Genomic DNA, 113340 nt, shown 5'->3' with positions numbered 1-113340 from the left:
AAATGTAATTTTTTTTTGCATATTATTAAATCTAAAATAATATGCTTACAGTTCTTATGTGTATTTTAAAACTTCGAGAACTGACAGAGGCTTTGGAGGAACAACTTTCTCTTGGTCCTCAACATTAGCACCATTCAAATTATCTTCACGAATAAATGTATGTTATCAGTTAAGCGGGAAAATTTACACGTATTTTGTATGCAGTACAGTTTTTACCGATCATGTGATTCAAATAAACGGGAAAATCAATTAACCGGGATCAATTAAGAGGACGATGAAATAAGTATATACACAGCAAAAGCTAAAAATTAATTTTGTAGATGATTAATGATGATCACACGATGTCATTTGCCCTAGTTTCTTTCATTTTAAACAAATGTATTCTTATGTTAATTGTTCTTATTTTACCGTTAAAATTTACGAAATGAGCGAATTATTAAAACGAGTTGTAATTGGGATTTTTAAGTATTTTAAGTACACAATAGTACTTTTGTCATATCCTACTGCGTTTGAAAAAATAGTTAAGTCAAAAGTTTTGAGGTCCTCTACGCAATAAGATAACATTTTTTTCATTGTTATAGTGCAAATTAATTTAATTATAATAAACTGCTCAATTAAATTCGTTATGCACAAATTTACAAATTTTATCGGCACTTCAAAAAAAATCAAAAACTGCATGTGCATTAAAATATCAAAAAGAAGTACAAAACTAAAGAAATCTAATGGGGTTTTCACTTTTTTCTGATCTCTATATTCTACAAGGTTCGTTCTAAAGTAAACAGAGCTTAAAAAAAACCTAACAAATGGTTTTTTCGGCAAAATCAATTTGTTTTATTCAAAACAGTCTCCTTCTGCTTCGATACAGCTTTTTGCACGGTCCAAAAGCATGTCGAACGAGTGTTTTAGCTCGTTGGCCGGTATGGCCGCCAGTATGCCAGTGCAAGCCTTTTGAATGACCTCTACGTCTGCATGACGCTTTCCTTTCAAGGGAAAATGCATTTTTCCGAAAAGGAAGAAGTCGCACGGTGGTTAGTGGTTAAAATGTGATTTTTGGTCAAATAATCGTTCACAAGCGTCGATCGCTGAGAGCAATTTTTGGTCGTCAGTCTATTTGTACGGAACAAACCGTGCACACACCTTTCGTAAGCCCAAATTTTCGGTCAAATGCGATAAATCGATGTTTTGGAGAAGTTCAATTCCATTTCCATGAATTTCAATGATGATTTCGGCTGATTTTTGATGAATTCACGCACAGTTTCGATAGAATTTCCGGTAATCACGTATTTTGATTGGCCCACATGTTCATCGTCGTTTATATCCTCACGACCGCTTTGAAAAACTTAAAAACACTCGTGCACTCTGCTACGGGATTGTTAATCATCGTCATAAACTTGTTTCATCAATTGAAACGTTTCGGTAAAAGTTGTATCAATTTTAAAACAAAATTTAATGTTGGCTTTTTGTTCGAAGCTCATTTTCGCACCGATAACACAAACATACTTACACTTAAAACGCAATAACTTCAATTCCAATCAATGAAATGTCATGAAATTCTCACTGGACAATCGATAAAGATAGCAGATTCTAACGCACCAGTCGACATATAAGTAGATGGGCGCCAGATTCAAAAAGTCCTGTTTACTTTGGCACACACCTTGTATTTAACAAAAACAATGTGTAAGCGATCACCTAACAAACGGGAATATGCAAAATTTAAGAAACGTACCTTAGTAAACCATATTCTGTTACACTGCTATTTCAATGAATACAGCTGTGTGAGATCTGGCTTTACCATTAAAGATATTATCTATTGGATGGCCATCTTAAATATCCAAATTAAACTTTTCTCATCACTAAAAATTACATCTTCAAATTCGTCCTGCCAAAACCGATATTCGCTTCTTCATTCGCGGTTAGTTTTGATTTAAACTTAAGTCTCATTTTATACTCCATTATTTGCTGAACACGTTTGGTAGACATAATTGTACTTTTATCTCTCTGCAACTCATGCCTTGGTTAGTTGCTAAGTGATAAATAAAGCTCTTCTCGCGCTTATTGACTGCAACTGACACGCTTGATACAACATAAGTAGTTTGTGAATCTTTCAAATAATTGCAATCTGTATGTTGTTTGTACAGCTACCAGAACACAAATAGTTGCATTTGCATATATTATTATTTTCTTTAAACTATACAAATCGCAATGTCGTTTTTAATTAACGTACAAAAAAAATTTTAAACGTTATACACAAACAATATATGTATGTGGACCAAGAATACTGCATATGGAAGAAAATTTTACTGTTATAAATTCACGAGTACTCTTAAAAAAAGTTCTTCTACGAAGGTATAACGAACATTTTTTAAATGTAATTAATTTTATCACATAAAATAAATTATTTCTCATTTTAAATTGCGTCAGGTTTATGAAGTGTCTTCTATATAACGATTCCTGGATATAAAAAATATTTTTTAAATACCCCCTTAATAAAGCAAGAATAGGCAGAATACCAAATATTTCTTTACAACTTCCATATAATTATTTACGAATTATTACTTCAATAAAAACTTACGACGGCAAAGTAATAAAATTAAAGTTCGTCAAAAGCTTACGTTTAAAGCTGTCATTTTTTATTTTCTTCATAATTGATTACTTTTGATCTTTGTGTCAATTCCACTTAACTAAAGTAATTTCTATACAAAGTTCAATTCATACAAAAAGTTTTAAGTTATTTTACAAGTTATTATGTGGTTAAATTTATGCAATCTGTATAAAAAATTCAGAGAATAAATATTTTTGCTTAATACTTTTAATATCTTCGAAATATTTATTATAGTTCAATTCATAATGTGTATAAATTTTAAATCTGCTATCAAAATACACAAAGCCTTCAGATGCATTTTATTTGGTTGCCATCATCAATGTATCACTAAAACAGCTCAGACAATTGCTTGAGCATGTCTAGTTTTTAAATAGATTTAAGATTTTATAACTTATTGTTAGGTTTAAAAATAAGCAGATCCAATAAATAAAATATTATTGTAAAAAAAATCATCAATGTCATATATTTTGAAAATGTCTCCCGGAAAGAGATACATAGCTATATTTCTTTTACTTTAAGTCTTTACAAAGGATTTTAACATTTGAGTTGCAGTTTACACACCAAATATAATCCTAATTGGTAAATGCAGTATGACTTTATTATAAATTTATATTTTTACTTTGTTGCAGAGTAATTTATGTGTATAAAATACTCTAAAGGCACTTTGGGCTTGATACTAGCTCTTTAAAACTTAATACCAAAAACGCAACTAAGTATATGTCGTCCATGTTGCTCATGTGCGTATCTGTATAAATATATCAAAATGTAAATAATTTGTCCCGCTTATATATAATTACTGTAAACATGTTACAAAATATTGTATTTTTATGCGTATACTGCTATGTCAGATTGTATGTATGCTTTAGCGATTCGGTTGATTGCTCGAAATTAATCTAATTGTATTCTTGACGTGGGAAATAATTGGGCATCAGCACATGTATTAAAACACCGGTCATCATAAGTGAAAAGTAGAGTATAATGGCGATCCACCAGAGTATTCTTTCCCAACGACGTACTTCCAGATTTCGCAGCACCCCTATACCTACCAATAGACCCGCGACGGCGCCTGATAAATGTGCAATGTAACCGATTTGATCGTGCTGATCTGTCAAATGCCGATAAACAGAAGTACCTAAGTCCGTGAAGCAGAATATAAGAAATACAAATAACTGCACTATGGCATACTCCATTTCCTTATAATTCTGTTTTGGAAATAGATGGAAAGAAATACTTTTATTTTGTTTTGTAATGTTTTAAAATGCAATAACTTACCAGAATTATGGTGGCGATGTGCGCTGTGATTAGCGCATAAACGCCACCAGAGGCACCGGCTAAGAAAATGCGCGGACTTGTCAATGAAGTACCCATCGAGCCTGCCAACACACCAGCCAAGTAAATCAAAGCTACACGCCACCAATGATGTACAAGTTCCAAAGCGACGCCCAGAAATATTTGTATGATAAGGTTCATGAAAAGATGCATCAGGCCGACATGCACAAACATGTATGTGACGAAACGCCAAGCCTCGTAACGCTTGTAGGGATTGTAAATGAAGAGAGTCGCAGCGGGGCCATTCGTATTTTCACCAATATTGGCAGTGTTGTTAGGATCGTCTCTGCAAAAAATATAAGCAGGTTTAAAGAAATTAGTCCAGTGGTACACTGACGGCTTGAAAACACCGGAAGGCATTGGAACAGGCATTGCGGGACCGCAAGCAAGCTATCTATACCAATAGGATGTTTTCCAAGCAGAAGTTTTTCCTATAGTCAGTGCGTAGAAATCAATCTCCACCGCAACTATCGCAACTAGCGCATCGCCATTCTTAGCGACAGTCAAGCGGCACTAAAAGCGACCTCAGCATATGAGGTTAAATCGCTGTTAGTAGAAGAGTGCATAGCCGGAAATGTGCTGGCCGACAGCATCCAAGATGACGGGATCAGAAGGAGAAGAGAGTGGAGAGAAAATAGCACTGGAAGCAGGCAGCAAGCATGCGTCATTCCAAGCTACTTCTAGGAGGGTACAACCCCTCTAGGTTTAAGAAAATAATTAATCTCCCCCGTGACAAATTCCGCCTCTATGTCGCGCTCTACACAGGGTACTGCAGTCTCAGGTAGCACTTGTCCAACATAAGCGTAGTCTCTTGCGCAAACTGTCGATTCTGCGGCTTGGAACAGGAAACATCTGCATACCTGATTCTGGATTGTCCAGCAATTAGCAAAAATAGGCTTAAGGCCCGAGGCTCCATATACATGGACAGGGATCACATCACCTCAGTAGCGCCCAGCAGGCTCCTGGAATTATTCAGGAAGCTGGACCTTGGTGACCATATGTGATATAGGTGAGAGCACAATAGACCCTAGGTCGCAGTCCAGTACCTCATTACATACTATCTAAAGAAATTAGTAACAACAAAAATCTCATTTTAAAGGGTTGCGTAAAATGGGCGTAAGGTAATATGTTAGATGATTAAACATTTAAAATTTGTAGAATATTTTTGTAATTTTGTTACGAATGTAAGCCATTTCCAGTTGGAAAGGAAGCAAAATTGGATTTTGGAACATGAAAATTAGATTCGAGTTTACTACTGGCGGCCTACCGTTTAGCGATCGTAACGTTTCGGACTTTGGAATTTTTAATCCGGTCAAGGACTGTCAATTCGGAAGAATTCTGTCACTAAAGCAACAACAACATGAATAATTGGTTTTTAAAACCATGACAATCCGTATTTATTTTAAATTAGTAAACAAACCAACTGTACTGCAGAACACTAGAACTATGTTAATGTCTAGTGTATACTCATAAAAAATAAGAACTGTTTTCAATATTGTTTTTTTTTAATAATGAATAGTTCTAATAGATGTATACTTTTGTACTTTTAGTGTAATAGCGAGCTCTTTTAGCCGATTTAGCTATTCTTCGTAATATTTTAGTACTAAAAATTATAAATTAGTTTTGCGAAATTTATACTCACTGAAAATGTATTACATCCACTAAGAAGAATAAAATTTCAATTATGGAGAACATAACCATAGTCAGTGGCGGTGGACAGACTGACATTTGCTTTTCATAGACACCATCTGCAAATATTAAATATTGAAAAAAAATGCAATAAGAAATAAAAACTTAGTTGGAACGACATTTCCACTTACCCAATTGGTCACCTTCGATTGCTTTTGGCGGCGGAACAACCAAGCGACAGTATTTGGTAAGAATATTCCTTATCATCCATTTGTGAGTTTGGGACATTTGATAAAATTCCTCGAAATTTAAACGCCCATCACTATCATCATCAGACATTTGAAGAATTTGTGAAGCAATGTAATCGGGAATGTCACTACAGAGGCCTGCATTGATGAGGCCTTTAAGTTCGTGAACATTAATGAAGCCATCGCCATCTGAATCATGCTAAAAGATTATAAAAGATTATACTTATTTTAACGTAATTACGTTGTTTTACATAAACGTTAGAGTTAGTAATATATACAAGGTGCGTTCCAAAGTAAACAGGACTTTAAAAAAAAACAGACCAAATGGTTTTTTCGGCAAAATCAATTTATTTTATCCAGAATAGTCTTCTCTTGCTTCAATACAACTTTTTGGACGGTCCCAAAGCATGTCGAACGAGTGTTTTAGCTCGTTGGCCGGTTAGGCCACCAACGCTTTCCTTTCACGGGCAAATGCATTTTTCCAAAAAGGAAGAAGTCGCACGGTGCCATATAAGGTGAATACGAATATCAAATAATCGGTCACAAGAGTCGACCGATGAGAAAAATTTTTGGTCGTCAGTCGATTTGTACGGAACACACCTTTCGTAAGCCCAAATGTTCGGTCAAAATTCGATAAATCGATGTTTTGGAGATGTTCAATTCCATTTCCATGAATTTCAATGATGATTTCGGCTGATTTTTGCTGAATTCACGCACAGTTTCGATGGAATTTCCGGTTTTTTTTATTGGCCCACATGTTGATCATCATTTATGTCCTTACGGCCACTTTGAAAACGTTGAAACCACTCGTGCACTCTGCTACGGGATAGACAATCATCGCCATAAACTTGTTTCATCAATTGAAACGTTTCAGTAAAAGTTTTATCAATTTTAAAACAAAACAAGAAAAAACGTTAACTTCGGTTGCACTAAAGCTAAATACCCTTCACAGGTGCATTTCTGTTAGTAACGATGTGTTCAGTTTGTATGGAAGCTATATGCTATAGTAATCCGTTCTAAACAAGTTTTTTAGAGATTACATTCTTGTTTTAGAAAATAACATATACCAAATTTCGTGAATATATCTTCTCAAATGTGAAAGTTGTCCATACAAGAACTTGATTCCGATCGTTCAGTTTGTATGGCAGCTATATGCTATAGTCAACCGATCTGACCAATTTCTTCGGACAATCGATAAAGATAACAGATTCTAACGCACCAGTCGACATATAGATGGCGCCACCAGGGGGCGCTAGATTCAAAATGTCCTGTTTACTTTGGAACGTACCTTGTAGTTATAAAATAAAACACCCTATTTTGAATTATTTGCTTAATTATATGTTAACTGTTCAGTGCAGATATTTTTTTATTACACCAAAGAAAAAACTTAACACGCTGAGGACGGCGTGAGCAAGCGGTGGGTCACGCTGGCTTTGATTCAGAACTATTTTTTGATAAATGAAATAAAACTATTTGGCATCAAAACAAATTTTTAAATATATTTATTAATATTTGTGAGTTTTTTTTAAACATTTTAAACAAAGTGGTGGTTTATTTTCGCAAAATTGGCAGAACGTTGTAACTTTTATGGTTCTCTTTTCAGCAAAACTTTTGTCTCGTTGAGCAGATAATGTTTTAAAACATTCATGGCATCGTTTCCGTGACTTTCTTTCAAAGCACGCGTCTTTGAAAGCTCAGATGGAAATTTTGTTGCTATTCTGAGCTTTATTTACCATAAATCATAAAATCATACATTTTTGTGCATTTGCAACAAGAAGAAGTAAAAGAAAGCAATGTAGCTCGCTTCCCTCAACGCTCTCACTCTGGCATGATCTCGCGTTGCGCTTTGGGTCTTGCTTCGTTCTCCGTGCGCACTCAGACATCTGCCTTAGCTATTTACCGTTCTAGGAGCCGCCAGATGAAACTGAGTACTAAAAGACTGACACGAATAACCATAATTCACAAAAAGCTTCGAGTTGTGAAAGGAAATTTGTATAAAATTTGACATATATTGTCAATTCAAGAGTTCGAGTTATGGAAGTTCAATTGTAACGGGTGATTTTTTAAGAGCTTGATAACTTTTTTTTAAAAAAAAACGCATAAAATTTGCAAAATCTCATCGGTTCTTTATTTGAAACGTTAGATTGGTTCATGACATTTACTTTTGAAGATAATTTCATTTAAATGTTGACTCATGTGGTTTCAACAAGATGGCGCTACATGCCACACAGCTCATGATTCTATGGCCATTTTGAGGGAAAACTTCGGAGAACAATTCATCTCAAGAAATGGACCCGTAAGTTGGCCACCAAGATCATGCGATTTAACGCCTTTAGACTATTTTTTGTGGGGCTACGTCAAGTCTAAAGTCTACAGAAATAAGCCAGCAACTATTCCAGCTTTGGAAGACAACATTTCCGAAGAAATTCGGGCTATTCCGGCCGAAATGCTCGAAAAAGTTGCCCAAAATTGGACTTTCCGAATGGACCACCCAAGACGCAGCCGCGGTCAACATTTAAATGAAATTATCTTCAAAAAGTAAATGTCATGAACCAATCTAACGTTTCAAATAAAGAACCGATGAGATTTTGCAAATTTTATGCGTTTTTTTTAAAAAAAAAGTTATCAAGCTCTTAAAAAATCACCCGATATTTCACTTCACTAAAATTATTAACAAAAACTTATGGCTTATTTACTGCGTTAATTTCACTTTTACGAAAATGGGTTACGTACATAGCCCGCGTGACTACTGCAGGGTTAAACGAGGGGCTAAGTTCAGGTGTAACTGAATATTTTATATTAAAAAATGTTGCGAAAGAATTCAATATGCATTATTCAAAGAAATGATGTATTACAATCAAAATAGACATTAACTTATGTACATATGTATATTATAAGTCGTAGACTCATTTTGCCTCATTACTACATTTTGCTTTCCCAAACTTAAATATTAAGATCAACCTAATTACTCAAATGAGATATACAGTATCGGACAAAACATTTGCAACTAGAGTGAAATCCTCAATTTCTTTCTCTTAAATGTCTTCGAATTGCTTTTTGATTCATGTAAAATCATTTAAATTTACTCAAACTTCGCTTCTTTTTATACCCTGAACAGGGTATATTAAGTTTGTCACGAAGTTTGTAACACCCAGAAGGAACCGTCGGAGACCCTATAAAGTATATATATAAATGATCAGCATGTCGAGCTGAGTCGATTTAGCCATGTCCGTCTGTCTGTCCGTCTGTCTGTCTGTATATATACGAACTAGTCCCTCAGTTTTTAAGATATCGTTTTGAAATTTTGCAAACGTCATTTACTCTTCAAGAAGCTGCTCATTGGTTGGAACGGCCGATATCGGACCACTATAGCATATAGCTGCCATGCAAACTGAACGATCGGAATCAAGTTCTTGTATGGACAACTTTCACATTTGACAAGATATATTCACGAAATTTGGTATATAAAAAAAAAAAAAAAAAATATCTAAAACAAGAATGTAATCTCCGAAAAAATTGATCAGATCGGTTAACTATAGCATATAGCTTCCATACAAACTGAACACATGGTTACTAACAGAAATGCACCTGTGAAGGGTATTTAGCTTCGTTTTTTCTTGTTCTATCTGAATTGAGTTTAATATTGAACGCCCTATTTAACTGTGCAAAAATAGCGGAAATCGGACTGTAATCATTCTAACTTCCAATTTAACATAATTTTAAATTCCATCTGAGTCTTTCCCTTCCTGTGGACAAATTAAGAAGAAATTAGTGTAAAGGCATAAACTTTGCACGAACAATGCATTATAGTATGCCAACTTATGACCAAAAAATTTCTAACAAAACTGTTCAAGCCCGAATATTTGGACCCCGTACCTATAGTTGACTTTTTAGCGTCCTTTCCCGACTATGGGACTTTAAACCGCATATACCGGTCAATTAGTTAATTATCTCAGTGTATCTTTGGGCCTAAGATGAATGAAATTGGGCGCAAACTTGACCTAGCCGCCATATAACACTTTACTCCATATGATTGGTGATGGTATGTGAGGTACCTATATGAAACCCAGGGCACATTTTATTAGTATGTGGCATGTTAATAGATAAAATCGGGTCGGTACTACCCTCAAACCCCTTATACCGCATATAGAAGGTATAATGATTTTCGTTTTTTTAACAAACCTTATGTAGAATATGTCGGTCACAATATTAGTTATATATGTGTATAAATATACGGTACATTGTATGTAATTGCTTGAATCCGATCCTCTGGTTGACGTTTTGCACCTTAAGGGATCGTCGCAATGTGAATTTTTTTGCTGTATTATCGGATAGTATACACTGTAATAAACATTCTCTCAAATTTTGAAATCGAAAATCAAATCTTGAACTCCAATCTTTAAAAGCATTTTTTTCAGAATGGTGTTTTTCAAAACGGTTTCCACTCTCAAAGGAAGAGTTTTGAAGATATTTAGTTCCAACTTGTCGAAAACATTTTTAACGTCATTCTCTACCGCGCTATGGAAGCTTACAGAAGCTTAATTTTTGAAATCCTCCCATTTTTTCCAGAGAAAACTGTTGAGAAAAAGGGCCAAATTCGCTACCTTTTGTTCAAACCGCCGACATTTTGTCAAATTTCAAAAAAAAAAAAAACTCGCCATAGCGCAATACAGATTAGTAATTTTTTTTAAGTTATTGTTTTATGTCAAAATTGCGGCCGCAATCGTGGATATCATACAGGACCTTTTTTTAAGTTTCATTTCAACAACTTATTTAACTATTATACACCCAATAAATAAACATAAAAAAAAAATTTGTATTCGCTATGAATGTATTTATTTATAAAAAAATGGACCGATTAGTTAATTTCAACATTAAAAAAGCCACGAAAATCAGTGATTTTTCGGAGCTTCAACTGAGACGATACCCGAACTTAGCTTTTACGTATTTATTTGTTATTGTTATACAATTACCAAAACGAAATTTTCATTCAATTGTTAAAAGCATAGTTGCAGTCGAAGGTTGATTATAAATAAAGGCAAATAAAATATTATTTAAATGATATTTTATTGTTAAACTTTTTAGAGCATAATAAACATGAATAGAAAAATTAGTGTTGGTATAACTACAAAAAAAAATGTAAGTTTGGAAATAAAATTGGAAATTAAGACCCTTTGATAATGAAAAAAGCTATAGGCATAGCAAAAGCTCTTAATCTGCCTGCAACAACTGTCAAAACTATTCACGCTCGAGATGTAATTAAAATAAAATAGGCGTATAATGTATAAAGTTCGGTTTATGATTAAAATATAGTCCTCCTTGCTTTCCATATGTATAGAAAATCAGATTGCACAGAAAAAGCCATTAAGTAAAATTGTAATCCAGGCTAAAGTTAAAAGCTTTTTGATGATATCAATAGCCAATCTATGTATAACGATGGTGTAAATCGTAGTGCTACTGATAATACAGAACATTTTGAAACTAGTAACGGCAAGTTTGAGAGATTCAATGATGGCAATCTTCACAGTATTACTCTTAAAGGTAAAACAACAAGTGCTGACACCGTCGCTGCGGACCGTTGTATGATAGAGTTGTAAGCGATAATTTAGGAGGGAGGGTATGACTCATCACAAGTTTTCAATGTTAAGGATACACCTTTATTTTGGAAACGTCTCCCAAAGAAAACTTTTATATCGAGAACTGAATAATCAGCACCAGGATTTAAAGCTGGTAAAGATGATAAGAATTGCCGACTTTTTATACACTGTCGAGCACAATTCCTGAAATTAAAGCTTTAGACTTCAAAGCATTTTTCTTAGTTAATAATTATCCTGGTCACCCAGTTTATATTGATAACATATATGAAAATGTTAAATTTCAAATTCAAAAGAGACCAAAATTATGAGCCGACAACTTTTGGTTTTTGCACCACGATAATGCACCGCCGCGAACGCATTGCTACTTCGTGAATTTTTAGCCAAATTTTCAACCAATATCGTGGCGCAAAGCAAGGTCCTACCGTATTATGAACTCGAATGGACTGCTAAAAATTTCAGTTGCCACGTGTTTCACAGAGTCTAATAGTTGTACGTATCACCTAAAACTAAACGAGATATACATATGTATATAACTTGATATGCGGGTTGTCTAGTTCGAAAATCTTTATATTAGGTATATGGGAGCTATGGGAAGTATTGACCCGTTTCAACCATTTTTGACACACACACACATACTATAGTCAGGAATAGATTCTCTATGAATTTCAATTATATATCTCACACATTGACTGATTTTTTCTGTCAAAAGTCAACTATAGGTACCGTGATCCATATATTCGGTACCTAGGAGCTTGAACAGTTTTTGGTTAATTTCTGGTCATCAGACAACATAATTTAAATGCACTATTCGTGCAAAGTTTATTATTAATTGCTTTTTGATTTGTATACAGGAAAGTGAATGAATCAAATGGAATTTAAAGTTGTGTTATATGGGAAGTAGGCGTGGTTGTAGTCCGATTTCACCTATTTTTCACTACTTAATTGGGTGTTGTTAACTCGGCTATAATCGCGTAAGCGGTGTCTACGCCAATTAAGAAGAAGAAGAAGAAATTGTGTGGAAATCGGCGAAGCGATTAACGAAATATGTGATTTCATATAAGTAGACGGCACAGCACAGCGCCCATTGTTTTTCACTCCGGCTCCTATATACTGGCTTCAGCTATCTTTATTATTTATTTAGTTATTGATTTTCGCGCTTTTAATATTTTTTAACAGCACCGTTATATGGGGAATGAGCGGGGTTACAATCCGAGTTCATCCATTCTTGCAGTGTCGATTGGGGTGTTTAAGAGATTTGTCTTTAGCGAATTTGGTTTTTGTGGCATAAGTGGTAAAGGAGATATGTATTTACATTAAACCAATTACAAGGCGAGGTCACCCCCATTTTTTCAAAATGTTTAGCTTGTATGGACCCCAGGTACTGCGACACACTGTGCGAAATTACAGCTCTATCTTAATTTAGAGCTTAGTTATGACACTTTATATTGTAGGGTTTCGTTTAATGGCGTGGCAGTGTTCTGCTACGCCTATCTACGTGTTTGTCCTCACTTCTTTGCCAAGGAACTCGTGTAGCAAATTTCATTAAGGTATCTTAATTTTTGCTCAAGTTATCGCTTGCATAGACACACGGACGGACAGACAGTCACTCGGACTTAAACTCGTCTCATCATCCTGATCATTTATATACATATGTATATACCTTCCTCTAAACGTAAACATCCGTCTGATGAAGAGACCACTGCATCTTTCTTAAAAAGTATGCCCCCACCGAACATTGAATTCATCAATCTTCGTCTTCTGAGAATATAGAGAAAGCTGTAACTGAACAAGATAAGCGAAAAACTTCTCAGGAGCCACCTCCAAATAACTGTAAGTCAGGTAATAAAAATTTGAGGCCCTATGTTCCACCTAGGAGCTACGGGAAAATATATTGGTAATAAAAATTTAGTTGTAATACCGCGGAAAAAGACAATTTTTATCTCAAGACTTGCAGATACCATAGTCGATAACATAAAGAGTTATATCGCGACAAAATTAAAAATGGACGATGCAGACTTCCGAAAATTTAATTTCAAATACAACAGGGATATTTCGTCTTTTAAGACCGACATATCCGCTGACAATTTTCCATTGGTTCAAGACAGCTCATTCTGGCCATCTGAGGTCTTTGTGGGTGAATTCGATTTCTCCATGGCTAATAATACTGATTCCATGATTGTTTTGGGATATTTCAATTTACCACGTGTATCATGGAAATCAATTGATGATTACAACATTCCTGTTAGTATACGCTTATGTTTTAACTTAGATAATATACAAGACCTTTGTTCTCGGTTCAACTTTGCGAAAGCTAATTTCAAGAAGATTAATTACGAACTTTCTAAAGTAACATGGCGAGATTACAGTTGCAATATTCAATTTAGTGCCTTCCATTTTAATCAAGGTATTTTAAATTTATTTGAAAAATATGTTCCGAAATGTGTTGTTACTCAAAGAATGAGTTCTAATATATGGTTTTCGAGAGATTTAAGTAAATTAAAATATAGAAAATCTCGTGTTTGTAAACTAAAAAAAAAAACTGGTTTAGTTGTTGACTATTCAAAATATTCTAAATGGTGTCGACAATTTACTGAACTTAACAAAGTATGTTATAATAATTATATAAACAAAGTAAAAAATATTGTTCTATGCTTTCGTCAACTCCAAACGAAAGATTTCTAATTTTCCGGTTATTTGAAAAAAATCACATTTCAACCATTAACCACTCCCCGTACTCACTTGATATGGCACCGTGCGACTTCTTCCGTTTCGGAAAATTACATTTGCCCATGAAAGGAAAGCGTTATGCAGACGAAGAGGCCATTCAAAAGGCTTTCACCGGCATACTGGCGGCCACAACGGCCAACAAGCTAAAACACTCGTTCGACATGCTTTTAGTCCGTGCAAAAAGCTGTATTGAAGCAGAAGGATACTATTTTGAATAAAATAAATTGATTTTACCGGAAAAACCATTTGTTTTTTTTTAAAGGTCCTGTTTACTTAGGAACACACCCTGAATACTTTAAATAGTAAAGGTGTCAGTTGCAAACAGACTTAAACAACCTAGTTTCTTGGTGTTAGAAATGATTTTGAAAAAGCAAACAAGCAAAAAGTAAAAAATAAAAAAAAATTATTAAATTGAAAACGAAAGTAGCAAACAGTGCACACAAATTGTTATTAATAAACATAAACAAATTGAGCACGAAACAAAAAGTAAAAACAAAAATAATCAAACAAACAAAAATAGTGCTGCTCAGCCTCACCAGCAAGGCCGTAGACATTTTTTAAATGCCTACTTTAACTTTGTCGAGCCAACAAAAGCACCTCCGGCCAAAAACAAAACCAACGGCGATGACTCATCATCGCAGCGATCAGCTGAAAGCGCTACTACAAAAAGGAAATGAAGTCCAGTTAAATCAGCGGTCAATACCAAAAAATTTCAACCAGGCACTTCAAATGATAGGTAACCAGAAATCGTAAATAGCAACAGGGGTCGAATCGTTACATCCGTGAACGTATCACTCGTCACGTAAAAGTCGGTATTTCGTATTATGACATACGTGATCGCAACGCTTCTATCGTAATCTGGCATGATGACATACGTGAACGAGTCTATAAACATATCCGTCCATAATCCGTCCATAATCGTCATTCGAACGCAAACTACCAATCGCAATAGACAACTTTATGAAAATGTGAGCAAATTTTTTATAAATTTTATGTTTTTTAAAATTTTTAGTCATAAGATTCCAATGCTTTGTTCAACGATACATCTACAAAGAAAATTTTGTTAATGAGGATTCATAATTTTTTTTTTTTATAACTACGCTATTGCTACGATCTCTTAGCTATCTCCGCACTATTTTTTATCCTCATCACTTTCACTAGAGCTCAAATAAAAAAACAAAGTTGGATCCATTTTGATATTTATTTAGCTTTTGTTAGTTTATTGAAAATTTCGCAACAGTTTTGACAGTTCCACATCTATTGTGACCTAAAAATACGATCCAAAGCAATGTGGAATTAAAAAAATTTAATTGAAAATACATTACGATCCGTTTGCTATCGTATGTCATAATACCAATCACCGCATACGATTAACGTATCACGTAATTTTCTTTTGTATGTTTGCCGGTCCGTGCACGGATATAACGATTCGACCCCACCTTCGAGCTCCTAGATCCCTTGGATTGATTTTTATTGAAACTTGTGAGGAAATTATTTCGCCGCTTTCTGTATTTATAAAGGTAAGTTATAACCTCAATTATTATATCAATAAATAAAGAATTTCGATTATGTTTTATTATAACTTTTTATTTCATACTTTTTTTTATTTTTATTTCATAAATTAAATTTGTACATAAAATTAAAATGAATGAAAAATTATTCGGTGAAATTTGAAAAAAAAATTTTGAGATTGTGACGTTTCAGCATCACTCAGTGATATGCTAGCATTAGGAAGATGTATAGGTGTGGAACTGCTGCTGCTAAATATTTGTCCTGCATTGTTCATTGGACCATTAATTTGCACTGAGTTTCGGTGCAGTGTTCCCATCTGTCCCTCAAACAAAATGTCTTCCACAAATTTTTCGCATAAAATTCGCTGCTGTGGAGCCATTCGGTCTAATTTCACTGCCCAGGAGTCTGTTATTGTTGTTGTGATACTCTTGGTTGCAAAACGTTTCGTTACAATTTCTAATAAAACATCACAAGCATCTCTTTTTCTTTTATTTTCTTTTGGAACAGTTTCCTTAATAATATTCTGAAATGATAAAGAAATAAAAATACACATATTTTAAATTATATATTAATTAATATTTATTTAAAAAATATAATATTTTGTCTTTATTATATTCAGGTGCCACAGTCAGAATCGGAATAGAGATCAATTGCAGAAGAATTTTATGAACTTTTCCAAATTGCATAGGCGCATTAGACGGAAAGCATATTGCTATAAAAAAACCTCCAAACTCAGGATCATTCTACTATAATTACAAGAAATTTTTTAGTATTGTTCTCATGGCAACTGTGAATGCAAATTGTGAATTTATAGTTGCGGATGTTGGTACAAATGGGCGCATTTCTGATGGTGATGTTATAAAACCGATTTTGGGAAGGCAATTTACAACAAATGTTTACAAATACCTTCATCATCGCAACTACCAAATAGCAATAAAGTTCTGCCATATGTTTTTATTGGAGATAATGCTTTTCAAATGCATGAAAACCTTTTGAAGCCTTATCCTGGCACCAATCTCACGAGCAAAGAACGCATCTTTAACTACAGGTTGAGTAGAGCGCGTAGAATTGTTGAGAATGTGTTTGGAATATTAGTATCCCGATTTGGTGTTCTACAAACCACAATTTCCGTCGAGCCGGAAAAAGCACAAACCATTGTTTTGACTTGTTGCTATCTGCATAATTTTTTGCGCGCAAAAAAACTGTATTCATCCACCGATATAATTGATAATGAAGTTACCAGCTCAGGGGATTTGGTTATTGGAAAATGACGTAAAGATATACATCTTAATGCACTGGAATGTACACAAATGCGGAATGCTTCAAATAAAGCTAAAGAAATTCGCAAGACTTTTGCAGAATATTTTAGCAACGAAGGGACAGTTTCTTGGCAAACAAAATATGCATAACTTTAAATTTAACTACATATTTTTTATGTTTATAAATATATTCTAAAAATAAAAGTTTATCGAAATATACGTTTTTTAAGAATTTTACTTACTGTAGTACTTCTTGATGTGCTTGGTGCCTCCACATCGTTTAAAAATTGCATATGTGCATAATAAAACAAATTTGATTCGGAATCTTCAGCTCCAGCACCACTTCTCTCGCTATCAGCCAATCGCTGTTTCTCCCGCCTGAAACCGGTACGCAAAATATTAATTTTTTTCTTTAAATCTTCGATTGTGGCCTTGGAATATTGCTCTTTCTAGTTTACTAGAAGGATTTGGTATTGCTTTCTTTTTTCTTCTCTATTGCTGTATGCTTCCACTCTAGTATTTCACAATCCTTCCAAAATTTGGTAGTGTTCAATCAAACGTAGTATAAATGTTTGATCGTTTAACGATATCTCCATTTTTATATTATTTTATTTCTTTGATTTTACTTTATTTATTTTAAAATTTCACACTTATACCAATTCACTTTTCTGTGTCAATTCACTTTTTTCTTCTTCACTTCACTTCACTTTTCTGTGTCTTCTCAGCTTGAAATCTTCACTGCAAATGAGCTCATGCTTGTCAAACATGAGTGGAAACGATCAAATTATCGTCCGTCAAATAGAAATATCAAAAATTTTTGATTTTAATCAAACAGAGCCGACAACAGGTCGGTGTAGCGTACGTGTAGCCGACGACACCAACACATTTAAAGTGTTTGACGCAATTATTTGATCGTCTCCTGGGCACTTCATGTGCAAATGGTACCACCACTAGTGGCGGATCCACGTGGGGGGTTTTTGGTTTAAAAGACCCCCTAAAATCAGAGAAAAATATATGTTTGTTGATATGGGTTTGGAATGAGGTTATTGATAAAAAAATCACATCAAATTATAAGCAATTATAATAAGTTACAAGATTTTTATTGTTATTCACATAATTCGAACTTTCTCTACATGTGTACAAGCAGTATCGCTGAAGCTCAGTGATTAATTGAAGATTACACGGGATCTCACATTCCAAGTTATATTTTCCTTGGTTTTTGAAAAGAAATCTTCTAGTATTTCATCAACTGACAGATCAATATCCCTATGAATATTCATTGATGCTAGACCATTAAGCCTATCTTGACCTGTCGTATTTCGTAAATAAGTTTTAATTGTCATTAAAGTTGAAAAACTTCTTTCCGGTGATGCTATTGAAACAGGCAATAATGCCAATATGCGTAAAATCTTGAAAACATTCCCAAAAGACGTTTTGTTCACCGCTTCTAAAGCTTCGAGAGCATTCCGAAAATGCTTGCCTGAAGTTCGCTGTTTCCACATTTTCACCTCCGCAAGAAATTTTTGTTCTGAACAGTTGATCACTCTTTCATACAAATAAAATATTTCTCGAGCTTTTTTAGCGTCAAATTCGTACTTTGGGAAAAATACACAAACATTTTCTAACACTGATCTGTGGTCAAGAAAGCGGCTTTTCAAATGAGCAATATGGAGGCAGGAGTCATGTGTAGAAGTTCACGCAAGTGAGGAAAGTTCTCTGATCGCCATTCACTTGGGGGTGGCCAGAAATGATTCTTTTACATATGGCTCAAGCAGCTCACTATTTCCGGTCTTTGACCAAGTACCCTCTGGGTAGCCTAAGAACATCCGTTCGAAGGCGAGCTAATGTGAGAAGGCGAAACATCCTCTACACAGGGTTGTGCGCTGGGTTTGGGACCCGCCACGTAAAAAAACACCCCCAATGAAAGAAAGCAATAAGCCTCGGATGAGAAACCCCCCTTTTGATGACGACCATGGCAAACGAGTAAGGACTACGATTTGAGGGCATGCACCTGGAATGTCCTGACCCTTAATTGGGAAGGTGCCGCTGCCCAGCTGGTTGATGTCAATCGCGAAAATAAAGGCTGACATCACCGCCGTCCAAGAAATGCCATGGACGGGACAAGGACAGAGACGAGTAGGTCCTTGTGACATTTACTACAGTGGCCACATAAAGGAGCGCAAGTTTGGTGTTGGATTCGTGGTGGGAGAGAGACTCCGTCGCCGAGTACTATCATTCACTCCGGTGAATGAACGTCTAGCCACAATCCGCATCAAAGCGAGGTTCTTCAACATATCGCTGATTTGCGCCCTTCTTTGTAAAATATGGTCGGACGAAAGCATGCCCAACGATTGGAATTTAAGTGTGCTATGCCCAATCCATAAAAAGGAGACCCCACAATCTGCGCCAACTACCGTGGGATTAGCCTCCTCAATATCGCATATAAGGTTCCATCGAGCGTATTGTGTGAAAGATTAAAGCCCACCGTCAACAAACTGATTGGACCTTATCAGTGTGGCTTCAGACCTGGAAAATCAACAACCGACACACACCACCGTAAGCGGTGTCTACGCCAATTAAGAAGAAGAAGAATGTAAGTATCAAGAAAGGGAATAGTATGCCTCAGCGTCGTTCGTTTTCAAATTGAAGCGATTCATTTGGCGACTACTGTAGCGTGGTACCTTTATTTCTGTACCTAGTTCGGTGCTTACTTTTTTCAACGTTATTAAAAATCAAAAAAACGTTTTTTCGGCGTCGAAAAGGCCGTAGTTGAAGTCTCCAGATCCTTCCAAGTTACGATTATTTCTAATGATTTAATCACGAACGGATGCAATTCGATGTATGTCGATACGGCTTCATGGCTTTCAGCCCATCTTGTTGGGCATACAGATTTCAGTTTTTGTTTTCGACATTCATTTCCAGACTTCTCAATTTCGCTTTTCAACACTTCCATTATTATGCACCCATGCGCATTATAACCTGCCCCTGCACACCATTTTACGTAGTAATTATTATTATTTAATTAATTAATTATTTGTCAAGTTGCATAATTAACTCATTCCTTTCAACAGTATAATATGATTTTTCGCAATTCAACTATCCTTATACCCATTTTTGTGCAGAAGACAAAACGTGTCCTATAATAACTGAATTTTCGCGAGGGAACTGCTATATTAAAAATACGTTGAGTGATAAAACTTTTCGTAAAAACGCCCCACCCCCCAAAAATTTTTCTGGATCCGCCACTGTTCATGATCATTTAGATGGAATAAGATACGGAAAAAGTTGCAAACAAATATTCTAAAAGCAAGGCCACAATCCAAAAAGTAATAAAACTTTACAAAACAAATGGTGGGCTAGGGAGTGCTCCAAGATCAGGCCGCCATAGAGTAACTACTGTGCGCGAAGAGACAAAAATAGTGAGAGAAGTGAAAAGAGACCCGACTGTATCAGCCCGATTTTTTAAGCAGAGCCTTAAATAGATGTTCCCGAGCGAACAATTCAACGAAGAATTCGAGCAGATGGGTATTCCAGCCACTAAAAGATAAAAGATCGCTCATCAGCAAGAAAAATATAAAGGCACGATTGGAATTTGCAAAAAAGTATTACAAACTGCCACCCAATTTTTGGAAAAAGTAATTTGGAGTGATGAAAGCAAATTTGAATTTAAAAATACTAAAGGATGACAAAAAGTTTGGCGAAAGAACCACGAGAAGCTTCAGAGTAAATGCATTCAAAGCACCATAAAGTTTGGAGGCGGAAATGTATTGGTTTGGGTTTGTTTTAGCTACAGTGGTCTCTCAAATCTCGTAATGATCGAAGGTAAAATGACGGGAGAGTCTTATGTTCAAATGTTAAGTACCAATTTGGAGCCAGCTACGCAAAACATGGGCACACAGAATAACTTCATATACCAGCAGGACAACGACCCCAAACATACAAGTCGGGTTGCAATGGCCTACCATGGCCTGCCCAAAGCCCCGACTTAAGCCCTATTGAGCACTTATGGCAATATTTGAATGACTTGCCGTTCAAATAAAGGAGAGATTTTTAATAAATTGAAAGACTCCTGTGAAAACATACCCCAATCACTTCTTCAAAACTTGGTTGACAGCATGCCTCGACGTCTATTGGTAGTAATTAATGCTAAGGGTGGCAACACTAAATATTGAAGCTCTTGTGTGAAGGTAACTTCAAAATTTATTCGGGTATATGTACATACTTTTGTCGTTGCTAAAAATTTCTCTTTTTCAGATTACCGCTAATTTTGCAGTCACTAGCACTAAAATGCAGAAAATTAATTTAATTTTTTGTATGTAGTACGAGTATACTCATAATCAAAAACAAAAACCATGCAAAAAATAAACTTCACTTTTCAAAAGATATGATAATTTTCTTTTCAACTTTCATGGGGTATACATAGTTTTGGCGGATACTGTATATATATAACCCTATATCTAAGTCGATTATTTTTAGATGATACAGTCAACCGTTAGGTCAACAAAACTATTATACTCTGTTAATTACCATATATAATATTCACAAATTTACAATTATATAAAACGTAATAACATATCGATGAAATGAAAAATGCAATTTCTAGAAAACTTGCCATAGTAATTTATAGTAAATATATGTTTTTATTATCATCAGAAAGTAGAGATTTCAAAGAAGAAAGCGCTCGCAGACTTTTTAATAAAACGGATATTTCGTTACAATTTTCTATTGAAAATTAGCCATGATAGATTAAAAAAATTAAAAAAAAAACTTTAAGGCATGTTTGGGACATTAAAATGTGATTTACTTTAAATTTTGGAAAATAACATTTTTTTGTAAAAGCTTATGCCAAGAAAAGATCGACAGACACCTCCTCTTCGTCGATTTAAAATCTGCTTTTGGTATCTTCGCAAAATTAAAAGCTCCGAAAGGATCGGGAAGGACCTCTCCGAGCCATTCCATACCAAATGAGGTTTCAGACAAGGCGACTCCCTATCGTGCGACTTCTTCAACCTGCTTCTGGAGAAAATAGTTCGAGCTGCAGAGCTGAACAGAGAAGGTACAATCTTCTATAAGGGTGTACAGCTGGCATTGATATCATTGGCCTCAACAACCGCGCTGTTAGTTCTACTTTCTTCAGTTTGAATAAGCAAGCAAAACAAATGGATCTGGTAGTGAACGAGGGCAAGACGAAATACTATATATCCTGTAATCAAACAAACAGTCATCGCACTCGCGACTTAGCTCCCACGTCACTGTTTACAGTCGTAACTTCTAAGCCGTAGATAATTTCGTCTATCTTGGAACCAGCATTAACACCAATAACAATGTCAGCCTTGAAATCCAACGCAAAATAACTCTTGCCAACAGGCGCTACTTCGGACTAAGTAGAAAATTAAGAAGTAAAGTTCTCTCGCGACGAACAAAGACGAAACTCTATAAGTCATGGAACAATGAGCTGTATGAGTTATATGACTACATTGACATAGTTCAGAGACAGCGGCTACACTGGCTAGGTTATGTAGTTCGAATGGATGAAAACGCCGCAGCTCTGAAAGTATTCGACGCAGTACCCGAAGAGAAAGCAGAGGAAAAGGAAGAACTTCACTCCGTTGGAAGGACCAAGTGGAGAAGAACCTGGCTTCGCTTGGAATCTCCAATTGGCGCCAAACAGCGAAAAGGAAAAACGACTGGCGCGCTGTTGTAAACTCGGCTATAACCGCGTAAGCTGTAATTACGCCACTAAAGAAGAAGAAAGCCGACAAAATTAATGTATGTATGTGAGTTTATTAAATTGCACCTTAGGATACTTTGATACGGGATTTACTACGATAATTATATTACATTATTAGAATTGAATTTGAGCTTCCAAGGAGGACAAAAAGGAAAATTCAACTAGTAGATAAATGATCATTTATGTATAGAATATGCGTTGTAAAATACTGATAACCTAAATTAGAGACTAGTTCCTTAATTCCGGATTTTTAATTCAAAAATCTAGAAACGAATGAATGATAATCATATTCATAAATCTGACGAATGCGGTGGTTGCGGCACGATATTATGTAGTTGAAAATGTGGCGAAATTATCACGAATAACCAATGCAGTATGAGGTGCATTATCGCACTTCTCTGTTCAATAAATTCAGACATACATAGTAAAATTTAATCATAGTAGTATATACATACATATGTACATAGTATTACACTTAGTACACATTCATTTACGCACATATACTAGTATGTTTTAAAACATGTTTCCATATATGTTTATGAGTATTACTTTATCATAAAAACATGTTTATCCTTAAATACAATACTTCAAATCGTTCAAATGCCAATTTTAGGAAAATTAAATGTCAAAACATAGTAGTACATTACGACAAGTGCTATTGAAATTCAGTTACAAAATTTTTTGAGTGCTGTGTTAAATAAGCAAAAGGAGATAGATATATACATATGTATGTACATATATAACTTGCGCACCTAAACTGGAACGTCGGAATTGCGCTTTTTAACGATACCAAATAAATTGTTGATATTTGTTTTGAATTGATTTGCTCGTAAATTTTCTTGATAGTTTCTCATCTCTCTAGGATTTTCTTAATCATATTTATAATAATAAGTTAAAATGAATATCTGTTCGCTATAGCTGACTAAACCGTTGCATGAAATGAAAAATGACCTGAACCACTTTGAAGGGAATCTAATGAGGATGCTTTGTAAAAAAATCAGAAAACTGACTTACGAGCGTAAATTTCCAAATTTTCCAATTCATTTATTTGTAAATTACTTGATTCGTAAAATTTCTGTCGTTTGCTTTCTTTATATCGGCTATTTAAAAGGTAAATTATTGAAAATTATTCAGTGAAAACTTTATTTGTGTTTCATACAAAGTGATCAGTTACAGATTGAAATTTGTTACAATGCCACGCAGAGGTCGCGCTAATATCGGTCGGTGTTCTTTTTGTCATCAATATACATTGGCAGCCCAAAGCACATGCACGAGTACTCGCTGGATGCGATAACATATGTACGTGCGGAATTATGAATCGCGATCAATCAGCAATATCGTTTCGATGTCACAACCCGACCTTTCAAACAGCTACGATATTTGATGAACTTTATCTTGAAGCAACATATGTATATAAGGTGCTGTTAGATGCTAGATGTACTTTGTTGGGTGGCAAAAGAGAGGTTTGCCGCACGCACACATTCTTCTTTGGATGGTGGATGGTGGTTACACCAGATGAAATTGATGAAATAGTTTCTTGATCCAGAGATAGATCCAGAATTATACGAAGTGGTGAAAATCTTTATGGTTCATGGGCCTTGCGGACACCACAGTTCCACTTTGGTTTGTATGTCTGACAAGAAATGCACGAAACACTATCCACGTGCTTTTTTACCGCAAACGCAAACTGGAAATGATGGATATCCACTCTATCAGCGTCTCTCACCAGACGACAATGGCAGAACATGCAGCATTCAATTTAGAGAAGTGAATATCGAAGTTGACAACACTTGGTTCGTACCTTATTCGCCAATATTGTCGAAGATATTCAAAACTCATATCAATGTTGTGTATTGCAGTTCGGTAAAATCGATCAAAAACGATTGCAAGTACGTCACCAAAGAAAGCGTCATGGCGCTGATTGGCCTTGAACGAGATGAGATTAGCAATGCAATGAAGCGCTTTGTAGGATATTTTCTTTCCGACTTTTGTGCATCTCGCAGTTTTATTGCAAAATAGTGTATTTCTACCCAGAGAATTCAGTACAGCCAACAACAAAATCGAGAATGACGAGTTTTTTCTCAACATTCGTCAGTGATCCGTTTGCGAGAACACTGCTCTATTCGGAAATATCTTGGAATGCATTATTATACATAGAAAGTATCGTCGAAGAAATGGTTACGCAGAAACCATGGCCAACCAGTAGACGAATTTACACAATCCACCCGAAAAACGACGATTGCTTCTACCTTCGGTTGCTATTGATTAATGTACGTGGTTCAACTTCATTTGTGTCATTGCGTATTGTGAACGGTACGGTGTGTGCAACTTTTTGAGAAGCATGTCAGCAATTACAATTGCACGAACATGATAATCACTGGAAACGATGGACGATGCGATAGCTACTTCGCATGCCACTGAAGTTCGCACACTTTGCGCGAAGATCATTTCGACGTATCAGCCTTCAAATCCGCGTCAATTATGGGATACGAACAAAAATGGCATTGCCTAAGACATTTTACATCGTATTCGCTAAGGACTTTAAGTGGTGTTATATCAATTTCACCTTCCTTGCAACGCGCAATTTTAGCTTTCAAAATACCGCTACTAATGACTTAAACTGGAAGATTCAAAGTCAAATTCCGGGAGGTTTGCGCTCATACAAATCGACCGATCGTCTAAAAAATGAAGACGTAACCGTGAATTATCTAGTGGAATTTCTAAATGCTTTGGAGAGGCTTGGTATGCCGCCGCATCATTTGTGTCTCAAAGTTGGATCTGTCATTATTTTGTTTCGCAAACTGCATGCACCGAAACTGTGTAATGGAACCCGACTGAATATGACGCAGCTATCGAATATAAGGGGGTTGAATGCTTGATTCTACGAATTTCTTTGAGTTTCAACAATTTGCCATTTCAGTTCAAAAGTATTCAGTTTCCTAAGAAAATTGCATTTGCGATGACAATCAACACTCACAAGGATAGTCGCTAGAAATGTATGGCATAATTCGTGTTTTTCACACGCCCAGCTAGTGTAAGCTAGCCCGAAACACAGCAGGGAAGGACGTGAAAATATGCACAGGCATTCGTTTATTCCGGCAGAAGGCCCTGACGAAATCTTTTTTGCAAGATCACCGTCGATTTTACAATCTATATACATTGATGCGTAAAAGAAAGTCGTGTGTGAGTATGAAGAGCTTGATAAGCTGGCCGACAGGGGTAATGCTCGAAGATTCTAAGAAAAAATGCGGCGGCTAACAGAAGGTTTCAAGACCGATGTAACCGATGCCCAGAGCATACTTAAATTATGGAGGAAACACTTCTACAGCCTGCTGAATGACAGTGAACGTGCAACGCCAGGAGAAGGCGAACCTGATTCCCCAATCGATGAGGATGGAGCAGACGTTCCATTGCCCGACCATGAAGAAGTTCGAATAGCAATTATCCGTCTGAAGAACAACAAAGCAGCGGCGTCCGATGGATTGCCGGCCGAGCTATTCAAATACTGCGGCGAAGAACTGATAAGAAGCATGCATCAGCTTTTTTGTAAAATATGGTCGGACGAAAGCATGCCCAACGATTGCAATTTATGTGTGTTCTGCCCAATCCACAAAAAGCGTGACCCCACAATCTGCGCCAACTACCGTGGGATAAGCCTCTTCAACATCACATATAAGGTTCTATCGAGCATATTATGTGAAAGATTAAAGCCCATCGTGAACAAACAGATTGGACCTTATCAGTGTGGCTTTAGACCTGAAAAATCAACAACCGACCAGACATTCCCCATGCGCCAAATTTTAGAAAAGACCCATGAAAGGAGAATCGACACACACCACCTCTTCGTCGATTTCAAAGCTGCTTTCGACAGCACGAAAAGGAGCTGCCTTTATGCCGCGATGTCTGAATTTGGTATCCCCGCAAAACTAATACGGCTGTGTAAACTGACGTTGAGCAACACTAAAAGCTCCGTCAGGATTGGGAAGGACCACTCCGAGCCGTTCGATACCAAACGAGGTTTCAGACAAGGCGACTCCCTATCGTGCGACTTCTTCAATCTGCTGATGGAGAAAATAATTTGAGTTATCTCAATGAAAATTATAGAACATTTAACTCACAACAGTATATCTTTGTGCCTAAAAAAAGATACAAAATTGGCGAAAACTCGACATACCATTGGTGATTGTATGTGTGGTACCTTAATTAAACCTAGGGAACATTTTTTTAGCATATGGACTGATATTAGTTAATAGATAAAATCGAGTCGATATTATTCCAACTCCCAGATACTACGTACCTTTTTACGTATGATTTTCGTTTTTCTTACAAATCGTATGCCGAATTTGTCGGTCAGTGTATGAGTTATATAGTATATACAATATTCTTAGATACCGATCCTCTGGTTGACGTTTTACACCTTAAGATATTTCCCTGAGTATAAGATGTTCGGTTGCATCCGAACTTAGCGCTTTCTTACTTGTTATTTATGATATATGAAATAAGAACTTACTCCAAGTAATATTATAATTTTATTAAATATAAACTCGATCGAGATCATACAAATTTTTATTGTTTATTAAATTATATATATGTATGTATGTATTTTTACTAAGATTGTTGGGTTGATTTCACGACGAAAAATATTTAAAGTTTTATTATTTTCTTGTTCGAACATTCTGAATGTCATTATAGCATAGTCGATTTAGTTACTACTCGATTTTATTTACAAAAACAATATTTGATTTTTTTAACCAAAGATTAGATAACAAGTTTAAATTCATGTATACCATGTATATACAAACTTGCCTTCCAAAAATACAGTTCAATTTATAGCAAACTGTATAAATCAGCACGAATGTATTAATGGGTTCATCCGGTGTGACAGCCGTTTTTTAGGATTTTTTTATAATGAAATGAAAAAACATCAAACTTCCAAACTTTTACAAAATATTAATTAAGCTTGAGCTGTAATTATGAATTTTCTTAAGCAAAAATATTTTGTCAATTGCTCTAATGGCACCCATGAAAAAAAATGCACACAAACGGTGTCCATGATTCCAACAGACCAAAATAAAAAATGCATTGCCGAAAGTAGGATATTTTACATATGTACTTTGAAATTTCAATTTTTTGAATGCAGTTAAACATTAAAATACAAAATTTAATGATTTTTCGCAACTACTTTTTTATGAAAAAAACTGTTCAATATTTTTCAAAAATTTGGTTCAGGCGGTAGCCACATGTGTAATGAATATATCATATAACTTAAAACTTTAAAGCAATCGATGGAATCGTTTTTGAGAAATCGGAACGCCAGTTTGAAAAATGTAGTTTCGAGAAAAACAGATTTACGCAAAAGCAAAAAAAGCTTTTGAAACCGTCACAAGGGATGACCCCCTTAATGTTTACTTATTTAGGTAGATATACTATGTATACATACTTATGTATGTATGAAGGGCGCAAATAGTAATACATGAATATAGATAAGAAATCAACCCAAACCAAAGCAACTTTCCAAAATGCTTAGTTAAGTAAAATATCGTACACATACATATGTATATTTCACGACATATATGTATGTATGTATGTGTTCTCATCTTATGAATTTCTAATTACTAAAGAATGTTTAAATAAAAAATAAATAACCGGTTTCTCAATACTGTTCGTATGCAAAAAAACAAATGTAAACACTCAAAGAAAAAAATATTAAATACATGGGAAAAATTGCCAATGCCTCAATTGGTAGGTATAAAACGTAAATTGAAAGACTGGAAAGCGCAAATGCGAAAAGCCAAATAATAAAGCAAAGAAAACAGAAATATGATAAAAATGTACATATCTGTTTTTTTTTGTTGATTTAACGTCGCCGAGAAAATATGGCACCGATAAAGGTGATTGTGAAATGTAAGGGCAACAGGTGTCAGGAATAAAGGCATGGATAATATGATACGAGACCAGGAATAAAGCGATGTTAAACTTATTCCAGTGTGAGAGCGTCTCAAAATTAGCGTTTTTTATAACATTTTCCATTATGGCCAGATTGAACAAAATAACAATTTTTGGGCATTTATCAACTCAATACCCAATATTTAGTACGAATAAAAATTACTAAATAGTCGTTATTTATTATATGGAGAAACTATTTAAATCTTTCTAAAGTATATTAGAATAACTGACTTTTGATCTTTTAGTACCCAATAAAAGGATGTAAGCTTATTAGCTCTCAATCATTAAATGTTTTTAATCATTTTCCATTGAAAATAATACTATGATGCTTCAAATTACAATTACGTTTCATCAAATACCTTTAAATTTGACAAATTTATTTAATTTTCATTGCTATATCATGAGTAAAAAGCACTAAAGAGATCGGCCATGGTTATTTTTTTGAAACGCGGCCGAAGGCCGCCAACGCAAAAAGGAGTTTTACTCGAAAAAAAACACGACACAACCCGGTGTTGGATTGTTTTTTTTTGAAGCGCGGCCGAAGGTCGCCAACGCAAAAAGGAGTTTTACTCGAAAAAAAACCTGACACATCCCGGTATTGGATCGGCCAGGGTTATTTTTTTGAAGCGCGGCCGAAGGTCGCCAACGCAAAAAGGAGTTTTACTCGAAAAAAACCTGACACACTTTGGTTTGGTCCGCCCAGGCTAATTTTTTTTTTTGTTTTTATTGTTTTCAATCGTTTGGGATATGGTAACACTTTCTATTTGACAACACGGAACACTTATTGTTATTGTGCGTGTAATAATATTTATGTAAAATATAAAATGCTTATTTTAAGCAAATATCTAGATAATAAATATGTAGAAATATTGTAGTGAAGTGTAAGTATATAAAAAAGTGCATAATTTTAAAGAAAAAGTTCCCATAAATCGAGAAATTGCAGAATTAAATTAGCGAAATGTTCAATTTTAAAGGCAAATATCTCGAAAACTATAAGTTTGCGGCGGCATAATTACATATATATTTTCTTAATCTGGAGCATCAGCCCTATCCAACCAGATCACTTTTATCCCTGAAATCGTGGGATGGTATACTAAAGTTTTCCCCTGGCCATAATGGAAAATGTTATAAAAAACGCTAATTTTGAAGCGCTCTCACACTGGAACAAGTTGGACATCCCTTTATTCCTGGAGTGGAAGGTAAAAAAGTTGACAGTTCTTGGCCGGATAAAAATCCGGGTCCGTTCCGGTTACGTAGACCCGACTGTCGTGGGAACAGTCACACTACATTGTATAAGTATACGTCTATACAAAGTTATGACAGCGGAGTGGAAGGTAAAAATAACTGCACATTTATAAAGATACACATTTATAAATTCACGGAAGTATGCATAACACTTCACTATAACGTTTCTGTATATTAATTTTTTTAATATTTGTTGTAAATAAAGCTTTATTGTTTGTTTGTTTAAGATTTCAATCTGGCCATCGCTCGTTTCCAATTGCTAAACGTCAAAACCTCCTGAAATTTGACAGTTGATCAAGTAAAAAAGTTGACAGTCCTTGGCTGGATAAAAATCCGGGTCCGTTCCGATTACGTAGACCCAACTGTCGTGGGAACAATCACATTACATTGTATAAGTATACGTTTATACAAAGTTATGACAACGGAGTGGAAGGTAAAAAATAACTGCACAATCATAAAGATACACATTTATAAGTTCACGGAAGTATGCATAACACATACACAGATATTTATTTCAATGCAGTTGTGATTCATCGATGCCCTATTAAATAGCTACCTTTGCTTTCCCACATACCTTTGTTTGTTTAAAACAGATATGAATTGTTATATTTATAAAAAATATCTAATAATCCACAACAATGTGTAAAAGAAGTTAAAGGTATACAATATTATGATTCTGAGTCATAAAAATTTCAACTGAAGTACAACTTTGATGCCAATGTTAGGTTTATTATTTGTTACTTTCTCTACTCTATGTAATTGAACTTTCGAAGAGTTTACATACTACGACACAAAAATATTGATTTGATTTTCAATTAAAACTACATATACTAAAATATATTTTAAATTCGATCTCATGCAATTATTTGAAATAAAACTTACATTATCAAAGATACGACGCGCCCGTCGCCGGTCATCCGTTTCAACTCCTGTAGGGGCGGATTGGCTACGATTCAATGGGATAACTTCCATGTCAATTGTATCTTGACGACGTGGTGGTGGACGAGACGTTGTCGGTTTTTGTGTTGCTTGGCCGCGTTCAGACGGCATTTGCGGATAGAGACCATTTTCGACATCTCTTTGATTGCTATGGCTGTTTGCTGCTTGTCCTGACATTTTGTTGGGCTAAGTATATCAGCTAGTTGTTCAACAAATTGGAAGTGTTTATGTTTAATAGCTTGTGTTTTATTTTTGATTAAGGACCCGTTGTCAAGAAATTCCACTTGAAAATAAAAATAATTTTACTTTTTTGTATTGGTTTTGAGTTTACATATTTATTTTCTTTACGAATGCTTTTAGTGATTCTATCTGCTAATTGTAAAGTTTAGCATTGCAGTGTTTTCACTACTTTCTCTTTCTTAGCACATATTAATTGAAACATTTTTTTGTATTCACACTTATATTCTGTTTAATTTAATTCTTATGGTAAATATTGTATTTTTGCTACAGATTTTCATGGATTCATTTGTTTAAAAATAGTTAACTACAGCAGTATAATTAAATACTAATACAACTTTTCACTACACTACATTCTTTTAGCTTATTCACAACACAGTAGTCTACTAAAGTCACAATAGCACTGAATTATCGACTGATTGAAATGTTCATCCAGAGAACGTATATTTTAGAGCAGGTTTATCAGAGACCGTAAATTATAATAATAAACGGTCTATGATAATTATTATAATCTAAGTTTTCTGAAAAGAATCATATGGCTGTCAAACTTTTTACACAGCTGATCGAAATAATGCGTTTTTCGGCGACAGAGATTTAAATAAAAGGAATGTAATAACCTTTTTGGTGAAATTATATTTTTAATTTCTATATTAATGATTGCGGTATTGGTATTTATTGCTTTTCATCACCACCTCTGAAGTTATAATCATGATTACAATACAGTCGCGTTACCGATAATTTTTTAGTATTCTAAAAAATGGTGAGTGATTTTCGGTAAGGGATCTGGGTGATATAAAGAATATTAATAGAAAACTGGCGTCATCTGATAGAAGCCACGATTTGTATCCCTACCATGACGCATAGATAGAAGCTGTATTGAGAAACAAGTTATTTACATAGGCATTGTAATATTAATATTGGATTAATATTGGGTAGTTTCGTATTTCTAATCAAACTTCGACTTATTTTATTTTATATTTATAATGAACAATAGTGAAACAAAGAAGTAACATATTGGTCGACCACTTTTTGCAATTTTCTCCTAGTGTAAATCTATCTCATCGAAATTTCCAGAACGATTCGACATTCTGCACAATGAATGACGAGGCACCCACTAGAGTTATGGGCACCTGTAAGAGCTCGCCCGATATTACCATTGCTACTGGTGGTCTGACAAATAGAATAACCTGGCGACCTATGTTAACTCTCACATCGGAACACCTGCCCATAATTATCTCGATCGAGAAACCTCCCGATTTTGTTTCTGTGGACAACCGTACCTTCGTTAACTTTAACAAAGCTACCTGGGTTGGCTTCACAGATTTTACTAGGAACATCTTCAACGCTCTACCCATTCCTACCATGAACTACCTGAGTGGTCCATATTCACGAACTAGACTAAGATTTCAGGTGGAACGTTTGATAGTCTATGCTCTTTCACTCCTCACACGACCGCGATTATTGCCAAGGTACAGAGCCGCACAAAATACTCAAGTCGCTAGCCGGCAGCACATGGGGAAAAAGACAAAGAAACGTTGTTGGCAACATACAAGGCAATTGTCCGGCTGGTCTTCAATTGCGCCGCACGACTGATTCAATTATATGAGGTGGTCGCCTGGGTGCAGTGGTAAGCAGATGAGGAAACTACAGACCTGCCAGAATACTGCACTCCAGACCACGACAGGATGCCTCTTGATGTCTCCCATCGAACATCCTACAAAATGAGACGCTTATGCTCTCAGTTAAGAAGCATAATGAACTCCTCTCCAAGCAGTTCCTGCTGGGATATTTTCGTAGAAATCATCCTTGCTGTCACCTGCTTGGAGCGGAACCGCCTCCTAGGAGCATTAAGAGGTCTTTCCTTAACATCGTCGACAACTTCGTACAGTACACCGACCATACTTCGGACGCAACTAACTTCCGACAGGACCTGACTGCAATTCACAGTGGAGCTGACGAATAGCTCGAGTTGCCGCGAGAAACGCCAGTGACCCTTGCGCTGCTTCGTTCTGGATATTGTAGCAGGTTAAACTCCTACTTGTCCAGAATAGACCTCTATATATCCAACATATGTCTTGCGTGCAATGAGTCTCCGCATGACATTGGCCACTTCTCAAACTGGATTTTTTAAAAGCCTTCTAGCAATCCGCCGGAATTATATTTTATTATATACATTTTTGTTAATACTGAAGTAAAGGAAATATAATATCTCGTACATGATTCAATTATATGAGGTTGTGTTACTACGAAGAATGCTTTCCCTTACGAAAAAATTCATAATATTAAAAGAATGTTTTTTTTTAGATTTTGTGTGATTTACAATCTATTCGTATTCAGTTATCACTCAAAAACGCAGTTTCATTGGTTGAAATCTTTGTAAAATTTATTTTTAAAACATAAAAGCAAAGCAAAACGGCTGTTTTTGACCTTGAACTTTTGTGAAAACTTAATCTTTTCTTTTTTATTAATTCATATATATTTTTAGTAACAACTTATTAATTTAATTAACCAGTTAAATACTCAGTAAATATGTTTAAATAATACATTAAACTTTGAAATCACTATGTTTCTCAAGGTATGTTCGGTGAAGATCTTCTTTAATTCGTTGAAATTCACCTTCTTCGTCAAATAAGGCTTTAGTAAAGTATTCGACGAAAACACGACTTATGTACTGATCTTTAGCCGAAGGAAAACATCCCTCTAAAAATCCAATGTGGCCTCCACGAGCAGTTACGATAATAGCCACGTGACTGCTTTCGTTTGCGGCTTTGATGGGAATGGCTAAAATAATAAAGAGTTAACTTTTTCATTGTAAGAGAGAAAAACTGAGGAATACCCACCATCAAGCGGTTGAAATGGATCATCGGCAGCACTCAAACACAGTAGTGGCACGGAGATGTGATGCAATTTATCTTGCAAAGTAGCATCGTTGTAATAATCTTCTACACTGGGATAACCAAAATGTTTAATGGTAAAATTGGTGTCGAATTCTCTGATTGTTTTGCACTAAAATAAATTAAATTTATACACATATGTATGTCATCATTTTATCTCTTTTTAGCGTACCGTTTTAATACTTTTCATATCGAGTTCCTGATGTTCGTGCAATCCACTTCTCTTTAATGTACGATACATGTTTTGTGTTAATATACGTCCGAGAAGATTATTTAAAATAGGTTGTTCTATACTATCAATAGCTATGGATTGCAAACCGAAAATACTTGAAGTCAAATAATTTTTATTAAAGAAATAAGGAACGGTTAAGTTCGGGTGTAAGCGAACATTTTATACTCTTACAATTTACACAGATCTAAGCCAGGAAAATATTTTCAGTCGTTGGCAAAACTTTATACATACATATTTTAAAATTATGGTGCGTTTTGACTTTTTTAGGTCTTAAAATCTCATAAATTGCAAAGTATTATATGAGTAACGACATGGGCTATAGATTTACAGACGGTATTTAACAATCGTTATATAACGGAGGTTAGTAAGGCTGTAGCCCGCTATAGCCCATTTTCACAATGTTTCATAATATCGTTAAAATATATGTTTGCCACCCCTCTAATACAGTTATCGCTTTCACGGACGAAAGGACGGACATACTATACATGAAATTCCTCATCGTTTATATATATGTACATATACAACTCAATATTTTTCTCTATTAGTGTAAGGTGTTACAAACAACGATAGATGAAAAAATATACATCTATATACAACATTTTGTGAGAGTATAAAAATGCATTAACGGTAACATACCTTTATGCACATTCCAAGGTACTGAAATTATTTTAGCTGCCGACAAATATGTCTGCGCTTCCTGGCTTCTACGTGCCAAATAGTTACCTTGAAACAGAATTAAGCAACAACTTGCATTTGTGTGAACATATGAACATAAAACAATAAATCAGCTCACCCAACACTAGGCCACCCATCGAAACACCAGTTGCTCCTATTTTGCAGTGTGCAGGCAATACATTTCGAACATGTTGCACTACCTCAGCCAAATCCTCACAGTTACAGGCATTGTAGAGGCGTGGCGTCTTAATAGTTACACCACCAAGTCCGCGATTATTAAAGACGACAACACGTATGCCAGAATTATTGGCCGCGTATACTAGGCACTTTACATATTCGTCTTGAGAATTACCTGTCAAGCCGGGTAAAATAATAATACAAGGCGAATTTGAATTACAATTCGTGTCCATCCAGTCCAAAGCTACTTCGCCTCCATCTTTCAGAGTGTAAATTTCCCTAAAAAAAAGTATAGGAATGAAAAAAAGAATTCAAATTTGATGTTCAGCAAAATATTTATGGTAACTAAATTCAATTAAAATTTTTTTAATTATAATTGCAAATTCGTTTGAGACAACAAAGCTATTATTGGAAATCTTCGGCAGAAACTCAAAAGCTTTCTTTATAGTTGATATACAAATAGGGAAATTTCGAGAAAGTGTGGAGTTTTCGCAAGTATTGTAAGCAAAAAAGGCAACAACTTATAATTTACTGTCAGCCTGGGTTCAGAAGAAGTTAAGTAAAATTCAAGAGTGGTAGCTTTTGAAGGAGATTTGGAGTGGTACATATAAAAAGGGAAGGCAAGGGAAGTAAGCCACAATCTATCAGCGACGAGCGAGGTGAAAGTTTCCGCGGAAACAGTTCGAAGGGTTTTCAGAAGAGTTGCGCCTCAGGAGGCGTGCAAATATTAAAAAGTATTGCTGTCAGAAAGGGGCCTGGACCAATGCTGGCTGGCTTTACATGCTTTGCTGTGTGAGATGTCAAAACTGAATATAACTATACCCAGCGGGATATGGTAGACATTGGTAAACGAGCGAGGTAAACGATGCAGCATGATTGTATCGCTTACTCCGATCGATGAAAATTAACACGGCGATGTCCTGTCCTAGGAAAAGTACGAAGCGGGTCGCTTACCGTAGGGACGAAGAATTCTTCGATGTCAAAGTTAACGAAGAATTCTTCTATGCCAAGCACAATGGTAGAATAGAAAAAATTGCATATTAATTTTGCTTTATTTATGAAAGTGCATGTATGTATGTATTTCATTATGAAAATAAGTATAATAAAAAGGAATGGTTTTCTTTTAATTACTATGTGGCTGAGAAACGGCCTTTGACGAGTCTGATGCTTTTTGAATTTGGTGAGCATACTCCGATTCGGTTAAGCCTTCTACTTTTACACATTCTACAAAAAAAGTTGAAACCGTATGTAGTTTTAACTTTCCTTCAATGATAAAAACGTGAAAAACTTACCGAATAGTAACGCATTAAAGTGTTTCACTTTCTTCATTTTTAATTGGTCTTCTCTTATGCCTTTTCGAGAAAAGTTTGAACACAAAAATAAACAAAATTTTTAATTAAAATAGCAGCCCACCTAAACACAACCAACTTTCTGCAAATTTTCTTCAAATGCTTGACGATTTGACGAATTAATGAAAATACTTTCTTATAAATTATATTTCATCAACCTGTATTTGTTGTTTACATATTGTATTGTAACGTTTTTCATGTATCGAAGAATTCTACATAGAATTTTCTTCGAAACATTATTCAAAGAAAAATCTAAGCGGTGAACCATTATGCCGCTGGGTACTAGAGCATGTACTCTTGCTTCAAGCGCTTGAAGTTTCAAATAGCTCTATGTTCTATTTTCCAGCGCTTTTGACAATAGATTTTGTACATACATATGTATATGTGCACACAAAATTTTAACATATCCATTTACGATAATTTAAAATATTTAATATAATTATATATATAATAAAATGACGTTTGACAAAAAACTAGTTCAAATGGGCTTGTAACACCTCAAAGCGCTTATTTGGTTATGCAAGTCATACTGTCCATCTTAATGAATTATGGGACATGGTAAACAATTGGTGGAGTTCTATTTCACCAGAAACCTGTCAAGCACCAGTGGATAGTATGTCGCATATCATGTATCCAAAAGGATGCTATACAAAATATTAATATCACTTGCTAAAGAAATATTTGTAAAGCAGAAGATTGATCCCAATGAACTGTTTGGTTTTTTTTCATATCTGTTTTAAACAAAAGATATTTATAATTTTTTCAACTAATTCCTCAAAATCAATTCCGAGATTTACTTAATATATTGCATAAATAACTTAAGCGTGATCGTTATGTGAGTCACTATATACATATGTACATATAAACATAAAAACTACGTATTTTGTCTGGGCCAAACTTCTAAACTACTGAACCTTTATACTTATAACTGATATGTGCATGGAGGATCACTGGTTAATTGGCCACAGCGTACATGTACATATAAAAATTTTAATATATTTAATTATAATAATAATAAATAAAGTCAAATTGTATATACACTATTATGTTTTAGATTTGTATGTTAGATATTACCTTTCATAGCTAATAGGAGGTATAACTTTGGAACGTAAGACACTGGCAAAAACTGTTTGAGCGCGACTGTCTAAACACCAAAATGTAGGCCAAAACTTAACACTCAATGTTGGTATTTCCCGCAGAAGATAATTTTTAAGTGGTCCTTCGGCGCAAACAAATGTGGGGCGCTATAATAAGTTAGAGGCGAAAAAACAAAAAAAAAATAATGTATATTAGGAGTATGGATACAATTATATAAATACTGATTTTCCTTCTTATAATTACTCCATATTTGGGTGAGCCGAAAGAATAACCTATCGAATTTTTGCTCAATTTTAAAATGTCTCAGCGAGTTTTAGGTTTCCCATATTTAATAAATAACATTTAATAGAAACTTTCATATATTAAAGTTTATTAGAAAATTACATAACTTTTGAATCGTTTAGGATAATTTTTTTTACATCTTTGAAGTTTAGCGTAAAATATGAGACTTATTTTGGTCCGCCATTATTTCATTTTTCATACAACCGAAAAACTGATATTCGATAGGTTAATTTTTGGATCACCCTACTCCATATGAATTAAAACAATTGCACTTACTTTAACCACTAGTATAAGATAATAGGTAAAATAAGCGATTAATCCGAAACCTAATACATGATAACCTGGTAAATTTGCCCAATAATTGTAAAGGGAATCCAGCATCTTGCAGAATATAGTATAAGTATGAGTGCTCAAAGTCCGTATTTGAGTATTATTGATATCAAAGTCAACTTATTGGACTATAGATCTGCAATGAAATAAATACGATGTTATTAAAGACTTATGAGGGCTTATCATAAAAATTAAAATAATTAAAATGATAAAAAGAAACTATGTAAATAGAGTCATCGAGATTTTTCTTATACTCTTAGCTATAAACTAATGTAATGTAAATACTACATTACATGTATACCATTCTTGTAATACCATTTATAGCAACATAAAATAATAGAACTCCGTGTGAAATTTTCATAAAACTAGTACATTGTCAAGCAAATAGTATAATAAAATTCCTATATTAGAATGGTCCAGGAAATTGCAAAAAAAAGTTTGAATAAGAAATTATATTTTCAATTTTTAATCTTACATGTTGGACTATTCATTCCAAACGCTGTAATTCAGTTTACTCACACAATTGAATTAGCTTCATAACCTACATACTAGTGTATTATTAATTATTTTTCTTTACATAGATTTTATTTCTTAATATTGCCCTGAAGGAATTAACCCCTTATACTGTCTAGTAGGTAGGAGTGCAGCCCTATCGGGCTCAATTGGCACTTGATGTGCCATTTTGATTACTGTCTAGTAGTTTAAAATATTTTTTTTTTTAACGTTCTAGTAAATACAGATTCAAGTGGTATATATGAAATTGTAATATTAAAATGATTTGTAGAACATACACGTATTCATTTCCTAGTATGTATATTAGGGTGCTTCAAAAAATTTTTAATTTTTTTTCAACTCTTACCCCCTCAAATGTTAGTGATTGAAACAAAAAATCCTCCCTCAAGCCAGGCGCTGTAGCTTAACTCTAAGGGGTCGCTATTCTTTTTTAGGTCCCCATACATTTTACATAGGAATTTTCGTTTTTTCATTCAAACTAAAATTTCACCAACTAATTTTCGTTTCTCAAAAATAACCATCACATATTCAGAAAGTTCATTTTTCAAACTTTGGAAATTCCCGCGAAAAAGTATTATTCTCAGAAACTTTTTTTATTTTTATTAAAAACATTCCAAATTTCAAATCACTATGTTTAATCACCTAATTGACATAATCAAACTTTGTCGCAAAAATTTTTAAAATTTCGGATTCAAAAAAATAACCCTGGTCGCATCAGTTGAAGTTGTGAGCTTTAAATGCAAATATCTCAAAAAACCATAAGTCACCGGCAGCTATATATATATATATATATGTATATATATTACAGATCCGTACATATCGATTTCAACCCCGAAATCGGGATATGCTTTTCTAAATCCCGGCCGATAAGGTTGATATTAGCATTCTTTTATTTTATTAAAATTTAAACAACACAAAATCTACGTACATATGTATGTACAAATGTTTGCGGCCATACTATTGGACTTTAACTCTCATATAAAGATGCACTAACAATTGAGAACATCGTTTGGTATAGAATTTAATTTTTAATTCAATTCTTACGAGCAAAGAAGTTCCTTTTTAACTAATCACTTAACCACGATTCGCCAAATATTCCACAATTGTATTTATTTATATTTATTTCAAAATCACAAAATAATATTGATTTATCCAATATTTTCTGACTCATTTCAATGTTAAACCTTGATTGCCGGTAATTTGACGTGTTTTCCTAAGGTTTCTCTAAAAAAAACACATTTTTTTGGTTTTCAAACTACATCTTCACTTGCAAATGTTTTTGCTCACTCTTTCTAATTGATTACCGGATTGTAATCTTATCATTTATTATCTTATTGTACACTAATATTATTAATATGTATGTATATACAAAATTTAATAATATAACAATAATATGATAAACTTAGAGAACGTCAATCAGCTGTGAACTTCTCCTGTTTGGCCAATTTCGCAAATACAAAACAAATGTAATACATTTAACAATCACATTTTTCCAGCTGTTTCTTATCATATGAACATTAGGTGCCATTAGAGCCCAATTACACGAGGCAACTTTTGTTGCGGCAACTCTTGGTTTATAGGCGAGGGGGCGACGAGGAGAGGGGGATCGCGCCGAGTTTCCAGTGTTCAGCAACTCGCTTTGTGTTCTTATTCGTAACAGTTCGCTGCGACGTTTTTCGGCATTCGTGTTCTTTCTTTCGTAGTACATAGTTGCATTTGCGTATCTTTTTTTGAAATTAATATTTTGAATATATTTAAAAAATTTAATTTCATCTTTTGGTAATTAATTTGCAAATATGTATACAAATATACATAATATAATATAAATATTTTAGAAAATGGAGTATGATGAAAAAATCGAATTAATTAAAGATATTGTGAAATGTATGGAGGAAGCCATACAAATTGATTCAGACGATAGTAAAAAGGGTGATATATCTTTGTTTTAATAAATAAAATGTATTTCTTAATTGACAGAGCTGATTAATATATGTGATAGAGTGGCCCAAATACCTATAAGGAAAAAGAAACGACAATGGGTTAAAGTAAAGAGTAGACAATGGGTTAAAATAAAATGAAAGAGAATGAGAAAAAAAACTCGAGCAGAGTTGCGCAACACAAGTTGCTCGTGTGAAGGTAATGGGCGACAGCAAAAGAGAATCGCCCGAGAATTAGCAACTAAAGTTGCCTCATGTAATCGCGAACTTAGTGGCCTTTACACGATCACACATGCTCGCGAACATGGCATGATGCAAAAGTTTAACGTTTTCGTTTACACGGTCAAGCACGTGCGTGATCTTTTCATTTTCGTTCAGCCATAGATAACTTGTTACGAGACTCTTTGGTTCGAGAGAGAGCTGTCAAAACTCGCATTTTTTATAACATTTGCCAATGATGCCACTGCTGAAAAATATTAAAATGGGTATTTATAAATTATACAAAACACTAAATTAAACATTTTGAAAATGCATACATACTTATGTGGGCACACAGACAAGTCGTACCACATCTGGCAGCACTGTTTGTCAGTTATTCTATTATTTCATTCTCTTTATATTCTTCTTGGAAATTTACAGTTTCAACTGAATTCTAAGCTTTTAGTTTTAAGAAGCGTCACTTCTTGTACAGACGCCAACAAGTGAAGAAGTCTTTTGAGTTATCTTAATAAATAATCTGTAATTATATATATATAAATGTGGTGCATAAGTCGCCACATAATTGGTGACCCCTACAATTGAACAGCACACCATAATTGGTACAACTACAGTATAACAACACTACATCACCTAGCCGCCCAGTTGCGCCTACGAGGCCGCGCAACTGTAACTGGCGCAAACGACCAACGCAATACGCCACCTGTACGCCCACGGCCTCGGCAGCGGACAAGATATCCAATGGGCGTCCAGCACCGATCTTACGGGCCTCTCGTCAGCCATCATAGAGGCGCCAGCCGCCGGCGATGGTGCCACGACCTACTACACTAACGCCAGCGATTTATATCAGCCGAATTTGACTGGTTCAGCGCAACAACATGACCACAACCATCAACAACAGCAAAATCCGCACGTACAAATGCAACTGCAATCGCAGGTGCAACAGTAACAGCGCAGTAACAGCAACAACGGACGCTACAACTGCAGTTGCCATTTCAACATCACCTATATTAAACTCAAATCACTATCTTTTCAACAGGACCTGTCGCTGGAGCAGCGCACATAAGTACAGTACCGCTTATCTACCAACAGCAATCATCATCATCATCTTGCTAGCAACAGTTCCTCCATATCCTGATGTACGAACTACCCAACTTCTGACCTCATCATCAACCAATATCACAACCTCCGACCACATATCAATTGTCGCAGGCACTACAAGCCGTCATCATGCAACACGCACAACCACAAATGACGCTACAATCACTGCAGCACATGTCAACGGTACATATGATCGACATCATTTAGAGTCCACAATGTATCGCTTCATCTGCAGTGAATCCGGCTCAACGCACTTTGCATCAGTCGCCGCCTCCACGCTTCATGCAACACTATCAAGTGCACAACGCCTCAATCAGCCCCCGCCCAGGTTGCCAACCGGCCGCCACGTTACGCTTCGGCACCCTACATTTCGCACTACCAACAATGGTAACCCATCGCCAACTATTCATTTACGACCGCACATCGAGTACGAATTTCCTCGTCGACAATGGCACGGATTTCGGCAACTCCGCTTTCTCGTAAACTAAAAATAGTAACTTCTTTTCGACTGCAAGCTGCAAACGGTAGCAAAGTCGGAACCTTCGGAGTTAAGACGCTTAACTCAGTCTCGCACGTTTAGGCTCCTATGCAACCGTCGTAGCCCTAACCGAGAACTGCACAAATATCCAATCGGTCGCTCGTAGACCCTAACCCAGTCTCGCACGTGTAGGCTCCTATGCAACCGTCATAGCCCTAACCGAGAACTGCCCAACTACCACTTAATCATACCAATTGGCCAGTGACAACAGTACTCTCACCAAGCAAATGAATTCGCTACATACATCAACCAGCCTAACTGCACCAAGCACCCGGACTAGGATCTAGTAAAGGAACTCAACCTTAAATAAGTCCAGCAGGACTTTATTTGAGGGGGAGTACTGTGGGCACACAGACAAGTCGTACCACATCTGGCAGCACTGTTTGTCAGTTATTCTATTATTTCATTCTCTTTATATTCTTCTTGGAAATTTACAGTTTCAACTGAAAGTGTAAACACAATGGCTACGACAGACTGCAAACTACATCTGTCAAATATTAAAATACACACGTTCTTATGGGCAGTGTTATTTTCACAGCTGCACGACTACACGACTGCAGGCCGACAGTTGTCGTTCTCGCTAACTTCAATATCATCCTATTTTTGCCAACGACAGTACGACGACAGTAGAGTTGACAGTAGAATGGACGATAGAAAGAGGAGGTAGAGTGGTGATGCCACTAATATGTAAAATGTAAAATTATTCACAGCTCTAACAAACTTGACGTTATTTTACAAATAAAAGCATAAAATAGCTATATTATAGCTCTATTATATCATTTGTAATAACAAGTGATAATTTTAAGCAAAAATATTTACTTATTTACTTATTTTTTGCATAAAAACTTTCACTTTGAACAAAATATTAAAATTTCATTGAAGTGAAAGGTATTAGTATGGCCACAACGAAATTGTGTACATGCAAAATGGACAACTGCGTTGTTTTGTGTACATGCCGGCCATTGTGTTGTTGTTGCTTCTCAAAATGTACATGTAGTAAGATGAACAACGACGTTTTCAGTTCACTGTCGTGCCGCTGCAGTCTGTCGTAGCCATTGTGTTTACACTTTGAATTCTAAGCTTTTAGTTTTAAGAAGCGTCACTTCTTGTACAGACGCCAACAAGGGAAGAAGTCTTTGGAGTTATCTTAATAAATAATCTGTAATTTTATATAAATGTGGTGTTTCATTCGCCACACTTATATAAATGCTAAAATGCAAAATCATTAGGGGTATTCTCTTGCTCTTGCAAGACCCGGTGCACGGTGCAAGAATTGCAGATTTACAACGGCACAACAACAAACACACGCAGAAAAATATTTGCAAGGGCTGTAAAATATGTCTGACCGAAACCTATGTATATTTGCGTGCAATGTCACGCAAAAATATAATTGCAACCCTGTTGTAGTTGCCATTTTACATAAAGACATATTACGTCGTTAAATTGTTGAGGAAGATAAGTTTTAAATGGGTTTTATTATTTCTATTTAAATTTTAAAGATTTGTTACAGTTTTTTTTCTTAAAAATGTATGCAGAAGGTGCGCCAATTCACAATAGCCATGCTTAATAGTCATTCACAACAAATTGACCGAATTAGCCATTCATATATCACTAGATTCTGCAATGGGTGCTCTCGTGCTCTTGTACATTTCGGTATAGTATTTTTGCAATCTGCAATCTTGCAAGAGCAAGAGAATACCCCTATTAAGTAATTTACATAAACATTTATTTTGCCAAAATATGTTCGCACAGTTCAATGAAATTTCATTTCACACTAATTTCGTAAAGTAATTATAGCGCTGCTCTTCTGGCGTCCCGCCTTTTTCACTAACTGCTGGTTGACGGCACCTTGATTGTGTTTTGTTGCCAGCTCAGAAAACAGATCAGGGTGCCTTGCCAGCTGACAAGCGAGAGATTCTGATCAAGTTATCTATGGTTCAGCTTTTAACGAGTAAACATGGCACGCGCATTAGTGGCAGCTCTTCTGATTGAAGAAATTTTAGAAATGGAGAAAGAGGAAGAAATTGCAAAAAGTGGCAAGAAAAAACGAATTTGGGTGCAAGATTGGCGTAAGAAAAGACCAAAACGTTCGCATACAAATTTGTTAAAAGAACTGGAAATATCTTGCCCAAAGGATTACAAAAACTTTTTAAGGATGGATGTTGCAGTTTACAACGACCTCTTGGCGCTGATAACGCCATTAATCGAAAAGCAAGATACTATTATGAGAGATGCAATTTCACCGAATGAACGTCTTTCCGTAACGCTAAGATTTTTGGCCACTGGAGAGTCCTACGAAAGTTTAAAATTTCCGTCACGCATTGCTACCCCAACTTTGAGCAAAATAATAATAGAAACATGTGAATCAATAGTAAAAGTACTCAAGGATTTTATTTCTGTATGTATTATTCAACAAAAAACATAAGACATTTTTCAAAATGTAAAAGACTAAAGCCATAAAGGGAGGAATATGAGTGCTTATAAACTATACTTAAAATAATTACATTTCAAAAAAGTTAAGTATAATCTGAATCGGTGAATAATTCATTAAAATTGCTATATTTTGTGGTCGCGTCAAGGTTGTTTCCATTCGCATGCGAATTTATGTTGATTGCAGGTATAAACTGAGGTTGTTGTGGTCCAGAGTGATGACTTGACTGTTGTAGAGTGATGACTGCTCTGGATGGCTGGAGTTTGTGCGCATGGGATTGAAGTGATATAAGCTAAGGACTTTGCAGCGGTGTGGAAACAAAATATTGTGAAGCTGCTGATGAAGTATCGCTCGAAAAAAATGGTGTTGAAGATGATCGTGGTGGAAAGCCATGCTGTGTCGTTTTCTTTTCGAATAATTTGTAGGAGTTTTCATCCAAGCGTTCCAATGCTCTTTGATATAAAACTTCCACTATTGCTTTGTTGGCAAAGAGTTGTTGTGTGGAAGAAAGTTTTCTGAAAAGCAATTCCCACGTTGAGCTAAGTGTGCTTGCATCGTCCTTCTGTTGGTTTGAATTATCAAGAACTTCAACTGCCTTAGCTAGCAACTCACTCCTTTCTTTTCGGCTATAATCTTTTTTATATTTCTTTGCAGAAGGTGTTCGATTCTAAACGATATAAAAAATAATATTGTTATTATTTCAGATGCCCAAAAATGAAGAAGAATGGAAAATTATTGCTACGGAGTTTTTTGAAATGTGGAATTTTCCGAATTGTCTTGGTGCTATTGATGGCAAACACATCAACATTAAAAGACCACCACATTCAGGAGCTTATTATTTCAACTACAAGAAAACATATAGCATTGTACTGATGGCACTTGTCAATGCAAAATATCAATTTACAATGGTCGAAGTTGGAGCTAATGGAAGAGTGTCTGATGGTGATGTTTATGGAAACTCAAATTTTGCAGTTATGCATGAAGAGAGAAAGTTAAAAATTTCTCCCCCAGTTAAACCACATGGTTTTGACAAAGAGCTGCCGTTTGTTTTTGTAGCAGATGACGCTTTTGCACTGCATGAAAATTTTATGAAGCCATATAGCCACAGAGGATTGACACACCAGCAGCTACAGTACAACTACCGAGTATCACGAGCAAGACGGGTTGTGGAAAATGCGTTTGGAATTATGTCTTCAAGATTTCGTATTTTGCTGACAACCATAAATTTATCCCCAGAAAAATGCTCAAAAATTGTACTTGCGATATGTTATTTGCATAATTTTTTAAGTAAACGTAGTAGCGCTTCATATCTTCGCCGAGTAGAAGAGAATGATAAGCAATTTATTGAAATGGCAGAATTACAAAATACCACAAGCCGAAACTATTCCAACAAAGCCATGGAAATTCGAAACATATTTTGTGAATATTTCAATAGTGTCGGTTCATTGGAAAATTAACTTTATAAAAAAAATATATATACAAAATAGTCATTAAAAATAAATGCATACTTTGTAAATTAAAAATATTGTATTATTTACTTACTTCTTCAACAATATCTTCTTCATTCTCCTCAATTTTGATTGAAGAGAAGCCGCTTAATTGCACCTGGTCCTCTAAAAAAGAGAGGTCATCAAAGTACCACAACGTAGGTACGTATATGTCCTTCACACCAGCGCCAGATTTTTCGCTTCGCTTTTTCTTTTTAAATTCGCGGCGGTAAGATGACCGTAATGAATTAATTTTACACTTTAAATTGTCTAAACTAGCGTTACTATCAATTTCTCTTAGTTTTGTTAGAAGCACTTCATAAGCTGCATTCTTTTTGTTTTTGTTTTTGTAGCACTCGCTTTTTACTTGCCACAGTTCTGGAAAACTTCTATAGAGTTCAAAGAACTCTTTCCAAAATTGTTCGTTCATGCGCGACACCATTTTTGTTCACTGTCTTTTTTCGACTGAAAAAATATACTGCGTGCATCAAGCAGCCCTTTACACGATCAAATTTGTGTCACACACCAGCAGAAAAATTAAACAAGTTTAAAAACTTTGAACATGTGTGACAAGCATGTTTTTTTCCCCTTTACACGGTCCAACTTGGTGTGATGTCACACATATGTGACCGTGTAAAGGCCGCTATTGAATCGCGAAACCTAAGGTTAGAAAGAGTAAAAACTATCGATTTTCAATCATGTCAAAATATAAACATAAGGGGTATTCTCTTGCATATATTTCCTCTTGATGCACCGGCACAACAACAAACACACGCAGAAAATTATTTGCAATGGCTGTAAAATATGTCAGACCAAAACCCATGTATATTTGCGTGCAATGTTTTAAAAATGTACGCCATGCATAATAGTCATTCACAATAAATTGGCCGAATCAGCCATTCATATATAGTATCCTAGATTCTGCAATGGGTGCTCTCGTGCCCTTGTATATTTCGGTATAGTATTTTTGCAATCTGCAATCTTGCCAGAGCAAGCGAATACCCCTAATAAAAGATTACGACAATGATAACCGTTCCTTTTATCGGTTTATACCATATTCAGACCGAAAATTTAAAAGATTAGATTATATTTAAGCATTTCATAACCCAACAGTGTTCTCACTGCCGTTAGAAAGATCAAAAAACAGCTGTTATTGTCATTCAAGAATTCACATCGCTTAATATTTATCAAAAGAAAAGATTGTCATATAGTATTTTGAAATAAAAAGACGGATGTTTTTAATATTTTCCATATAATAGAAATAATGGATGCATTTTTTCATTTGTTAAGTCGATTTTCAGATGAAATTAGATTCATTGCATAAAAATAAAATTTGTTTGTTTACATTTTTTTCCCTTTGTAGTGTCTAAATCAGCTGTGATAATGTAACAGATTTCCAGTGCTGACAAGTAGATTGCGCAAAATCAGAGTCGCACAGAGAAATTTAGCATGGATCAGTTTCAAATCATTTCAATGAAGTGATTTGGAACTGTCATTTTTGTATGGCGAAATCTTGATAAATTTTTAAGATTAGTGGGATAATCCATTAAACAGCCGAAATCGTGTCGTGTTAAGTGTCGGTCTGAACATGGTCTTAGGCTGTATTTTGTCTTATCCATCTGAACATCAAAACCTACTGAACTCGATTAGCTGTCAAAGTTCAGTAGGTTTTGACGTTTAGCAATTGCTCTCTCACTTCCAGTGAGAGAGGAGTTAAAGATCTCTTTATCTCTGATTTTTGGTCTGTATGGAAATATTGGTACATTCTTATAGACGCATCATCAAAATAGCCAAGCCTGATGTTTTTTAAATATTTTCGGGAGATTGTGACTGAAATAGAAGAGGAATTTGAGGCGTCTCAGTGATGCTCAATGATTTGGATGAATGAGGTGAGGGAAACCATGCTGGCCAATATAAGAACACGGCTGAGTTTTTCAAACAAAAACATTTAAGGACTCGTCAAATTTTGGAAAAAGTACTTTAGAGCGATGAAACAAAGGTGGTGTCAGGCATATAACCCAGATACATCTCAAAAACCGTTCAAGACAGCGATGGTATCGTGATGGTCTGGGGGATCGTCTTGATACGGCGTTGAACAGTTGGGGAAGATAGATGGTAGAATGAACCAATTTTTATACCCGAACATTCTCAAAATTATTACAAAACTTTCTCGATTGATGCCTGTGATTTTTATACATGACAATTATCCACAGCACATAGTTAAAAATTTGAAGAATTGGCTCACTGCAGAAATTATTAATGATGTAGACCCCATTGTAAATTTATGGTGCTATGAGGCGATGCTAAGATACAGATTGCTAAAAAAAAATTCAAAAATGTTAATGGAAAGTTTGCACCGATGATACCAAGCAATTTTGAAAAATTGTTGACCTTACTACAAAGTAATAACACCTTAGAAATGTCGTAACAAATTTTGTTATTTTCCACAGAAGCGGTACACTGCACTATTTATGTGTGCAGAGCTAAATGTGAAATTGGAAATTCAATATTTATTTTTAAAATTAACTATTGCAAATTTCTTTTAAATTTTTTGTACTTACTTATTCCTCAATTTATGCTATGCTTATGGAAAACTTTAGTTGGGTTAATTTTAGAATAGCATCCCCGGATTTCGGGGATAAAATAGGTATAAATGGAAAGGTGACGCTCTCCAAATCCAGAGCTCATAGTATGGGTTCGATGAGAGACAGGTCCTCGTCCTCGATCTCTTCATCAACCTGCATCTCCAGCCCTTCCAGGAGCTCTTGGGTGGATGGCAGCATGCCATCTTGCTCATTGGGGAGCTCGTTGCTCCTGCTTTCATCCGTGGCGGTGGTCACAGCCTTCCCAGCCGGGATGGGATCGTTGGGGGACTCGTGCCGCTCTCCCGTAACCACAGAGGCAGTCGCCTCCTGCACTGCTGAGCTGACTACGGATGGAGCCGGTGCTGTGGTCATCCCCGTCGTAGGTTCTTGGCTCGCCGTTGACGTTGCCTTGGGCCTCCATGGCCTCATTACTATTCTGCCGAATCGGAAGTTCAGCTTGAATCCCTTCTGTCTGATGTATTTGTAGGATTCATCGTCTACTGTTATGTTGAGGTTCCACCCTGAATCTACAACACTGCTCGATACGAACTTCCACGCCGTGGTTCTTAAGCCCACGTTTTGGTTTTTCACTAAACCAAGCGCATGTCGTAGTTCTTGTCCGCACTTCTGGGGAAGAATACCACCATATTTTGCAGTTGTGGTATATCATCGCCTCTGTTAACACACAGGGCCGAACCCTTCCAACCCTCTAGCCTTGGCGTGTTTTCCGTTAGAAGGTGGCCGACTTCTCATCTTGACAGTCGACCAGCAGCATACCACCCTTAAAGAAGATGCCGTTAAAGGCGCCATTGTACTCATCGCCCACGAACAAAGCGTTCACTAGGCAGTCCTGGAGAGCAGTCTGCTGTTCGGACCCTAGGGCCTCCGCCGGGTAGTAGCGGGGCAACACTGCCATTCGAGTATTTTCGGCTTGCGGCTCTCGTCGGCTGCTGGTTGGGGTTGGAGCGTTTTCCACTGGCTTCCTGTGGTTTATCCTCTCGAATTCTTTTAGACCTGGGTGGCCCCGTAGGAGTTATTTGGCTGCTTTTCCTCTTCTCTGTTCGACTGGGTTCCTCTTGGGGTGCCAGCTTAACTTCGCTCCGTCCCACCGACGAGGCTGCTTTGGCTCGGCGCCGCCTCTGATTTCTGCGTCTTGTTGCAGACGAACCGTTGGCACCTGCGCGTTGTGCATTATTAGGAGAGGGGTTGCTCCCCCTGCTCCTACTCAGAGCCCACTTTTCAGCTGTCTCCGACGTCATGTCGTCTTGAAGGAATCTGAGGAACGACTTGAGAGTGGCTCCACTCATTCCCGCTCTTCGTGGGTCGTCGTGACCTCCTCGGCGTCCCGGTTCCGAGGTACGTGGGATGTTCTCTTGCCGCTGCAGGAGGGCACGTCGTCGTCGTCGCGCGTGCTCATCAAAGAGTCCTTGCTTTTCCGGCGACAGGGCATTTAGGAAGCTGAACTTTCGTCTAGCCCCTGGGCCACTCTCGCTTGCGGTACTTGTGCAGCTGTTCGCCGTTGTTGTTGATGTTACTGCTTTGGTTGTTGTCGTTGCTGTTGTTGTTTTCCTTGTTCATCTTGTTCGTACGACCGTTTAGCCCGTATTGTGGGCCTCCCGGTCTATTATTTTGGAAGGGGAATCTGAAGGGTCCGCCACGCCAGAGCCCCTTAACGCGGTAAGGCCGTTACTTCCCAAGGCGGCCCGGTGTTGGGAATGCTCCGTTCGAACACAGCCGAATTTACCTCCTGGCTGCAAATCATCCAATGGGCACGGGAGTCGTATAACACCCCGGATTAGGAGGTGGCAGCTCTTGGTCGCCGCACACATGCAGCCTCTGCCAGCCCCCAGGAGAGATGCTATGTAGCATCCCCCTGATGGTTGGGAGATGCCGTACTGTGTTGCAGTTTAAGCCCCTGCACCGCGACAAGGTGCCTACCATTCGCTTAGTAACACTTCACTATAACGTTTCTGTATATTATTTTTTTGAATATTTGTTGTAAATAAAGATTTATTTTAATTATTTTATTTTAGTTAAATTCTCTGCATTTGCTCAATAAGAAAAGGGTTGCCAGGGTTATTTTTTTTGCCGCGCCGTGGGGATGCTATTCTAAATCGTAGCGCTTTAATTTGTTCTCGATTTATATTAATAATAAACGTCGTTTTATCAGAGAACATAAAGACATTTGTAAAACTTAAACCAAGAAATTTAGTTCACAACCATAAAACTCACGCTGTGAATTGTTAACATTGTTCTCTCACATACTCAACCAGGGAATGTGAAGAAAAATAAATATATTTTACGCCAAAATTATATATTTTTGAATGAGTATTGAGTTAAAATTAAGACAAATATGTACACTTGTTTTCAGTTTTATGTATTCTAGACCTCAAATAACTAAAATAAATATATTTGCATAGTTATTAATATTCTGTTTACAAAATTGAAATTTCAAACTAAGTTGCATATCAGCTGATTGTTCTTGTCCGCATTACCAACCTAATTAATTTTTAAGCGAATATATGGAATAAGCTAAGTGCGTTTTATTTGTCCATGATTTAGCTATTAGCTTATGATGGTCAATAACACCCGGCTATTTTCATTCATCAAATTGAGGTTTCTCGTCTTGCCAACTACTTTTTTGGGGAAAAACCTTGCTATTGTGAATGAAAAAAGCGATGAACTGGCAATGCCTCTAGTTCAATATACAACAAGAATGATAGAAACAAGATTGCGCAATGAGGTGTTCAAATTTTGTTCGTTCTGCGCATCTACGTCACGGTTGTCCAACGTACAATCAGCTGATTTTCTGTTGTTTGTTTTTCTTTGCAATAAGAATCAATTTTGTATTGTAGGCATACAAAATCATGAATATCATCAAATTTAACATCAATATAAGTGAATATTAATAAAAGATATCAATATAAGTGAATATTTAATAGTGAACATTTACCTACATATTCATTTAATTGTGTTTTCATTGTATTATTTAAGTTTGTCTCTTTGCTGTGTTTGTTTCAACCATATATGTACATTTATGCAAATAAAAAGATTGAATATTTTGTGACCGAGTATCAATTTATTGTCTTATTTAATTTCTTTTTTTGCTATACATGTGTTCGATAAAGTTTCTTTTATTTAAGGAACGAATCCTAAAATACATTCTTGCTCTGAAAACAATTATTTTTTTACTTTCGAGCTACAATTTACAAAATTACTTAAATCTAAGTGTTTCTGGTGGTAATTTGTACATATATGCAAATCAGTACCATTTACATCGTCAAATACTGCTTGCAAGGGTCTCATATGCTCCATCAACATTTCTGTTGGTTTTGAGAGTCCTCCTTCAGAAAGGTGATCCACCCAGGTATAAGACGAACAATTTTCTGAATTGGCACAAATTTCGGGGTTGTCTTTATTAAGTTTGTGGCAGATGTACCTAAATGAATTTTCAAGCCCGTCGTTGTTGAGAATCTTCAAGTCATCATTTTTCTCAATTGGGTCAGTGGAATTTAGATCAACTGACACTAATGCATGCAATATTGCCTGCAAAAATATAATAAACATACATACATTAGCATAAAATAAAGGGGGATAAATTGTTAGTTAAGATTATTATTACAATTAGGATAAGAAACAGTGGTTTAAACGAGACTCCATCCTTTTCTGCCATTCATTAGCCTCTGCAGGAGTTAATCTGGTTAACGTGAGAAAAGCGCTAGGTAGCAACTTTGTAAGACTCCGCGAACTTAAACCTGTAAGAGTGTTTGGTTTTAAAGAAGTAAAATTATTGTAATCAAAATCCTATAAATTACCCATTTCAAACTGCAAATTTCTTTCACATTCAAAGGCGCGCGCGAATAATAAGTCAACCGTGACGTCACCAAGAACAGCTGACTGAAAGCAAACATGCGCATTGCGCAATCTTATTTCATCATTCTTGAATATACAAGATATGATAGCTTTATGACAAGCCGACATAATTATATTTGGCTAAAGCGCCCATATTAACGAGCACACAAGTGCGTTCGATCGGTATGTGTGCGCTTGCGGTTTATCGTGTATGGGCTTGTTCGCGTGCCGATCCATGTTCGCGAAAATGTTTGATTTTTTACGATCGGTGCGCGAACATGTTTATCGTATGGCGTTGTCGGCGCACAAAATCTCATTTCTCTCGTGTCGCCGAACAGTGAAGATCGCGGACAATGGCAGAGTTAAGGGGAGAGCCGGCTTTTCGAGGCTTCAAAATCGATTTTTGAGGATTTTTGGGAGGAAACAAATTATTGATTCAAGCAGAAATTTCTAGGCTTTATAGTTATTTTTTTTTTTTATTTTATAAAAGCTTACATAATAATACAATTATTATACAAACTTAAGAAAAATACGCAGCACTAGCATCATGGGCTATCGGCCTTCACTGGTTATGTTATGCGTCGAAGAAGGTCGCTGTCTTTCAAAAAGTTGTAGATTTTCGAAATGTTGTTGCTTGAGGGATCCATCAATAAAATTATTGGATCAGTATTATTGAAGTTTGACAGTCTATGAGTTTGAAGTGCTGGACAATGTTGCAGAAGATGCAATAGATTTAAATCTGAATCACAAAATGGGCATTGGTTGATCTGAGTGCCATTTAGTATGTGAGCGTGTGTGTGTTAATGGAGTGTGTCAATGCGAAGTCTGATATATGGAATGATATAATTAGATGAAAGCGATGACGGAAAGGATGGTTTGATGCGATTTGAATTTATTTTAGAGTAGTGGTGTCTGTAATTCATCCAATCAAGCGCCAATTTAGTGGATCTTTGTTGAATAATAAGCCGTTTTATATCACTCTTAACAAACAAGGCAGATGTAGTTGTTGGAGTGATGCACACCTCCTTAGCCACCGAGTCCGCAAAAGTATTTCCAATGATTCCAGAGTGACCGGGTATCCACATTATTTTTAGTCTATGTGCTAACGAAAACAACAGCGATCTAATGCCAATAATAGCGTCATTGTAGTTACTGCGGTTTTAAAGCTTGAAAAACACGATAGACCATCTGTACAGATGATGAATTTACCAAAGGTTTTGTTGCATACTGGACAGCTTTGAGAATACCCATAGCTTCAGCGGTAAAAATTGAACAAAATGGGAAATAATAAACCATACGATATTCTTTTTGTTGGTTATCATCAACTACAGCAAAGATGTATGCGACGATTTGGAGCCATCAGTATATAAACTGCCAACCAAAAGATTTGAAGTGCGCAGATAATTCCAAAAATCGAGATTTATACACAGTGCTTGGAGTGATGGATTTGCGAAGAAAAGTAAGATCACTAATGAAAGAAGATTCATTTACTTTCCACGGTGGAATATATTTACTGCAAGGCATCAATATTTTAAGCGGCAACTCATTGGTTTTAGCAAACAAAAGCACTTTTAAAAAATAGAAGACGGTATTTTAGGAGACCTCTTTCTGCAAAGTGATGATTGAAAGTCCACTGAAGAGAAACAACGAACTGAAGAAATGATAGGGCGCAGCAAGCATCTTTAGATGATTCTTAGAATGATGTCCATAAATTTCCAAGCCATAATTAATTACAGATGAGATGAGGGCTTTAGTGACGTTGACCAGTAAAGCCGAGCCGATGAGTGAGCGCTTACATGAGAGGTATTTAATAATATTTAAATTAACAAAAAGTCTTTTTCTTATATACTGACAATGTTTCTTAAATGTATACTTAGAGTCTAATACAATACCAAGGAACTTAATACTATCTGTACACAAAATGTTTGTATTATCAAATGTGAGCGTTGGGATAGTACATTGATGTTTTTTACAAATATGAAAAAATTTCGATTTAGGAAAAGATATTGATGTGCCTGAAGTAGAGGACCAACGAGAAAGACGCAATAAAATTTCAGAGAAAGTAATTGTTACTGAAGTCAAATTTGAAGTTTTTGAGAATAAAATTAAATCATCAGCATAAATCTGATGCCGGATAGTAACAAAATCTGATAGAATGGTACTGATTTCATCAAATGCAATAGTAAATAGGATCACCGAGAGCGGTGACCCTTGTGGGGTACCATTATCTAATGGTAGAACAGAGGATGAAACATTGGATATGATAACACTTAATTTACGGTTGGATAGGAAAGATTTGACAAAGTTAAAAATACGAGAACCCAACTCTCCACCTACTAAGCTGTCTTAACACTACATGAATCCTAATCCTGTCAAATGCTTTTAGGAAATCTAAAGAAAGAATAGAAACATGATTTTTGTGGGACAGAGAATCAGAGATAAAATGATCAAGGTGCAGGAGAGCATCCAACGTACCCTGCCCCCTCTTGAACGCAACTTGGTTGTGCGAAATGAGATTATTAGATTGAGCATACCAGGCGAGTCTAGTAGCAATAATCTTTTTAATCAATTTACCAAGGCAAGGAAGAAGGGAAATGGGACGATAACTGCTGACCACACCAGGAGGTTTACCAGGTTTTAAAATAGGAATAATCGCGCTAGTCTTCCAGAGGACAGGGTAGTTGCCACTGAGAAAAATACTATTGTAAAGTTTGACTAGACGGGATATAAGGAATGGAGGAAGGTGCTTGATGATAAGGTAAGAGATTTTATCAATGCCAGGAGTTTTGCCCTTGACTGACGAGAGGGCTAAATTAAAATCAAGTTCAGATATATCGGCATCTAAATATTCAGCTGATTGAGATAAGGTGGAAGGAGGAAGGTAAGGAGAGCAAAAGAGAAGAAAGGTTGCTAGAGGAAAAATCAGAAGAGAAATTGGAGTCCAAAGAAATATTGGAAAAGTGGGTGGCAAACTCTAAGGCTATATCTTTGGGATATAGTAGAGTGCCCCGAGGAGTATTTAAATAAGTGATAGGAGAAGAAGGTGATAAACCAGCCAGTCTTTTCATATCAGTCCAGATTTTTCTAGAATCCGAAGAAGAAGTGATATTATTCGTAAATTCTTGGAAACAATGAACCTTAGCTGCCTTAGCTTTATGGCGAAAAAGTGCATTGGATTTTGTAAGCTATTAAGTTTGCACTAGAACGTAAACGTTTAAATTGATGCCATGCGTTCTGTTTCAGATTTCTTGAGTGCAGAAAGCTCATTATTCCACCAAAGAGGAGCAAGCTTGACTTTGGTTTAGGAAGAAGAAAGGGGAAAAAGAATAGTTAGAAGCAGAACGTATAATTTTTTGGATTCTAGAAGCCTCTTGATTTATATTGGAAGAAAAGGGGAAATAACGTGAATGCGAAAAACAGGCTTCTTCAAACCTATCCCAATCAGCCGAATCAGTTTTAAACCGAATCCTGGGCTTAAAAAATGAATGAGGGCGAGAAGTAGATATTTTGGAAAGGATGGGAAAATGATCACTGCCATGGAGATCATCAATACAACACCAAGATATTTTTGAGGAGAGGGAGGCAGAACATATGGAAAGATCAATATTAGTGAAGGTAGAGTGAGTGGAAAAATGGGTGGGGGAACCATCATTTAAAACAATGCAGTTGGATCTTAGTGGAGGCATCCTCAATGCTACGTCACCTTGGAGTTAGCCGAAGCAGAGCCCCAAAGGGGACTCCCAAGCATTGAAGTCACCACACAAGATAAAAAAGGATTTGAACCGGAAGGAATAAAGATTTAAAAATTCAGTAGTAGAAAATGATTGATCAGGAGGGGAATAAGCACAGATGATTGAAATTTTATAGGGGGCGAGGATCTCAATAGCTACAGAAGGAAAAATTGAAAGGGGTATGGGAAGTAATACGTGGGGTAGATTTCTTTTAACTAGGATGGCAACTCCCTGCTTGTTGGTGGTGTTATGTGGGAGATTAATAAAATATCCCACATAAGCCCTAGGGGTAAAAGCTGAGGCATTATAAGATAGGTGAGTTTCATTCAACAGGATAATAGATGGATTGTACGATTCCATAAGTAACTCTAAGTTAATATAATTATTAACATAACCGTTAATGTTCCATTGAAGAAGTGTAATCATATCATATGTAAACTTATAAAAGAAAAAAGTTAAGCTACGAATATTTTATTTAAACTAAATGTCTTCATTGTAAGAAGGAAAATTGGGTAATGCAAGAGGATCTTGCGAGCAGGAGAGGGTGGGGGGGGGTGTGATAGGACAGGAGGAAAGGATATTGAGAGGAGAGTCAGAGATGGATAAAGGGGAAAAGAGAGGGGAAGGAGAAGTGGCAGAAGAGGAGGTAGGATGGGTTGGAAGGGATTGTTTAGATGAATTGATGTCTGTAGTTGTTGTTAGATTAGTTTTGGTAGGATTGTTGGATTTGTTATTAGGTGTTGTTTCATTATTGATTTGATTAGTATTGTTAGAAATTTTAGCTATAGAGGCAAAAGAGTTTGCATTAGAAGTTGTATGAGAAAATTGAATTTTATACTTGGTAACAGCTTCACGCATACTACATTTATAAATAGTTTTAATTTTTAATATTTCTTTGGATTGTTGATATTTAGGGCAAGTATTAGATGATGCCGGGTGGTCGCCCGAGCAATTTGCACACATTATTCTCTTACATTCAGTAGGTGAGAGTATGATCGGAAGGGGAGGTTGCATGAGACACAAGAAGGTGAATTACGGCAGTATTTTGCTGTGTGGCCAATTAATTGACATTTGCTTACAACGCATAGGATTAGGGTAATACGGACGGACAGTGAGGGTTCCTCCAGGCAACATCAATTCTTTCAGGAAGTTTGTATTTATCAAAAGTTAATAAAACTACACCCGTAGGATTACGGGAGCCGTCAGCAATTCGTGAAAACTTATGTACAGCAGAAACACCCTGCTCCTTTAGACCATCAACAATATCTTCTTCTGATAAGTTATTCAGGAATGGGGCGTATATGGTGCCTTTAACCAGCATTCAAAGTATTATGAAGCTTGACATTGATATGACCTCCGCCAGGTAAAATTTTTGCAGAAAGAAATTTGCTAGCTGTTTTGTTGTTATTTACAAAGAGCAGTAGGCTACCATCACGTAGCTCAGTAACTTTACTTACTTCCTTACTGATTGCTTGAATACCTTTATACGTAGCGAAGCATGATGACGAATTAAGTGGCTTGTTGTCGTCCAGCGATGACATGACCAAAAATTTTGGATCATCCGTGTTTGAGACTGGTAATTCTGGAAATTGGTCTAACGGGATCGGATTTGGTTTTTTTCTTTTCTTTTTCATTATTGGAGATAATAGGGAAAACCTATTATCCCCTAATTTGGTGGCCCCAGGGGCCATAGTAAACGCGAATTTTAGTTTAACAAATTAAGAAATTAAGTGATTGAAAAGATATAAAACGATAAAAAATTAATTCACAAACAAAGCACGAGCGTAATATAAACGCAGAACAAACCGTTATACCGTTTTAACAAACTCAATAAGCACAGAGCGAAAAGCAACCGGTTACGATGACAGTTCGACGGTGAATGTGCTTTATAGTTATATATTTGAACATCTTTCACAAATTTTTTGGATACGAAATCTTTGATATTCTGCCTTTGGGAAGCAATTACCCGATGCATCTCGCATGTACATTTTTCGGACGGCGGCCAGGATGCAGGTCGCAATTTCTATCGGAAACAAAAAATTCAAAGAGATTCATATTTTTTATTAACTTATCTTCTAGTTAAACTAAACAAATTCCAAAAAAAAGTGTAAAATTTAAAATTTTATTAAAAATTTAATAAGTAGTGGCTTTTGACGAAAACAATGTTTCTTTATGCTGTTTAAAAATATGTTAAAACTTGACTTTTCTTAATATTTTTTTTAGTTTAAATATAAGATAATTTTATGTCAATGATAATAAACTTTGCCCTAATTCCATACGACGTTTAGTTTTTTTTTCTATCCTGCCCGCCAATTAAGAATAATCGTAAAAATGAAAAACCGAGAAATCACGCTTCAAAGTTTTCGCTTTTTGCCTAAGCGCTCATATATATACATACATAGTGTAAGAAAAATAAAAGTTGGAATAACTTATTAACGAAATTCCATGAAATAGATAAAAATGCTACATTAGAAATAAATTCCAAGAAATGTTCCGCTTGCCTGTCGCACATGTTAACTCTGTGAAGAACGGACGCAAAATGGATTTGTGTGTCGTGTATGGGCAAACGAATTCATATACCGATCGAACGCACTTGTGTGCTCGTGTATGGAGCACTATAGAGTACTTCCATACAAAATAAGCTAATAGCTTAATTTGCTGGTCAAATAAAACACAACTAAAAAAAACTGTAAAAAAATCTTTATAATTTAAATAGAAATTATAAAATCTATTTAAAATTTACCTTCCTCAACAATTTAACAAGAAAATATGTATTAAAGTAAAATGACAGCTAGCAAAGGGTTGTAATTAATTTTTACATGTAATTGCACGAAAATAAAGATGGGCTTTGGTCTCGACATATTTTTACAGTCATTGCAAACTATTTTTCTGCGTGTGTTTGTTGTTGTGCCGTTGCATTAGGTGGAAAAATCTTGCAACTCGTGCACCGTGCAAGCGGTCTTGTGCGCGCATTCATGTGCATATTCTTACATTCATATGTATATACTTATATGTACATATATTTCGCATACACTCCGAACAAATAATACATAAGCATACAAACATACAGGTATGCGGTATTACGTGAATATGTCGCCAATAAGAATTTAAAAGCATGTTATAAAAAACAATAATTAGCCTAAATAGCAGAAACGGCACAAGTCAGGCAGCCATTGGCGAAGCTGGAAATGTAGTAAATCTTACAACAAAACATTTTCGTTCATAAACGCAGGCGCATATGCCACCGACACCTCATCTTCTCATGAAACAGACGCCGTAGCCTCTCCCGAGCGTGCCTTTGCTGCCACAAGCCACGTTGGCGACGATGGCAAAAGCTAAAAATCATAAATTGAACAACTTTCGATGATTTTCACAGAAAGAAGTGACAAAAGTAACACGCCGTTGTCGATTTACAATATTTGTTCAAAATATTTTTCCGTGACTCGCAAAATCTGCGTGATATGTATGCACGCGCATACATCTTCATACATTACTTACGCACGATATGTAGGGCGACGCCAGCCGAGCAACACAGTGAAAGCGAACAATGGCGATCGTTTGTTGCCTTCTTTCGGCGTCAAAGTTGGGATTTCGTACCAACAACACAGCCAGTAGCGCTTTACCGTCGTCAGTGTTTCGACATGCCATAGGACTGCATCAACGAGCGACCGACTGCAAAACGAATATATTAGAATACACGTTCTTAGGGCATCACGTTACCGAGCCAGCCGCACAACTACATAACTGTGTCCATAAGAACGCGATGTGGATTAACGACAGATCGCTTGCAGTCCGTCGTGCTTTCAATTTGTTCGAAGTTACTTGACTTTTGATAAAACGCAAGTGCCTCAGCCCATTACCGACCGTGATGACATTGGAGATGCGAAAGAAGCGCACGCGACACTTTCTGTTACTATGAATGGATGGTACATATGTATGTAGATATAGGAGCTCAGTATTGTAAACATACAGACAAAAGTGCCAAAGAAATAATATATATGTGCAAACAATTGTATATGCCATAGAAATTCTATTGGTACAAATATATGAATGATAACGAAATAATGAATATGCATATTTCATGAAAGGTAATTAATTTTTTTGAATGAAAATTCATTTGACATCTTCGCTGTAATAAGACGAAATAAATATAACTTTTGAAATAATTAAAAATTGCAATAAAATTAATTATTTTTTTATCTATTCTTGATGATTTTGGAAAAACTGTAATTTTACAATTTTTCTGAAAAAATGTTCATATGATTAAAGATCACGCATATGTGTCTCCAGAGAATGCTTCATTTCTTCTTTGTGTGATTTTGCCATTTTTCTTCGAGCATTCTCTTTATTCATTCTGCATGCATTCAGTCGTTTTACATCGATTTCTGATTACTGAAAGTGCTCAATTCTCAACAGTTCAGATTTATCGGCCAGAGCACGCACGAATCATCATACGATTCTCGACGGCAACCTCTCCATAGAACTCTGCCGCAGCAGAGAAGGCAAATCGAAATCTGCATGATGGTTCGATTGCGCTACTCAGCTGTGAAGCTGATAGAACTCGCAAAGAGGAAGTCGCCGTGCTCTGATCTATTTGAAGCGAGAATAGTAGCACTTCTGCAGTGGCAGAAAATATGTAAAACGACTGAATTCATGCGAGAATGAATGAGAAATGCTTTGAAGAAAAATATGCAAAAGTCACACAAAGAATGTAATGTAAGCATTCTCTGGAGACATATACACATAGTGATCTTGTATCATATGAACCATTTTTTCAGAAAAATTGTAAAATTTTAGTTTTTTGCAAAAATGTAAAAATTAGATAAAAAAATAATTAATTTTATTTTTAATTTTTAATTATTTCAAAAAAGTTATATTTATTTCGTCTATTACATAGCGAAGATGTGTCAAATGAACTTCATTTCTTAAAAAAAAATTAATGACCTTCATGAAATATGCATATTCGCATTATTTCGTTATCATTTCCATATTTGTACCAATAGAATTTTTATGGCATATACATACATATATTATTTCTTTAGCACATTTGTCTGTATGTTTACGAAAGCAAATGCCAGCCACATTCATATGTACGTACATACTTCTTTCGTATCTCCGTTGTCACGGTCAACCAATGGCCGAAACTTGCGTTTTGTCAAAGAGTCTAGTGCTGAACAAATTGAGGACGACAGACTGCAAGCGACATCTGTCAAATATTAAAATAGACACGTTCTTATGGACACAGTTATGTAGTTGTGCAGCTGGCTCAATAACTGTGTCCCTAAGAACGTGTGTATTCTAATATATTCGTTTGCAGTCGGTCGCGCTCATTGTGCTCAGTACTTCTATGTGTCGAAACACTAACGCGACGGTAAAGCGCCACAACATTGTGTTGTTGGTAGAAAATCCGAGCTGTGCCGAAAGAAACTAACAAACGATCGCCGATTGTTACCGCTTCCCTTGCTGCTCGAACAGCGTCGCCGACAAACCAGCGTAAATATGTATGAAGATGTATGCGCGTGCATACATATCGACGCAGATTTTTGCGAGTCACGGAAAAATATTTTAGACAAATATTGTAAATCGACAACGGCTATGTTGCCACTTTTGTCACTTCTTTCTGTGAAGAAGCATCAGAAAGTTGTTCCATTTATGATTTTTAGCTTTTGCCATCGTCGCGAAAAGACGCTTGTAGGCAAAGGCATGCTCGGGGAGATGTTACGGCGTCTGTTTTTATGAATGAAGCGAGGTCGCTTGTTTTTTTTTTTTGGTTTCGGAGGGGGAATCTTCAAAGATATCGTCATTTTTCCGGACGATATGCACGATTCGTATTGGCCGCACGCCCAAGCTGGACTTGCGACACAGTACGCCTACGTACTAAACCCTAAACTCCGTCGTCTTTGCTTGTATTTGGCCCACGGGACCGCCGTTAGGCATTACATCGTGGGACCAAGCTTAGCCATTCGGCTCTTCATTCACACAATTTCGGTCTGATTCCGATTTATCCTTCTGTTTTCGCTGCGTTGCCACTCTTTCTTTCTTAACTCTTGCATAGCAATAGCTGCCCACGCTCTCATTCTGTCCCAGACCACCTTCGATTCGATCATGTAAGGCACTATGTTCTCCGGAGTCACGCGATCGTTTATCAAATTCTCTATTTCTAGTCTTTCCTTTTCATATTTTGGGCAGGAAAAGAAGATATGCAATGCATTTTCATTGCTGTTGCAGCAGTAGGAGCAGTTTGTTCCGTCGTCATGCCCGTATTTGTGTAGATATTCTCTATAGCATCCATGACCTGTTAAAAACTGCGTAAGGTAAAAATCAGTTTCCCCGTGTTTCCGTTCTATCCATGGTTGTATGCTTCTAATAAGCCTGTGCGTCCATCTCCCCGTAGTTGCTTCGTCCCATCGTTTCTGCCATTCAGTTAGGCTCCGTTGTCTTTCCTGCTTCCTCTCTTCATTTGTTAAGCGAGCGCCTTTGCTTTTCGTTTTGTCGAATACTCGCTTCATTTCCATGGCCATTATGTCTGGTGGCATGAGGCCTGATATAACTCCAGCCGCCTGATGTGATACAGTGCGGAAGGCACATGCAACTCTGATTGCATTCAGTCGTACTATTGATTTCGCCTTTTCTGCGTATGTTTTCTGCTGCAGCGCTATCCCCCAAATGGGTGCAGCATACATAAGTATAGACTGACTCACTTTGGCCAAGAGGGCTCGTCTATTCTGACTTGGTCCACCAATGTTGGCCATTGTCCTTGTTAGCGCCGCCGTCACCCTAGATGCTTTTTCACAAGCTTTGTCTATATGCGTCTTGTAACTTAACCTCGAGTCTATCATCACTCCTAGATATCTCAGAGATTGCTGTGTGGTAATCGTATATCCGTCAATATTGAGTGTAGCGACCTCTAATTTCTTCCTGCTTGTGATTAGTACTGCTTCCGTCTTTTGGCCAGCTAGTTGGAGCTTTGTTACCCTAAGCCATTCTTTGATTTTTTCCGCTGTATGATTGCACAAACGCTCTATTTCGTGAATTTCTTTTGCTACCACAGTCACCGCGATGTCATCCGCGTATCCAATTATTTGCACCTGCTTGGGTAATGGGAGGCGCAGCACTCCATCATATAAGATATTCCACAGGAGTGGGCCTAGGACTGAGCCTTGTGGAACTCCGCCCGTCACCATATAGCGTTGTAGTCCTTCGTCTGTCTCGTATAGCAGGACCCTGTCCGACAGGTAGTTGGAGACGATATTCAGCAAATAGGGTGGTGTTTTCTTCAATTGGAGAGCTCTTATTATATGCGGCCAGTAGGCTGAATTAAAGGCATTCTTAACATCGAAAGTGACTACCGCGCAGTACTCTTTGGAGCCATACATCCATCGAGTTCCTTCTATAGCTTTACTTGCGACGTCAGTAAGCTTTTTGATTGCGTCTATTGTTGACCTGTGTCTGCGAAATCCATATTGGTTATCGGCCAGTCCGGGTTGCTCTTTTTCGAGATGTTGCTCCAGGCGTACGCTTATTATTCGTTCTAGTATTTTCCCCACCGTGTCCAACATGCACAGTGGTCGGTACGAGTTTGGTTCTCCAGGCGGTTTGTTTGGTTTTGGAATTAGAACCAGACGTTGCATTTTCCAAATTTTTGGGAATAAGCCCTCTCGTAGGCACTTTTCGAACAGTCTTGTGAACGGGTCAGTGTTGTGTTTGATGGCTATCTTTAGGGCCCTGTTGGGTATGCCGTCCAGCCCTGATGCCTTGTTATTGGCGAACCTTTCTGCTGCCTCTACAACCTCTTTGTTAGTGACTGGTGTAGGTATTGTTCCGGTTTCTTCTGATCGATATTCTTCTGACGGTTGCGCGGGAAAGAGGGTTTCTACTACAGTCTTTAGTAGTTTGGAACAGGTTGGGGCTTGGCCTTTGTGTCCTCGGACTTTTGTCATCACTATCCTGTAGGCATCACCCCATGGATTTTCGTCGAGTTTATTGCACAGCTCTTTGAAGCAGCAGGCCTTTCTCCTTTTAATAGTTTTTTTGAGGTCGTTTCGCTTCCTCTTAAAACATTCCTGTAGCACTGCGTAATTCGTCGATTGTCGCCCTCTTTGGCACAGGCGCCTTGCTTTGTGACATTCGCTTCGTAGGACTTCAATTTCGTCATTCCACCAGTATGCAGGTTTCCTGTGCGTGCCTTGCCTTTTTCTGCACATAGCGGCGTCACATGCCTTGCTGATGTGTCGTATTAAGTGTTCCGCCTGTTGTTCCGTTTCTGCAGCAGCGTTGTTCGGGTTGCTATCCAATATCAACTTGAATACCTCTTCATCAAGGGTGTCGACTTTCCAGCCTCTGGTTTGGGCTTTTCTTGATGGACAGTATCCTTGTAACGGCGTGGGGTTGTCTATTTCTATCAAGAGGGCAAGGTGGTCACTGTGCGTGTATAGGTCGCTTACCTGCCAGGTAATCTTCCGCACCAGTGAGCTACTGGCAAAAGTTATGTCAATTACGGAACCGCGTCCGTTCTTTTCGAAGGTGTTCTTGTTACCAGTATTTAACAGCACAATGTCAAGCGTTGAGAACGCCTTTAGGAGCGCGTCCCCTCTCCTATTTGTGTGGGTGCTGCCCCATTCTATTGCCCACGCATTGAAGTCTCCTGCTACAATGTTCATTGTTGTATTGGCAATGTCTCGTACCAGATTATCTAGAACTCTTTCGTATTCGATTTGTTGAACGCTCGGTGGGATGTAGCAGCTGTAAAAGTTTATGCCACAAATTTTTGCACGTGTATAGTAGGCTTGTCCTGATAATGGCTTGCTTTGGAATGGCTTGTTCCCGCAGGCCCATACAGCAGCTTTTTTGTTTGATCAGAGCTCCAGTTTTCAGTACCCAGATTTTTGTACTGCTCGCTTATTATTGCTATGTCCACTTTTTGCTCAAACACCGTTTGCGTGAGTAACTCTTGCGCTGCTTCGCAGTGGTTGAGGTTAAGTTGCAAGACTCTCATGTTTTCGCTTTTTTGCACGCTTCTATGTACATATGACATTTTTTACTCCCAATTTGGTGATCTGTGCTCTCTCGACCATTGTTTTTACACGCGTCGCAGGATGGTTTTTTTTCGCATGTCTTTGCAAAGTGCCCCTTTTCTCCACATTTAAGGCAGCACTGGCTTCTGTCAGCTGGGTTGCTACAATTCTTCGCTTGGTGGCCATATTCCAAGCACCTATAGCACTTCTTAAGGGTCGGTCTTTCCCTGATCCGGCAAACAACCCATCCTATTCTTATTTTCCTCGCGTCAAGTAGGAATTTCGCCTGGTGAGCAGAGAGGCTTAGCACGGCTGTTTGCGTGCCCGCATATGCCGCTCTGATGCTTTTTATTGATGCTTTATCAATGTCATCTAGCTCCTTTATTTGTGCACGTATAGCACTGCAGATGTCGTCTTCAGAGGTTATTTCGTCTAGATCCCGAATCTCTATCGTTGTTTCGTGGGTAAGTGCTTTAATTTTTGCCTGATCCCCCAGAACTTTACCTATCTCATTTGTGAAGTCGCTTGTATTTTCCTTTTGCGCATCTTTTAGTTCTAGCAGCATTTCGCCTTTGGCCGTCTTTCGAATTCGGGTTACATTTTCACCCAGCTTCTGGAGAGCATCTTCTTTCTTAACTGCCCTAAGAATGTCGCTGTAGGTCATATTCCCTGTTCGCGCAATTATGATGGCATCAGGCCGTCGCGGCTGCTTATATGTCGTCCTCTTCTTCCGTTTTACCTCGGTCCAATCATCCTTTGGAGCACCTATGACAGGCTTATCTGTTTTCCCCTCTTTAGGCTGCCGTGACTCCTCGGCATGGGTGGGTTTGTTTTTCTTCGGTGGCGTCCGTCTTTTGGCCTGCTTTTCATCACGGGGTCTTTTTGGTGTTACATCCGTGGTCGGGGGCATATTCAGAAAGTTTCTTCTTTCTTTCATTTTTATGTGCTCACTCTGTGCTTTTCCATATAGTACTCCTATGTTACTAAGAAGGTCCCTTATGTTATTATTGATGGTTCGCTGGGGTGGACACATCAATTCCGTTAGCTTCTTAATTTCTTCTCCTAGTTCTCTCATGTAGTCTACACATGAGAGTGCTTGCTTAGCCTGTGGTGTGCTATCTTGCAGGGCTGGTGGTGATGATCTTGCCCTTGTCGGCTTTTCGACACTCAGAGCATTTGTGGGCGATCTACCTAATCTCGGTGCCCGTTTAAAGGGGTCTATATCAGAACTTGGTGTTCCCTGAGAGGAGTTTATATCTAGCTCCCTGCTAATTCCATTGTTCATTGCTCTAGGTCCGCTACTCATCAGAGCGGCATAGATGTTGCTACTGTTATCACTGTTGCTCGTAGCGTTGGTTGTATTGTTTCTCATTAAGTTATTCATTTTCTTCTGTTTTGTTTTACCAGCGCATCGTGTGTAGGGGGGCGGGCCGAAATAGACAGGAACGGGTATACCCTCGGTGTCTATGCTCCTACCCCAGTTCCCTGAGGCCTGTCCTTCGCTTGACCGGTCCCGGAAAACACGGACGGACCAGCGCTCGCCCGGGGCAACGCAGGCTACTAATCCTACGCCCAATGCACACTTCTTGACCAGAGCCCGAAGGGGCTGGTTACAGGCAAACAACGTGGCTAACACCTCGGCAGAGCAAGCTCACATCACCCTTTTCACACTAGCAACAGAGAAGTCGTTGTTAGAGTTTCGAGGGACTCCCAGTGCGCCACGTTGTGTACCGGTCAACTTTAGTTCTTTTAGCAGCCGCACCTAACCTGGTGAACAGACGCTGACCAGGGAGCCGCCCACTATGGGTCCGTCGCGCCTGGGTTTTTTTATTACTCATCACGCCAATGCGTGTTGAGGGGGACACATATTTCTAAGAGGCGGTGTCGGTTCGCCACCGTCACAGAAGCTTCAACGGATCTGCTAGCTTTTATACCGCATCCTCCACTCCTGTCGCTCATCGTCGGGGATTGCTTATTCGTTTAAACTTATTTCGCAACTAACCTGCTACTACAGGCCGTCCGGCTATCCGCGACCTGCCGACCCCCCCGGTAGCTTAGAGCCCAGCTAAAAAGTTAGTACACGATGTGCTGCAGCTGTACACTAAGTACGTGGAACGCAAGCACATCCTTCGGGTGTGTACGCATACATATGTATGTTTGTGCATTATTTGTTCGGCAATGTATGCAAATATATGTACATATAAGTATATATGAATGTATGAACATGCAGCTCAATGCGCGCGCATGTAATACATTATATTGATAAGTGATAAAATCATGATTTGAATTTCTGGATGCGCACATGCGTATACATACATACATAATAAGATTATGATATGAGCATGTGCAGAGACTTAAGATTAATATGATAGAAGATGTACATACATGTACACATACATACATATGTATGTATATATTGTTGTGATAAATTTAATTTCTATTAGTAGGAAATATAATACAAAAATATTTATTAGAATAGTATATTATGTAAAAATCAAAGAAAATTATTAAATATGCAAGTCCAAATTGACTATAAATATTACTATGCATGCATTCATACAAAATATACTCATATCATAATTATGTTTACATGTCAATATTGAATTGCCGACGGCAAAACGCAAAAGCATACATAATTGCATACATTGCGATTCCCAAGTTGAAAGAAAAATTGAAGCATGAAAATATCACAATGCTGTTGTTGGGAGCATCATAAGGAGCATGTATACATTTGGGTCTTCATATTTTTGGGCATGTGAGACAGAGAACACAATAAAAAATGTCTTTACGTTCTCTGTGTGAAACGTGTGTTTTGTACACATTTTTCGCTGTTAAAAGTGCAATATCAAAGAACTTATTTTTCTTCAATATTCTCTGCTTGAGCATATATGCCCTCTCATCATATGCCGTAAATACAAATATTTATTTCTCTTCATATTCTTTGTTGAATATGTGGAGAACTGTTAAAATTTTAACATTTCACAGCGGGAATTCTGTGTTTGTGTGGTGAGATTCCGTGTCGCAAATTTATCAAATGTTCGCTGTCGAACCTGCACCTTCTCTATGTTTTAAGTTCTCTGGTTTTAAGTTCTCTGACTGTGCGCCCCGAGTGCCCCATCTGTTGTTATCCTTTTAAGTGCAATTTTAGAAAATAAGAGGACGCATGAGCAAGCCAGTTTTTTGTACGTTAGATGGCGCAGCTAAAACTTAAAACTTCTCTGTGTTGCTTACCTGTGCCCCATCTGTTGTTATCCTTTTAAACGTGACTTTACGTGCTCATTTCTGCTAAATAGCATCGAGAATGGTGAATTCCTTCCTAAAATTCTATCAGCTCTGTTAGCGGTCAAATCGAACATGATACAGAATTCAATTTGCACCTTCTCTATGCTTTAAGTTCCCTGGATCATCCATAAAATATAGTATGCCGAGTCGGTTGCGCATAGAAAATAAACGAATCTGTAGGCGTACATTTCTTTACATTGAAATTAGTAATATAATTCTCATTTAATACCGAAAATGGTCAATTCTGCTATTTTCGAGTCTCCTGCTGCAAAACTCTGGTGAAACACGCTTTAAATTTCTCTGTGGTGAAACTCCCTCATCTTTGCCGAGTATCCCTGCGAAAGTTACGATGTCTAAAACGTGAACCTTCTCTATGATAAACGTTCTCTGCCTTTTCTATGATATACTTTCTCTGATGTGCGTTCATATTCGTACCGTACCTGTACAAATAAATCAAATATATCATTTGTACAGTATCTGGACAAAGAATTCAAAAATCATTCGTACAGGCCATGGAGAAGTAATTCAAAAATTATTCGTACAGTACCGTTTAATTTAATTGTGCATCGTACAAACAAAACGTTGTCAAGGAGACCGACAAATTTTTCTGAAAAATATAAACAAAACAAGCGTTTAGTAGTTTGAGAGTTCAGGTTTAAAAAATGTTTCATATATTTCCAAAACATACGGGAATCTATAATATACTTGACAATATTGAATATCTAGAATTGGAAGTGCATTTCCGTCACATTAACTCTTTGTTGAAATTGCCAAAGTTCGATCGGGCTTTCATCGATGTAAAAATCAATAGTTTAACTAAAAATATTGAAAGTGTTAAACAAACTGAAGACACAACTTGCTTGAGAAGAATTCGTTGGCAAGAAAAACTTTTAAGTCCTAGCGAAATTGAACTCTATAAAGATGAGCGAATTTGTCTCACCGATACACAAAAGAAGTATAATCAATGGCTATTGGAGGCTGGGGTGTCAGAAGTTTCGTCAGGGCACTCTTCATCGGTGAACGAAGTGAGCAAACGTTGTCATAAAAAGCGCAATAAAAAGTCGCGAAAAGCAGAATTTTCATCCAAAGAACGTTGGGGTGAAATATTTACCTATGTGCATGAGGACGACTTCAATCCGGATAAAGGTTCGTTATTATCAAATGGAGACAAGATTGAAAAACAAACGAGATTTTATGAACACGTAGCAGCACAGCAGTTTATGTACATATTTGCTGCCATATCACCAGACACACAATTGGTATCTCTTGCTTGGTATCCGGAACAGCGGCAATTACATATTTATCCAGATTTCAACGACATCGCCGTTAATCCTTATTATATTCAAGTCGACACAGATTATCGTCATTTGTACGCCTTTGCTGTGCATAATGTTTCAAAGCGCAGGCGTGTTGCAAATCCGACAACTTACTTGCGCCTTCCAGAGTTAACAGCACATTGGCAGGAAGAACGAGACTTGAACACCTTGTTTGATCTGCCACCGAAACGCACAACCCGTATATCATTGCTTTTTGAGTTACGTCAGGCGAATGGATTCAGCTATGACAATATTCACGTACGTTATCAGATTAAATTGCCAGCAAACACCATTCTCGAAGAAGGTGTGTTGAACGCCAGTACGCATGCTAGCTCTCCTGGTCCTGCTAATGTTGATTGCTTCTTCGGTTATAATTGGCAATTGACTCTGCTCTGCGAGGAGGACTTTGATCCTGCTCACTTGTTGCATGTATACTTCGAAGTAATTTCTATTGACAGCTGGGGTCGCGAACGTATTGAAGGGTATGCACACTATTCAACATATCTTTTAACCGGATCGAACTCAGCAAAGCTTATGTGTCTACGCCCATCCGAAGGAATATTAGAAACACTCACTCGTTATCTAATCGGTGGACGTCGACTATTTGATTTTATAAGTTTTTATACAGACACGGCCAAAGATACACTTATCAAATCACGGTACGGCTGTCGCATTCAAACCACGGGACAACTGGAGCTTCATTGTCAATGTTTCAGACAACGTCACTGTGAGTTGCTCACTCCATCGACGAACAAGACAAGTGGAATGACTTTGGATGATATTATGTTAGCGTATCGCGAATCTCGCAGGCGACTTGAAGCTGTGGTGTTGAAGTGACAACACTCAGTTCGGTTATACCTGATCCATCAGTGCTCAATTCGGATTTGTAGAAGAATTCTTTACAAACTTTAATTATATTATTGATGCCCCATGAGGAGTGAAATAGTTTGCTGAAAGTGAATAAGATCTGCTTAAGGCAGAACTTGAAATTTCTTGTTTTTGGGGTTTAATGCGGTTCCAAGTATGAGCAATTTTAAAACATCATATGTATGTATGTACACTGTACAGCCATGGGTAAAGAAAACGTGCCTTTTATAATTTTTTTTTAATATTAAAGAAGTTTTTTGTGAATTTTTCGTTAGTGTTTTTACGAAATGTGGCCAGAAAACTGAAGCAACGCTCTTACGCCTTTAAAGAAAGAAGTTCAAAGTATTGGAGCAAAAAATACTAGATACCAATGTGGAGAATTCATCGGTTCTTTATAAATATAAATAATACATTTTTAATAAAAATCACAATATTTTTTATTTTGGTCAATGCTTTCTTCCGTCGAATCATGAATTTATCTGCAAAATGTGCAACAAGTTAAATATTTACTACACGATATTGTTGTCTTTAAAAATACTTATTTAAATCTTTATTCTATTTTTTTTCACAAAAAAAGATTATCTGTACATTATTAATACTATTTTTACCACAAGTACTTAGCTTAACTGGATTATGACTTTAACCGACAGAGCCATTTTCATCAAGTTGCGGTTAGCGTACTTACAGATGGTTTGATTATTGTGGATGCGTGAGGAAAACAGTTCACAAAACTTGCATTGTGGACAAACTGTATAAACGACATGTACGTGCAAGCTCAGACGAGGACTCTTTTTGCCGCCCAAACTGATTTTCGTAGGGACGATAAAGAAAGGCAAATAGACTGTGCCGCTGGTACTCGGGTGTTATTTTCCGCAAAAAACCATATTGAGATTGTTCAACATGTTGTCCATAAAGTTCTGTTTAGGCGCCTAATATCCTTGACAGATGGCAGCGTTAATCCGGATTTACTGCGCACTTAATCAGATCCAAATTTGTAGGTGACAGACGACAGCTATGCGAGTTTGAAACTCTTGTAAACAGCTGATTGTCACAAGTATAGGTACTTCCAAACATAGATATAATTTTCGAAGCAAAAGGTTTCAAGCCAGGTTATTTCTCAAAGCTTCCTTATAAAACTGTTTCTTCAAACACATATGCCCAAATGAATTTTATAGCACTGAACCCTCCTAGTTATCTGAAACCAAAAAAAAAAATTTTATTAATCTAAAATAATGTCGTAATGGTCGGAACTACGGAAAAGTGGGGAAAAATTTTTTTCACAAAATAGCGACTGCCTGAAAAAAATTTTTTATCACTTTTTCTGACTATTTCGAATTTTTTAAAAATAATAAAAATAAAAATTTGGGGATGTGGCTAGTTCCAACCATAGACAAGCCTATAAAAAAGACTCTATAAAAATTTCAAGTAAATCGGTCCAATAGAACCTGAGAAATCGTGGGCATCGTTCCGAAAAAGTCAGTTTTGAGAAAAACGCGTTTAAAGTTTCGCGTAAGGTCTTTTGTTCGATTAGTTCCGGCCGAACCAGTTTGGATGCCGGGCCAGAAAAATGCCTATATCTCCGAAAATAATTTGAATTTTGAAAAATCTTCTTGTACACATATTCTTGAATAGTTAAACTTTGAAAATATAAAAAAAAGGAAATTTCGATTTTTTTAAATTTCTAGACTAGTACCTCTCAAGCTGTACTCGTAAACACAAACAAGGCGGCAGATCTCAAGCGACATCTGTCAAACAATAGCAGAAACTAGCCATTTTTGAGCAGTGTTGCCTACTCAAATTTGGTAAATTCAGCTAAATGCACGGAATTCTTGTGCATTACATGGGTCAAAAATAAATAAATAGAAGGATTATAACTCCAATACAAAATTCTTTATCGTGTGATGAGTAACGCAAATCAGAACATCCTTTCTCTTGATAAATCCACATGTTGGATCGACGCATGTTAAATATAATTGAGATCAATAGGCAATCAAGGGAAGATTTCCTAATCCACAAAAAAACTTATACGAGTTATAGAAATTTTCATTGAAACATTAAATTTTTCAAAAAGATGTAAAATATAGATTTAAACAGTTTTATTGAATTACTTCGCATTAAGTTCTTTGTTTATGTACATAAAACATGTATTCTGTAATTTTTGGCTGATGTATTTTTGCTTTGTAGTGATCGTGATTTGTATTATATTTGTATTTGAATAGGAATTTAAAACTTCAAAGAAATGCGTCATATCATTTTTGGATGGCGTTTGAAAAATTTTCATCTTGAGAATCCTCATTGTTTTCCATGGTGCTAGAAGTCATATCCGTTGGATCTGAAATATTCGGTTTTACAATAACAGATGACATAGTATCTCTGTTAAGTTACAGCTCACAGTCGCCGACGTATCGTAAGCGACTGTCTACCAGGCGCCATGACAAGTCTGCAGCTGCTACGTTTCTATTGTTTGCATCGGCATTTTATACCTGCGTACGGAGTTTCAGACGGTCAATTTTAGTATATTACCTGTGTATATATGAAAAAGTGTATATATTTTTGTCGTGAGCGTACATAAAATTTTAGAACAAATTCAGCAGTACACTTTTGATGCTCTGTGTGTCAACATCAAACAGGAAAAAAATAAAAATGGATCGAAAAGGCTCGAGAAGCTCTACAAGATATCCAGTACAAAAAGGAAAAAAAGGAGTTTTCGAGTGATTTTGATGTATCGATTGACGAAGGATTCAGTTACAGCATTCTGTGTTTCTCGTTAGTGTTTACAGCTTTGCAAACAATTTTAAAGTGCAAGTTGTGCGATAGTGACGTTACATTTTTGAAAAAATCCCTGCGAGGACTAGGATTTAAGTTGTGTGTGAAGTGTTCGTGTCAAGAATTTGACATAAATTCTTCTCCTATGATTAAAAATGCTTATGAAATCAATAGACGGTTTGTGTTTATGTAAAGTCAGTAGTTGATGTTGTTTTCAAAAAAGCCGTTTCAGAAGAAAAAAAATTAAATGTTGAAAACGGTTTGCTGAAGATAAAATCACGGTTTCTGGTGATGGATCATGGGCCAAGCGTGGTTTTACCTCACTCTTGGCGGTTGTGTCTTTGATAGGGAAATATTCTAACAAAATTGTAGATTTAATTGTCAAGTCGAAAGTGTTTAAAGCATGCGAGCAATGGATTGGCAAGGAAGAGTCGAGCGAGTATTTGGAGTGGCATGAAAATCACATTGAACATTGTGAAGCAAATCATGAAGGTAGTTCCGGTAAAATGGAAGTTGACGGTGTGATTGAAATGCTTCAGCGGGCTGTCGAGTATTTCCAAGTAAAATATAGTAAATATATTGGAGATGGTGACAGCAAAACATTTAAAAATCTATTAGATGCTGATCCTTATAACGGCGATCCTGTAGTAAAAAAAAAGAATGCGTACTGCACGTCAAAAAAAGAATGTATAGACGTGTGAAAGAAGCTAACAAATCACATAACCAGTATTTAAAAGCTAAAAAAGCTTGGAAGAAACTGATAAATATATTCAAAAAGATGAAGAAAGTAAAGATGCTGTCACAAAACGTTCATCGAGAAAAAATCATCCACTAGTGCTGCAACAAAGAAGTTGACTATTGCATTGACCAACGCCATGATGGTTAAACTAAGTACATTCGATGGCTTGTTTTTTTGCGAAATCAAGATTCTCAAGAAGAAATGAAGAAAGCAGTGTGGGCTACATACTCGTACTATCATTACATTTCAACGGATGAAAACCCCCAACACTTGTACTGTTCAATTGCATGGTGCAAGTATTTACAACATATGGCTAAGAATACTGAGGAAATCTACACACATCCTCCAGCATTTGATGAAGAAACAGCAAGTTTTTTGAAGCCAATTTACGTAGAATTATCATCCGTTGATCTGATACACAGGTGCTTGGGAAAAAACACCTCAGAACAACAACGAGTCGCATAATAGTTGCATCTGGAACTTAGTACCAAAGCATCATTTTAGTGGAAAAAAGACATTGGAAATTGCTTCATGGACAGCTGCGTGTATGTTCAATAAAGGATTTTCACCCGTCCTTAAAATAATGAAGAATTTTGGTACGAAAATTGGCCGAAACGCCTACTCGTACGATGAGGAGTATGATGAACGACGAATAAGCCATGCAGAGCGATCCACGTCATAGGCATCTAAAAAAGCAAGGGCATCTCTCAGGTCACAAAAAGTGGCAGAAACCGATGCGTATGAAGCCACCGAAGGGTTATTGTATGGTTCAGGCATGGCAGATTAATGTAAGTATAAATTTTCCACGAAAATTCTTCTCTTGAAACTTTCAACGCATTTTTCTCGAATCATCATTTTCTGAAAATGCCATGGTTTTAAAAAAAAAAGTATTCAACCGATTCCTTTAAAATTTACATACATATGTTCTTCTACTCATTTATAGTTATCGTCCCTACCAGAATTGTTTATTTTCGAAAATATTTAACAATTTTTTTTTACAATTTTTAACGAAAAAAACAAGATTTTCGTGATTTTTTTTTTTAATTTCGACATTTTTTTAATGAAATTGATTATATTTGGTAGGGACGATAACCGCAGAACTACTGAATAATAATCGATTCAATTTTTTTATTTCAGACAACATGAACAGCCGCTATCACCATGACCAGTGAACTGCTTTTTTTTGTTGGGGACTACTTAGATTTAAAAAAAATATATATTAAAAATGTAAAAAACGAAAAAATTTTTTTTTGAACATTTCAAAATACAAATAAAAGTATATTAAAAAATTAAAATGATTGAATTTTGTTGTCGCATAAAAAAAATTCCTAAAATATGGTAAAATGTATGCGTTCACATGAGAGTACCCCCATAAATATATTAGGGGTATTCTCTTGCTCTTGCAAAACCCTTGCACGATGTAAGAATTGCAGATATTTCCTCTTGGTGCACCGGCACAACAACAAACACACGCAGAAAATTATTTGCAATGGCTGTAAAATATGTCAGACCAAAACCCATGTTTATTTTCGAGCAATAGCACGTAAACAAATTATTGTAACCCTGTGCTAGCTGTCATTTTAATTAAATACATATTTTGACGTTAAATTGTCGAGAAAGGTAAATTTTAAATAGATTTTATAATTTCTATTTAAATTATAAAGATTTGTCACCGTTTTTTTTGTTAAGAATGAATGCAGAAGGTGCGCCAATTCACAATAGCCATGCACAATAGTTATTTGCAGTAAATTGACCGAATCAGCCGTTCATATATCACTTGATTCTGCAATAGCACCTCGTGCTTTTGTATATTTCGGTATAGGATTTTTGCAATCTGCAATCTTGCAAGACAAAAGATAATGCCCCTATTCTGTAATACTCGTAGTAACATTTTATGGGATAAATACGCGCGGCGACTTTTACATGAGTAGATTAGTCGACGGCGAATATCGCATTCGATGGAACGATGAGCTGTACGAGATATACGACGACACTGACATAGTTCAGCGGTTTAAAAGACAGCGGCTACGCTGGCTAGGTCATGTTGTCCGGATGGTAGAAAACACTCCAGTTCTGAAAGTATTCGACGCAGTACCCGCCGAGGGAAGCAGAGGAAGAGGAAGACCTACACTCCGTTGGAAGGACCAGGCGCCACGTAGCGAAAAGAAGAAACGACTGGCGCGCTGTAGTTAACTCGGCTATAATCGCGTAAGCAGTGTCTACGCCAATTAAGAAGAAGAAGAAGATGAGTCAATTTAAAAGTTCGATTTCTGGAAGGAAATTTGACTTCTATTGCCAATTTAAGAGTTCGAAAAGAAAATATTGAATAAGGATAAAAATTGGCTCATAAAAATATTTTTGTGCACTGCGTACATGAAGCGTACAAGAGTTTGTGAATGTGATACGAAAGCTCGTGTGAGTACTATGGGGTCCTCGACCTTTCTTTCGTGGCAAAATTAATAAATACATAAGATCCTGAATACGTGCATTAGGTATTTTTAAACACCAACAAAATTAAATTATAGAAATAGGTATATTATTACTCCTGTAAACACATAAAATGGAAAATAGTTTACTTAATTGAAACTATTGGGAAATAAGAAAATGTACCACCAATTTTTGGCGTTCGGTATTGGATTATTTATTGTCGCACTTTATAGTGTAATCCGTGTAAGTACATATACGATTATTATCCAGGTAATTATACATAGAACATACTTTGAACTAATAAAATGTGTAAAATTAGTTATAAACGTGGTTACATATACATTAAAAGCAATATTACAATAGTTTATTGGACACGATTTATATGTTATTATTTATATAATTAATACAAAACTAGTTTATATTTGCTATTCGTTATATACATATACGGTTTGCGGAACGTATTACAAATATTTGGAAGTTTAAAAGCGCGTGAAGCTAAGAAGATTATACATACTTGTATGTATGTATGTACAAATTACTAAGCCTTAGATACGTAATCCATCGTATACGCACCCAATACTTGTTTAATAGTAAGTTAAGAACTCTTTAATAAATTTGCGCAAACTAGGAAGGTAGATTATGTTTGCATTTGTTCAACTAAACTAAAATTATTATTTCGCACTTTGGATGTCAGCTTATGTTTTTATAAATATTCACTAATATAATAATTAATATTCGTTGGTTATATGCATGCGTGTAGTTATAAATAGTTAAGACCTTTTATTGACAGCGTTATTTGAGATTTTCAAGGTATTTATACACTTCTAGCTTTTTTTGTTTTATCATGGAACGCATCGATATAGTAAATGGATCAAAATTCAAAAACCGCTTCTTTCTCCGGAAAACGCCTTCTCTTCTTATTAAAGTACAGCTGAAGAGTTCCTGAAATCAGAAAATTTAGAAGATCTAATTTAAGTGAGAAATATTTGCGCATATAAAGAGTCTATAAAGATAAAGGGCTAAGTTTGGGTGCAACCGAACTTATTATATCCGTACTCTTGCAACTCACAAGAATCAAAGCCAGCGAAATACTTTATAGTGTAAAACTTCAACCTGAGAATCGAAATCCAAGCAATTTTATATATGCAAATACTATATATAACTCATAATATATGCATATACTATATATAACTCATACACTGACAGACACATAAGGTTTGTTAGAAAATCGAAAACCATTATATGGCAGTTGGAGTATTATCGACCAGATTTTATTTATTTTTCCCAGTACCACAACATGTCGCATACTAAAAAACCTATCATATAGAGTAAAGTCAGCCTTATGTTCGAAAATCCTTATATTAGTTATATGGGGGGTAAGTCATGTTTTTGCTCAAATTTGTCGCATACTAAAAAAAATCATATAGAGTAAAGTCAGCCTTATGTTCGAAAATCCTGATGTTAGTTATATGGGGGGTAAGTCATGTTTTTGCTCAAATTTGTTTATTTTAGGCACACAGTTACACTGTTATAAGTAAAAAAGCTCTGTAATTTTTATTGAGATAACTCAAATATTGGCCGATATATCCAGCATTAAGTCACCTGGAAGTTCGAAAATCCTTATATTAGGTATATGGGGGCTCAGAGAAAATTGACCTGATTCAAGCCATTTTTAACATACAGACATATAATCGTCAGAGAAGTACTATCTCTGAAATTTAATTATATATATAATACATTAACCGATACTTTCGATCAAAAGTCAACTATAGGTACTGGGATCCAAATATTCGGTACCTAGGGGCTTAAATAGTTTTTGTTGGATTTACAAATTTCTTGATCATAAGGTGGCACACACTAAATTCATTGTTCGTGTAAAGCTTAAACCCGTTACTTTAATTGTTTCTTGATTTGTGTACTGGAAAGTAGAAGAATCAACTGGAATTTAAAATTGTGTTATGTATATGGGAAGTAGATATGAAAAAAATACCACATACCAAATTTGGTCGAAATCGGTCAGTCGGGTACTGAGATATGGAATTTCATCAAAAAGTGGGTGGCGTCACGCCCATCATCAAATTTTTACCCCGGTCCCTTTAAAGCCTTGTCATACCATCCCGACGGAAACTTTTCGTGTTTCTGGCGCATTTAGTTATTGATTTATCTCGCTTTTAGTAGTTTTGAACTGGACCGTTATACGGGGAGTGAACGGGGTTTTCATCCGATTTCATCCATATTCACATTATCGGTAGGAGTTCTTGTAATATACGTGCAGGGCGAATTTGGTAGTTGTAGCTTACGTGGTTTAGAAGATACATATGTACATTAAACTTGTTAGAGGGCGGGGCCACGACTATTTTTTCAAAAGTTTTTACCGACAGGTAAAACTTGCTAGTACGATCCATTGTACCAAATTACAGTTTCATATCTTAACATGGCACTGTGTTTTCGGTTACTAGCGATTTGTGAGCGTGGCAGTGGTCTGATTACGCCCATCTACGAACTCTTTTTTTTTTGTAAAGACAGACAATGAACCGGATTTCAAAATTACTTTTCACTCCCATTATTTATATATATGTTTATATAATCCTATATCTAACTCGCTTTAGGTGAACAAAATTATAATACAACAACAACTGGTTGCAAAAGTATAAAAAATTGAAAAGGGTTGTTGCTTTATTTAGTAGAAAAGGATTCCTTAATATTTTTTAATTGTAGCTTTTTTTAGCTAACCAAAACTATTGAAAACTGAAGTGTACTAATCTGATTAAGTACAGTGTATTCTGATTTACGTTATTCTAACAAACCTTATGTCGAATAAGTTGGCCAGTATAAGTTATATAAAATTGTAATGTATAAAATTTGTGTAATCAACTTAGACCTTATCCGCTCTCAATATACTCCATATATGGTGATTTCCGACTTCCCAGCTGTCTTTTAACCGTTTTGTCAAAATGTGTGATAATTTATTAAATTAAGTGAAAAAGATTTGATACAAATTATGTGGTTTAGAACTTTAAATGAATGGAATTGGTTTTGTAATAAATTCCGATCTTTTGGCTGACTTTTTGCACATCAATATACTTGTATTAAATTGATCGATTTCGTGGATTTTTGCCAACACCTTAATGTGTTTCCTCGGCTTTTTTAAGTTCTTGGATTGTTCGATTCCACCCGAACTCAATCTTGTTTTCTTGTTTTTTTTAGCATTTTTACTTTTAAAATGCTTTGTGATTAAAAATAATTCTTTATATAAAATAGCTTCAAGCGTACTACTTTTCTTTACTCCTCTTTTTATGTGTACCAATTTCCAATACATATTTCAATTTGTTAGCACATCGATCAGAAAAGGGTTTTAGAGTCAACTCCAATGGTGTGAAGCAAAATATTTTGTCAATACTGGTTATTTGCTTATTCTTAATCACAAATATGTACGTCTGCTCAATTGATTTTCATAATATTGGTTCTTATACGTAGGTTGCTATATATATTTCTCGTCTAATAATGTAAATAGGCATATTTATCAACGAAAATGTTTTTTTTTATTATTATTTTTTGTTTTTTTTTTTATATTTTTTTTTGTCGATTGCTGTTTTGTTTGGGGTTCATACGCATAGATCCATGATTCGTCACCTCTGACGATCTTACAAATTTTGAAGCACCGCGATCGTATTTTTTCAGCATTTCTTTACACCAATCCACACGAGCGTTTTTTTGAGCGATTGTCAAATTGTGCGGGATCCAACGAGAACAAACCTTTTTTACGGCCAGGTGTTCATGCAATATCGAATGTATGCTGTTGGGAGAAATGCATAGGCATGCCTCTATCTGAAGGTATGTTACATGACAGTCTTGCATTATCAGTTCACGTACAGCATCGATGTTTTCTGGCGCAACGGCTGTTTTTGGACGACCTTCACGGAATTCGTCTTTGAGCGAGCGTCGGCCACGATTGAATTCGTTGTACCAGTTTTTCACAGTGCTATAGGATGGTGCTTCATAGCCGTCGTGATAATCCACGTCGAAAGTTGTGAAAAATGATCGCACGAAAATGTTCACGAGTTAATTCCATTTTTTGGCCGAGATGAATTTTTTAATTCCCTGTAAATAAAACAATTCACGATTAAATGACAAAACGTTCTGAGTGATGTTATGCTAAAAAATGTCAAACTTTCCAATGGAAATGTCAGATTGCACCTGGCAACACTTAGTGTTGCCCTAGGCCAGAATATATATAGCAGCCCTTGTATACATAAATTAATAATCAAATTAAATACAACAAAATTAAATAATATACATTTATAATAGACATTTTTTTCAAATAAGCAATACTATGTTATGTTTTTATTTAATTAACTTTTAATTTGTTGTTACCTCATTAATAGGAAACTCTAAAAAGTTAAGTATTCCTCTCAAAGTTGCTTCTAAATTTCCAACCAAATCCTCATAGAAAACAACCTTGATGCTGCCTGAAAAGTCTCGTGCCCAGCTCAAATTAGTCGCTTCCCACATTTTCAAATTCTTGAGTACGAACTTCTGCCAATCTGAAAAACAAATAATATATGAAATAGAATATTCTATGTAACTACCTGTGCTGATAAATATGGAGAGGTGTATAAAAATATGTTTCTATAATAAAGGTCAGAAAACTGCCCAACGTCCATTATTGCTATCTGATCATAAATGTGTCACGAGTGACTCAAATCGTTCAAAGTATTATTTTGAATATCAAGAGATAGGAATATAATTATAGAGCTTTGCTTACACCATCTTGAACTACTAATATAAGGATTAAGACAAGTTGACCTTACTTTAAAATTATATTACAAAGTTCCTTCAAGCCTATTTAGAAGTCATTGATGTTTTAAACACCCCTTTGCTAAATGTTTCGAATCGACTTTTAGTTGATGTATAATGGTATTGGTCAGGAACTAAAGACTACAAGTTTTCAAATTTTCTATTAGTTTTGTTCACCTTAATTAATCGAGATAGATATAGGGTTATATATGTATGTATATACACGATCAGGATGAAGAGACGAGGCAGACGAACAGACAGTCACAGTCTCTTCATCTTGATCATTTATATACATACATACATATGCATATGTACATATATAACCTTATATCTACAAGATCTGTCGCAAAAGAAACAGGACGGTTAAAAAAAAACAAATTAATATTTTTCAAAAGTTATATTTTTTTATTCAAAGTAGTTTCCTTGTGCTTCGATACAGCGTTTAGCAAGGACAATTAGCTTTTCAAATGAGTGTTTAAGGTAATTTTTCGGAATGCTCTTGAGAATATCCGTCGTCGCCTTTTGGATAGCCGAAATGTCCTGAAACCAATGTCCTTTCATGGGCATTTCCAAATAGGTAAAAATCACAGGGTGCCAAATCAGGTGAGTTGGGTAAGTGATTAATGGTTAATATGGAGTTTTTTGTCAAAAAATCAGTGACAAGCGTCGACCGATGACACGGCGCCAGGACCCTGCCTCACGGTATTGTGGTCGAGCACGACGAATGCGTGACAAAAGACGCTTCATAACACTAAGGTAAAACACAGGATTAATCGTTTGGCCAGGAACGAGCTCTCGGTGTACAATACCCTCGGAATCGTAAAAACAAATCAGCATTGTCTTTATTTATGACTTCTGAAGACGACCGACTTCTGATCGTCACAGAGGTCCTCACGACCTTCTTGGAATCGCTTAAACCACTCATGCACATTACTACGGGATAGGCACTGATCATCATAAACTTTTTTCATCATTTGAAATGTTTCAGTAATACTATGTTCGGACCGACAACGAAAACATGTTTTCGTGGGAAAAACTGGTTTTCGCACGAAAACTTGTGTTTTCGTCCATGTAAAATCTGTCAAACGAAAACACAGTTTTCACTTCAAAACTTACATTCCACTCATTATAATCGGTGCCTGCTCTACTTTAAGAAGACATATTTTGCCGGCCCCAAATTGTCACTTGATATTTGTTTACATTCCATATACAAATACAGCTGTCACTTGATATTCTCATATTAGGGGGATTCTCTTGCTCTTGCAAAACCTTGCACGGTGCAGAATTTGCAGAATTTTCCTCTTGGTGCAACGACACAACAACAAACACACGCAGAAAATTATTTGCAATGGCTGTGAAATATGTATGTCAGACCAAAGGCCATGTTTATTTTCGTGTCGTCATATATCACTATATTCTGCAATGGGTGCTCTCTTGGCCTCGCATATTTCGGCATATAATTTTTGCATTTTGTGCCATCGTGCAATCTTGCAAGAGCAAGAGAATGCCGCTATTGATAGTTATCAGTGAAAACTCATCGAAAACACATTGTCAGTCCGAACGACTTAGATTCCACAACATACAAATGTGTTTTCAAAATGTTTTCGTTGTCGGTCCGAACATAGTATTAACGTTTTCCCAAGTTTAAAACAAAATTTAATATTTGCTCTTTGCATTTTACGACCTATGACCAAAAGCTGCTGTCACTTTTTGATCGATAACATCGATTGTAGTTATCCAATTGTCTTAAAATTTTTACGAAATGTCAAACTTTTTATTTTGTATACCCACCAGTAGGTGGCGCCACGAGAAACAGTTATATTTAAAAAGTTCTGTTTCTTTTGCGACAGGTCTTGTAAGTCGATTAGTTTTAAGTGATTCAAACAACCGTTGGGTGGACAATACTATTATACTCTGTAGCAACATGTCGCAAAAGTAAAAAATAGATTCGAAACAGTTAATGCACATTTACAATAATAATAATTTTCCGCATTATCCATGAATCCAATTTGCACTCTTCTTATTTTGTTAACACACTGTATATAAATAATAAATATGTATAATATGTTACCGTATTTTTTATTTTTTTTTCAAACTAATAAGTATGGTGATATAAATATTCATTACTGTCTAATGAAATAAAATATTATAATAATAAATAACTAGCGATTCCTTATATAATGTGAAATCTCCATATTTTACTTACATTTTCCTTTAGTTCTTTTATAACGATCGGGAGACGCAAATCCAATATGACCGCCACTTTGTCTATTAAATTCTGCCAATATCGCTTTCTCTGGGTCACGCACCAGTAAAATGGCCTTAGTAAATGGGTCCCATGCTTTAGGGCCGAATTCGTGTGTTTTCACTAACAATACAGAGTTATTACGTACATTTTCTGCCGGAAATCCAGTCTTTAACAACCCATAATCTTTGTAGACACTCCCCGTTAAAATCCCTTTAATTAAAAACGATATGTTTAGAAGTCACGTGTAAAACTAGTTTTATCAAAAAACCGCTGTAGCAATTTATTCGTAAATTATGTTGGATATTATAATAGTTTATTATTTACCTGTTGCTTGCTGCAATAAATACCTAAGCCAGGTGTTACCACTTCCTGGAAATGATGCTAGGGCAGTCAGACCCGGTATTCGATATACAGCGGCATCTTTAGTATCTTCAGTAGTTGCAACTAAAAAATAAAACACAATTATTGATGATTTTTTATTTGACGAGTGAAGACTATAGTCACTCAACGGAGGAGCCTCTTGCAAGCAAGTTAAGCAGACATGAAAGACACTGTGTGTGTTGGATGCACTAAAATAGTAGTGCAGAAACCTAAAGAAACTCTCTAAGTAATCAATTAAGAGTAACTTTCTTTCGTTGACAAAGATCTTCTCGTACTTCATATATTGTGTATTTAAAGCAAGTTTTATTGTTGCAACAGTGGAATGTGTTGCCTTCTTCCGTACAAAAATTACTCATTGGTACAAAAGTTTTTTCTAACATTTTTGTTCTTTTTATTTTGTATCTATATTTTTGAAATAATGGTAAAAGCGTTTCCGCGTATGAACGAGGCCTCCTATCTGCAATTTTTACACACTTTACTTACCTTTATTAGTGCTTAGAGCAGAAACGGTTGTAATCATGTTATTAGGTACGTTTGTCTTGAGATACTTAAGGCCGTTACACCAGCGGATATTGGCCTTGGATGTGAAACCACGGAAACGACTGTTGTGAAAATTTGCGAACTAAAATTGCACATTCATTAAAAAGTGTTTACCGAAATTTGATGCTTTCTGTATAATGTTCAACTAAAATTTATAGAGATGCTATAAGTAAAGGAATATAAATTTGAAAACATGTACATATGGATATGTATACCATACACACAGTTGTCCACAAAGTAATAGGATGACCCATATGAAAGATATATTTGGCTGCATAACTTCACATAACGGGGCATTCACATTAATATAGGAAACAATTTTTTTATTGTGATGATCGTTCAGCATTGCTAGTTCTTAGATACCCTTGTTATTGCTTTCCACAAAAAATAGGAGTGTTCGACATTTCTAAAATATCTCTAAGCCTAAAAAATAAAAGCAAAATTGCGTAGAGTTCCATAATACAGCAACAATTTGAATTTTGTCATCCAAGGCCATTAACAATGAACTAAATGTGTTAGTTAATACTGAAACACCTCGTAGGCAAATGTTACAGAACAAATAAGCGACGATAATTCTTCTTCGTCGTTTCTTTTTTTCGCAACGTGGCGCCAATTGAAAATTCTTAGCAAAGCAAGGTACTTTTCCGCCTAGTCTTTCTAACGGAGTGGTGGTCTTCCTCTTCCTCTGCTTCCCCCGGCGGGTACTGCGTCGAATACTTTCAGAGCTGGTGTGTTTTCGCCCATTCGGACGACATGACCTAGACAGCCGCCGACTAGCCGCTATCTTTTAATTCGCTGAACTATGTCAATGACGTCGTTATTGGCTTTGCTTCCTTATCTACTCTGGAGAAAGCAGAACTAACGGCGCGGGTGTTGAGGCCAATGGTATCCATATCAACGGCATACGCCAGCTGTACACTCTTATAGAAGATTGTACCTGCTCGATTAAGTTCTGCAGCTCGTATTATTTTTTCCAGTAGCAGATTGAAGAAGTCGCAAAATAGGGAGTTGGCTCGGAAACGCCCTTCACGATCCTGACAGAGCTTTTGTTATTTCTCAACGTGGGTTTACACAGCGTATTAGTTTTGCGGGGATACCAGATTCAGACATCGCAGCATAAAGGCAGCTCCTCTTCGTGCTGTCAAAGGCAACTTTGAAATCGACGAAGAGGTGGTGTGTGTCGATTCTCTTCTCACGGGTCTTTTCCAAGATTTGTCGCACGGTGAATATTTGTTGTTGATTTGTCAGGTCTAAAGCCATCAGTTTGTTGACGGTGGGCTTTAATCTTTCACACAATACGCTCGATAGAACCTTATATGCGATGCTTAGGAGACTTAACCCACGACAGTTGGGAAGAGCACACTTCAATTCTAATCGTTGGGCATGCTTTCGTCGACAATCCATCGGTCCCCGCCGCTTTGTTTATTGCTATTCGAAATTCTTCATGGTCGGGCAATGGAACGTCTGCTCCATTGTCATCGATTGGGGAATCGGGTTCGCCTTCTCCTGGCGTTATGCTTTCACTGCCATTCAGGGGGCTGGAGAAGAGTCCTAGATCACCTTTGGGAGTTCTACAAAAGTATGCTCCGGTCTTGAAATCTTCTGATAGTCGCTGCATCTTTTCGTAGAATTTTGGAGCACTACCCTTTATGTCTGCAACTGCGCCTCGCTTCCCTCTTCAACTCACTCCCATTCCGCAGGTGTTGTGGTTCATCGCAACGTTGCGAGGTAGGTAGTCTGTTTTCTCTCCGCTGCGACACGGAACTCCTCATCGCAGCAGCTGTTCTTTTTCATTTTCCGAAAACCAACGGTTTCGGTTGCAGCTGTACGTAAGGGGCTTGTACGTATCACAACATGATCGATGTGGTTGGTTGATGAATTTTTCTATGCTGAAATCTAATACTACAGATGACCATATTTCGGGCTACGGCGAAGTCGATCAGCCTCAACCGATTTGAGTATGTTTTCTCGTGGTGGCCGAATTTACCGACTGTTGTGTCAATGATACCTTACTTTCCCACTCTGGCGTTAAAGTCGCCAAGCACGATTTTGACATCGTCGCGTGGCGCACTCATAGGTGCGCTCATAGAAGGCCTCTTCGGTCACATCTTTCTTCTCTTCAGTCGGGGCGTGGACGCAATTCAGTGATATGGTGAAGAACTTCGCTTTGATGTGGATTGTGGCTAGACGTTCATCCACCGTGTGCATGACAGTACTCGGCAACGGAGTCTCTCTCCCACCACAAATCACACACCAAACTTGCGCTCCTTTATATGGCCACTGTAGTAAATGCCACAAGACCTTCTCGTTTCTGTACTTGTCCCGTCCATCGCATTTCTTGGAAGGCGGTGATGTCGGCCCTTATTTTAACGAGGACATCAACCAGCTGGGCAGCGGCACCTTTCCAATTAAGGGACCGGACATTCCAGGTGCATGCCCTTAAATCGTTATCCTTAGTGAGTTTGGCATGTTCGTCATTAAAAGGGGGGTCTCCATTCGAGACTGTTTATGCTTTTTTATTGGTAGTGTTTTTTACGTGGCAAGTCACAGCGCACAAAACTGTGGAGAGGATATTTCGCCTCCTCACTTTAGTTCGCCTTCAAAGGGATGTTTTCTGGCTACCCAGAAGATACTTGGTCAAAGACCGGAAGTCGTGACCCATATGTAAAAGAATCATTTCTGGCCACTCACAAATGATTGGCAATCAGAGAATTTTCCTCGCTTGCGTGAACTTCAACACATGACTCCATCGGCGAAAATTACCGCTACTAAAAAAGAACACGTGGAACCCCGTATGCAATTTGAAAAAAACTATGCCTCCTGGCTGGTGGCTAAAAGTCGAAATTTATTGTGGTGAGATAAAATCAAAATTGTTTGGCAGTAGAGTTCTGAAAATTTTGACTGGTGTCTCCCTGACGCGAAACATATTTTCTGATTTATAACAAAAATCGTCAAGCATTGTGTCGTTTAAATCACGCCAGGGGTAGCTTTTCACATAGTTCAGTTAATCCAATTCTTTTGATTGAAAACGTCATGGATCAAGTGGTATATGTCAAAATATTAGATGAGGTAATGTTTCCATATGTCTGAGGGAATATAACATTAATATGTGTATATCGACGGAATAACGATCCTAAATATATTATCAGGTTCGCGAAGAAGGGGTTGTAGAGTCAACAGAATTGGGGTTAAGCCTCAGGCTATGCAGTTTCTTTGCCGAAACTCCAAAAAAAAAACGTCAAGACTGATATGAAAAAGTGTTTCGAAAGAAAACAAAGCAATTTGAGAAATTTATGGCATGTGGTGAAAAAGGTTTGGGCAGGATTAACGATGCCACAATTTCATAGACTCTATTTGCGAAGCTATTCAATCAAATGTGATTTAGTTTACTATTCTGTAAAAGTTTGAAACCATTTTAATTAAAAAAATTAAATTTTATGTATTAAAAAAATATCCTATTTTTATGTGGAACTAGATTTTCAGTTCATTTAACAAAAACTGTAATATGAAATTTTCTTTACGTTTCATTGAAATAACTGGTCTATGAAAATATTAACACATATTTGTGACCTGGTCTACGAAAAGGAAGCTAACGTGCGAAAACTAGTTTTCTGGGAAAAGCTGTTAAAAATAATCGTCAGTTTCTCGTTATCTCATTAATTGTTCTCCTTTTTTTGACACCTAAGCCCCCTTTCCGTAGACCAGGTCACATTTATTGAATATGTTGTGAATTGTTTATTAAAAATTATAAAATTCGTTTCGTTAATGTGTCACTCCTATTTTTTTGTGGACAACTGTAAATAAACCTAAATCAAAAATATATCATTCCCACAAATCAGATCTCGTGTTAGGCAAATATATTTAAAAAATATATTTAGCCCTTTAAGTTTATAGTAATGTTAGAGATTGATGGTTGAAATGTATACTTTTAATAAAAAAAAATATAAAAACGCATACACATACAGGGTTTGTCCGGAAAGAAATAGGACTGATTTCCTTCCGCCGCAACTGTACTTCGGAGCGTGCACCAACTGGTTTCGGTAGAAGGCGCTCCTAGCTAACGAACGAGTGACTGGCCAGTTATCTCCGAGCATCTGGAGAGTCAGGACAAACATTTTCATGCGACGTGTTTCTGTGACTGGTGCAAGCCGAAAATGCAGCAGAGGTAAGCGATTAAATTCTGTGCGAAACGTTTGATATAATCAAGCAGGCTTAACCAGATGTTGCTTTAGCAAGAGGTGCTGTGTTTTGGTGGCTCCAGGCCTTTTTGGAGGGCTGGCAAGAGGTCGACAAACATCGACAATGCGACTGTGTGCGCAAAGTTTTGACACCAGACTGTCGATTAAGTATTCGTTTTACTGCCTAGATGTTAAATTTATCAATTTATCTGTGGTTCATGTCATTGTGACGGTCCCAGAAGTGTTCACTGACGACCAGAAATTGCGACGAGTGGAAGTGTGTCAAGAAAACTTGAACATGTGTGAAAGTGAGTTCCAATTTTTGAATAACATAATCACAAGTGACGAGTGGATCTTTGGGTATGATCCCAAGACACAGAGGCATTTTGAGACGACAGAGGGGATCCAAGCAGCATGCACCTCGACTCTCAAGGGTATTCCGGAGAATGCCTTCCTTGACGCAGAAGGAGCCTATTTTGAAAGTTTTTTTGAAAGTTTTTAATCGAATTAGTTCTATTACTTTCCGGACAAACCCTGCATGCAACACGACCGAAACTATATTTAAAAGAATTGGGAAAAGAGTACACATAATTTCTTTGAAGATTTTTTTACCAGAAATAGTTTTTTGACATTTTTAAAAACAACTATACCTTTAATATTATAAATAAATTTATTAACGAATAAGATGATACTTAAATCTAAAATGTAGTATAATAAGTATCTTAATTTAATTCAAACACTTACCTCAGAAAATCTTTCGATGCGTTCATTTTTCTGATTTGAGCGAGGCGAACTATTTATTGAAAATAATAATACGCTGCATATATAAATAATGATTATTACTGAAACTCCGAATAGCCGCCAGCTTTGTAATATCATTTCGTATTTCTTTCATTCCTAATAAATTTTTTTTCCTAAAAATGTATAAACTGAACATTTTGTAATGGAAGGACGAAGTACATATGTATGTATGTATATGTATAATTCTAGGAAAATAATACACTGCAAAACACTCTTTAAATCCTTAAGCCCATTTTCCAAACAATCGAAGTATTAACAGCGCAAATGAAATAGTTATAAGGTGGGAAAGGATCGCAATATATAGCAGTGGTGCGCATACAATTTTTTTTGAATTTTTTTTGCATTTTCTGTTCCCTTATACCCTTAGAATTAATGTAAAAACCCACTTTACCATTGGAAGCTTTCGAAAAAGGCCCAAAAATAATAATACCGCTCCAAACTTTAAAGGAGTTTTTCTCAAAACACTCTTCTTTAAACTGACGGACATGATTCCGGTCGAACCAATCAACTGATTTGCTTAATTTTTTTTTTCAAAATGTTCACAAAACGCTTGGCTATCGTCCTCATACTTTTTATAATTTATTGACAATGTTATGGCAAAATCTATGTAAAAAAATGGGAAAAAATTAATAAAAATGTTAATTACTTTTTGATTTATCAAATTTTTTCATGATTCTAGTAGGTACGATAACCATTTACGTACTTCTTAACATTAATTTGGGTTTTTGCGTTTCAGATGATCCAAACATGAGAAATCGTGTCATTCACCCAGTCATTTCTCCGACAGATGTCATCAAAAAATTCCGAAAAAATTTGTTTATACATTCCACGATATACAGGGTCCGGCACTCGAAGTGTAACCAGCTTCTGACCGTTCGCGCAGCTGTCGCACTGGAATCACTTGTTTATAAATTTACTGAATGACAGTTTGGAGTATTGTTCACAAGTGTACAAAAGCGTTTTGCCAAAAGTGAACGCAAAAAAAGTGATCACCGATGGAATTCAAACGTAATAGTGGATTGCTTTATATTTAGCTGGAAAATCACAGCCAGCAATTGTTCGTGAGCTCAAACACCATAATGTGAATAAAGTTCTTGTTTATCGCACCATCACTCGTTACAATCGCATCGCATCGCAAAACGCCATGGAGGTGGTCATCAAAAGACCGCAACGTCACGTGAGATGGTTCGGAAAGAGAAGAAGCTTTAAGCAAAATCCACGACGAAGTGCCAATAAAATGGCTATAGAACTGAAAATATCCGACCGCAGCATCCGACGCGTATTGAAAAATGAGCTCAAGGTCAAGCCTTGCAAGCTCGAAAAGGCCCATGATCTCACACCGCAGCAGTAACAAGTAAAACTTGAGAAAACGAAGCAGTTGCTTCGCTTGGCCAAAGCGGTCAAATTCCGAACATTGCTGACGAAAAATTTTTTCCAATTGACCAAATCGTAAACTCTCAAAACGATAGGGTTTACTTGACCGACCGTTCATACGAGAATCTAAGTCATCGGTTGGCCACCAGGAGGCAGCACCCGCCACAAATAATGGTTTAGGCAGTTGTCACCGCAGATGGGCGCTCTCCAATTGTTTTCATCGAGCCTGGCGTCAAAGTAAATGCAACATATTATCGGTAAAGTGTTCTGCAGGCTGCTTTGAAGCCGTGGGCAAAGAAACATTTCGGTCGCAAACCATGGACGTCTCGAATTTACCAGATGCGAATCCAATGGATTATTCTCTCTGAGCCATTTATGACATTAGCACATTATGTGATGAATTGTTTATGCGGTAGATTTCATGTTTAGCTGACTTCATTATATGAAATTAATTAAAGTTTTAATGTACATACTTAAGTACTTAGAAATGCAGTACGAATTTAAAAGATATAATTTTATTTACGTTTAAGGCTCAGTTAAGCATGCAAAGCAGAGCACTGCAATGCATGAACACAGCAGCGTCATACATTTGAATTAAGTTAAAAAATGAAACTTATAATAACGCTTATCTTTTTTTATTTTTAAACCAAAATGTGTGTTTTTTTTATTTTGAATGTGTTAATTTTGTCGTGTGCTCTATAGCACTGATCGGCATCCCATTGCTCGTGGGCACTCATAGTTTAAGCAAAGAACGTACAGAGAATGTAAATTATAGAGAAAGTCCAACCAGAGAGCGTATATCATATATACGTATTGTGTTTTTAATTATGAACAACTAACATAACAAACAAAAATAATATCCATTTAAATTTTCTACAAAGAAAGTATTTAAATTCCCACTCCAAATTATTACACTGGTCAGCACTAGTTTTGGTGCCAATAAACTGTATTATTTAATTAACTTAGGACTTTATTCTGCTTACATACATACCAAAAATTTCGACTTCGTAAGTGTACTTTTCTAAATATTTGCATCTAAAAAAAAAATTTATAAAGGAAAACAGCATTTATTAAATTATCATGCATACAAAAATTTTCTTTTTCGCGACTTTCGTGAATGAGAAGTATTACGACAATCCCGTTGCATACTTCAGCAGTAGTCAGCAATCATATGCTGATCCCATCGAACTTGATACCTCTCCGCCATGGTGTTAAAGTCCTGGTGAAATCGTTCCCCTTGTTCTTCGCTATAGGATCTAAGGTTCTCTGGAAATTGATCCAGATGACTGTGGAAGTAGTGCACTTTGATGGGCATATTACACCCTAAGTTCTTAAAGCTCCTTAGCACGTCATTTACAATTAGTGAATAGTTATTTGACTTATGATTTGCAAGAAAGTTTTTAGTAACGTCAACAAATGAAGTCCACGCAGCTCGTTCCAAATCATTCATCAATCTTAAGAAATCAGTATCTTTAATTAATGCTCTTATCTGTGGACCATCAAAAATTTCTGCTTTTAACTTTTCTATACTTAGATCAGTAATTTTTCTTGATATTTAAGAAAAACATAGTCCATTTTTATCTAGTGTCTTAACAAACTGTTTTCATTTTATGTGCAAGGGGCGCAATATAATTTTATTTCTTGAAACCGAAGGTGGGTTGATGGCATTCTGCTTCCCTACCTCCATTGTGTCACGTACAGGCCAATTTGTTTTTTCAAAGTGTTGATGCTTGGCACGACTATCCTACAGACAATAAAAAACATGGGTATTTGGTGTATCCACTCTGCTGTCCTTATATGAAATTGAGAATTTTAAGATCAACACAAATACTCCGTAGGTGTTCGTTATATTTGATTTTGTCTAACACGAGTGCTATATTTTGATACCCTTCTTTTAATTTTGTTGAATGAGCAAGTGGAACTGACCCATATTGGTTGCCATTAGACATATTTCAGGCTTCGTTTAGAGCTGTCTATGAAGAGGCGCCATTCATTTGACTGATATTTTACAAGACCCATTTCGAGAATAAGGCCTTTAACATCTGAACAAAAAACAATATCATTTTCCGAATGAAAAAAATGCAGCAGGTCTTGCTCTCTGGTACGATAAAATGTCACTCTTGCACCTTTCGCTAAGAAGTTTTTTTTTTAATGTCGAAGCTAACACTTCCCCAGATTCTTTAGGTAACTCAAGATCCCTTATCAAATCATACAATTCATTTGAATGAAAAGCTTTGGTTCTGTAAACACTATGCCTTCAAAATCACTGTTGCTACTCACATTATTGTTTTCTTGTGATGGACTTGATTCCTGTGATGATTCACAGGTAGAACAAAATGTTGGAATAGGTACTTCCTCTGAATGTGGCAAAGGTCTTCTAGCCGATTCTAAGTCTGGTTAAATCATTTTTTTAACGTTAACGCCGCCCAAATTAGCACAGCGTGATTTTTTGTTTTCTCTCTATTGCATAGGCACTCCAAATCTTATTCGGTTTCTTTGACCGCTGATCCACTGTCTCAAGTGTTCACAGCACATTTTACAAACCATTTGAGGTATCCACGGGTAGTATTCATCCACAACTTTCAAGTTAAAATAAGAAAAATAGGCACTTTTTATAAAATCCGTTATAGGTTCCCTATATTTATTAACTGTGTATTCACCACAGGTGAAACAAAACACATTAGGCTCATTAAGACAACTTCTTCGCGAGGAAGACATGACGTTAGAATAAATATATTTTCACAAATGTACAGCCAATATTCAAAACTGAGCGTAGATCGGAAACGACACGTATGAAAAAAATTAAAAATAATTTAGTTTTATCAATTTACGCTTAGTCCAAAACCGTTGACACTATCTCTGCACCATTTTTTTTCTTTTTGTGGGCCAGTGTTATAATTACAAATTTAAATGGATATTATTTTTGTTTGGTTGTTAGTTGTTCATAATTAAAAAAATAATTATTTTTAGTTCTCAACCATACTTTTTTACAATACTATTAAAACTAGATATCATTATGTTGTAAGTTAAAACAGAAGCTTTCCATAAACATGTATTATATTTTGAACACTATTTTCATACGAAAACGATTTCAAAGAAACCAAACCAGTAATGGTTCTAATAACAACTCTAGAGCAGTGAAGATGACGTGCGAGCTCTAGTTTAGAATAGTAGAACTTGAAGTATGTAATCGCGAATAAATCTTAATTTTAAAACAATTTCTTTTATTATTTATTAATTCTTTAATATATACTTGGGATATTTTTTTATTTTTCAAACCGTATTTGGGATTACTAAAAAATGTTAACTTAATTGCCTATACTTCTTGAACACTGTATATTAAGTTTGCCAGTAAGTTTGTAACACCCATAGGGAAATGTGTTATTTTATGCATTTTTAAATTTTGGATCAAGTTGCCAGAAAATGTGCTTGCGTTTCATACTGACAAATCCACACCTAAAATGGTTAATTGAAATGCAACTGGAGAGCATAAACTTAATTTATTTATGATCGGAAAAGGGAAAAATCCAAAGCGTTCAAGAGACTGCAGCTACCGTTAGATTGTGCCAACACCAAAAATGCTTGAATGACATTTTTTTAAATTGGTTTGAAAAATCCTTTAACAAATAAGTAAAGCGATATGTAAAAGAAAATAATTTGCCAATCAAGACACTTCTACTGCTAGACAATGCGACCTTCCACTCACATTCATTAGCAGGTCTTCATAAGGGCATATACAGCTGTGGACAGCTAATTAGACACGCTCCCTGTTTTGTAGGTGGCTGATGAGTATAATGATAAAAATTTTTGATATACCGTTATTTATATTCCTAAAAGTCTTGCATTGTTCGTGTTGCTCTATTTACTAGTAAATTCTCTCTGTTTTCTTGTTGTGAAATTAAAGTTCTTTTAATTTTTCCCCAAATAGTAAATGCGTTACGATATAGAAGGTCAATTAAGTGCGACAGCTAATTAGAAACAGTTGTTTATAGAATTAAAATTCCTCAAGTTGTTAACTTTTATTAATAATATTACTGATTTATAGCAAGCGTGTGTTTCAAAGTTGTGGTTTCAAATATATTATTCAAGTTTTTTAATGAGAAAAAGCTGCTGAAGTAGATCTGCCCTATGGAGTTACATTTTTGACCTTTGTCGGTCTGGACAGATGTGCAAAAAATTTCGAATAAGGTCAAATGCTCAAAAAAATTTGTTTGAATGTCCTTAATGAATTATCATAACAGTTTTTAATCTCATCTTTTGTTGAGCACAGAAAATAACTTAACGGAATCATTAAAAAAAATTCTTGAGAGGCGTGGCTTTTCTTGGGATATCGTAGACGGAGCTGGCCTTAACTCAGATGACAATGTTTTGTTATGTTACGACCCAATAACTCAACGGAAATAACAGATATACATAACTATTAGTAAAGATATCACCAGAAATTTGTTTTGATGATGAAATCGATGAGTGGCTAAATGACGACAGCGATAATCAGATTATAGAAGTCGATCTCGCCAGCAGCAGCCCAGATGAAAGTTAACAATAAACCTAAGATCCAAAAACTCAGCATTTTCATTTATTTATCAAAACTAATATTTCTTTTAATTTACTTACCCCTATCGGGCATACACTACTACATTAATGAACACCTTGCTTATTAGGAAATACAAAAATGCGTCAGAAAAATGCATGTAGAAAAGGCAGTGGAAGCAAATGTAACGGGATTTTTTCGTTTTTATAATTCGAAATGTCTATTCTTCCCAAATAATCACTCTTGTTGACTTGGCAAGCCAGAATATGTTAGGAAAGAGCTGTTGAAGCTGTTGCACTACTATTTTCATGAATAAAACCGTACATAAATATCAAAAAGTCCATATGAATTTGTTGGGAGTTATTTCTTCAGTATTACGCCCTTGTGCATACATATATAGAAAGTACATGCGTATATATATTGTATATTGCATGACTATGTATATATGTATGTATGGATGTGCAATAACTATGTTTAAAATTTCATACGTCACATATATAGCCCAATTCTAAGAAAACCTCACAACTGATTTGTGAGGAAATTTTGTGAGATTTACAGCCCATTCTCGCCCCTCATAAAATCACCACCCTCGCTATTGTGAGGTTTTTCGTATGCTGAGGTGATTTCAAAACCACACCTTAAAATTATCTCCCAAATGTGTGATGTCTGAAACATTTGTTAGATTATTCTTGCTCAAACCTCACAAAAAAACAACTCAACACATGAGGTGAAAAGAACTTTGCTTTGAACCAGCTGTTTTACAAAAACGAACAAGATAAAATAAAGAAATGGAGAATCAAGAAAAGTGAGAAATTTTGGAAATCTATTAAATTTTCTTTTTAGGATTTAAAAATGTAAAAGAACAACTGAGGAGGAGCTGCAGCGTTACAGCATATTATGTAAACATAAATATCTTTTTATTCCCACATGTTTTAAATACATATGTATATACATACATATTTACAAATAAAATCTTGTCCAAATTATTTGTACATAAATATGTATACATACTTATGTCTTTTTATTTATACTCAGAAGAAAGTAATATATACAAAGGCCGTAAGTTACATAACCATTGTAATAGATAAATACTTATATTTATAATGGATAACTAGTTCCTCCATTATATTTCCTTAAAATAAATGCAAATTTCTTTAAAAATATTGAAATTAACATAACGCAACCGATTTCACATTGTGAGGTTTAGCTTTCAGACATCACGAATTTGTAAGGAAGTTGTGAGCATTTGTGCTTTTGAAATCACATCAGCATACGGAAAACTTCACAATAGTGAGGGTGGTGATTTTTCTGAGAGCATTAGATTAGAGCTGATATAAATAATACAAAGTGCATGGTATACCACGATTTTGAATTGCACATTTAAAAAACTATAATGCTTTATTTTTTAAAACATACATGGCAACACCCTGTGTTTTCAGATTGCATAGCGCATGCTCTGTTATCAGCTGTTTAGAATCCTAAAGGCCAATAATAATAGTGAGTGAGATTACGCCCAAGTTTTTACCTTAACTTTTTTCTGTGAACGTGGCTTCATAATACAAGGGTGACGTAATGAATATAAGAATGATAAAGTGCAAGATAGAAAAATTGCAATTTACAGGTCATTTGCCAGTTCTCATGTTGCGGCTTCTCATTCTTAAATTCATTGCGACACGATGGCGCAATCTTGTTTCTATCATACCTTCTAAACCTTAACCCTACTATAAACTATATATTAATAACTTTATTATTTATTATTACTTAATTGTTATCTTTAAATAAAAAAATTTTATAATATATTTTAATAATTTACTAAATTAAACAATACAATAGGTATAATAAAATAAATTACATTCTGTTTAAAAACGTCCACTTTTTCATTAAAATATCACTCATAAACGGTTTAAAGTCAGATGGATAGTCAGAAATCACTATCCCGTGAACATCTTTCCAAGCAAATTTATGAATATAACCCACAGGCGGACCAATATCTTCATAATAAAGTCTTCTAGATTAACGAAAGTTATGATATTATGAGACCGAGGATAGTTCGTAAAGCGATTTCACACATATTCGGCATCAAACTAAAATATATCCAAAACATAGGTGCTCTAATTTAGCTAGGATATCTCACATATTGACCGATATGTTATATACACGGTGTAAAGCCAACCGGAAATTTGTAATTGTTAATAAGTATATGGGGGCTGCCCCATTTTATCCATTTTAGGTACTAGGATGCACTTTTATTACAAAAACATATTGACCGATATATGCGGTAAAACTCAACCGGATATTTTAAAATGTTATCATAAGTGTGTTCTCTCGAATTTCAACAGTATTCTCACATATTGAATGGTGTTTAAATATGAGCTACACTTAAGTTCTGTATTGATAAAGAGCTGACAAACTTTCGTAGTAAATTTATATAACACATTTCCTTCTGCTTTCTCCTGATGGCTGGAACTTTTTAACTCAAGTGTATACACATTTAAGTAATTTTGGAGCAGTAAAATATTAGAGTGTCAATTTGATCATTACTAATGCATTTTAACTGAGTTACAAATGAATATGCTAGTACTCAATCTTCGTAGGACAATGAATATTTTAAATCTGTCTTTTTGGATCTGCAAAATCAGCCCAAAGGTCATTATCGCTCGCTCGAAAGCTCATTCTCCCATGAATTCGCTAACATTGGCCCAACTGTATTTACAAATATAAATATGCACTTGTACATACAAAAATAAGCCGGAATGTTTGTATTAGCGAACTAAAAAATTTGTTTTCTACACATTTGCTACAGCACAGTTTCACAGACAAAGCACACTTTCTATTTTCCTTAACAAAAGTCAAAACAAGCAACTACGATTGTGTATGGGTATGCATAAGCAGACGAAAAAACAAACTCAACTACAAAATCGCATTCATATATTTGCGACTTACACATCTACTTAAATCTTGTAGATATGTAGTTCAATGAAGTTTTCACAATGAAAGTCTTATTTGAAGAAATCGAAATTCACAAAATATTTTGTAATTTTATACATTTTATATGCTGGTGCATACATATGCTCTTCACTAACAAGACGTTGCGAAGACAACTCACATATTTTGAAGCACTAACACTGTGTAAGAATATTCAAAATTTCCATTTCATTTTATATTTCATTAGTTTACTATGTTTATATTACACAGCACAACATCTAGTGGAAATCTCAGTATATACTGTGGTGAAAATACCACATATACCATAAATACCAATGTGTTCATAAAAGCCATATGTATTTGTAGGGTGTTATTTCATCACCGTAATTTTTGTGCCTTTCTGCATGGTATCACGCCGTTGTGCATACATATTCGTAAGTACATGCATATACATATATCCTAAACGTGTGCATAGTCATGCAGTAACTATGTAAATACTATGTATGTATGTATAAAATCTATATGTATATCACATATTGTTAAAAACAAAATGAGTTCTTCGTATACTACGATTCTGAATTGAATATTAAAAGAACTATAATATTTAAATTTGTGAAACATACATGGCAACACCCTGTGTTTTCAGATTGCATAGCGCATCCTCCGTTATCAGCTGTTTGATTAGATACTAAAGCCCAAGAATAAATTTGTTTCTTAACTGTTAACTATCATTAGCTAGCCAAGTTTGTGCTGTAAAAGCGTTCTTAGCGCTAACAAGAAAAAACGTTAACTTCGGCTGCACCGAAGCTAATATATCCTTCACAGGTGCATTTCTTCTAGTAACTATGAGTCCAGTTTGTATGGAAGCTATACGCTATAGTAATCCGATCTAAACATTTTTTTCGGAGAATTTGTTATTACCTTATGCAGTAATCTATGTCAAATTTTGTGAATATACCACGTCAAATGCGAAAGTTTTCCATACAAGCCCTTGATTCCGATCGTTCGGTTTGTATAGGGTCTCCGACGCATCCTTTTGGGTGTTACAAACTTCGTAACAAACTTAATATACCCGGTTCAGGGTATTAAAACTAGCAGAAGAGAGCACAAGTTGAGAATGTAAGAGGAACAGCAACAGCTGTTAAAATACATACATGTGTAAACAAGCGATATTTGACACATTTGCTTTGATTCTGTTTATTTTAAGGGGTATTCCTGTCAAGAGGCATGAATTTCAGACATTTTGACATTTGCTTGCTGAATTCTACCGATTTTCGTTTCTTTACTTTCTCGTTATATACTTAGCTTTTAGTGAGACTAATTTGCATTCTTGTTCTTCCTTTACCGAAAGAAAAAATGAGAATAAGTACAATATTTTGGATACGATTTCGTTCATATTCAACTCTAACCGTATTAGGACAACTTTCTCTCTTAATTTCATTCAAATATCACTCAGATTAATCACCATAAACAGTGGTGTATATTGGGGCATGAAAAGGTTTTGACTGATTGCATTAATTTTTGGCATTATTCAAATATTCTCGAGAACATATTTGCAAACAATTTAATGACGATAACTCACATACTGACCGACATATTCCGCATAAAGTCTGCTAGATTGTTTTTTTTTTTATTATTAGTTTACATTGTACCTAGTATATAAAAATAAAATACTAACAACAATTCTGGTCTAAATAATTAGGAGAGATACTTAAAATCCAAATGTTAAGAAATACATTTGCTGCTAGTGTTGTCTTACTAGGTCGGAAGGCTTCTTGCGTTTCAACCGGATTTCTCGCCCAGCAGTTTGAAGAGTCTGGAGACTTCCTCATTAACTTGCTGTCTAAGCCTCAGTTCGTGAGACTTTGCTAATTTGGAGATTTCATTTAGCACTGAATTCACGCCTAGATCACGGTGCAGGTCAGCTGATCTAATGTACCAAGGAGCATTAACTAAAGTCCTTAGTATCTTACTTTGAAAGCGCTGAATGCTGGCAATACAGCTTTGGCTTGAGCAACCCCATAGTTAGGCTCCGTAGGCCCAAACTGGCTTTAGGACTTGATTATATAATAACAGTTCGTTTTTTATTGATTGTTTGGGTTTCCTGCCAACTAGGTGGTAAAGTTTGCCAAATTTCATATCAAGCTCGCACCTTTTCTTTGACATTCTCTTTCCAGCGTAGCTTAGCATCTAAGGTGATACCGAGGTACTTAGCGCTGTTATGATGTAGTATAGGAATATTATTTATATAAATTGGACAACATGCCGGCTTTTTCAAGGTAAATTCGACATGAATTGATTCGGTGTCGTTTAATTTGATGCGCCACTTAGATGCCCACCTAGTAATTTCGTTGACTGCTGTCTGCACTCGTCGACTAGATACTGAAGTTGACTCTCCAGCTGTTAACAAAGCTGTGTCATCCGCAAATGTCGCTGTCATATAACTAGAATCAGATGGGAGGCCACTGGTAAAAAGCAAATAAAGCATTGGCCCCAACACGCTTCCCTGGGGAACACCGGCTTCTATCGGCTGCAAGTTTGAATATGCATCCTCTTGTTTAATGCGAAAGTATCTATTTAGAATAACAAAATAATTCTAAATTGTAACAAAAAGTAATTGAAAATTGTAAATAAAAGGCAAAATATTTAATTATTCATCAATACTTATTTTGTCGCCGTCAAAGTAATCCCCACCACGCTTATGAGAATACGCTTATGAGAACGATTTTTTCAGTCCTCGAAATTTTTTTATAAGCACTTTGTGGAATGGCTTTCAGCTCCTTCAGCGATTTTTGTTTTATCTCTTCGATCGAACGAAAACGGATTACAAGGAGCAATTTCAATTTCGGGAACAAACAAAAAAATTTCACGTAGTCAATTAGGCACATACGGTGGTTGATCGATGGTATTCATTGTAAAAATTGCAACACAGTACTTCAACTTAAGCAGCTGCTGCAAACAAACTGATTGACAGATCGCGCTCATATTTGGCATAGTAATTAAGGACAGTCCCAAGAATGATAGAATATAAGATTACGACACTAGTTTACCGTTAGTTTTTTTCGGTTTAGCTCGTGACAATTCTTACAAAAACAAATACATTGTGCAACAATTTCGTGACGTAACAGTTTTGCGTTGAGAAGAACAAGCATAGAAATGCATACAAATTGTAAACAGAAAAGTAAACACTTTTGGAAATTCCCAAAATAATATTAATTCATTCGTCTTTGCAGGAAAAATTTCAGTGGAATGTTTAGAATATTGTTGCGAGAAAAGATATAATTAGTTTTAGGCACATCCACAATAAATAGAGTAGCATGTGTGGAAATTGTTCAAATGAAGAAAACCAGTGAAGGTGTACTGTTGTATTTATTTCAATTTCTAAGCATAAATATATTAATTTTTTAAAATGAAATGTGCAGTGACTTGTTGTAATAATTATTATGCAATTAAAGGATCGAAAACGAGTTTTTTCAGTTTTCCGGCCGATTTAAAAGTTGCCAAAAAATAGGTGTTATTTTGCAAAAGAAATGATATATTTAATACTAAATCCTCTTTAATATGCAGAGATCACTTTAGAGATGAAGATATTATGAACCTCAGGCAATTTGAAATGGGTGAGTCTTTTAATTATTGAGATTAATTATATTCATTAAAATTTTCTGAATTTATTAGGTTTTGCGAGTAGACTTAAGCTAAAGCGTGGAATGGTTCCCTCAATACAAGTACCTGCTATACCATCGGCGCGGGAAAACCGTCTTCAACAAAGGGAACAACAAAAAACAGTTAAATCTTTATTAAGAGATTATAATAAAGACCTTCAGGAACAAAGAAAAAGGGATACCCCTTTGTCTGAACATAATAAGGAAGATAATGGTAGTTGTCATTAATTATTACAAATATTTATGTATTTAATTTAAACTCATTTGTAGAATTTGTACCTCAAGCAGACGAAAAATCTAGTGAAATTACTACTGGTTCAAGCTCAGTTGAGGAATATAAAGAAAATGTGGTCATCCCAAAGGAGAATGAAGAAGCCTCAACATCCAAAGAAAACACTCTGGATACATCGACGTATTATTTTGAAGAGGTAGAAGAATTACGCAATCAAATGTAAGTAAATCTCTTTCTGGACATTTATTAAAATACTTACATACATACATGATTTTCATTATATTTCCACAGAAAAACATTGAATAGGGAGAATAGTCTTCAGATGTAAGTAAATCTATGGTTAGTCGTTTATAAACCTTATTAATTTGCTTTTTATTTTATCTCAGCGAAAAATTGAGCAAGCAGAACATTCGCCTGCGGAAAAAGAATGGAAAACTTTTAAGGAAAATTAAAATGTTGAAAGACAATAATATCCAAAGGGACAACTTTAATATTAACTTATTTAAAAAAAAATTAAAGGAGAAGACTCAAGAGTGTGAAAATATCGAAAAGAAATTAAAAGTGATCTTCACAAGTGGGCAAATTAATAAAATGAAGACAACTTCGAAGGTACATAAGTGGGATGTAAAGGATATTGGAAGAATCAATCCACAAAAAGAAACGCAAACTTAATAAAATAATAAAATAGTTTTAGTTTTATAGATTAAGTTAATTTATTTTCATGTTTATATTAGAATTATTACTAATATAAATATCTGTTTATGTACAATAAAAGAAAGACTGAAATATCATAAACACAATTGATTTAATCATTCACTTTATTTGGAATTAGTTGACGATAGGTTAAAAATATGTTTCAAATATATCTTCAATATAATTTCACAATTCTTTTATCATAATTTCATACATCTGATATATCTGAACTTATAATATGTGTATATATTTATATACAACACAAGAAACGTCTTCTCCATTTGAATCACAACTTAATAGACAATTTTATTATCAATAGGTCGATATATTTCTTTAGAAATGATTGAAATCTTTTCACTCAACAATATTCAATCGCTTCACTAAAACTTTTAATAAAAATCGAAAGAATTAATAATATTTTGCGAATTTACAAAATTCTTTACTTTTCTGTTTACAATTTGCAAGCCATTTGACAGTTTTTCACTCTTGTTCTTCTCAACACGGAACTATGACGTTTCGTAATGGCAGTCGCCGTAATCTTGTATTCTATCATTCTTGGACAGTCCTACCAACTTAGCAGCATACGTTATTTGAAATATTATTTACGCGGAATTTTATTACAATTTCCGAGTGCTATTTTGGTCCATAGGAGTTGAGATAATTCGTGAACCAATTGCATACATTTTCGGAATAAAGCTGCTGTATGTTCAATATTATACATTAATTAAATTTTGCAAAAATATCTTATTTATAGACGGATGTATTCGATATACATATGTATGCAAATTCAACCGGAATTTTGAAATTTCCATATTAGGTATAGATAAGATATCGGTATAAACGATGAAAGTTAAGACTTCCCAGAGACAATTCCGACAAAGCTATCTGACGAAATCAGTTTGATCTTTCTTCACAAAAAAATATATGAGTTACTTATTGCTATGGAAAAATTTGTCAAAATTATTACATTTACTTTTACAATGTTATATTCACAAGCTTCTTTTTTTGATAATATAGCTAAATTAATGAAGTGTATGTTTTTGTTAACCATTTAAAGCCGATAACTCCGATTCATTCAAAAGTTTGATATTTATTATAATTGTCGGTTACAAACAACATTTGTTCTACGATTTTTCTTAAATTCATTCCTTTAGATTTACGGGGTGTTTTATTGGTTGGTCCTTTGAGGAACCACTAGGTGCTCATTTTAAGTACATATTTTTACAAAAATCCATATTTTATTGAAACTTCCTTATATTTATATTTTTAAACTGATAAAAGATACATACATTAGTTTGTATGGAAATCCAGAAAACAATTTTGCTGTGACGATAAATAAAGAGATATACCAATTTGCGTACGTGACCAATGGGATCACCTAAGTTTTATTTCATAAAATTTAAATTTTTAAACTTTTTATCAACACTTAGGCAAGATTACGATTCTTTTGGCGCTGCGATTTGAGGGTATGGACTGAAAGAAGAGGTCCTCAGAATTAAAAAATGAACACATATACCCTCCTTATTTTTTCAGGAAACAAAACACTATTGTCATGTGCTATTTGTCATAAATGTGAGCACACAAATCACTTGAAAGTGTGAATTGGCAAAGTAGTTTTTAAAGCATATATATTTTCTTAAAAATCTGTAAATTTTTGATATATTTCAATGTTTACAGTGTAATTAAAAATTTATTAATTGAAAAAATGTGTGAAAAGTGGGTTAAATATTGTAAAATAACGAGCATTACTTTTACAACATGAACTTTGAATATAAATATCTCGAAAGCTAAAGTGTGAGAAGGGTATATGTGTGTACATCTTTCAATCCTGAGGACCTCCTCTATCCATCCGTACCATCAATCGTAATATTGCCAACACTTACATCAAATTAAATTATAATAACGATGAAGATTCCAAATTTTCAACACTAGTTAAATATTATTACTTTCACAATAGGCACTTGGAAATACGAAATTTTCCTTGAAATTATTAAATGACTGCAAAGCTCATACACTACTGGCGACTGAGCTAAAATATAACGGATATATCAGAGCAACATACATATGTACATGAAAATTTCACAAAAGCAGCGGAGGGACCGCCAGGCTTTTAAGGGTTAATTTTTTTAATTTTCGCTGCATGACGTGTATATATACATATGTAATATATGTTACATATATACAAAAGTTTAGTAGGCACTATTTTTATGCACAAGGCTTAGCATTCGCATATAATGTTTAGCCACGCCAAGTGTTTTCATTTTCTTTTAGGGCCGTTTTCTCAATGTCTCTCAGTTAAGTTCTGGTTAGCTTAACCAAGACTTCTTTTTTCGGTAAACCACCTTTTTTTTTAACCAAAACTTTACTGACAGAAGGCTGCTAAGTAGACATTGAAAAAAGGCCCCAAAGATGTGTTTAAGTAAATTTGTTATTCAAATGGTTCATGTTTTTAGCTGTTCAGTGTTTTTTTTTTTTATTTTTGCATGCCTATCAAACTGTTGATACATTTGTCAATGGTATTCAGTTTCAGTACCACTGAAAAAAGTTACTTACATATAGTACGTACATAAAAGCATACAGACATTACTGAAGCAAGAACAAGAATTATGAAATCAGTCAAATATAATGGAAAATTGAAAAGTTTTAAAACGATTTCTACAATTTTTGGATAGAAGCATACCTTACGGACACTGTTTGTCTAAAGTTTTATCTCGGTAAATGCAATGGTGTTTGATTTGTTTACTCGAATTTAGAGAATCCGATGGAATTTAAAATAGTGTTATATGGGAAGTAGATTTTGTTTTTGTCCCATTTTGCCTATTTTCATACTGTATGATGGAAATGGGTGGCTACATACAAAATTCGGTTGTGTTGTTCCTGAGGTATAGGATTTCACCAAAGGTGGGCGGCGCCACGCGCATTGTTCAATTTTTATATCTGCTTCTATTAAGGTTTTCCTCACCATCTATGTAGTAAAATATAATACTTGTAACAATTAAATCAGTTAGTTATCGCGGTTTTAGCAGTTTTCAAAAAAATTCATATCTGGGGAATGAACGTGGTTACTACCTCATTTTCACAGCATAGGTAGAGGTGCCCAAAAAACTTCTTTTCAGCAAGTTTGGTTGACTTATCATCAGGGGTTTGAAAGCTTATAAAAGATATGAATATTAAACCATTTTAAGAGAGGGGCTATGTCTTCTTTTTCTTTACTGGCGTAGACACCGCTTACGCGATTATAGCCGAGTTAACAACAGCGCGCCGGTCGTTTCTCCTTTGCGCTACATGGAGCCAATGGGATATTCCAAGCGAAGCCAGGCCCTTCTCCACTTGGTCCTTCCAACGGAATGGAGGTCTTCCTCTTGCTCTGCTTCCCACGGCGGGTACTGCGTCGAATATTTTCAGAGCTGGAGTGTTTTCGTCCATCCGGACAACATGACCTAGCCAGCGTAGCCGCTGTCTTTTAATTCGCGGAACTATGTCAATGTCGTCGTATATCTCGAACAGCTCATCGTTCCATCGAATGCGATATTCGCCGTGGCCAACGCGAAAAGGACCATAAATCTTTCGCAGAACCTTTCTCTCAAAAACTCGCAACGTCGACTCTTCAGTTGTTGTCATCGTCCAAACCTCTGCACCATATAGCAGGACGGGAATTATGAGCGACTTATAGAGTTTGGTTTTTGTTTGTAGAGAGAGGATTTTGCTTCTCAATTGCCTACTCAGTCCGAAGTAGCACCTGTTGGCAAGAGTAATCCTGCGTTGGATTTCCAGGCTGACATTGTTGGTGGTCTTTACGCTGGTTCCAAGATAGACGAAATTATCTACGACTTCAAAGTTATGACTGTCAACGGTGACGTGAGGGCCAAGTCGCGAGTGCGACGATTGTTTGTTTGATGACAGGAGATATTTCGTCTTGCTCTTGTTCACTGCCAGACCCATTTGCTTTGTTTCTTTGTCCAGTCTGGAATAAGCAGAATTAATGGCGCGGGTGTTGAGGCCGATGATATCAATATCATCGCCATACGCCAGCAGCTGTACACTCTTATAAATGATTGTATTTGCTGGATTAAGTTCTGCAGCTCGAATTATTTTCTCCAGCAGCAGATTGAAGAAGTCGGTCGATAGAGAGTCGTCTTGTCTGAAACCTCGTTTGGTATCGAACGGCTCGGAGAGGTCCTTCCCGATCCTGACGGAGCTTTTGGTGTTGCTCAACGTCAGTTTACACAGCCGTATTAGTTTTGCGGGGATAACAAATTCAGACATCGCGGCATAAAGGCAGCTCCCTTTCGTGGTGTCGAAAGCAGCTTTGAAATCGACGAAGAGGTGGTGTGTGTCGATTCTCCTTTCACGGTTTTTTTCCAAGATATGGCGCATGGTGATTATCTGGTCGGTTGTTGATTTGCCAGGTCTAAAACCACATTGATAAGGTCCAATCAGTTTGTTGACGGTGGGCTTTAATCTTTCACACAATACGCTCGATAGAACCTTATATGCGATGTTGGGGAAGCTTATCCCAAGGTAGTTGGCGCAGATTATCGGGTCTCCTTTTTTATGGATTGGGCATAGCACACTTAAATTCCAATCGTTGGGCATGCTTTCGTCCGACCATATTTTACAAAGAAGCTGATGCATGCACCTTATCAGTTCTTCGCCGCCGTGTTTGAATAGCTCGGCCGGTAATCCATCGGCCCCTGCCGCTTTGTTGTTCTTCAGGCGGGCAATTGCTATTCGAACTTCTTCATGGTCGGGCAATGGAACGTCTGCTCCATCGTCATCGATTGGGGAATCGGGTTCTCCTTCTCCTGGCGTTGTGCGTTCACTGCCATTCAGCAGGCTGGAGAAGTGTTCCCTCCATAATTTAAATATGCTCTGGGCATCAGTGACTAGATCACCTTTGGGGTTCTACAAGGAATACGCTCCGGTCTTGAAACCTTCTGTAAGCTTCGCCGCATTTTTTTCGTAGAATTTTCGAGCATTACCCCTGTCGGCCAGCTTATCAAGCTCTTCGTACTCACGCATTTCAGCCTCTTTCTTCTTCTGTCTACAAATGCGTCTCGCTTCCCTCTTCAACTCTCGGTATCTATTCCATCCCGCACGTATTGTGGTCGGTCGTAATGTTGCGAGGTAGGCAGCCTGTTTTCTCTCCGCTGCGACACGGAACTCCTCGTCGTATCAGCTGTTCTTTTGCATTTTCCGAAAATCAATGGTTTCGGTAGCAGATGTACGTAAGGAGTTTTAGAAACCGTCCCACAGTTCTCTTATACCGAGTTTTTGACGAGTGCTCTCAGAGAGCAGGAGTGCAAGTCGAGTAGAAAATCGTTCTGGTGTCTGTTGTGATTGCAGCTTCTTGACGTCGAATGTTCCTTGTGTTTGTTGACGAACGCTTTTTGCTGCACAGAGGCGGGTGCGAATCTTGGCTGCAACAAGATAGTGGTCCGAGTCGATGTTAGGACTCGGAGCGTACGCACGTCTAGAACACTGGAGACGTGACTTCCGTCTATCACAACATGATCGATCTGGTTGGTGGCTTTTCGATCCGGAGACAGCCAGGTAGCTTGATGTATCTTCTTGTGCTGGAATCTAGTACTACAGATAACCATATTTCGGCCCCCGGCGAAGTCGATCTGCCTCAACCCATTTGGGGATGTTTCATTGTGGAGGCTGAATTTACCGACCGTAGTGCCAAAGGTACCTTCTTTGCCCACCCTGGCGTTAAAGTCGCCAAGCACGATTTTGACATCTTGGCGGGGGCAGCTCTCATAGGTGCGCTCCAAGCGCTCATAGAAGGCATCTTTGGTCACATCGTCCTTCTCTTCCGTCGGGGCCTGGGCGCAAATCAGCGATGTGTTGAAGAACCTCGCTTTGATTGTGGCTAGACGTTCATTCACCGGAATGAATGATAGTACTCGGCGACGGAGTCTCTCTTCCACCACGAATCCCACACCAAACTTGCGCTCCTTTATATGGCCACTGTAGTAAATGCCACAGGTACCATCTTCTATAAGAGTGTACAGCTGCTGGCGTATGCCGATGATATTGATATCATCGGCCTCAACACCCGCGCCGTTAGTTCTGCTTTCTCCAGGCTGGACAAGGAAGCACTGAAAATGGGTCTGGCAGTGAACGAGGGCAAAACGAAATATCTCCTGTCATCAAACAAACAGTCGTCGCACTCACGACTTGGCTCTCACTTCACTGTTGACAGTCATACGCAGGATTGCTCTTACCAACAGGTGCTACTTCGGACTGAGTAGGCAATTGAAAAGTAAAATATTTCACCCAACTGGTCTCTGTTGTTTCCGTGATCCCCTGCACCAAATTATAGTACGGTAATTTAGTGCTTAGTTATGTCAATTTATAAATTTTCCTTTAATGGCGTTTTGTGGGCATGAAAGTGATCCATTTGCGCCCATTTGCATTACCATTGCCAAAACTCTTTTCAGCCAGCAAGTCTTTTAGTACCAGATTCGGAAAGAACGGTGTATTCGGTACTAAATCGACAGTTTTGCTGGATCGTAAGCTTTCGAGCTACCCACTTTGCACTTTTGAATTTAAACTGCGCGCGTCGAAGCATTTGGAGAATTATTTTTTTTTTAGGTTGGTAGTACTGTCAAATTTCATGTCAAAATATTCATTAGTGTTTGAGATACGTGTCGTTTTGTGAGCTGCTAAAAGTGAGTTTTTCGTTTTTTGCGATGTCGAAATTTGTTGAGCAAAGAATTTGCATTAAATTTTGTTTACGGAATCAATTTTCTGCTGCGGATACGTTGAGGGTGGTGCAGAAAGCCTTTGGTGATGAGGCTATGTCTAAAAAAAAATGTTTAGAAGTGAGTTCCAAGCCGGCCGTGAACGTGTCGAAGACGAATGAAGCTGATGAAGTTGCCATATCGAAAGGCTCAGCCAATACCATTTTGAAGGATGTTTTGGGCCTCAAGCGCGTCAAATCTCGACTCGTACCGAAAACATTGAATTTTTTGAAAAAAAAGGCGTCGCGTTGAAGTGTGTGAAACGATGCTTTCCGACTACCAGGGTGTCATGAAACGCATTATAACTGGCGATGAGACTTGGATCTATGCTTACGACCCCGAAACAACCGATCAATCGAGCGAATATCGTGCCAAAAAAGAGCCGAGACCAAAAAAATCACGCCAAAGTCGCTCAAAAATCAAGGTCATGTTGACTGTTTTCTTCGATTATCGTGGTGTTGTGCATTATGAATTCCTTCCAACCGGTCAAACAGTCAATAAGGAATATTATTTGAACGTTATGCGTCGTTTGCGTAACGCTATCCGCCTAAAAAGGCCGGAATTGTGGAAAGACACTTCTTGGTCTTTACACCACGATAATGCACCAACCCATACTGCCCTCGTAATTCGTGATTATTTCGCCAAAAACTCAATCCATATCGTTCTGCAACCACCGTATTCACCTGATCTGGCGCCGTGCGACTTCTGATTGTACACCAAGCTCAAAAGACCACTCCGGGGACACCATTTTTATACGATAGAGGAGATTCGAGCCGCAGCGAAGACGGAAATTAAGGCCATCCCGGAAAGTGACTACAACCAGTGTTTCGAAGATTGGAAAATCCGTTGGCATAAGTGCATTGCATCGGGAGGGGATTACTTTGATGAAATTGATTTGGAAGAATAAATAAAGAATTTTCAAAATAAATACAATGGCACCTTATTTTTTGGGCACAATAGTAAATATGATAACACATTCCTTTGACATCTTTGGAATGTAAGCTAATCGTTTAACTTCATTTTATGATCACTTCATTACATTTGCCTTTGCCTGATTTAGTGCCCGGACTATACCAACCATACCAACATGTTAGTCTGCCAGGTATATGACAATGAAGCTTTTCCATAAATTCAAAAAACAAATCGCGGTGTTTGTTTTACTTTATTTAGCTACAGTATTTTGGCATTTTATATTTCTGAAATATGTTTTTAAACTAATTAAATATCAACAACATAAAAACATTTTATAGAAAATTTTATTGTGAATATGTAATACTGAAAGTAAAGGTTTACACACTGTGCATATTGGTTTTGAATATGTTTTCATAATTTTACTATAAGTTATTAAAGCTGTCAGTTTTCAATATCCTAGTTTTTATATTTACATCATAATACTTCACAAAATAAAGTAACTCGTATTTACATTACTAATTCTTACATATTAAATAGTTACAATAAATTTCTAGTATTCAAATTCATCCGCCGATTGTAATTAATATTTAAGTTTATCTTTTGTAATTTGGTATTCCTGGTGGATTCTAATATACATTATCCTAAAGTATTTTATTTCCGTGTAACTATTTTCTTCTACAATGTAATGTATTACTGGAATACTAAACGCTATTCCAGTATAACTTCAGTAAATAATTAAAATCTTACAAATTCCTACTGATTTCTAATTAAAATATATTTTTATAAATACAATAAATTTGGCTCACTTGACGATAACTTTATTATGCAAACATGTAATTAGTATTTATGCATAAACTTATGTAAGTACTTTAAACTAAGGTCATGTAATTATTTTTAATTGGCATCTCAATGGTTATTGGTTCTGATGCAGAGCCAGTTTTGCCAATTTCATTTGGCACTAACAGCTTTATAATATCTAGTAATCATATACTTTTTTATATTTTTTGATATTTTTTTTATTTTCGTTTGCGTAATATATATATATTATTTGTATATATACGTATGTATGTATAATTCCAAAATAGAGGTAATCAAAAAGCGTAGTAAATTATTCGGCATCCTTACTAAAAAATTCGCTAATTCTAATATATTATTTAATAATATAATTATTTATTTTGTACTACATAATTAAAATCTAAAAGTAACTACATTGCTTTTTGTTAATAATCAAAAATTTACATACAAATGTATGAATGCTTGTATACAAATATTTCATTGAGCTTCAATTAAAGTACATAACCTAACTTGCCAGAAAGCTACTAGTTAAGCGATGACATTATATACGTAGAACTTCAAATGAAATATTCTATTGCCTTTTAGATTTATGTGAAGAAGTACATAAAATAGATAAAATTTTACTTTTGTATAGATTACACAACTTAGATTTTACTTTTTTGTTTGAGAATTTGCTTTGGGTCCTTAATTTTGATTTTATTGGCTTATGCTGGGTATTTTAAAATGAAGGGAAAAAATTTAAGTAAGATAGCAGAAATATTTTCGACTGACTATTTGTGTTAGAGGTCTATACCCAAAGTAAGGTAAAGTAAAATATACGGCTTACAACTCGTTTCTCCTTTAACAACAGGATATTCGTAAAATACTTCCACAGCTTTTACATAAAGGGAAATAATCTTTAAAAAATCCCTTTTTTGTAGGCAAGATTTTGTAGCAAATAAACTATGTTAATGGCCGTTGATAAATATGTATGTTAATAAATTTTTGTACCAAACCTTGAAGAAATATTCTTACGACAAATTCGTATAAGCTGAATAATGCTGGACCTCAGAATAAAAAAACGTTATAATTTTTCATCAAGGTAACTTTAATTTTTCTAATTCTATAGCAAGGTTCTATGCTCTAAATTTCATAGAATTGCAGGTCTTCGGTTATTTTCTGTAAATATTTATAGACAGGTTAACTGTGAGAGTTTTTATATTTCCTTCATTCGCGCTTTTTAGCGCTTTAATACTGGAGAAGAGCATAGGAATAAGACTAGTTAACTACAGTATTATAATAATTAAAATTTCTCTGTTATTTTAAACTGTATTTGTGCAACGATTAGAATTGTATGAACCTTCGCCAACGAACATCCTAATAATCCGACATATTGTCCGATTTATATATATAATATTCCTATTCCACATCATAACAGTGCTAAGTACCTAGGTTTCACCTGCTAAGCTACGCTGGAAAGAGCATGTCAAAAAAAGCTGCGAGCTTGATATGAAATTTGCTAAACTTTACCACCTAGTTGGCAGGAAATCCACTCTATCAATTCAAAACAGTTAGTATATTATCAAGTTCCAAAGCCAGTTTGGGCCTACGGAGCCCAACTATGGGGTTGCTCAAGCCAAAGCTGTATTGCCAGCATTTAGCGCTTTCAAAGTAAGGTACTAAGGACTTTAGTTAATGCTCTT

The 113340-nt window shown here is 36.1% G+C and overlaps 6 protein-coding genes across 20 annotated transcripts; 2 read left to right on the top strand and 4 right to left on the bottom strand.

The window, feature by feature from the left end:
- Window positions 1-3065: 3065 nt before the first annotated feature.
- On the bottom strand, window positions 3066-31397 carry LOC120773397 (protein rhomboid). 2 transcript variants are annotated; one of them, XM_040102247.1, is made up of 6 exons: window positions 30708-31397; window positions 5752-6007; window positions 5574-5679; window positions 3875-4217; window positions 3484-3804; window positions 3066-3453 (listed from the first exon to the last, which is right to left on the bottom strand). In XM_040102247.1, exons 1-5 carry the CDS (start codon window positions 30939-30941, stop codon window positions 3496-3498), a joined length of 1248 nt encoding a protein of 415 aa, XP_039958181.1. In that variant the 5' UTR covers window positions 30942-31397; the 3' UTR covers window positions 3066-3453; window positions 3484-3495. The 2 variants fall into 2 exon arrangements, with proteins under 2 accessions (XP_039958181.1, XP_039958180.1); XM_040102246.1 differs by having other exon boundaries at window positions 3066-3804.
- Window positions 31398-33439: 2042 nt separating this feature from the next.
- LOC120773398 (phospholipase ABHD3) lies at window positions 33440-40020 on the bottom strand. 10 transcript variants are annotated; one of them, XM_040102249.1, is made up of 9 exons: window positions 39839-40005; window positions 39596-39775; window positions 37985-38174; window positions 37403-37572; window positions 34921-35258; window positions 34764-34850; window positions 34068-34198; window positions 33842-34007; window positions 33440-33782 (listed from the first exon to the last, which is right to left on the bottom strand). In XM_040102249.1, the coding sequence occupies exons 3-9, from the start codon at window positions 38087-38089 to the stop codon at window positions 33547-33549; spliced, it is 1233 nt and encodes a 410-aa protein (XP_039958183.1). In that variant the 5' UTR covers window positions 38090-38174; window positions 39596-39775; window positions 39839-40005; the 3' UTR covers window positions 33440-33546. The 10 variants fall into 10 exon arrangements, with proteins under 10 accessions (XP_039958183.1, XP_039958185.1, XP_039958192.1 ...); XM_040102251.1 differs by having other exon boundaries at window positions 39856-40005; XM_040102258.1 differs by lacking the exon at window positions 39596-39775 and having other exon boundaries at window positions 39963-40020.
- Window positions 40021-44232: 4212 nt separating this feature from the next.
- Window positions 44233-46240, top strand: LOC120775991 (putative nuclease HARBI1). Its single transcript, XM_040106421.1, has 2 exons — window positions 44233-44741; window positions 45479-46240. Exons 1-2 carry the CDS (start codon window positions 44301-44303, stop codon window positions 46229-46231), a joined length of 1194 nt encoding a protein of 397 aa, XP_039962355.1. The 5' UTR covers window positions 44233-44300; the 3' UTR covers window positions 46232-46240.
- Window positions 44711-46859, bottom strand: LOC120775992. Its single transcript, XM_040106422.1, has 2 exons — window positions 46317-46859; window positions 44711-45441 (listed from the first exon to the last, which is right to left on the bottom strand). Exons 1-2 carry the CDS (start codon window positions 46701-46703, stop codon window positions 45067-45069), a joined length of 762 nt encoding a protein of 253 aa, XP_039962356.1. The 5' UTR covers window positions 46704-46859; the 3' UTR covers window positions 44711-45066.
- Window positions 46860-69332: 22473 nt separating this feature from the next.
- LOC120774430 (Meckel syndrome type 1 protein homolog) lies at window positions 69333-71023 on the top strand. The gene has a single exon (XM_040104068.1). The coding sequence runs from the start codon at window positions 69388-69390 to the stop codon at window positions 70876-70878; it is 1491 nt and encodes a 496-aa protein (XP_039960002.1). The 5' UTR covers window positions 69333-69387; the 3' UTR covers window positions 70879-71023.
- Window positions 71024-77029: 6006 nt separating this feature from the next.
- Window positions 77030-98929, bottom strand: LOC120774423 (WSCD family member CG9164). Of its 5 annotated transcripts, none has more exons than XM_040104052.1 (7): window positions 98797-98929; window positions 89729-89913; window positions 84750-84888; window positions 84210-84329; window positions 83844-84095; window positions 81215-81384; window positions 77030-77782 (listed from the first exon to the last, which is right to left on the bottom strand). In XM_040104052.1, the coding sequence occupies exons 2-7, from the start codon at window positions 89861-89863 to the stop codon at window positions 77633-77635; spliced, it is 966 nt and encodes a 321-aa protein (XP_039959986.1). In that variant the 5' UTR covers window positions 89864-89913; window positions 98797-98929; the 3' UTR covers window positions 77030-77632. The 5 variants fall into 5 exon arrangements, with proteins under 5 accessions (XP_039959986.1, XP_039959989.1, XP_039959987.1 ...); XM_040104055.1 differs by having other exon boundaries at window positions 89729-89898; XM_040104053.1 differs by lacking the exon at window positions 98797-98929 and adding an exon at window positions 98430-98562.
- Window positions 98930-113340: the final 14411 nt, after the last annotated feature.

This window comes from Bactrocera tryoni, chromosome 4 (assembly GCF_016617805.1).
Source record: "Bactrocera tryoni isolate S06 chromosome 4, CSIRO_BtryS06_freeze2, whole genome shotgun sequence".
NCBI lineage: Eukaryota > Metazoa > Arthropoda > Insecta > Diptera > Tephritidae > Bactrocera > Bactrocera tryoni.
Note: the sequence above shows the minus strand (reverse complement) of the source record. Positions and strands in the feature narration are given on the sequence as shown.

Coding starts and splice junctions, on each gene's coding strand:
- LOC120775991 (XM_040106421.1), top strand. CDS start 44,301: ATGGCACGCGCATTAGTGGCAGCTCTTCTGATTGAAGAAATTTTAGAA. Junction 44,742..45,478: donor TACTCAAGGATTTTATTTCT/GTATGTATTATT, acceptor TTATTATTTCAG/ATGCCCAAAAATGAAGAAGA.
- LOC120773397 (XM_040102246.1), bottom strand. CDS start 30,941: ATGTCAGGACAAGCAGCAAACAGCCATAGCAATCAAAGAGATGTCGAA. Junction 6,008..30,707: donor CGCGTCGTATCTTTGATAAT/GTAAGTTTTATT, acceptor ATAATCTTTTAG/CATGATTCAGATGGCGATGG. Junction 5,680..5,751: donor AATCGAAGGTGACCAATTGG/GTAAGTGGAAAT, acceptor TAATATTTGCAG/ATGGTGTCTATGAAAAGCAA.
- LOC120773398 (XM_040102258.1), bottom strand. CDS start 38,089: ATGCTGGATTCCCTTTACAATTATTGGGCAAATTTACCAGGTTATCAT. Junction 34,851..34,920: donor GATGGGTGGCCTAGTGTTGG/GTGAGCTGATTT, acceptor TTCTGTTTCAAG/GTAACTATTTGGCACGTAGA. Junction 34,199..34,763: donor ACCTTGGAATGTGCATAAAG/GTATGTTACCGT, acceptor TGCAATCCATAG/CTATTGATAGTATAGAACAA.
- LOC120774423 (XM_040104052.1), bottom strand. CDS start 89,863: ATGATATTACAAAGCTGGCGGCTATTCGGAGTTTCAGTAATAATCATT. Junction 84,330..84,749: donor TGCTCTAAGCACTAATAAAG/GTAAGTAAAGTG, acceptor TTTATTTTTTAG/TTGCAACTACTGAAGATACT. Junction 81,385..83,843: donor TAAAAGAACTAAAGGAAAAT/GTAAGTAAAATA, acceptor TTTGTTTTTCAG/ATTGGCAGAAGTTCGTACTC.
- LOC120774430 (XM_040104068.1), top strand. CDS start 69,388: ATGTTTCATATATTTCCAAAACATACGGGAATCTATAATATACTTGAC.
- LOC120775992 (XM_040106422.1), bottom strand. CDS start 46,703: ATGGTGTCGCGCATGAACGAACAATTTTGGAAAGAGTTCTTTGAACTC. Junction 45,442..46,316: donor AAGAAGATATTGTTGAAGAA/GTAAGTAAATAA, acceptor TATATCGTTTAG/AATCGAACACCTTCTGCAAA.